Below are 125288 nucleotides of genomic sequence, written 5' to 3' on the forward strand. Positions count from 1 at the left end.
GAACAAAGGGATTTAGAATGTCTCATGGAAGACGCGCTTTTCAGAAATCTGTAAACATTTAAAAATGACAATTTCGAGTGCTTTGACATGTAATCTATAGGCCTATGTCTCCTTACTTGCTCAACATAATACGACTTGTAAATACGGTTAATTCTTGCTATAGATGGATGATTGTAATTATCTCCGTTTGCGAGGAGAACTACACCGCGTCACGAAACGCACATACACGCACGTGCGCATACACACAAGAGCGGCGTGTGCGCTGTGAATAGGTGTTATACCCCCGCAGAGGCGTGAGACTGAGAGGTATCTGAGCCTACCCCATCCAAATTCTAACCAACAGATTGGCTTTTCATAATATCTATGAATTATCTCTTGCAATAATATCCATGGGACTCGACTTTTTGCAGTCGTTGTGTTTGTGTGTGTCACAAACACATTCAACACACACGCCAACTCTCTCCTGCGTGACATTCGCGGACATTCTCTCAGATAAAGAAAAAAAATCTGTAAACATACGTTTACATTGCCTTTTAGTCGCTTCTCTGCGGGCACGGTTGGAGTGCTGCCAATGTCATTGTGCCTCCATTAGGAAGTAAGATGTTTCCCCACTTTGTCTATTGTGCCAAAGTCAAGAGAGCACATTCATCTGGGGAGTCGGGACTAGAAAGGTGCGCTCAGTAGAGCACAGATGTCCGCCATGGCGGCAGCCACACATGTCTTCTCTCTCTCTACCTCTCTCTCTCTCTCTCTCTCTCTCTCTCTCTCTCTCTCTCTCTCTCTCTCTCTCTCTCACTCTCTCTCTCTCTCTCTCGCTCTCTCTCTCTCTCATCTCTCTCTCTCTCTCTCTCTCTTCTCTCTCTCTCTCTCTCTCTCTCTCTCTCTCTCTCTCTCTCAAATGTAACTCTGAAGACAAAATGGTACACACTTGCATATATAATATATATATATATATATATATAATATATATATATATATATATATATAAAACACTGCAGTCTTTGATTTTCACTGTTTTTATTAGGCACGTTTTCACAACAACCAAAAAAGCAAATAGGCCTACTCAATATCGTACATTGCAGTACTGTGTTCAGATAAAGCAAAACAAATAAAAAAAATTATATATTTTTTTTTAAAAATACACTATACTGTAAACACAGAAAATCAGGGCAATTGTGCATATGTTGGGTATTGTATGGACCTAGTATTGCATGATGATGCAGAAGCCCTCGAAGGCTTATGGCGGCACACAATGTGATATTTCTCTGATATTTCACTATATACAATAGTGCATATTCAGAGAGAGATGTAGGGAGAGGGAGAGAGAGCAAGACACACACACACACACACACACACAACACACACACACACACACACACACACACACACACACACACATTTGCAATATTTACTGTGTATATAGTTCAGTAGCTGTAACAGAATAATTTTATTAATTAACTATTATTCAATAGCGTTTAAATTATAATGAATTAAATAATTGTATAAAGAATTTTCCATGTCCTGTCACTAATAATATATTCCATTACCTTTCCTATCTGTATCAAAGTCAAAATGTTGGTATTGTGTTGGTATAATAATTATGCTATCTAGCTTGTGTGTCACTCTAGGCTAGGCCTCCTGCTGGGTCCATTAATTGGAATAACAAAGGAATGACAGACTAGAAACTGGGCCTTTGTTCTAGGTGTTCCAGGTGTGAATTAGTCTAGTGACATTGATCACATTGAATTCTGGAGTGTAGTTTTTTCATCAGATAGCTGAATTCACTTGAATCCTTTCAAACTTGTGTGCTGGAATGTATTTAGATTTTACCAGAATGTTTGATAGGACATTGATTGAAAACTATCGGCTCAAATTTGACAATTGATGGCTTATTTTGAAGGTATGAATCTGTAATTTTATATTATGTAACAAGAAAAAAGGGGAATATTCTGAGGAGGAGAAGCTCTTCAGCTTAGACTCCTAAGGGTATCCGTCCTGTTATCCCATCTGGGCCAGCTGCTTTTCTGGTGTTCACCCGCATAAATGCTCTTCTCACACTGTGTTCCGTCAATGAGAGAGTGCCCCCCCCCCCCGTGGATGCCCCCCCCCCCTCTACGACGACCGGTGCGTCAGTGACGTCATTAGCCGGTGAGCTAGCGTTGCTACTGTTTGCACCGAACCGTGTGTAAAAGGAGTTCAGTTGGTCCGCGAGAGAGGCGTCGGCACTCCCTATTGAGGGGGCGCTGACTTTGTAGTCAGTTATCATCCGTAGTCCTCGCCATAAACCTCTTGTGTCGTTCTGGGCCATTTGTGCCTCTATCTTGCCAGCGTATGTCCTCTTAGCAAGCTTTATGGCCTTGCGCAGAGTATAGACTGTAGCCTTATACTCATCCATATTTCCTGACGCTCTGCCCAGGTTATAAGCAGTGGTGCGAGCATTCAGGGCCACTCGTATGGAATGGTCCACCCATGGTTTCTGGTTTGGGAAAACCTGCACCTTTTTCGTGGGGACAACGTCAGCTAGCGTTGCTATAAAGCTAACAACAACATCAGCAAACTCACTGACGTCACTGGAGCTCACCTGGAGCATTCCCCAGTCGACGTCATCGAGTGCGTCCTGTAGCGTGGCCTCTGATTGGTCGGATCACTTCTTTACCTCACGTGACACGACAGCATCACGTGATCTCTGCCGGTAGGCGGGGATAAGCAATATAGCGTCGTGATCTGATGTGCTTGTTGAACCGGCTAATGGAGGGGCTGGTATTGCCTTGTAACCGGTTTTAAACAGGGTGTAACAATGATCAAGCGTATTTCCTCCCCTGGTGGTGCAAGCTACTACTACTGAAAGAAGTTTGGCATCACCTTCTTCAGATTTGCCTGGTTGAAGTCGCCGGCTATGATCATTGCTGCGTCTGGGTGCTTGATCTGTTGCTTATTTAGATGACCCTGTAGATCCACCAGGGCCCTGGCGGTATCTGCTTGTGGTGGGATGTACACTGCCATCATGATAATGGTTGTGAATTCTCGGGGGAGGTAAAACGGCGACATTGTATGGACAGATGTTCAAGGTCCGGCGAGCATGAACGGGAAAGAATCTTTACTTCCTTCGGATTGACCCAGTTGTTGTTGGTCAGAAGACACACGTGATCGGGATCGGGGGCCGATCACATGATTTTCAGAAGATTGGGATCGGGAAAAAGAAATCGGGAGTAAAAATATTTATTTTTTATTTTTTTATTTTGTTCAACAAACATGACCATGTCCATGTCTTAAACTCATACTGAGGCCTTAGTTTTGGTTTTAAATTACATATCATCATTCATTTATTTATTGTCGCACAGAGCAGAAGAATTTGCCAAAACAAACGCATTTCCTTTGATTTACACCGTCGCACGACAGTGACGTATGCCGAAAATAGCAGCCCTCACAATGCGTCGCTCCCGCAACACCGGCAGGTCCACCTGATGACTCGGAGCAGCTAGACAAAATGTCAGAAGTTTGGAAGCATTTTAAAATTGAAACCGAAGCCAGTCCAATAGCCAGTTGCAATGTTTGCAAGGCGGACGTTCTGTGTGGAGGAAAGAACAGAGCTGCGTTCAACACGACCAATCTAATACGTCACGTTATGTGAGGAATGGGGGACTCGGCGGCTGGTGCTTTGCCAAACAGCTGTATTGATTGCAATGCCTTGCTTGAATGAAGAACGTTCACCTGGATAACGTCAACATTCGCTTTGTGAGGATTATTGTCTGCGTTTCAGACCAAAATGGAGCAAATAATTACGTAAGTCGAACACTGTGAATGTATACTAATGTGCAAACAGATTGAAACTTTGAATATTTCTCGTATGAAGCACATTCTCAGGGGCTCAGGGTGAATGTAATGTGAGCCGCCGCACTCGACTGGGGCTATTGAGGCAACAGAGGAGCTTGTCTCGCTTCGCCAGTTTCTGACAAAAATGCTTACTATTGGGGGCGGCTGGGTGGCATAGCGGAGATTGCGCTCGTCACCAATGCAAGAGACTCCGGTCTCGACTCCCCGAGTCAGCGTTGCCTTCGGTTTGGGCCAGTCGTCATACTATCTCAATTGGCAGAGGTAGCGGGTGGAAAGTCGATGGGTGGGGATTTGGACGTTGTGGACAGCGACTCCTACAGGTCGGTTGGGTGATGCCTGTACAGCAGAGACAGGAAGTATCGGGGGGCAGCGTGAGCCTCCCACGTGTTACTCCTCGCCATTGAGAGTCCGCGCTGTCTGGTGAAAAGATGCGACAGGCTGCCTCCTCATGTACCGAAGGGGACACGTGATGCAAGGCTTCTATCCTCACTACAGCCGACCAGTGGGATGCATAGTCTAGCAACGTTCAAGACAGGGGAGGGGAGAATTGAAGGGGAGAATTGGAATAGAAAAATAAGGAGAAAAAGTGGACAAAAAAAAAATGCTTACTATTTTTTCAAATTGGTTACTAATGTGAAAGATCGGATCGGGAAAGATCGGTATAGGCAGATACTCAAAATCACATGATCGGGATCGGATCGGGAGCAAAAAAAGGGTTTTAAGGTTTTTTTTAAGGGGTTTATACAAATAAAACTGACTTGACTTGACTTGACGCAGGGACGCACGCGTAGTGAGAAGCACCGGCTGCATAAATAGCCCGACAGGCAGCCCGTCGTCGTTCAGTGCTTGTTCGTACTGATCACTTGTGGTTCGTTTTCCGAGACATCTATCTTACAAGTCTTAGTTAATCTTCCTTGTGACATATTCTAAACCTGGTTTTGTTACTTTGTTGTCCCTGTGTTTTGTTTCTTCCGGTTTTCTTTTGCTAACCGGCATTCTCTCTCCTCTCTCCTTCAAGGATACCCCCACGCTCGGTTAACACTGTTTTCGCTACCTGCGTGCACTCGCTTTTCCTCTGGCGTCTCGGGACGCATGGACGGACATTGTACCAGGGGCGGAGCTATAGGCGCGGCAGGGGAGGCAGCGGCCTTAGGGCCCGCCCACCGTCTGGCGGGAGGGGGGGCCCGGGCCCCGGCCCCCCCTCCGGCCCCGGGCCCAGGCCCGGGACTGAATGGAGTTGCCGTTCGCGTGTGGGACTGGATCGAACACAACTGGTGGTAACGGCAACTGGGACTGGTGCGTTTGTTTTGATTCTAGGCTCCTCCCGTTTTGCCAGTACTGTGGTACGAGTACGACTGATAGCGTGTGGTTTAGGAACAGGGCGTTTTGCACAAATCCAGCGCTCCCTTTCCTTGGCTGTGACGTAGCCACGTAAATCTCACAAGCAGCGCGGAGGTGATATTTTTCTCTGATGTCGCGTTCACATTACGTGGGAAGAATCGGAAGAATCAGCTTCCGACTGGGAAAAACCATTCACGTAAGCCTCCTAGTTGTAATTCCTACTAGGACATATGGGATTTTTTATAGACCCCGATATCTCCCACTTCGCGTCACGAATTGCGGAAGTATGGATGTGGGCGTTTTGATCGAGTCAATGCGTGAAGGCTTCCTAGTTGTAGCAACGAGATGTCCTCTGGTTCTTCCGCTTCTTCCCACGTAACGTGAACGCGACATCAGAGAAACACAACATAATAAGTCACCTGAAACATGAATGAATGAAAACTTTATTAACAGATTGCAGAATGGGTACAGTACAGTACAGCTCAATACATACAATTGTTAAGGGGATGCAGACCAGAGAAAGACTTTCGTCTTGTTTACATCAGGGTCCCCCACATCACCACCGTGGTGTATTAAAATCCGACGACGCCGAGCAGCTAAAGGGGACATTTACCAGCACAAAGTGTGGATATATTATGATTTAACAAGTCTTATCTGTCCAGGACGATGACAACATTATTGCAGGTAAGCTACCTAGTACTACTAACGTTATCACGCTAGCTTGGATGCTAACTAACGTAATGTGAATGAATGAATGAAAACTTTATTTAACAGATTGCAGAATGGGTACAATACAGTACGGCTCGTTAAGGGGATGCAGACCAGAGAAAGACGTTTGTCTTGTTTACATCAGGGTCCCCCATTTTCAATTCATAGTGATCATAGAAAACATATACGTTACCACCTAGCCACAATCTATGGTATTTCTAGGTTACCACATGGGTGGCGCATGTGAACACTTTGTGAATTATGTGAGGGTGTATCATGATGATGGTAATTTGGCACTTAACGAACGTTACCTATCTCTTTGCCGTTTTGCATAGTGCACTGCATAGTACCAGAGATGACAAAAGTTATGTGGTAACATAGGTCGCATCACTGCCAGTAGTCGGCATATTACCCAATTCTGACTCTGGTATTAGTCAACTAACGTACTGTTAGCCAGCTACTGTAATAACGAAACTGAAATATCTAATGATGATAGTCAATCATAAAGACAGAAAACACTCTCATCACAGACAAGCTGGATCTGGCCAAATACCTAAACATGTCATGGTGAATGAATGAAAACTTTATTTAACAGATTGCAGAATGGGTACAATACAGTACAGCTCAATACATACAATTGTTAAGGGGATGCAGACCAGAGAAACACTTTCGTCTTGTTTACATCAGGGTCCCCCATTTTCAATTCATTATAACATAATGACATACAGATAGACAGTAGTGCTACATCTATACATGACATACCAGATTTGCAAATACAGTACTGTTTGTGATACGAAAAGAGTCCAGAAAAGAGAGTATATACATTTGACGTATTATTATTGTATTGTGATATGTTTTGTTTCATGTTGGATTTTTTTTTTTTTTTTTTTTTTTTAATAATACAATAAATATCGGGGGGGGGGGGGGGGGGGGGGGGGGGCCCGAGCTGTCAATCTCGCCTCGGGGCCCGTGGGGCATTCCAACCGCCACTGCATTGTACAATGGATATTCCCCACCCTCTGTTACTGGACTGGTTAGTACACGCAAATGAACAACAGCCGGGTACATTTACATTTGACATTACATTAGCTTTACACATTAGACACCTGGCTGCATCCACACACATAGGTTATTCGATATTACACATCTCATTAACATTTCCTCCGCTGGCATCCATACACTCCCCCCACTTAGACCCTGTTAGAATTGCATAGTTAATTCCCCTGTTTTCCCTGTTGTATGTATTAAATCTGGTTTATTTATCATCTGTTTCCTGTGTCTGTCTGTTCAGGGGTACTGCCACACTTGACCACTTGGTTCGATCGTAACATTGAATCTTGAACTACTACTACTACTACTACTACTACTACTACTACTACTACTACTACTACTACTACTACTACTACTACTACTACTACTACTACTACTACTATACTACTACTACTACTACTACTACTACTACTACTACTACTACTACTACTACTACTACTACTACTACTACTACTACTACTACTACTAATAATAATATAACTACAATCTGAGTTTGTGATTCCAGGAAGATACATTGGGATATTTAGCTGTAAGCGGTGCAGTGCAGTGGTGCAGTGGTGGTCCCACGCCGTACCACGCCGTCCCAGCAGTTTTCTGAGCAGAAGTACGCGCACGGACGCTCGCGCACACAAAAATGCGTTCACAACTTTCACTCGACTTGTCGCGCCGTGCGCCAAGTACCGGCACTTATCTATCACCTAGACTTTGCATAATAATAGGATACCAATAACATAACAAAGAACGAGAAGTGCAAAACCAAAATACAAGCCCTGTGGTGGTGGTGCTTGATCTGTGGAGCTCTCACTATGTGACAACTCCTCGTCCAATCAACAGTCATCTCCCGCCTCGACTACTGCAACGCACTGCTAGCTGGCCTCCCGGCCACTGCCACCAAGCCTCTTCAACTCATTAAAAACGCAGCGGCCCGCCTGATCTCAAACCTACCGAAGTCGGCCCATGTCACCCCACTTCTTAGGGACCTGCACTGGCTCCCCATTGCTGCACGTATCCGCTTCAAGGCCCTCGACCTAGCATACCGTGCGGCAAAGGGAACCGTTCCCGCCTACCTCCGGTCAATGGTCTCTAACTACACACCCTCAAGACCCCTACGCTCTGCATCTTCTGGCCGCCTCAGACCTACTCCTATCCAAGCTCCCGGAGGGTCATCAAAGAGAAGCCGCCTATTCTCAGTCCTTGCCCCACAATGGTGGAATGAACTACCCATCCCAGTTAGGACAGCCGAATCCCGTCCAATCTTTCGCCGTCGACTAAAGACTCACTTCTTCAACCATTATCTGAAATGATTAAAAAAAAAAAAAAAAAAATCTAACCCTGACTAACCTTACTGTCATGCACTTGTCCTAATAAACTAACCTACACTGTAACACGCAACACTTGATGAACATTGTTACTCAGCTGATAGAGTTGTACCCTTCTTGCTGTCTTGTCGTACAGAACTTGTAAGTCGCTTTGGATAAAAGCGTCAGCTAAATGACTAAATGTAAATGTAATGTAAATGGTCCCGACTGGAAGGATGAGTTGTGCTTCAGAAGGAAACTGTCCTTCTGTAAACTAAGTTACATTGTTAATTTAGTTTGTATTTACTTTTCTAGTTTAAGTTAATTCAATTAAAGAAATTGTAACTACAATTACATTTAAAACATTGTTTGTTTTTCAACCATATCTGTTGACAATATCATTTCTTTATATATTGAAGGCTACATCCTGCTACCTTTTTCAGCTTCTCTATTTCAAGGCAATATTTACAAAAACTAAAACTAGTAATTTCCTATACAAACATGTTTCCTACTATTTATGTGTAGCACCCTGAAAATATGGCTATTATTCAGAAGTGCTGACTTGCCTTTTATCTCCCCTGGTGCACCAAGACATACTAACTAGTTTCCATTAATATTCCCTCGAACAATGGGCTTCTCCTTCTTCTACTGGCTGGAATATGGATTATAAACAGTATCACTGGATCATATTCTTCCACCCAGTTTTCCCTGTGTGGCTAGTTGGCGGTACCAGCAGGGGGCGGAGGCAGGCAGAGAGCGTACGAGAGAGACGGGGAAGGAAGCGAGCCAATGGAGACGGACGGGGGAAGAACGAGCCTCTTCGAGTTTGGACTTGGATGTGATCAGTCGTGTCTCGACAGAGCTCCCGTTGTGGACCACACAGGCGAACGTATTGAACTTGAGTATATGACGGGTTATCCTAGAAGGACCCGTGATAGTGCGTGAGTAAGAGAAACTGAACCCAAGGACTAACGTCCATAGGTAGCGTGTTATAGTAGCAGTGTGTGCGGTATAAGTAGCATGCTGCTAACGGCTATATTGACTCCAGTGTACACCGAGCGCGAGGCGCTGAAGAAGACCGGTGGTGTAGCCAGCCACGTGGCGCAACAGTATAACCGTGTAGCAGGTGGGCTGTTTGGGACCCAGAGAGTAGCTTCAGTTTAAGGTAGGGCAAGTGTATGGCTGCGAGTCAACCCAGCGCCGGCTGTCAACAACCAGCCTTCGCCGGCGTTTCGACGTCTGCTCTGCTCCGGCGGTCGACAGCCCAGCACGGGAGTTCTTCCGTCCAGCAGAGGTCGCCATCACCCAGCACACGCTCTCAGCCAGCTACTGCCCTCTGCTCCAGCCCAGCTTGCTAGCGCCCGCGACGAGAGCGTTCGACGCCATCTTGCTACCTGGACGGTGGTGGCGCGGCGAGGCCGCCATTTTGGTTGAGTACAATAGGGCTTCGATGCTCCGGAGCTATTACACAGTACACAGTGTGGTGCAGCCTACGGGTGAAGCTAACGTTGCTAAATCCAGTTCATAGGGGTACCCCATACACATTCTATGCCGGCATTAGTATAGGACTTTTCTTTTGGTACAGTGGGCCCACATTTTTGATTTCCTTTGAGTGTGATAACGTGTTGGTTCTTTAATAATAATTCCCATTTAATTAACCCTTTCCCTGTGGGGAGGTTACAGACCTGGTGCATCATAAGTAAAGCCTTAGGGAGGTATTATTCTTGCCATATAATTAAAGCCTGATAGAGGTATTATACCGAGTACCGACCCAGACGTGGGTGAGGAGTCAAACACATTGAAGTATATTAGCCCTGGTACTAACCCAGAGGTGGGTGTATAATATATGTGTCTATAAGATATTGAGTTACAACCAGAGCCATGGTAAGACCTCATTCTAGACGACCATTCTTATTAAATCCTTGTAACAGTACAAAATAACATAAAGGCTTAAATGGGGTTCTGTGTGCGTGTCCATTCCTGTGCCTAGTGTTAACTCTTTTGGTGTGGGTAACGTATATACAATTAACCCCTTCCTACCCAACTCTCCCCTTTTCATTGTAAGGTTTCTAGTGGTCATCAAGGGAGGGTACTGCTTGCGGGAGGAACGAATCTAATTATGCATATCAGTCACTAGGTGTGGGAGGGTTAAAGGAGGTATTCAGGGAAGTGAGAGCGAGTTGGGGAGTACTGCTGACCGCCCCGGAGAGGCGAGGAAGACCAGAGTACCAGACCAGGTTGGTAAATCCCGGGCCCCATTCACTCCCACTACCGGGCCCCAGTTTGATGCTCCAGGCCCAAAGACGAGGGTGCAGTCAGACGGAGCTCTACTGTGTCCAGCTACCTTGTGACTGCCAGCAACCGTTCCCACAAAGCAGGGATAATCCACCCTGTTACATTTGCATAATAATCATCTGTTCTGTGCGCACGCAAGGGAACATGTATGCGCATACGTGTGGCGTCCAGGCAGTTCTGACATTACGACTGCACCCCTGGGTATGTGTGTGCACTGCATGCGCACACATAGAAGGCCCTACAGAGAGTGGTGCGCTCTGCCGAGCGTACCACGGGGATTGCACTACCTCCCCTGCAGGTTCTATACAACAAGAGGTGCAAATCCAGAGCCTGCAGAATAATGAAAGACCCTCACCACCCCAATAACAGCATGTTCCAGCTGCTGAGGTCAGGCAGACGCCTGCGAACCCCAGCTACTAGGACAGAGAGGCTTCGGCTCAGCTTCTTCCCCCAGGCCATCAGAGCCTTGAACAATGAACACTGAGTGCCACAGAACACTGAACTATCCACACACAAGCTGTGAGGATTGGTCCGATTCCGCACGCTTCAAGGTACCAATTACCTTCGCGCACCTGAAGTGAGTTCTAATCAGCTCGGTGGAGCCCTTATATACTCTGGTGTTCCTAACGTTCTGTGTCGGGTCGTTTTGGATTACCACTGGCTGCTGCTTGTTTCCTCCCGTGTTGTACCTCGCCTGTTTCTCTCCAGGACGTCTATGGAAGTCGCCGCTGTTGCTTTGCTCTGCCATCCGTTGGATCTCTGCCTCATAGACCGCTTTGCGCAATTGCGCCTTGGTGAGTTTTGGAACGTACTTTTTTTGGATACTCTGTTTTTCTCGCATTTTCCTGGACTTGGGACCTTTCTGTTTTTTGTGTGTTTGGGTAACACTGAAGAGGAGCCGCTTGTTGTTGTTACTGACTCAGCTAAACAATTCTGGACTGCATTGTATTCCGTTCGCTCGTCTTGTTGACATTATCTCTCTCTCTGTTTCCCGAGTGGATCGTCAAGTAGCTGCAGAGCCGCAGAGTCAGAGGCGCAACGCCACAGTGCCGTCTCTGCTCTGAAGACGAGCTGCAGAGCCGCAGACAACTCTGCCAAGAACATTCTCCCTTTGTGCTTTAGTTGTTTTCGCTCTTTTCTGTTTTGTAAATCACTGATTCTTGAGAGTTGGGACAAAACATGTCCTACATAGAAAAGTCTAATTTATATAAAAAATAAAGAAATTCATAATGAGTGATATACTCACAAAGTTACATCTAAAGGTATTGTGTATACTGATGTTATGTTTTAGCACATATATTTGTTTTTTGGGGGATATTTGTTTAAATGTATAATCTGTGGTTAGAAGCTCCCATGTTAATTATCTTGTCCTCAGCAAGGGGTTACATTATTGACCAGCCCAAAAAAGCTTGAAAGACCTCTCCACTTGTGAAAACATACATATCAAATCAAAGATAAGGGTTATACATGTATAAAACAATGCATGCCATGAAACTCAAATAATATTGCCCATAGAAATCTACCTATCAAAGTTGTGTCCTCAGTTTATGTCAACTCTGTCAGACCTTTTCATAAACCTAATTAAATCAGGCAATAGCATGGCTAGCTCTATCCCTGAGGACCCCTTTTCCTTCCCCTGAATGTGGTGAATGCAACACTACCACACATGGTCTGGTAAGTTTTACACTTTTTGATATTTTAGACAAACAATGTCAATATTCCGATGGTCACAGCTGGAACATGTCAACACCGTCTCTCCGTTATTATACTTTAAAAAAAACAATAGTGGATTGAATTCAAGTGTTTCAGTGAGATTATTAAGACAGCTATGCAACTGCCAAAAAAACTAGCTAGCTGCAGTGCACAATACAGGCTTGGAGGGAAAATGTGTGCCCTTTTGTCAGTTGTCAGACGTCAACTCCATCAGATTGTGTGTCTGACGGAGTTGACGTGTAAACTGATGGAGTTGACAAATCCATCAATAACCTCATAATATGCTATTGTTATACTATTTTTGAACATGGTAAAGGATTTAAATGTTATTTCAGAGTTTTATCTGCACAGAAGTGTGCATATAATAGCATGCATCAGAGCATGGGCAGGCTGTGGTCTGCTTATTGAATAATTGTCTTACTTTCCCAGCACATGTGTTAATAAATAAATATAAATATATCACTTGTCTACGTTGATTGATTGATTGATGTAAAATATGGTGCAGTGTGTAGTTTTCACTACCAAACATCTACACTCTTGCCTCTTATAGAGCGGGGAAGGAGTTCCATGTTGCCCTTTCATATCCCAGAAGAGATACAAGACAGAAGAAAACAGTTATTCTTGTTATTATACTGTTTACTTAGATCATCAGAGCAGAGGGGCACGGTGGTAAACTGTGGATATTTGTTAGGTTTTAGTGAGTTGTTCCTTACCTTCGCGTGGGGTATGTCTGGTCTGGGAGTGCTTGCATTCTTTCATTTATTTGCATTTCTTTTAAATTTGTTGGACCTTATGGTGTTCTTGTTCTGTTCTTGACTTATTGTTATGTTTCTTCTTGACTTGTTTAAAGAAGACGTGTACATTAACGTGTGTTGTCGGGCCTTACAAATAAATTTGATTTGATTTGATTTCATCTTAATATCTTTATAATAATTCTTAATATAGGACTGGTCCATGCGTGTCTAGATTGCTGCATCATCCTTTCTCTGACTTTCCATCCATAGTGTAATACATTATGGTATGGAGTGATCAACAGGATAATTCTTTACTAGTCAGTTGTCACAATCTTATCAGTTGTAATTAAGGCTGTCAAAGTTAACACGGTATTAACGCGTTATCGCCCGATTCTATTAACGCCACTATTTTTTTTAACTCACGATTAACTTTTAAGATTATTATTATTTTTGTATTACTAGACTTCACTCAGGTGTATTATTGATGCTCTCATTGATACTATGTTTGTTTCTGAAGTGTGTGTGTGTGTGTGTGTGTGAGATATATATAGAGAGAGAGGGGGGTGAGAGAGATGAGGAAGGGGCAAGAGAGAAAGAGAGCCGGGAGAGTGTGAGTGTGAGAGAGAGAGAGGGGGGGTGTGTGATTACTCAGCCCTTGTGTGGGTGAATGTAACAAGTTCCTAACGTTTTCTTTCCCCTATTATTTCATGCACACTTTATTCATTGTTTTAAATTATTATTTTCTTTTAAGTTATTTTGTGCATCACTCTGTTTTGAATTTGATGCAAATTTGCAATGCATGAGGGTCATCCTTTTGTGTTAAATGGCTGCATAAAGCAAGCATTTGTTGACTCATGTTGATAAGATTATTAAAACTTGGAACTTGAAAAATATCTGTTTAAGGTAGATAAAAAAAGATATGTTAAAAAAAATTCGATTAATTCATGATTAATCGCGAGTTAACTATGGACAATCATGCGATTAATCACGATTATATATTTTAATCCATTGACAGCACTAGTTGTAATATACCCTAGGATTATTGGAATGAATGTCTTTGAATTTTCTCCCACTGCTTCCACTGAACATGGATTTTGTCTGCACAAGCCAGTGTGAAGATGTTTGCAACATCTAGTTGTAGAAACTACGCACTGCAGCTTTAACGTCAATCAATCAATCATGTTTAGTAAATAGACACCTGATTTTATAGTCTTATTCTAATACATTTTCATGACTTTTGTATTATAGGAAAGCATGGCTAGACAGAAATTGTCAGTTGAGGAGCGAAGGAGAAGAAATAGAGAGTACCAATGAAAGAGAAGAGAAGAATTACACAGTGACGAAGAGAGCAAACATGTCATGCAAGAGCAGGAAAGACAAAGGTGGAAAAAGAGGGTTCAAGACAAAAAAGTAATAGAAATAGACAAGATGGGAGACAGGGCACAGAGGTATCGGAGAAAATATTGGAGAGAGGTCCAGAAAAGGTGCAGATAGAAAAGGTCCTGTGAAGGTGCGGTGCTGGAGGCAGACACCCCCCCAGATCAGGATATTCTAGATAACAATGCCAGACAGCGCAGAGAGTCTCTCAGACAGGAACAGAAACAAAGTAAAACACGAAAAAGGCATTCAAGATAAATACAAACTTTAAAAGAGAAGATTACAAATGTAACAAAGCAACAAAACAACCTGAGAAAAACAATAATGTGCTGAAAAAAGGCTACAAATACTGTACATCACCACTGGACTCTCCAGGCACGGAAACAAAGAATATGCTATCAGGAAGCAAAGTAAGGAATCAGAAAATCCAAAAGGCCCTGCTATTCCACCACATCCTCAGAAGAGAGCTGAAGACAAACAAACAAACTCCTGGCCCACGGCGCCAAAAACCAGCACTGAGTTCATCAGGCACGATTCTTAAAAAGTATCGTCTTCTTCAACAAATGAAAGACTTTGGGTTAACCTATAAGTTAATGAGAGAAAGGGAGCATCCTCAGAAAAAGCCAACATTCATACAGGGTGTAACACAGAATGTCCAGGATTTCTTCCTGAACTCTGCACGTGTGACGATGTGTGATGATGGATAGTGCTAATGATGGCTTTGTCATTATAAATTATTTCCCATATCTTTTAAAATCTTCGAAATTTTATAATACAAAATTATGTAGGTTAGAGTTATCCTATCCCAAAAATGTACTCATATTTAAATTCCCCATTAAGAAATGCATCATTTAGACACCTTGCATGTTAGGATTTCCTTCAGATTCATGTTGGCATCCATGTATGGCGAAGGCCCGGACTGGCCATCGGGAGCTCTGTCTGTCTGTCACACACACACAAAGGGAGCCGCATGTGATTGGTGGAGGCGGTACCAGGCCATATAACTGATTGACAGTTGAGATGAATGAATGAATGAATGAATGACTTTATTTGACAATATAAAAAATAAACATGTGACAGAAGAGCACAGTCGGGATATACTGCCAAGGATGAAACACAAAAAAGCTCAGAGCTTATTTCCATTGTGGTCCTTGTAGGGGGGTGGGGGAATGTGATGCTTAAAACATGCATCATACAAAACGTGACATCACAACACATCACATATACCATTTAACATTTATATACATACAGACTCATACAACATGCAAGGGTGCCTTAAGCTAAGTGTCTAGGTATAGTCCCTTTTGAGCCATGTCTTCAGATGGCGAATGGAATGGCAGATGGCACTTCTGCAAAATGACAGGGAGAGACAGCGAAAGACAAAAAATTTCAAGCATAACCTGCGCTTGAAGATGGACAGTGGAAAAAGAGGAAGGGTCGAGCAGAGAGGGAAAGAGAGAAAAATACATACTGCTTGTATTTCACAGAACAGTCAGATGGAAATGACTGGAAATGAAATGTTTCAACAGTGGAAAAAAGAGGAAGGGTGGGGCAGAGAGGGAGGGAGAGAAAAATACATACTGCTGACAGTGGCGAATCCTTGTGGAAGCCAACGGAAGCCATGCCTCCCTATAAATTTCATATCAAATTATGAAATATGAAATATGAAAAAAAAAATTAAAATATATTTTTTTTTTAATATATATATTCATTTTCATCTGTGCATCTGTGTTTTTTTTTTTTTTTTTTTTTTTTTTTATGTCTCCCTCTTCTCCTTCTCACTCCCTCTAACACACTGTCAGACTGTGCTCACTACTGCAGCTAGTATAGGAGAGAAGCAGTTGGTAGGTCTCTTTCTCCAGGCTTCCAGCATTATAGAGTGAGTCCAAACTCCAAATCCGATCCTAGCCAATCAGATTCGAGCTGACTGCCACTGGCCACACCCTAAAAGTTTAAAACGGAGCTGGGAGGAAGACGTTCAGCATAATATTCCACCTGGAGGCGGGGCAGGTGCCATATTTTCCCCTCTGCACTCTGAACATTGTATTAACCCGTAACTGTTCCCACGGGCCGAATATTGCCCCGATCCTCGCGAGATTAAATCCACGGGGACCTCTCGGCGTGCCGAAGCTTTTCCTAAATCACTTCCATCATCGAAAACGAGGGGAAAAGGTCGGCTCGCGACCCTGAAAATGTCGCGTGATTTTAAAAACGCTGTATTAAGTGAGCCTATTATGGGATCCACGCGAGCTTTCTATCGTGGAAACATCTGGGCGTCCCGCAACTTTTACTGATTCACATGTAGCCCCTAAAATGCTTAGAAAAGGAAAACAGAAAGCGTGGAATAAACTCGCCGAAACGGAAAAGTGCCCCACGGGCGCGCCGTGATTCCGATCCGCGTGAAAATATTCACGGCCATAGAGGAGACCGTGGGACACCTTTTTGCAACCGAATATGTGTCTCGAATTTGCTCCCACGCGGCGCGCAAAATCGCGCAAGGAAAAATCGGACCAAAAATTAACCAATGCTCCAGCAGTATTAATGACCCTGATGTAAACAAGACAAACGTCTTTCTCTGGTCTGCATCCCCTTATACAATTGTGTGAATGAATGAAAACTTTATTAACAGATTGCAGAATGGGTACAGTACAGTACAGCTCAATACATACAATTGTTAAGGGGATGCAGACCAGAGAAAGACTTTCGTCTTGTTTACATCAGGGTCCCCCATTTTCAATTCATCGTAAATGTGTATTGAGCCGTACTGTATTGTACCCATTCTGCAATCTGTTAAATAAATAGAAATAACGTTTGACTGGCCGCCGAGCCATACTGTAGTGTACATGGTGACTGCTTGACTTAAAAAAAAAAAAAAAAAAAAAAAAAAAAATTATTAATAAAAACATTGAATAATTTTTTTTTTAATAATTTTTTTTTGGCTTCCCCTGTTATTTTACCCACGCGACGCCACTGACTGCTGACTGCTTGTATTTCAAAGAACAGTCAGATGGGAATTACTGGAAATGAAATGTTTCAACACTTCAACAGTGAAAAAAAGAGGAAGCATGGAGCAGAGACGGGACGCCCTAAATGTTGCCGCTAAATGTGGCAACATTGACCAAATGTTTTCTTGCACCACGGGACCACCAGGTTAGTCAGTGATAAAAATAAACATGCTAGCTAGCTAACATAGCTAATGTTACCATGCATCATCATCATCCCCTGTCATTTTTTCCCTGCATAAATCTTTTATTCAACTTCAGTCCTGATCATAACCATTTAAATTTTTCTTGTCAGATTAAAATGAAATACTCTAACTTTTCTGATTTCTGAGTTGTTAAGTCTGACATTACAAAAACTAAAAATCCATCAAAATCAGTGTTGTTGCTAATCATTGACACATGATGATTATAACAATTATTAGCCTGTAATAATCCCCCCCAGAAAAATCCACTTTGCATTTGATATATTGAAAATATTTAAATGTGTGTGTTTTTTTAACAATAATTTGTGATGCCATCACAAACAATGGCATTTAAAGGGTAAACATTTTAAAAGTCCTGCACCAGCATGTAGGGAATTAAGTCATTGTAACAAAAATCTTCCTGGTGGGGGACCCCCAGACCCCCTGCTTAAAAATGTGCCTGACTTGGGCTATATTTCGCACTATATTTCCTGGCCTGAATAATTCCCCCAGTCCGGCCCTGCAAAGGGGTGAAAAATGGTCAAATCTGCCAGTTTGAAATACAAAATGATGTAAGTTAGAGTTATCATTTCCGAAAATGTTTCCTATATTTTAATTCCCCACAAGAAACACATATTTTAGACACCCCTCATGTTAAGATTTCTTTAAAATTCATGTTTGCACAAAAGTATGGCCCGCCCTAATATGATGACCACTGGTGGCTAGCCAAGATCATCGATGTGGATACTGATCAACAAGATGTAAAAGTGGAATTTCTGCATCCCCATGGTCCAACAGAAAAGGTTCTGTTTCTGCCCAGTTCAAGACATCATAGTGAAACTAATCGGAAATGCAGAAGGAAACGAAGAGGAGAAGTGCAGGGTGAGAACGTGGAGATAAGGAAGTTGGGTATAGATGAAAACAGGGACGAGAAGAAGGGGTCCTGGTCTCCATGACTGTTTTTGTTGGAAACAGTGCATTTTGTAATAGTTGGAAACAGTGTATGTAAAGTTTGTTGTTATTACAATTGAGTTAACAAAATGTTCAGTATTAACATTAACAAGGAGTTATTAGTTCTTATCATTGTCACTTCCATCTGTTTAAAAAATGCATGTGTTCATTTATCAGAGATGCATATACAATTTAGTCAACTCTGTCAGTTTCTCGTCAACTCCGTCAGATCTTTGTCAACACCGTCAGATGTTTGTTTTTGTTAATTCTGTGGAAAATACAAATTCCTTCTTCAGTTTATGTTGTTTAAGTAATAAAGGAGCATCAGATCTTCATCCTCTTGTCTTATTTACTTAATGATCTTTTTTTTATCATATCAAAATTAAAAACAAAGTTTGAAAATGCAAATATTTCTAAATCTGTGTTTTCAGAATAGTGTGAAATTACACCTGAGGTTTATATATTATATTTGATTGCATACCAGAGTAACTAAACACTATTACAACATACTTCAGAACCTTAGATTCTTGTTGGACTGGAATAATTAGAATTATATACTTTTTTGTGTGTCTGACGGAGTTAACCCAAATCAAGTTTCAAAGGGAAACATGTGAATTTGTTCAAAATGTTTTTCTATGTAGAGCCCGCACCTTTACATGGTTAAATAGCTCAGACCTTTCTCTACATGAATATACAACTCTAATCAATATAGTGTGCATTCTCAAAATATAATATTAAAAAGTGTTTTGTCCCGACTCTCAAGAATCAGTGAAATAAATACGCCCTGGTTTTTGGCTAACTCTGAACTACCTGTCTGTGCCGTGCTATTGGGGTTGTTGACAAACCATAACACAAGCACACATGAGCACACACACGACATGCACGCTGTGCACGCTCGCACACTAGCAGCCACTTTAACATGAGCAAGCACACACTACCTGGGTTCCATCCTAGAGGCAAATCTTTCCTGTGACAAAATGGCATCCAATGTAATAAAAAAAAGTCAACCAACGAACTAGATTCTTGTACCGGATCTCCTCTCTGGTAAACAAGAATACCCTGAAGACTCTGGCAGGAGCACTCATTCAAGGGTACTATGACTATGCGTGCACCTCATGGTACCAAAGCACCTCAAAGGCGCTTAAAACAAAATTACAAACATCACAAAACAAACTGGTCAGACTACTACTTGACCTGAACCCCAGAACCCACCTCACCCCTGCCCACTTTGCCAACCTAGGATGGCTTAGAGTAGACGACAGAGTACAGCAACTTGCAATGGGCCTGGTCTACAAGATACACTATACGACCGGGGTGCCCATGTACATGTCAAAATACTTCCCAAAGGTCAGTGAATACCACAACCACTACACCAGAGGAAGCTCAACAAATCATGTTAAACCCAGATTCGGCTCAAACAAGGGACTAAACACGTTTCGCAATTATGCCACAACAATGTGGAACGCCCTACCCAAAGCTGTAAAGGAATGTGAATCCCTGCCCACATTCAAAACCGCCCTTAAAGAGCACCTACGGGAGGCTGCAATTCGAAACTGGCCACCGTAGATGCCCAAAACCCCCACCACCTCCTAATAGACAGTCTCCTCCCCACCGCATGTATATATTCCCTCCCCGCCGTATGTATATTTCCCTCCCACCCACCCACCCCCTCCTAATGTACAGTCCCCTCCCCATCATATGTATATACTCTGTCAGGATCTAGGGGTAACAGTACTGTATATTTGAATACCGCCTATGTCACAAATGTATCAGTACTAAATACCTATATGTCCCTATGCCATAAATGTCATGTATGTTGTGTATGTCATAAATGTCTATATGAATTGAAAATGGGGGACCCTGATGGAAACAAGACAAACGTCTTTCTCAGGTCTGCATCCCCTTAACAATTGTATGTATTGAGCCGTACTGTATTGTACCCATTCTGCAATCTGTTAAATAAAGTTTTCATTCATTCATTCATTCATTCACACTCATGCTGCACACGCCCACACTTATGGCCACAAAGGAAAGGTCACTTTAAAAATAGTATAGCAACAGTAACAGTGTATTGCACTACCAAAGGACCTAGCATGTCCTTCATGCTCTGTAAATAACTATGTACAAATACAGAGATGTCCCACTATGTTACCTGTTTATTGCACAATGTTGTTTTATTGGATTCTATTATATGTTGTACTACTGTATTGCACATCGTTGCGGGCAAGACCACCCGCATTTCATTGTATACTTGTATGCCGTGACAAATAAAACTCTTGACTTGACTTGATGCTACAGCTAGTACAGGTCTGTATACAAATCACGTTGTACAGTAGCTATATGAAGAAAAAAATGGAAAAAAACGTCTCAGTTTTACTTGAGTTTCTCCCGATTGCTGCTTTTTTTCTTATTACACATAATTATGCAGGATGCTCAAGCCTCAAACCCTTGCAGGGGAGATTGTGGATAGAGCTACAGGCCTATTGAAAGGAGTGTCTACTCTTGAGTATGGACAATTACCAGAGTTAATAGGGACTGGGCTGTGTGCGTGTGTGTGCGCGTGCGTGCGTGTGTGTGTGTGGGTGTGTTCCCCCCACTCGGCAGACCAGAACCTCCCTTCGCCCCTCCCTCCCTCCCTCCATCTTCCTGGCTTCAGCGTTGGATGCATAGATATAAAGAGAGAGGTTCCATTTTATCAAGAAGACTAAAAAATTAGTTTTGAAAACTCGAAATTTACAACAACAAATAAGCCAGGAGAACGTCACACCACCACTGTTCCGTAGCAGAGAGGAGTGTAGTTCTGTTCACACACAGGGGGAAGGAAGGGACACATACTTTCCTCAAACTCGGAAGAGGGACTGCCGGACTGTGAGTAACGGGATTTAAGGACAACGGAATAGCATATAGTAATCATATCCATATTATGGACATCGATAATAAATCAGCGAGCGCTCCGCCGACCGGCGATGAGAAGTCCGGTGCGGGTTACACTGCCCCTCCGCCATACCAGGACTTCCCGCTGTATCCGAACCAACAACCCGGACAGTACGTTCCACCACAACCGCAGGTACTGTTGGCGTTATTGTTGTGGGGGGAAAAAATCTTTATCTTAGTAAATAATTTATAATTATTTCTGTGATTTGAGAAGAAGAAGTCAGAGAGCAGACATGTACATCATACTAATTATGAGAACTTCTTGTGTTTTTCTGTTTTCCCCATGCCAACCTTAAACCGTGGACCAGAACAGATTTGTGGTCAGACACACGGTTTATACACAAGATTGGTATATGGACAAACTGAAACATCTAAAAAGCAGAATCTAAGAATTTTGTTGTTGTTTGGTCGTGGTTCCAGACAAAAACATGCTGACTCTGTACGCTGGTTTATCGTGCAGTAGAGGGATATAGTACACACAGTGTGACAAAATGGCATCCAATGTAATAAAAAAAAGTCAACCAACGAACTCGATTCTTGTACCGGATCTCCTCTCTAACAAGAATACCCTGAATGGGTCAATATCACCATAGAGTGCCTTTCAACCCTCACAATACTCAGAAATGTTTATCTTAATTTCCCATTCCCTTTATGTCTTATCATAAATAGTAGATACTCAAATTGTAGAAATATGAGCTCCCACACATATTTTCAGATAATTATGGGCATATATTCGCAGAATAAACCATGAGATATGTCCACCCTGTCATGGACATAATACATTACTGTTAAATATGTTTTCATTGCAATATTAAGATGAAAATTACTTTTTCAGAAAGGTATGATGTCCCTTTCCTGAACAGGGTTATTTGTTTGCTTTAAATTATAAATAAATAAAAGATTTTATGTAAACCATCTGTTTTTAAAAGACACACATACAATTCGCACATATATATTTTATAATTAGGAGAAAACTGTGATATTTGGATGCAGTTTTTTATTTGCATATTATTGCCCCCCACTTAGCTATTGAACACACTAGATTATTTAAACATATCTCACAGTATGATTGAATTATTATAAAAAAATATCAAGATGACAGGGTGGACCAGTGCATGACAGGGTGGACCAGCACATGACGGGGTGGACACATAAAGCAGAACACACAAAGCATCACAAAATATGAAAATGAAACATTTATTCAACTTTGAAAATGGGTACATTCTCAATCTATTTGAAATAAATAATTTACCATAGAACATACCACACACCATAGAACATATCACATACCATAGAACATACCACACACCATAGAACATACCACATACCATAGAACATAGCACATGCCATAGAACATACCACACACCATAGAACATACCATAGAACATATCACATACCATAGAACATACCACACACCATAGAACATACCACATACCATAGAACATAGCACATACCATAGAACATACCACACACCATAGAACATACCATAGAACATATCACATACCATAGAACATACCACATACCATAGAACATAGCACATACCATAGAACATACCACACACCATAGAATATACCACACACCATAGAACATACCATAGAACATACCAAATCCCATAGAATATACCACATACCATAGAACAGGGGTGGCCAACCAGTCAGAGACTAAGAGCCACAAAAATTACTGTGGTACCACAAAGAGCCACACCATATACCAGCGTTTCTCAACCTTTTTTTTCAGTCACGGCACCCTTCATGTGCCGTGACTGAAAAAAAAGGTTGAGAAACGCTGGTATATGGTGTGGCTTTTGGCCGGTTTGTGGGCGAAAATGGGTGGATTTTGTAACTATTTTTTTTAAACTTTATTTCGGTTTTAGGGTTAGGTTAGGGTTATGTTATTTAATTATTTGGGGGAGCCAGCCCCCCAAACTCCTGAAATGCATAGAAATCTATGAAATAAATAAAACAATCTGACATTTATATTAAAAAGAGCTAGCCCCCCAAACCCCTAAAATACATAGAAATCTATGCATTTTGGAACAGTTACTATATATATAGTCAAGAAAGCATTTAGTCATACTTTAAAGTGCTTTACTTGCATTGAACATTGCATTGAACATTGAACATTGAGGAGACATCATTAGAAAGCACAATGTATGTTTCCATAGTTACGCAGATTACACACAATTGTACATCTCCGCTGAACCAAATTATCACACAGCTATAAACTCCATTTCCGCCTGTCTCTTAGCAATAAACAAATGGATGACGAACAACTTCCTAAAATTAAATGAGGGCAAAACTGAAATCCTACTAGTCGGTCCTATAACAAAAGAGAAATGTTACAGAGCAATATGGGGCAACTTACTCCTTGGATCAAACCCAAAGTTACAAGTAAATAACCTACACTGGCTTCCGGTAACATTTAGAATTGATTTCAAGGTCCTCCTCCTTATATACAAAGTATAAACATTGCGATCATCTACTATTGAAGGTTCCAAGCCACAGTCTAAAGAAAATCGGGGATGCAGCCTTTGCTAACTATGCACCAAAGTTATGGAACACACTACCTATGGACATTAGGGAAGCTAGATCTCTTAATATTTTCAGAAATAAGCTAAAAACGTACCTCTTCACCATAGCCTTCTAATACACCCCGCTGTTGATTGTACTGTAGCACTATTTTACTCTGGCCATTCTATTGCATAATTTTACTATCTATTCTACTATTCTATTATTGCACTGTATTATTGGTGTGCAAACCAGTCAACTTACAAAAAAGAGCCTGTTGGAGGATTTCAACAAGATAAATGCGACAACATTGCAAAATATTTCACTATAATATTTCAAAGTGAAGTAAAAAATATTATAATAATTATTTGATCATGTTAAATGATCATTTGATCATGTTAAAAAAGGGGAAATAAAAAACATTTGTAAAAAAAGAAAAAAAATATATATATTTTTTTTAATCAGTGGGGCACAGATGATCATCAGTAGGGCACGTGCCCTACTGATAGTGGTCTAAATACGCCGATGGCCACCTCTGGCCTCTGAAGTTGCTAATGTCTTTTTTATTTGGGCCTCACAGGGTTAAAAGTACCCTGTGAGACCCACGGTTGCAAAATTACAAAATCACTTTTAGCCATTTAAAAAAAGAATGTTTATTTAAAAATGTTTAAAGGGGAACTATTTGACTATTTCTTTCACTATTTGGGCACTTTTACACAATTCCTGTGAGTCTATGGAACACCTAGGTTTTTTTCAAATGGTGAGGTAAGTACCACGTCCTTCCTTCCTCTAGATTTAACGTACGGTTTGTATTTCTAATCAAGTACTCAAAAACCGCATTTTTCTATCTCAAGATCTTAAGCCGTTTTGACTCAGGCTGGGCTCCAACCACTGTGTGGCCTGGTGGCGTGTAGCTTTATGCCAAGCAAGCAGTGCAAAAATTTACCGTAGTGGCATGCAGTAATGCGCCTTTCATTTTCCGCCGCCCAGCGCCCAGGTCGCGCGGAAATAGGCTGTCTATTGCCATTCTCTTTGACAAACTCTAACCTTAACCAGCTCCTTAACAACGCCTAAACTTAACCGTTCTAACCTTAACCAACTCCGAAACAATGCCTAACCTTAACCTTAACCTTAACCATGCCTAACCTTAACCATAGAAATTATATTGCCATTCTCTTTGACAAACTCTAACCTTAACCAGCTCCTTAACAGCGCCTAAACTTAACCGTTCTAACCTTAACCAACTCCGAAACAATGCCTAACCTTAACCTTAACCTTAACCATGCCTAACCTTAACCGGCGAAAGAATACACGTTAAAAAAAAATCACGTTAAAAAATATTTTCGATGGGATTCGAACTCGCCAGCAAACAAGCCATAGGATCCACAGCCATGTGTCCTTGCCAATTGAGCTATTGCTAGATACTGAATAAGGGGCGGTGACTTATATATATTGAGCTCCGCTCGTGTCGGATCTCATGCGCATGCGCGGGCACCTCGCGCGAGCACGCCGGCGCACGCACGCACCTGAGCGAGCACGCCGCCGCCGGTGCACGCACGGTAGCATTTGTCTGAAAAGAAGGGCGCTTTACCGCACTAGCGTGCGGTGACGAATGCGGAAGCATTTTTGCACTGCTTGCTTGGCATTAACGTACAGGCGGCCTGGTGCCAACTGCCACATCAACGGCCACATTATTATACAGCTGAGAAATCTCTGACATCACAGATATGCAAATTTTCAGATGACTCAGTTCAGTGAGGGTGAATATTGTGAGAGGAGAATTGGAAGAATGCGCCAATATGAGAATTAGAGACATAGATCATAGGCTTGGGCGGTATCATTTTGTTCATACCGTCATACCTTGATGACCTAATACCCCGGTATACGGTATATGACGGTATGACTTTCATTTTCATCAGCGGGGGGGGCGGCGGAGCTAACAATATACTCGTTATTATCACCATACATAACGCTTGTTGAGATTAGGGCCGTTCTTTCAACCTGAAAGTGCACTTTCTTCAACCTCGAAGTAAACAAATCACAGAAGGTAGCCACTGCCGCCTGCCGGCACCATCCAGGTATCGACGTGAGCTAACGGTAGCTAGTTAGCCGGCAGCCCGGCACCATCGTGTGCAAGTTTAGCTCTTGTTTGACAAAACATTAGCCATCTGTGGTCAGGGAGCTCATCGTGGGCTGGAGTGATGGTGGTTAACTTCGACGCTTCATCGTTCAATGGTAACGTATTATTATTATTGCTTAAAGGATAACTCCACTATTTTGGGAAATTAGCTTATTTAACATCTTCCCTGGAGTTAGACAAGAAGATACATACCTTTTTTGTCTCTGTGCGTGCATTTTAGCTTTGGGAATAGACGCTCCGTTAGCATAGCTTAGCTTCATCACTGGAAGTGAGGCAGGACAGTAGCCTTACAGTGCCTTACAGTGTATTGCAAGGTCTGACATTGACCAAACTTGATATGCATGACCTTGGTGGGCTCTAGGTCAACTCCTGCAAAGGGGGTCAATGTCAGACTTTGCAATCAAAAGTTAGGGGGCTAATAACCCTTGCCATAATTTCAGTGCGCCCCCTAACTTTTGATTGCAAGGTTAGTTTGCTCAGAGATAGAGGAAATGCATACAGGTTAGTAGGGGTGGACGGTATAAACGGTATACGGTATAAACGGTATTAATTTGCTCTACGGTATGGATTTTGACTATACCGTTTAACCGGTAGAGCAGCTCTAAAATAGCAATGACGTTATGTAACCACAGCGCGACTATTTCAATCGCATTTGCCCCTAAAAATAGATAGAATTAGTCATAGATAATAGATATGTGCAAACTGGAAAAAGTTATTTAGGAGGCTTCGCGCAGTGGGCGTGTCAACACGCAATTGTCATTTCATAATAAACACATATCACCGCGGCGCACAGCAAGTTTCAATTTCAGTTCCTGGCATTTTTAACCAGTGGAGAAAGGTAAGATATTTCCCTATCGTTTTTCTTATATGAATTATTCTACGTTAATAAAACATACCTGGTGATCAACTACAGTTTGCTGTAAACATTATGATATGTGTGTAGTGTTATGATAACGACGGCAGCAGCGGGAGCCGGGAGGAAGGCGTGCAGCAGTGGATTTGCGAATAGCATGCAGCTGCAGAGCCGCAGAGCCAGTGGCTCTTTCAGGTCTGGTCACAGGCCCGTCAAACAGCGCCCCCCCACCCTTGCGCCGTTCTGACCCCCATCGTCTCTAAGCATTTTGTGTGTCAATTTGTTGACACATGTGTCAATTTGTTGACACGTGTGTCAATTTGTTGACACATGTGTCAATTTGTTGACACAATTGTCAATTCTTAAAGCTGAGGATGAGTGGCACCTTTGTCTCAATTCTTATTCAATTCAATTCGCTCTGCGGCTCTGCAGCTACATATGCTTCTAGCTAAATCCAGCCCCGCTGTTTGCAATGGGAGCAGGAGTCTCGACTCGGGACTTATTTTATTTGGAATATAATGACTTTATACGCAAAAGTAGCCTAGTTTTAAGTTAAAATATTATAAATCTACATGCCTTGAGGATGTCATTCTTTATATAGCCTGCCTATCAGGCAAAAAAAATTATTCTAACAGAAACACTGATACCGTGATATATACCGTTACCGTCTATGCTTCAAATTATACCGTGATATAAATTTTAGACCATACCGTCCACCCCTACAGGTTAGTGTGACGCACCTCTGTGTTCTCCTCACGTGACTCACAATAGCCAATCAATCATTAGGAAACTGCCCTCTGCTGGCCGTGCTGTGTGTGTGCACTACAACCAATGCAGTTCCCGTCGAAACTCTGTTTCAGTGTAAATAGAAACTGAAACCCAACTGTGATTTTGACGGTATTGATTTTCAATACCGTCGGTATCTCTAAATACCCCGGTATACCGTAATACCGTCATACCGCCCAAGCCTAATAGATCATATTAATATAAGTCCACATAGCTAGGAAACAATGCTAAACGCTGAAAAGGCCATTTATAAGATAGTTCCCATTTAAGCACATGTATAGTCAATTGGTCCTGTTGTTCAGCCTCACAATGCTATTTGATAGTAAATGTGTTTATTATGTCCCACCCTCTGGCCTCTGAAGTTGCTAATGTCTTTTTAATTTGGGCCTCACAGGGTTAACCTCTTAAGCCCGAGATATACAGTAAAAGTGTATATTTTCAGCATTACGTTTGTTTACCAATTATTTTAACTGTTATTAGTGAAATATAAGATTATAGAAATCTCAGGGCATTGAGTCGGAAACCGGCGCATATTGACAGGAGGAAGTGGCACATCCAAAAGTGAGTGTAGTCTTTTGAAGGAAGAGACGCAGGGCTTTCAAATTTTGAAAAACGACCCTACCCAGCTCACACCAGCCCCTGTCAATCATCTGACTTCTGGATTAACTTTTTTATTTCTCTTATTTTTTGGGATTATCTCCCACAAACCTGAACGTTATTGCCATAAAACAGAACGCAGTTAGTTTCTCTACCTTTCTGTGAACGTCTTGCAAAAAACGGTGTTGCAATATGATGAAAAATGGTGGAGAAATTCCCTAGATTCAGATACCAAGAACATGCAAATGGACCATTTAAAAAAGAAATTAAATGTTTATTCTACGTCCTTGTGGAATGAGTGACATAAAAAAAAAAAAAAGGTAAAAAAAAAAATTATAATATTTCTTATTTTTATTTTTTTTTATGGATGGAAGAGCCGCACATTGACGGGCAAAGAGCCGCATGCGGCTCGCGAGCCACGGGTTGGCCACCCCTGCCATAGAACATACCACATACCATAGAATATACCACATACCATAGAACATACCACATACCATAGAACATACCACATACCATAGAATATACCACATACCATAGAACATACCACATACCATAGAATATACCACATACCATAGAACATACCACATACCATAGAATATACCACATACCATAGAACATACCACATGCCATAGAATATACCACACACATACCATAGAACATACCATTTTCCTTACACCAAAGTACAGACAAAGAATTAAAAGTACTCCCGTAGTCTCGCGAGAGGTACAGAAATGGGATGTGACGTCAGAGGATACACTAGTGTCAGTGTTTCACAACACAGACTGGATTGTATTCCGCGACACAGATAACATTAATGCCTACACGGAGACAGTGCTGGACTATGTCTGTACTAGGGTGAAAGAAACAATCCCCACTACCAAAATGAAAGTTTACCCAAATCAAAAACCCTGGGTAGACAAATCCGTCCGTGAAGCTCTGAGAGAGCGCACCAAAGCATACAATGACGGCCTAGTGGCAGGCAACATGAACGACCACAAGGTGGCGCAACACAACGTAAGGAGGACAGTGACAGAGGCCAAACGACGCTACAGGGATAAAATTGAACTCCAGTTTGAACAAGCTGACTCTAGAGCTATGTGGCAGGGGCTCAAAACGATGACAGACTACAAAGGCGCCTCCCTCAAACTGAACAGTGACATCTCCTTAGCAAACGACCTCAATACCTTCTATGCGAGGTTTGATGCTGGTAATAACAACACCAGCTCACAAGCCTCGGCAATGGGGGGGGGGGGGTCGGCTGCTGATGGAGGCGCAGTGTTCAGGGTAACAGAGCATGAGGTGAGGCGGACCTTTAAAAAAGTGAATATCAGGAAGGCAGCAGGTCCGGACGGCATCCCCGGCCGCGTCCTAAAAGTCTGTGCCGACCAACTGGCCCCAGTATTCACTGACATATTTAACCTGTCCTTAGAACAGGCTGTCATCCCCACCTGCCTGAAGAAGTCCACTATTATCCCTGTACCCAAAAAATCCAAGCCTGCTTGCCTCAACGACTACCGCCCTGTAGCTCTCACCTCCATAGCCATGAAGTGCTTTGAGAAGCTAGTAAAGGGCTACATCTGCTCCTCCCTCCCCATCAACATGGACCCCCTGCAATTTGCATACCGCCCCAACAGGTCCACGGAGGACGCCATATCCCATGTGCTGCACACAGCAGCATCACACCTGGACAAGAGGCAGGGGAACTATGTGAGAATGCTATTCATCGACTACAGCTCGGCATTCAATACCATAGTCCCCTCCATACTCATAGCCAAGCTCAGGGACCTGGGCTTGGGCTATGACCTCTGCCAGTGGGTCTTGGACTTCCTGACTGGCAGACCCCAGGTGGTGAGAGCAGGCAACTGCACCTCCTCATCCATCACCCTCAACATAGGGGCCCCCCAGGGCTGTGTTCTGAGTCCCCTCCTCTACTCCCTGTACACACACGACTGTGTGGCTCAGCGGAGGAGCAATACAATCGTCAAATTTGCTGACGACACAGTGGTGGTGGGCCTGATCTCTGCCAACGACGAGAGGGCCTACCTGGAAGAGGTCAAGGTCCTGGCGGGATGGTGCCAGGAAAACAGCCTCTCCCTGAACGTCAGCAAAACAAAGGAGATGATTGTGGACTTCAGGAGGTCGGGGGTCAAGGACTACAGCCCCCTCAGCATCGACGGGGCACCGGTTGAGAGAGTCAACAGCTTCAAGTACCTCGGAGCCCACATATCCGAGGACTTGAAATGGACCATACACATTAACAGTGTGGTGAAGAAGGCACGACAACGCCTCTACTTCCTCAGGCGCCTAAGGAAGTTCCAAGTCAGCCAGAAGATCCTTAAGAACTTCTACTCATGTACAATAGAGAGCATCTTGACCGGCAACATCACCTCCTGGTTTGGGAATAGCACTGCAAAAGACCAAAGCAGACTACAAAGAGTGACACGTTCAGCCGAACGCACAATCGGAGGGGGGCTCCCCACCCTCCAGAACATTTACTACAAGCGTTGCAAGGGGAAGGCTAAGAGAATTATTAAGGACTCGAGCCACCCGAACAACTGCCTCTTTGAACTGCTGCCGTCAGGCAAGCGATACAGGAGTCTCAAGGCGAGCACAGAAAGACTCAGAAGTAGCTTCTATCCCCAGGCCATCAGGCTGCTAAACGAACAATGAATGAACACTACACAACAACAACCACCAAACACACATAGCACACACATCCACACGCACACACTCACTTTAAACAAACACACTGTAGCACCCACTACACACACTTTATAGCACACACCCACTTTAAACAAACACACTGTAGCACCCACTCCCCACACTTTATATTTATGGATGAAGGATTGCACTACAACTCGTACACCTTACTGTAAATTGTACCTAAAATTGTACCTCATCCCATTTCTGCTTTGCACTAGATAGTACTGTACATTAGTACACTGCATAGTTGTGTATTGTATATTATATGGTAACTCAGAACATTGTACATATGTCTATACCGAACAACTGTGACCTCATTTTCTTCTTCTAAATTCATGCTATATTATGTTATTATGTTATTTGATACTATCTTGTCTAGCACAGTCTCTGGAGCGTAACAGTAAGAAGCATTTTGTATGAAAGTATTCTGTACTTCTGTATGACAACTATTAAAGAACTTGAACTTGAACTTGAACCACATACCATAGAACATACCACATACCATAGAATATACCACATACCATAGAACATACCACATACCATAGAATATACCACATACCATAGAACATACCACATACCATAGAACATACCACATACCATAGAATATACCACATACCATAGAACATACCACATACCATAGAATATACCACATACCATAGAACATACCACATACCATAGAATATACCACATACCATAGAACATACCACATGCCATAGAATATACCACACACATACCATAGAACATACCACATACCATAGAACATACCATAGAATATACCATAGAATATACCACTCTCTGAAGGATCTCTCCTCTCATCGGTCTCGGCATGACCAATGTCCCTCTTTGGACAAGTCCATTTCGCTCTGACAGCTCTGATTTCACTGGGACATAGGATCTCGCCTCGATAGGCACCTCGGCTAGGTGTTCAGGCCATCCCTTTTTGATGAGTCTGGCGACTGACAGCAGTTCGGCCTCAGCTGCTGTGGCCGCTCTGATCTCGTCCATCTTGCTTGCGGACGCTGGGATCCCCTCCATTACACTAACCACATAGCATGCCACCTCACGCTGTGTGTCCAAGTCTGCACCTATGTTGGCCATTGGGCTGCATGACAGAGTATCTGCGACGACCAAAGTCTTTCCAGGAGCATACTCTGCCACCGCATTGAACCTCATGAGCCTCATGAGGAGTCGCTGGCATCGGAGAGGCACATTGTCCAGGCTGCGAGTGTTAATGAGAGGTACAAGGGGCCTGTGGTCAGTTATTAGCTTGAACTGGTCCAGGCTACTGAGGTACCGGTCGAACCTCTTGCACGCCCACACGCCCGCCAGACCTTCTTTTTCAATCTGGGCGTAGCGCGTTTCTGCTTCGGTGAGGCATCTTGAGCAGTACGCCACAGGTTTCCACTGCTCACCATGAAGTTGAAGTAGCACGCCCCCTAACCTGTAACTGCTTGCGTCTGCAGACACGACGGTGGGCTTGCTCACGTCGTAGAAGGCGAGTACTGGTGCTGTGGTCAACATCTCTTTGATCCTCTGAAAAGCTGTTTGCTGGGCATAATTCCATGCCCATGCATTCTTGTGCTTCAGGAGCTCATACAGCGGCTGTCCTACTGTTGAGAGGTCTGGGACGTACCTGCCGAGATAATTCACCATTCCCAGCACCCTCCTCAGCTCCTGCATATCTGTTGGCGGCGCCAGCTGCCGGATAGCCTCCACTTTCCCTGGGTCAGGCCGGATCCCGGACTGGTCGATGATGTGCCAGAGAAACCGTAGCTGACTTTGCTTGATGGAGCACTTTTCTCGATTCAGCTTCAGCCGTCTCTATGCGCTGCATCACCTCCAGGCGACTGTCATGCTCCTTTTCTGTGGCCCCATAGACGAGAATGTCTTCCATAAAGATCTCGACGCCCTCTAACCCGTCCAGGGTCTCCATCATCTTCCTCTGGAAGATTTCAGGCGCGCTTGTGATCCCGAATGGCAGTCGCTTGAAGTTGAACCTGCCAAACGGCGTGATGAAGGTGGTGAGTTTACAGCTGTCTGGGTGCAACGGGATTTGGATGAATCCACTGGCGGCATCGAGTGACGTGAAGACTGTGGCCCCGCTTAGCTTTGCTGTGATCTCGTCGGTAGTGGGCAGGGTGTACTGTTCTCTTTTAACAGCCTCGTTCAGCCTCTTGAGATCCACACAGATGCGGGCTTTGCCTGTGCTCTTCAGGACCGGCACCATGGGTGCACACCAATCGGTAGGCTGTGTCACCCTCTCGATGATGTCGTTCCCCTCCATCCTCTGGAGCTCCTCCATGACCTTCTGCAGCATAGGGAGAGGTACACGTTGCGCTGTGTATACAGCGTACGGCTGGGCGCCACCTTTCATCAGTATTCTTACTGGTTCAGTTTGTAATGTCCCATGCCTGCCTGCAAATGTAAATCTTTCCCGCTGCTGCTCACCATTTCCTCCACTCTTCTCACTAGATTCATTTTCACTGATATTGGCCTGCTGAGTAGGTTGTTTACTGTAGGCCCCCGGATGACATAAGCTGTAAGTGGGTGTGTCTTACCCTTGTAGGTCACAGTGCTCTGGATCTGTCCTATGCACTGCAGCTCGCCACCTGGGCTGTCCAGTGGTATTTCCGCAGGCTCCAGCGGTCTGTTTGGCATGAGTGAGTGGTAGGTCTCCTCACGAATGATGCTCACATCCGCCCCAGTGTCGATTTTGAACTTGACCGGTGTGGAACCCATCAACACCTTGACGGCCCACTTCTTTGGTGACCCACCTGCTTTACTCACTTCCCACATGTAGTACCCATCTTCTGACCCGGAGTCCTGCTGTTGTTGCTGCATTTCTTTTTGTTCTCTGACCTCACGTACTGCTTTCCTATTCCTACACACTTTGCTCCAGTGCCCTACTTTGTCGCAGGTATTACATGTGGACTTTTTAGCTGGACAGTTCTCATCTCTACTGTGCCACGCTTTCCCACATTGTCTACATTGTCCTCTGTCGCCCCCTTGTGGCTTACCCTGGCTGCCATTGCCTTTGTAGCGCTTGTTGTGAGTGAGTGACCTTGTGTATCGACCGGCCTCCAGCTGTCTTTCCTTGCATGCTGATCTGCGAAGCAACCTCTTCAGACTGCCTGACCGTCTCTATGGTCAGCGCGAGTGTCAAGTCCCTTGTCAGCTGCAACTTACGGGAGACTTATTCTCCGACTCGCTTCCCATAGCATATATCAGACTGCTAACCTGCACGGCACCATCTTTCTTATCCAACTTGGTAGCCGTTCTGAATCTCACAAAACGTTGCTTCCAATCGGGCCATTCTCCTGGTTTGTCGAAAGGAAAACTCGCCGGTGGGTGAAATTTTGCCATTTCTGTCTACTTTACTTCTGACACCATTTATTGTCGATTAATCGTCTGGAGGCTTTGACTTGGTGCGAGCTCTGCTAATTTATTGACAACTTCCGTATGCAGTAACCCACTGACTCATTCACGTTCAGTGTAACAATATAACTCCAGATCAATGCGCAGGCCTTAGAACTACCCACGTATATCTTATATACTTCCATATATGACAGTATGCTTAATAACATTAGAGTTAGAGCGTTAGAGAGAAAATAGTTATTTCATGTTTATTAAGGCTTTATTAATGCATAATGATGCTACACTTAATATACAACTTGACCCAACAAGGAATAAGCAATAATATAGACTAATATGACCTAGTGTGTGTGTGTGTGGTTGAGTCCATTATCAAAGGGATGATAAATTAACATCCATCTACAAATTACAAATTAACTATATGTCCACCCTGTCATGTGTATGTCCACCCTGTCGGGTCTAAGTGGTCGACAGGGTGGACATTTTGGGACAACGATAGGGTGGACATTTTGAGCTTCAGTTAGCATATTAGCTTACAACAAACTGTGACTAGCTAACTAGCTAGTCTGGTTGTTGAAGAGAATTTGGTATAGTTAAACTTACATATTTTGAAAATATTGTATTCTAATCAATTCCAGCATATTTTATGCTGACAGGGTGGACATGTTAAGCTTGGTCAGAGCAAGTAAGCAAACTTATAGAAAGAAAATGTGTCAATAGGAAAGTCAGCTACTCATTCACCTCAGCCATTGAATTTCCCGCCACTGAAGAGAGGAAAAAACGTTGTGATGTCACTAGAGTGGATAGCCTTTTCTTAAAGGGGCGGATTCCCCAATATGACAGGGTGGACAATCATTTAAAGGACACACAAACTCTTATTTTTTTAGTATAAATACAAATATTAATTTAGTTAAATAAGATAATACACTTAAGTTGAGTAATATCTTATTTAACTAAATAATATTATGAAAACAAAATAATTATTTTTTTGGATTTGACAATTTTTTACGCACATTGAAATTGAATGAGCAGTGCATGGGACATAGCAAAACAGCATGCATCCTCTCATACAAAACTGAAAAAAAATCTGGAAAATGTATTTAAAGAGCCAGGTCATGCTTTTTTATTAATATAAAGACTTAGCCCAATATACCAAACCCTTTCATAATAATCTTTATGTTAAATTGACATGACAAATGTATTATTTATGTACAGGACACCAAAAGGCACCCTACAGCGATATTGACCCGAATACTCTGGCAGGAGCACTCATTCAAGGGTACTACGACTATGCTTGCACCTCATGGCGCTAAAAACTAAATTACAAACATCTCAAAACAAAATTCGAAACTGGCCCCTGTAAATGTCCTAACGCAACCCCCTCCAATGTACAATAAATGTTCTATTAAACCCAATAATACACGAGACCCTCTTCTTGGGACAAGTAAGGTTTAGTCGATAATCCAATGTACAGTTACCCCACCACCTACAATGTACAGTTTCCCCCCCACCCCACCTACCCAACCCCCCCTCCTACCAACCTTCTACCTACCAACCTCCTCCAATGTACAGTTTCTTCATCAAATGTATATACTCTATTTTTTAGACTATTCTTGTATCAAAAACAGTACTGTATTTGTAAATCTGGTACATGTCATAAATGTATAGATGTACTGTCTATCTGTATGTCATGTATGTCATATATGAATTGAAAATGGGGGACCCTGATGTAAACAAGACGAAAGTCTTTCTCTGGTCTGCATCCCCTTAACAATTGTGTGTATTGAGCTGTACTGTATTGTACCCATTCTGCAATCTGTTAATAAAATGTTCAATCAATCAATCAAAACACTAAATATTGTACAAAGAATTGTAATATGATCTGATATTTCTATAATAGCATCCATTCTAGTCGGGTGTGTGACGTGAGAAAAATGAAGAAAGCCTCAAAAGAGGACACACCCACACACGTTTCGTAACTCCCTACTTTCCAACCTCGTAGCGGCCTTCAAAGTCCGCGAGTGCGCATGCGCACATCTTGTTGTACCGTTTCATCATATATATATATAAGTAATAATAATACAAATAGACCTTGTTTTATATGGGTCTTATTATTAAAGGGTCTCTGGAAACGGCATGCCCTGTTGGCAAGGGCGTAATTTTTTTTTTTTTTTTATTTCTCGAAGACACTGATGTCACGAGACCGCCGCCATCTTGGTATAGGGGGACCATACGGATTTCTACCATCAAATCCATGCATTGAGCTCCGTTTTTATTACATGTTTTATCACATTCTTGTTCATTTCATAACATTTTCATACGATTTGTTTTGAAAATATTGAGGCCAACATGGCATTTCACTATTTCGAAAGCCTTTCTGGTGATTCTAAGGCGAGATATGAGTCAAAGAAACTCCACCTGATTACCACGACCACAACATCAGAGCGAGTTAGCCGAACGTTAGCCACCAGCCACTTTTTCCTCTGTGATGGTATAAAACTTCCGATTTGGATTTCTGTTTGTCATTAGTATAACGCGTAACACAGCAGCTCTTTGGCATTGTGAAGGACTGAAGAAAAGTCTGCTTGATTGTCTTTAATTTGCCGCTTTAACTATCTGTTTCTCCACTAAATAGTGTACACAATGTACCAGGCGGGGCAGTTTCCCCCCACGCTGCAGTTGCTTAGCAATAACAGACAGGAAGTTGACTTTGAGAATGGTGGAGGGGACACATTTGGGGGCGTGGTCAGTGGCGGAGGGTGGCTGTTGCGTATAGTTGTAAGGTCGCGGGGGGGTGAAGGGGGGTCCCCCCCCCCCCCCTTCGTATAAATATTTAAAAAAAAATCAGTGCAAGTACAATTTGGTGAGTTGTTTCTATATACAAGTCATAACGCCGCGTGAGTCACGGAACGAGAGAGAGAGAGAGATTGCGCTATTTATTATCTACAATGTATAAAACAACAGCCTAGAGGCTTTTAAATACAACGAGGTCATAGACAGATATTTCACAGACACCAAGCAATGCTGTTGCATTTCATGGCAATCACACAGACCATCGTTCACACCAAACTTTGAGAGGAGGGGTGCTATGTATTTGAGCACACCTGACGACATGGCTGTTGTTATGCAAAGACAGCTGTGGTCGGTACTTAGCGCGTGCACACAAAAATGCGCCTCGTCCTTCGCCGGGTGCTCACCTGGCTACTTGTCTTTGCATGACAATGGCTCAGGTCATCAGAGACCTGAGCTCAGAGATGGAACAAGCAGCAGTTTTCCGTGTGGTCCAAGTGCCGCGTCACGTCTCCGTTTATTATCGTGTAACATTGTTTTGGACGGTAAAAAAGTGCAGGGGACAATAACTGCCTTCTGAAAACATGCAAGGGACATGTCCCCCATGCCCCCCCCATAATTACACCCCTGCCTGTTAGTTAAGCAAGCCAAATACCTCTCAAGTTGTTGAATAAAACATGTTGAACGTTGAATAAAACTCTGGCTGGTAATTAAGCAGTCTGAAAGCAGGATACACGCTGTCCTGTTACACAGCCTACACAATAATCTGCCAAGTCCGCTTTCAGTAATGAGAATATTTTGTTTGTGAAAGTTTGAAAACCACAGTGTATAGTGTGCGATTATAATTTAGACTTTTAAACGATGGAAAAGATAATTAGTCTTTTCAGGGTTTTTATTCCAGAGTGAATAAACAATGTTATAGAATACACAGCTGTGGACAACACATCTTCTCGCACGCGGAGAGAGATGTGTGTCCTCTTGAACAAACAAATACACCAGTTTTTTAATACTTGTTACAAACACCATACTGTCAGCACTATAGTGGCCGGGTTACCACACGGAAAGTGGAAAAAAAAATGTATACAGAACGAAGCATTTACAGGTGACAAATAAAACAAAACGTGAACTTGAACAAAGTGGAGTAGCTGAAGTAGTAGTCTAGTACTAACACTACTAGTAGTATCAGTACAGTAGTGCTATAAAAGTAGGGATAGTGCTCGGTTCAGTGTAGTGAAGTCGTTATTGTTGTTGTGAGTACTACTGACAGTAGGGCTGCAACTAATGACTATTTTGGTAGTCGACTAATCTGTAGATTATTTTTTCGATTAGTCGACTAATAGAAAAACAATTATATTTAAAAATATATATATATAATTTTTTTTATTTTTTATTTTATTTTTTGCACTACCTATCTTTGTGAAAGTGGCTTCTCAGCTCTGGTCCAGCTGAAGACAGAGCAGAGGAACAGATTGGACATTGAGCATGACCTCAGAGTTGCTTTGAGACTTTTGTCAGGACCAAACAACATCCCCAGTTATCCCATTAGTTCCCCCAAACTTACTGTCGGTCTGTTAAGTTAAGCTAAGAAGTCTTCAGCTGGACCAGAGCTGAGAAGCCACTTTCACAAAGATAGGTAGTGCAAAAAAAAAAGTCGATTATGTCGACTAATCGTTGCAGCCCTAACTGACAGTAATACTGTTAATTAGGTGCAAATATAACACAGGCCAATGGACAAAGTTAAATAATTGCATTTATAACTGATCTGGACTAAACAAGCAACGTCATCTTCATATCACAGTGCATGTAACAATCTCTCTCAACCCTGGAATTCATTCACTTAAGACAATCTTGAGGCAACAACGGTAGAGAGTTTTACAGAAAAAAATTTGTATAACACATTGTACAGAATTAAGTATAGGTAATCGATAAGTCTTATCTTGTCTTATCATGTGAGTGGATGTTAGTTCAGGTAGACTGAAGCATAAAGGACCACTTCACACTTCCGGCGCAGCCATGAACAGTCACATTTCTCAGAGCTCTCGCCAGACTGGGGTAGGTTTTTACGTTCCGGGCTAGCTAGCCGTTAGTAATGCGTGTATAGACGCAGTTCCAACGGCTAAGTGTTTATTTTCTGAGCCATTGAGAAGGTAGAAGTCACTATGGGTCTCTTTTTTCCGCTTTCACTTCTCTCCACTTCTGTCTGGTGTTGCTTCATTGTTGAATTGAGGTATGAGTCCGTAATCCATATTAGTAAGAGGAGGAAATGTGCACAAAACCTTGTTGTTTTGTTGCCACAACAATACCCCGAGCCTGACGACATCAATCAAATAACTAACGCAAATGGACTACACATATTTCACCTGAACACAAACAGCCTAAGACGCAAACTGGCTGAAATCAGACAATTGTTTACTAACGGTAAGGCAAACATATTATGCTTCTCTGAAACCAAACTAGATGAATCAGTAAAAGACCCAGAGATAGAAATTGAAAACTACTCAATTGTCAGAAATGATAGGAACATGTATGGAGGTGGTGTCTGCATGTACATACATAAAGATACCAAATTCAATAACCGTACTGACCTCAATCATGAGCCATTTGAAACTATGGGTTGAAATTCTGTTCGAACGGGCTAAATCTGTACTAGTCGGCACAATCTACAGACCACCAGAACAGAGTGGCTTTTATGATACACTGGATGGGTGTTTAGCTGGAGTTGAGGATGTAGAAAAAATTCTTATTGGGGACTGGAACACGGAAATGCAACGTAAGGAAGCACCCGTCTTCAAGGCCTTCCGTAGGTTTTGTGATCTGCAGGGCTTCAGCCAGCTAATCACCCAACCCACACGAGTGTGTGATTCAACACAAACTACCATTGATCTCATTCTGACCTCTGACAAGTCCAGGATCTCTGCAGACATTAGACATCCTGAAAAGAAATGATAAGAAAGTAAAATCAATATCTGTTGTAGCCAGGCTATATTTACTAAAAAACACATTCAGGTGGGTAGGTGCTTTTCTCCTTCACAGGTAGGCTATGGTAAATGTATATTTCACAATATAGGCCCCACACACACACACACACACACACACACACACACACACACACACACACACACACACACACACAAGAAGGGTGGGCAGGTTGGCTGGTTCGATTCCCGGTACAGATGGCAAATGGCTGCATTTATATAGCAGCTTTTATTCAAAGCGCTTCACAATTTGTTCCTCACATTCATGCACCAATGCTAGAGGAGGTGACCATGCAAGGTGCCGACCTGCTCAACGGGAGCAGTTAGGGGGTTAAGTGTCATGGACACTTTGACACGCTGCCAGGGAGGAGCGGGAATGGAACCGGGAACCTCCGGATCGTTATTTCTTTTATTCGCTATTTCCATTCATAATCCATCCAGGAAGGCTGTGTAACCATAGGGAATGAGTCTGAGATCGCAAAGGTCCAATACCGCCGCCTGGTGGTATGGGCCGATGTTGCACTCCCTTTGAAATTCTGTGTATCTCTCTGTGTTTCGATGGAATTCATCCGGGCGGAGTTTTCGAGTAGCCTGGACCGAGGGCTCTACCCGATTACATTGAATAGTTTTCGGGACCCCCGATTCATTATGCTTTGGTGGGTTATGTCGTGGCCCAAATGGACATACGATCTAGCAGATGGCAATCAAATAATTGGAATATTCTTTTTGGAATCTCACCGGCAATTTAACGTCAATTTCAGCTTGGTTGTGCATTGTTTTCATAGCCATCGCCCTGATCAGCGTATGCTGTTGTACTAACGAATGCCGTTATTGACAATCAATTAATTAGAAACGACCCCCCCCCCCTTTCATGCATTCATGATGGAACATAATATACCGATCATATGCATTTGAATTTTTTTATTGTAGCGTGTATAAAGACGGAATGCCAATGGATTAAGTATAATATGCGTCGCAGCCTATTACTAGCCTCCCAGGAATTACCCTAAACCGCTCTAAAACCATACTTATATTCACCACGGTATAAAACGGGAATGTATGGATGGAAAAAAGATTCCTTTTTCACATCTTGAACGATAGATACTCAATGTCAAATGGGCCATAGTATTGCATCCATAGCTATAATATTTATATAGTTATAGCCCTGCAAACAAGGTGAGCGACTCCCATCGTTTACAGCGATGGCAGTAGCTACTAAAGGATAAGGCTAATAGCTGGCAGTCAATGAGTTAATGTCATACAGTCCGGAGAGATTCCTTTAATGACGTGATGTCATTTGCGGTACGCCGATGGACCGCTCGGTTGACAGTCAGTTCCCCCCAACAATTCTTATAGAATCGCTTCTTTCATAGTAATTATCCTTAATACCTTTTTGCCAGTATGGCCATGAAAGGCGTATTGAATTCAATGGTCTTATTCAAAGTTTGAAATCTAATTTATTGAATCCTGGTCCAAATTCAGTCAATAATGATACTGATGTGATTTTTTCTGGCACAGGGCTATGGACCGCCACCACAACAACCTTACGCTCCGTACGGACAGGGTTACCCCGCGGGCCCGGGGCAGTACCCGCAGGCCGGCCCAGGACAGTACCCGCAGGCCGGCCCAGGACAGTACCCGCAGGCTGGCCCAGGACAGTACCCGCAGGCCGGCCCAGGACAGTACCCGGCGCAGCCACAAGGGTTCCAGGGCGCCACCGTCACCATGCAACCCACGGTATTCGTGACGCGGGCGCCACTACCCAACCCGGTGAACGACTACCTGGGCTACTCCATCTTCACCATGCTGTGCTGCTGCCTGCCCCTCGGGATCGCGGCCCTCATCTACTCCATCTCGGTGTGTACGACCACTGATCTATGGGGGGATATGATCGGCTTTCGCCTCTATTTTTCAGTGGTGTTCGTAAATATTTTAAGTGGTTGGGGCACCTGGGTAGCGTAGAGGTCTAAGCACTCGCCTTAGAACCATTAGAACTTCAGAACCATTAGGCTTTTAGAACCATTAGAACTTCAGAACCATTCCAACTTCAGAACCATTCTAACTTCAGAACCATTAGAACTTCAGAATCATTAGAACTTCAGAACCATTACAAATGGCTGCTTTTTTATGGCTGCTTTTTTATATAGCGCTTTTATCCAAAGCGCTTTACAATTTGTTACTCACATTTTACCCATTCACTCACACATTCACACACCGACGGCAGAGGCAACCATGCAAGGTGCCAACCTGCTCATCGGGAGCAGTTAGGGGTTAAGTGTCTTGCTCAAGGACACATCGACACGCTGCCCGGGAGGAGCGGGAATCGAACCGGGAACCTCCAGATTGCCAGACGACTGCTCTACCTCCTGAGCCATTGTCACCCCCATTACAACTTCTCAGAACCATTACAACTTCAGAATCATTAGAACTTTAGAACCATTAGAACTTCAGAATCATTACAACTTCAGAATCATTACAACTTTATAACCATTAGAACTTCAGAATCATTACAACTTTAGAACCATTAGAACTTTAGAACCATTCTAACTTCAGAATCATTAGAACTTCAGAACCATTAGAACTTCAGAACCATTCTAACTGGTTCTGAAACCATTCTAACTTCAGAACCATTAGAACTTCAGAATCCAGGTGCGGCTGGGTAGCGTAGAGGTCTAAGCACTTGCCCACCACCGCGGAGACTCTTGGTTTGAATCCAGCTGTCAGTCGTCCCTACGAACACAATTGTCAGTGTTCACGGGTGGGAAGCCGGTGGGGTACGAGTAGGGGAGGGAACACCAGTTTCATCACGATACGATACGATATTGATTCTTTGGACAACGATACGATATTTGCCGATATCACAAAGTCTGCCACGATTAGGGATGGGTGCCTTTCAGGGCTTGAGTCTAATGATGTCCCGTCGTCCCGGGGACGATCAAATATTGATTTGGGACAAACAGAAATCTTTTTTGGGACGCAAACGGGATGGAGAGGATTTTATTTTTTTCACAGGAAATGTCAATTAGCCGACTGTCAGTGCGTGCATATATATATATATATGAATTATTCTACGTTAATAAAACATACCTGGTGATCAACTACAGTTTGCTGTAAACATTATGATATGTGTGTAGTGTTCTGATAACGACGGCTGCAGCGGGAGCTGGCTCATGCTGGATTTGCGAATAGCATGCAGCTGCAGAGCCGCAGAGCCAGGGGCGCTTTCAGGTCCGGTCACAGGCCCGCTCAAAAGCGCCCCCCCACCCAACGGCTGAATTGCCAATGGCTGAATTGGAGTATTGCACAGTGCAATACTCCAATTCAGCCATTGGCAATTCAGCCGTTGGGTGGGGGGGGGGGGCGCTTTTGAGCGGGCCTGTGACCGGACCTGAAAGCGCCCCTGGCTCTGCGACTCTGCAGTTGCTACTATTTGGATTCGTTGGGAGCAGCACGGAGTCTCGACTCGGGACTTATTTTATTTTATTTTAGCAGCAGTTATCAATATCGACCAGGAGGACAGCGCGATCTAAGGGACATGTTTCATTACTAGTCAAGTGTCATTACTTTAGTTATCAAAGGTGGAATCTCTGGACGCAATGACATTATATAGTTTAAAGCTAAACTACGTTTTTCTTTCTTGTTAGAAGAGGGAACTTATTCAGTTAGATTTGATTTGATCTTTATTTATCTTTAACATTTTCAACCATAAACACACACATTTGTAATAACAAAAAAAACTAAAACGAAATAAAATACAAATACATTTAAATATATTTTCCTATGGAAGGAATAATCAACATGGCTCCAATTGGTTGGCTATAACAGCACCGTGACCAAATATCCCTATACTAGCACCTTGTTAAACACTTTTTTTTATATATATATATATTTATTTTTAATCATAATTATTCTTGTGAAATCTTTCCACCTGGGAGCCTTTTGACTAAATCAATTTATTCTCCCCTTCTCTGAATGGTGTTTCTTATGGCAATAACAACTATAGACAAAACCAAAGTAAAGAAACGACATTTGATTTTTGGGACGGTTACATTCACTTTGGGACAGTTAAAATTGTATTTCGGGACGGTTCTGGGACGGTGGTGAAAAAAGTTAGTCTGGAGCCCTGGTGCCTTTCACATTTGAACCGATACCGGTACCAGTACCTGTGAATCGATACCGGTACCCAACGGTACTTTTTTTCTGTACTTTAGTCTCTAAAATTGTCTACCCCAGTTGTAAAAAAAATAATCAAAACTTAATATTTAATAAATAAATAATGTACTAACATTAGGGATGCACCGAATGGGAAATTCTTGGCCGAAACCGAATGCCGAAAATAGGAAACAGTTGGCCGAAAACCGAATGCCGAAAGGCAGAATATGATTACAGTAATATAAATATATATATATATAATGTTTCTTTTTTTTTTGCTACCTAATTATGGCAAAAGACATGATTATGGCAAAACTTAACTTAAATAATATTAATAATCACTATTATGGGTCCATAAAACATTTATTCAGCACTTTTGAATGCATACATTAATTCCAGACTGACTGCTGAAAGATTGTACAATTTAAAAATGTTCTCTTTGCATACAACAAAATGTGCATTAAAGTCAAGTGCATTTTCTTTTCTATGTAGGATGTAGGATAACTACAACAAAGTGCATTCAGAACAAAGACAAGGTGCTTTAAAACTGCATAAAGATCTGCATAAAGACACACACACGAGAGGGAGAATAGCAAGAGCAGACTGATGTTACTGTCGTGGCTACTGAGTCATAATTCATGGTGTTCTGTCATAACGCTCCAGCTGCAGGGAGGGGCTGAGCAGTACCCACACTAGTTTAAGAAGCAGCTCTTCAGTCCTGCATTCTACAGCCTGTGCTAACTCCTCTTGGGAGTCGCGCTGTTATATGTAAACTCCACGAGCAGCACGTGTCCAATAAATGCGTCTTTAACATGCTTTATATCCTCGCCATTACTATATGCCCGTTGCGGTTAAAAACCTTTTTAACTAACGTTAGCTGCTAACTAAGTTAAGCTATATGCTTCCATTCCTCTTTCATTCGTCTCTCGTAAGCTACGTCATCCCCCGCTAAGAATCATGGGAGATGTAGTAAATACAACAGTCCTTCCATGTAGGCTAGGTTATGTGACTGTAGCTGCGTTTTGAATACGTCATCACAACAACACGTTAGGTTACGAACGTAACCCTGTTCTTTGAACAAAGAACCCAAAGAGAGTTTGAAAACATGTATTGTGCACGTGTCGTTGACGTTAACGTGCGGTTTAATTTTGCGGTAAACAAACCATGACGTCATCAGACTTTTTTTGAAATTTGTATTACCGACAATTGGCACCGCACCGTTGGATCTCACGTGAATCGATACTCGGTAGTACCGACGTGTTTCGGTAGGTACCTTTAAAAGTAGCGAATTCGGTACCCATCCCTATAGCCACGATACGATTCGATTCAGGTGCCTGCAATCAATATGAGACTATATTATATGCCCATTTAACACAATCAGTAACATTGGAGATACAAAGAGTTAGGGCTGCATGGAGATACAAAGAGTTAGGGATGTCCCTCCATGAAGAGACAAAGATAACTACTGTGATGGCAACATCTGCCTACACTTACTCAATGATATCACCTTTGTTTCATGACTTATACACACTTCACATGTGTGCGTGCGTGCGTGTTAAGGAGGCCTGATTAGGGGGCCGAGTTTGGGAATGTGTGGGGTCGAGTTCCCGGACTGGGAGAGCAAGGAAAGGGGTGGGGCTGGAAAGGGGGAGGGGTGGGGCTGGGAAGAGCGGGTTAGGCTGGGAAGGGGGGGTCAAGGAAGTGACTGTAAGAGAGGGTAAACAGCAACTGGTGAGGAGTTTATGAGGTGAGAGTTGAGGGAATGAAATTATGAACCAAACCTAATATAGACTTTCCACTAACATCTTTTGTAGCCGTGGTGGTTTTTGTACAAAATGCAAACAATGCAAACAAATCTGTTACATACAGGATCCCTACATAGATAGACCTCCTTCTTTGTTTATCCACTATTTATGGTTGGTGGCGCGACGTGAAGTAGAGTCCAATTGATGGCCAATGCCATCACACCATGTTGGATTGCATGGCATTTGTCAGTGTGATATCAAACTGAAACATACCTTTTCAACTAACATGCTCAAACATCTCAAATCGTGTCATGATAAATGTGACTTTATCTTGGCTGCTTTATTAACATGTAAATAAGTATAATAACATGTAAATAAGTCATTTGTACTCAAGACAATTCACCTTTGGTCCTGTAATACGAAAGGTACACATAAGGACACAGACACATTCACACCAACAGCACATACATGAGTGTGCGCTGACACACACACACACACACACACACACACACACACACACACACACACACACACACACACACACACACACACACACACACACACACACACACACACACACACACACACACACACACACACACACACACACACACAAGGCTTATTTCACACACCATTTGTGCACATTTTCTAACGGTTAATTGATAAGCTTAAAATCTGCTATAATGTCTGTGATGTTGCCTTAAAATTGCCAATGAAATTAATGTTATACATATTGATGTTAAACATCAGGCTCAATATGTTTCCCTCAAAGTTTGTCATTTCATAAGCGGGACACTAAACCAGATATGTATACCTGTTTATTTGGTAATGAAATAACGATACGCCTACACAGTGTTTGGTGTATAAATATGCACTGCTGCGCTACAGTAGGCTAGGCTACCGGTATTATCCATGTGAATATTACTATTATATTATAATACTGCTAATATTCCCAGTGAAAATTCGGAGAAAACTAAACCGCCCTTTAAGCTTCCTCGTTCGTTCTTGACCTTGTTCCTTGTACCTTCTCGATCTGTATCACTAATGTAGTGTGACTCACAGGATGTTTACCGCACGTCTTAGCCAACGACTCCCACTTAAAGGGGAACTATCTTATAAATGGCCTTTTTCAGTGTTTTAGCATTGTTTCCTATCTATGTGGACTTATATTAATAGGATCTATGTCTCTAATTCTCATATTGGCGCATTCTTCCGATTCTCCTCTCACAATATTCACCCTCACTGAACTGAGTCATCTGAAAATGTGAATATCTGTGATGTCAGAGGTTTCTCAGCTGCATAATAATGTGGCAGTTGGTGAATGTGAGGAACACGTTGTAAAGCGCTTTGGATAAAAGAGCTATATAAATGCAGTCCAAATGGTAATAAACTATTGAATCTTGATTATTGATGAAGGTAAAACAGGTTAAGGGGTTTTACTTGAAGAGGGCCTGTTGACAGATACTTATTATTTCAACTTAAAAAGGTGGAGAAACAAGAATATCAGTGTATTTGAGCATTCGTTCCACGGTTCAATTAGTATCGCCTGAGAACCTGGAATAGATGAAGGTGGGAGAACCTTTAAAAAGCATATGTCTGCTTTGTTAGTTTAGTTTAGTTTCACTTTATTGTCCACAGTGTGGAAATTAGTTTTTGGTCTCACCATTGAACAAACAAATAAAACAATGACACAGCAGACATATATACATCTGTAATGGAAAAGTGCAGAGAACGTAGGAATAGAAAGGAGAGAGGAACAGGAGTAGGAACAGAATGCACACATCAGGACTGATTGAAGTATGCAAGCCCAATGAAAAGGACACCCAGTGTGTTCACATGCGCATGAATATTCTGATATTATTGGGGATACTAATATTAATTCTACTGTAGAAGGTGACGCATTTCCCCTTTTACGACAGGACCAGCTCATATCTCGACTACGAGAAACCAGAATATAATCACCGGGATTTGCCTATTATTCCATACTGCGGCATGGAAACACCTTATCTCAGAGACATTTATTATCACCTTATCTCAGAGCCAGAGTTTGGCCAGGATGGATAGTACTATAGATGCCACGTTGTGGGCACCTTATCATAGTGAGTCATAATAACCCACTGCCATTCTAGAAACATTTGACCTCGCTGTCCCAACTCTAGTAAGAAATCACTCTGCCTTATCAAGTTTCAAGTTTGTTTTTATTTGTTACGTATAAGGTACACACGTATAGTACATTATAGTGAAATTATTGGTTCTGTATGAGCCCCTGGTAATGTGCTTCATACAGTAAAAAAGTAAGTAAAGAGGAATAACACTACAATATACAATACAATATACAAACTAAAGTACAATGAAGTACAAATGCAGACAATGAGGTACAAAATGCAGACAATGAGGTACAAACACTTTTTTAAGGCAAGGTGAAAATGCAAATGAGGTATAAATGTAGTGCAAATCTCTTTAATAAATAGATAAATATAATGTAGTGTTAAAGTGTCTAAAGTGAGTGTTAAGGTGAGTGTTTGTTTAAAGTGAGTGTGCATGTGGATGTGGATGTTGCATAGAGTCATTGAGCATCCTGATGGCCTGGGGATAGAAGCTCCTTCTGAGTCTCTCTGTACTGGCCATGCGACTCCGGTAGCGCTTGCCTTATCTTATCTGTTGGGTTCTATGGTCTGTTGAGTTCTGTTTCCATGGTAATACTTGCAATAGTCTGTTTACTCTCGTATACATGCATGTTAGTAACTGGGATGTGAAAATACAGCCCTATTAAGACCTTGTTAAGACCTTAACGATATTAGCTAGTATCTGGACTATTTAATATGCTTCCTGATTAAAATATAATATGTGTGTGTGATGTGTGTGTGTGTGTGTGTGTGTGTGTGTGTGTGTGTGTTGTGTGTGCTAATGCAGCAGTTTAAAGCACAAACCATGTAGCCTTGTCATTAGATTATATTAGATTCTAACCAGAGTGCAAAGGTGCAATACAAATATACAATGTAATCACCGGGTTTCAAGCCAATATGGATCATTAGGATTGCAAAATAAATTCACAAACATGGTTCTTTTGTAATGTTTGGACAAAAAACGTTTGATTTATAGTCTGATTTGTGTTATGCCACGTACATTTTGTATATTTGTAGAGATTTTCAGGGTACTATATTTTGAGTAGTTATCTGGACATACAACATTTGATGATGATTGGCCTAATATATTGGCTTACGTGTATTTTTGTGCTGAGACACGCCTTTTTGAAGTTCATTGGCTAATAGGGGTGGGAATCGCCAGAGACCTCACGATACGATACTATCGCGATACTTGCGTCACGATACGATACTATCGCGATACTAAATATATCGCGATACGCTGAGTATTGCGATTTTTTTTATTCTTTTATTTTTTGTTGATCAAATTTAATTTATTACCTTTTTTCAACTGCAAAGTAAAACTTTGTCAACATGTTTTATCTAATCAAATAAAGTTCAGTCTGTTCATCTCACTTCAATAATTTTTATTGCAGAACATGGTATTTTCTCAAGCAGACAGATGTAAACACTGTAATCTGTGTTGCATGTACCTGACAAACTGAACTGTTTGTATTACAGTCATATTCCAACTTAACTGAATGCACATGTGTGTGTGTGTGTGTGGACTACTGTACTATTACAGGTATTGAAATGAACAATGCAACTTCCTTATACAAAAAAGAAAAAATATTTATATTTATTTTTTATGAATAATTAAATATCGATACTTGGCGTCCCTGTATCGATACAGTATCGCCACGCAAAGTATCGCGATACTACTACGTATCGATTTTTTCCCCCACCCCTATTGGCTAATATCTTCAAAACTACAAAAATATATAAATAAGCTTCATCCAATAATTATCAACAGCACATTTGGTATATATACAATGAATGCACAAGTGATTCAAGTGGAATATGTATAAATGAGTACTACTGACTGAGTGATAACGCTAACCTGATGTATGAGGTTTGACTCCAGCCTCCCCGCGTCTCATCTATCCTCTCTCTCTTCTGCCTCTCCCTTCCGACACACTTTGCTGCAACAACAAAGAAAAGAATGCTGTCTGGCCAGTGTAACCTGTGTTGGTATTTAATCCATTTCACTACCGCACTACCAAATGGTTAACCCTTTCACTGCGACAATACGGACGGTTAATAATAATAATAATAATAATGACTTGGATTTATATAGCGCTCTTCATGGCACCCAGAGCGCTTCACAGAGTCCATTATTCGTTCATACACAGTCATACCGGTGGTGGTAAGCTACAATTGCAGCCAGAGCTGCCCTGAGGCAGACTCACGGAAGCGTGGCGAATAATCAACGCCTACGGCCCCTCCGACCACCACCAACATTCATTCACATGCATACACATTCATACGAGGCAAGTAGGTTAAGTGTCTTGCCCAAGGACACAACGGCAGTGGGATGGACATGGGCTTGAGCGGGATTCGAACCACCAACCCTTCGATCATTGGACGACCCGCTCTACCCCTGAGCCACGCCGCCCCACACACACTGCCACACAGTGTTAATTTTGGCAGCTATTTTCATTTTAGTTTTAGTCTTAGTCATGTGGCAAGTGCTCCTTTTTCGTTTTCATCATATTTAGTCATTTTCATTTATTTTTCGTTTAGTCAGTTTTAGTCAACTAAATGTCTGAGCATTTTAGTCTTAGTAAGTTTTTGTCTCAATTTTGTCTTTTTTGTTTTCGTCTAGATTTAGTCGACGAAAACGGATGACATTTTTGTCTATTTTTAGTCAATGGAAAAAAACTTGTCAGAAGTCAGAAATAGTCAACATGGAACATATTGTGATTTAAATTGCCTATTTATTTTTTAACCTAGGGGAATCTGAGTCGGCGGCACAAGTAATACACAGGAAGGGTGCACTCACTGTCGAGTGTCGATCTGTGAATGGTGAAATAACTTAATAAGACAGTCACATTATCTTTCTTTGCCTTGCTCACCTGGCAGCGATTTATTTGAATGATAAATATTAAATAACAGTGTCAGCACTGGCAGCCAGTAACAGTAACAACATTAACTAACAGGATACTGTCGTAAACAAACACACAGTAGTACAGTAGTAGTTGAACTTGAGTAGATAATAGTATAATAGTACACACAGTAGCAATCTGATTGCAATCTGCTTGCATAAACATATAAAATGATAAATCACAATCTTAGGTCAGTGTTAGAGTGCCACATGGAAGAGGTCTGGTTAGTGGTTAGAGTTAGAGGTGGTCTAGGTCTGGTTATGGCCTCTATTAACCAGACCTAGACCACCTGACTCTCTAACCCCTAACCAGACCTAGACCGTCCACCTCTAACCCCTAAGTTAGGGTTGGTGATGTGATGTGATGGTCAGTGCTGGCCGGGCTGCTGCCTGCTGGGCTGGCAGCGGTTTATTCTATTAACAACAGGATACTGTAAACTAAGTAAACAGAACACACAGTAGTACTAGTAGTACACACTGATTGCAATGCAATCTGCTTGCATAAAAACATTATATAAAATCACATTCTGAGGTCAGTGTTAAAGTGCCACATGGAAGAGGTCTGGTTAGTGATTAGAGCGAGGTGGTCTAGGTATGGTTAGGGTAACTTAGGGGTTAGAGTTAGAGGTGGTCTAGGTCTGGTTAGGGGTTAGAGTAGAGGTGGTCTAGGTCTGGTTATGGCCTCTATTAACCAGACCTAGACCACCTGACTCTAACCCCTAACCAGACCTAGACCGTCCACCTCTAACCCCTAAGTTAGGGTTGGTGATGATGGTCAGTGCTGCTGCCTGCATAAAAACATTATATAAAATCACATTCTGAGGTCAGTGTTAAAGTGCCACATGGAAGAGGTCTGGTTAGTGGTTAGAGCGAGGTGGTCTAGGCATGGTTAGGGTAACTTAGGGGTTAGAGTTAGAGGTGGTCTAGGTCTGGTTAGGGGTTAGAGTAGAGGTGGTCTAGGTCTGGTTATGGCCTCTATTAACCAGACCTAGACCACCTGACTCTAACCCCTAACCAGACCTAGACCGTCCGCCTCTAACCCCTAAGTTAGGGTTGGTGATGGTCAGTGCTGCTGCCTGCATTCACAATTGACTATTTAGACTTGTTCTTGTTCATCTTGAGAAAAGCACTTTTTTCCAATATGTCTCTTGCTCTGTTGCGGCGGCCATTTGAGAGGTAACCAGTTACACTGAAGACACATTCGGCAAAGGCTTGGGATGCTGGCATCGCCAGGAGATCCAAGGCCAGAGGTTTCAGATGTGGAAACACCATAGGACTCTGAGAAATCCAGAACTCGATAGCAGATTCCTCAACGTCTGTGTTAGCACTAGCAGCCTGGTGGTTGGACAGCCCTTCTTTGTATTTCAGAATCTCCTGTCTAATGTTAGTGGTCTTGGGCATCTTTGGCACTGAAAAACTTGAACCTAGGCCGCTTTGCCGAGGGTGTCTCTCCTGCTGAAGCCACGTTTTCCAGTTCCTCATCATCATCGGTCACCTGCTCCACTCGCACTTCCACTCTTCGTGGCACGCTGTGAGCAATGTAGTCTTCTGCCTTTCGTAGAAGATCCTGCATTCCCTCGTCTTCATTCTCAATAAGGGTCTCAGCTGATACATGGGGGTCAACAAAACATGCTGCTGCAGCAAGAGGAGAGAACTTGACGGCTGTGACGTCAAGGAAAACGCTGAAACGAAGTGCCATATCTATCACCAGTAATAAGTGGTGAGTGCCATATATATCACCAGTAATACATGGTAAGTGCCATATCTATCGCAATAATAAGTGGTGAGTGCCATATATATCACCAGTAATAAGTGGTGAGTGCCATATATATCACCAGTAATAAGTGGTGAGTGCCATATATATCACCAGTAATACACATGGTGAGTGCCATATATATCACCAGTAATAAGTGGTGAGTGCCATATATATCACCAGTAATACACATGGTGAGTGCCATATATATCACCAGTAATAAGTGGTGAGTGCCATATATATCACCAGTAATAAGTGGTGAGTGCCATATATATCACCAGTAATACATGGTGAGTGCCATATATATCACCAGTAATACATGGTGAGTGCCATATCTATTGCAGTAATAAGTGGTGAGTGCCATATCTATCACCAGTAATACGTGGTGAGTGCCATATCTATCACCAGTAATACGTGGTGAGTGCCATATCTATCACCAGTAATACATGGTGAGTGCCATATCTATCACCAGTAATACGTGGTGAGTGCCATATCTATCACCAGTAATACGTGGTGAGTGCCATATATATCACCAGTAATACATTGTGAGTGCCATATATATCGCCAGGGGTGTGTTGGTCATGGGACGGGGTTGCAACCGGGTCTGTGAGCAGAACCATGCACACGCACATGCACGGATGTGCACGCACGTGCACGCACGTGCACACAGAATGCACTGCACTCGACTGATGCGACAACTCGCCAAGTACCCACCTGGCTACTTTGCATAACAATAGCTCAGGTCGTCCGGTGTGTTCAAACACGTCCTCAGATACATTCACACAAAACTTTTGAATGAAATGTGTTACATTCCATTCCTAGAGGCAATTAGGCATTGTCTTTATTCTGTGCGCACGCGAGGGAACATTTATGCGCATGCGCGGGCGTGCACATGGCGTCATTAAAACACAGTGCAACCAGGTATGAAATCACCAATGCACCACTGGTGATGGCCATATCAGAACAGATGCTGGTGCCCAGATGGCTGGCCTTAAATGTACTACTGCCACTAATGGCTGAGGAGGTGCAGACCAGACCCTATAGGTAAACCTGACAAATAGTGTCAGATGTCTAAACTACCTCAAGATGGCTGCGGTGAACACAATAACATAACAAGCACTGGACAGGCTTCAGAGCCACATATGACCATCTATTAATAGCTCTGAACATTAGCCTCACATTAACAATAGAAAGAATGCTCACTATGAAGCGCTTGAAGAGAATCTATAAACTGACATTGTTTGGAGGTTCTGTGTCTCTCTTTGTAGGCTGCCAGATCTGTCCTGACAAATTGGCATCTAAACTTTGACAAAGGATTCCTGCCCTTACAAAGGAAACAATGCACTCTGGCAAACAGTTGTGGCTAATCTTCTGGGAGATGTCACTTAACTTGATGGTTTTAACCCTTTCACTACCACACTACAGAACGGTTACCTTTTCACTACCACACTACAGAACGGTTACCTTTTCACTACCACAATACAGACGGTTAACCTTTCACTACCACACTACAGAAGGGTTACCTTTTCACTACCACACTACAGACGGTTAACCTTTCACTACCACACTACAGAAGGTTAACCTTTCACTACCACACTACAGAAGGGTTACCTTTTCACTACCACACTACAGACGGTTAACCTTTCACTACCACACTACAGACGGTTAACCAAGATGGAAGCTGCATTTCTATTGACGTGTAGCAGCAAGACGGAATGAACACCATGACACCTCACCACTTATTTCCTCTGCATTTTTATATATATATCCTATGCATCCTTTATATATATATATTAGTGCTGTCAAACGATTAAAATATTTAACTCGATTAATCGCATGATTGTCGATAGTTAACTTGCGATTAATCGCAAATTAATCGCATTTTTTTTTTTTTTTTACCTTAAACAGATCTTTTTCAAGTTCCAAGTTTTAATACTCTTATCAACATGCGAGTCAACAAATGCTTGCTTTGTGCAGCCATTTAACACAAAAGGATGACCCTCATGCATTGCAAATTTGCATCAAATTCAAAACAGAGTGATGCACAAAATAACTTAAGAGAAAATAATAATTTAAAACAATGAATAAAGTGTGCATGAAATAATAGGGGAAAGAAAACGTTAGGAACTTGTTACATTCACACACACAAGGGCTGATTAATCACACACCCCCCTCTCTCCCTCACACACACACTCTCCCAGATCTTTTTCTCTTTTGCCCCTTCCTCATCTCTCTCACCCCCCTCTCTCTCTATATCTCACACACACACACACACACACACACACACACACACACACACACACACACACACACACACACACACACACACACACACACACTTCAGAAACAAACATAGTATCAATGAGAGCATCAATAATACACCTGAGTGAAGTCTAGTAAAAAAAATTTTTTTTTTTTTTTAAGTTAATCTTGAGTTAAAAAAATTAGTGGCATTAATAGAATCGGGAGTTAACGCGTTAATATCGCGTTAACTCCCGATTCTATTAATGCCACTAATTTTTTTGTCAACAAAAAATGCACACTTTATGCACACTTTATTCATTGTTTTAAATTATTATTTTCTTTTAAGTTATTTTGTGCATCACTCTGTTTTGAATTTGATGCAAATTTGCAATGCATGAGGGTCATCCTTTCGTGTTAAATGGCTGCATAAAGCAAGCATTTGTTGACTCGCATGTTGATAAGAGTATTAAAACTTGGAACTTGAAAAAGATCTGTTTAAGGTAAAAAAAAAATTAAAAAAAAATGCGATTAATTTGCGATTAATCGCAAGTTAACTATCGACAATCATGCGATTAATCGAGTTAAATATTTTAATCGTTTGACAGCACTAATATATATATATATATATCCTCTGCATTCTTTATATATATAGGCAGATTTCCACTCCAGTAGAATCATCCTCTGGGGTTGGATGCATATCTTTTTATTTAAAAAAAAGAAATGTAATGTTTTCTCCAGAAACTCCAAACACGGCTATTTCAGCTGTAGGTTCTGTATCAGAAGCTTCTTCTGCATTCTTTATATGCGACAGTGGCTCGGGAGGTAGAGCAGTCGTCTGGTAATCCGGAGGTTCCCGATTCGATTACCACTCCTCCCGGGCAGCGTGTCAAGGTGTCCTTGAGTAAGCAACCCCTAATTGCTCCCGATGAGCAGGTTGGCACCTTCACCGTCGGTGAGTGAATGGGTAAAATGTGAGGAACAAATTGTAAAGAGCTATATAAATGCAGCCATTAATATATATATATATATATATATATATATATATATATATATATATATATATATATATATATATATATATATATATATATATATATATATATATATATATATATATATATATATATATATATATCTAGACTCTGAATCAGAAGCTTCCTCATTCCATTAGCATTACCACAAATGTTAACAATTTGGAACTTTTTCCTTCCAGCCTCTAAATTCCTGATATTTACCTTTTATATGGACTCTGTCTGTCTGTCTCTCTGTCTGTCTGTCTGTCTGTCTGTCTGTCTGTCTGTCTGTCTGTCTGTCTGTCTGTCTGTCTGTCTGTCTGTCTGTCTGTCTGTCTGTCTGTCTGTCTGTCTGTCTGTCTGTCTGTCTGTCTGTCTGTCTCTCTCTCTCTCTCTCTCTCTCTCTCTCTCTCTCTGCCATTTATCTCTCACTATCTCTCTGCCCCTCCATCTCTCTCTCAATGCCATTTGACATATCAGCCACCAGAAATGTTAAAACCTGTTCAATGTGCGCATAATAATGTTCAAACTTGGTGGCTAGAATGACAGTGAAGCCAGGGAGCTGCACTATACTACAAAGAATGTAGCCATTGTAGAACTAAGGACCAGGATGGTGACAGTGGGTGTGAATATGAGTGATGTTGACGTGAGGTCTACTCAGACGACGCTATAGACTGCTGCAATACCTCTCTCATAGTCTCCTCATCTTACTTGATAATCTCCTAGATATTCGTGTCAGGTCCACGTTTTGCTGTGCTGGTCTAGCTAGTAACAAAGGTAACGCAGCCTGTAGCTAAGGGGCTACACAACCCTGACTGTATTGAAATGCTAGATTAAACCACTACTAAAGAATATTAATTAGCCAGACAGTATAGGTACACAAAATGGCGGACACTCTATTAACTGCGAGGGGACAGTGATACAAAGTTGAATAATCACTTTAATAGTAATAGAAAGCATACATATTATACATAGCGCAGATCTCTTTTAATACGATAATGTCAATGCAACAATGTCAGAGGTAACGATAGTCCTGAACTACGAGACCATTGATGCTTGGAATGGAGTGAGAAGAAGCGAGCAGCACGGGGAAAGCAAGATGGCGGGTGGAGACGGTAATTCTCTGGAGCTCCTACTCCAGAGAGCCGCAGACAAACTTGGGATAATCCTGTCGTCGCTGGTGAGGAGGGTCTCGTACGGACCGGGTTCCTGTATTCCTAGCGCCCGATGGCAGGATTAATAGCTATTAGTCCGAAAAGCCTGTTGGCATGGTTGCTAGCTAGTTAGCCCTTGTACACTTAGGCCAACCCGCATGTCGTCTTCAATAGGTAGTTAAATCCAGAACGCTGCTGGGTTCAGCTATAAGTCTCTCAACGTTACTTCGCTCGAACAAGTCACTATACTGTGCCAATAGTGGCTCGACAATATTATGTGGTATCTAATTAGCTGTACAGCTCTCTGTCAAGATACGTTGCTTGCCGTCCTGTTACTGCTGCCAAACATTTCTTTTATAACACACACTCTGTCCAGGCATGTCCCAAGAACCCCGCGCATGCGCTCACGCTGTCTACGGCGTTAAGAGTGGAACATATACAAATAAGCAAATGATAAATACTGTAATAGATGACAGGAGAATATATATCTTATATATATAAACAATATATAAGGTATACAAAATAATAAACGCAGACTTTATGTGTTAATCTGGACCTTCAGAACACAGCCTCTGACTTGTCTTGGATGTGTGTGTGTGTGTGTGTGTATGTGTGTGTCTGTGTGTGTGTGTGTGTGTGTGTGTGTGCATGTAACAATAACAACACAGAAGTTTCGTTTTCGCAGAAATCCCTTGTGTTGCTCAGAATCCCATTATCCTGCCACACGGCATGGATTTATTTATTTAATGACTTAGCGTATTTATTGAATGACTCTCAATGACTTCAAAGACATTATGAGTGAATGGCCACTTTTCTACTGCATGCACAATGAGATAAAGCACAAAGGCATCGATAAGGATGTTTATCTGGTTCATAAACACACTTCTGCCTGACACCTTCTACAGTATGGCCACTGTGTGTGTGTAAGAGAGAGAGAGAGAGAGAGGAGTACCTTTTACGTCTGTGAGAGAAGAGAGAAGTCTTTATTTGTCATACAGCAAACACACACATGTAAGATGGGCGACACACAGGAACACACACACACACACACACACACACACACACACACACACACACACACACACACACACACACACACACACACACACACACACACACACACACACACACACACACACACACACACACACACACACACACACACACACACACACACACGCATTGGGTCGCAGATGAAATGCCTCTCTGCACTTGACCCATCCCGATGTCCTTCCCCCCCAAGGAGAGCAGGGCTGCGGCCGCACCTGCGGACCAATCCAAGTGCTCCTGTCCGTCTTCGTCAGGGACATGACAGCGTTAGCGATCTGTTCTGCGTGTTTTTCCATTTTTCTTTTTTTGCTTTTTTGCATTTTTTTGCTTACGAGCACGGGGGGAGAACATGCAAACGCCACACAGAAAGGCCCGGGAGATACCCCACCTGGGTACCCGGCAACCTGGTCCCCAAGCGGGACTCGAACCCAGGACCTTGTTAACCACTACATCACCGCCCCATGTGCGTCTGTGTGTGTTCATGGGAATAATGACATGGCTAATTATTCTGGATCAACTGGTATTTCTTTTCATTTCAAACAGTTATTTAAAATCGAAAGGCAAGTTTCCCTCATTCATGAGTGTACATACAGAGTTAAGCAAAACATACAGAGTTAAGCAAAACATACAGAGTTAAGCAAATACAACACACAGCATATACAATCATAACAATTAGACAAGTAAGGACAACAATCAATTAAAACACATACAACTTGATTGAGATTGAGTTCAGTCCATGAGCTTTGAGGCATCATAACAAAATGCAGATTGCATTCAAGTAAAGTTATGTTTAATTGTATGTTATATCAGCGCTCAGCTACACGTGTGCACACGTGTGTGTGTGTGCGTGCATGCACATGCAATGCGGAAACACTTTGACAATACCAAAACAAGTGTGCAGGGGACTTCCATCAAACCTATAGGTGGAATCTCTCTGATTATGGTGATATTAATGTGAACAGACACTGGCTCAGTCCAATATGAACATGTTATAACACAGGGATACCTACCAAGCCAATAGAATCACAAAATGATAACTTGGATTACATCCCTAGCCTTTCATCAAGCACCTCCACAAAAGCCCTCAATAGGTAGGTTAGTCCCGTTATGCATCAACCATAGCATACAACCAGAGCACACAGGCAAACAGGCACTGTCTCTGACTGAACTTCATACAAAACATTAGAAGGAAACACTTTCACAAGACAATCACAATGGAACAATGGAGGCAACCTCAGAGGACTGAGATAGAATGCAATCGTAGCAATATCTGATCTTGTATGTGACTCCAATGAGAGATCAACATTCTAAATCATGTTACAATTATGTTACAATTATGTTACCATTATGTTACAATTATGTTAGAGTTATGTTACCATTATGTTACCATTATGTTATAATTATGTTAGAGTTATGTTACCATTATGTTACCATTATGTTACCATTATGTTACAGTTATGTTACCATTATGTTATCATTATGTTACCATTATGTTACAGTTATGTTACCATTATGTTATCATTATGTTACCATTATGTTACAGTTATGTTACCATTATGTTATCATTATGTTACCATTATGTTATCATTATGTTACCATTATGATACAAATGGCAGCACAAAATCCAAGGTAGGCTGAATGTTCTTGGCTTAGTGGCTCATTAGGTATATTTTGTTAGTCTGGTTTATGTAAAAGCCTGTTTATAAATCTGTGTTCGGGCTCAAGGAATTATATTCTAGTTATTAAAGTGCAAAGCAGTAAAACCCTGACTGCAGAACAGTCATGGTGCTGTAAATATTTACAACAGGGGAGACGGTGATGTTGTGTAAACCAGAGTTCCCGGACGCTCGCCTCCGTGACGTTGCATCGACCACGTCTGGTAAATGGATTACCTCCTGCCAATTTACATTAGTGTGTGTGTGTGTGTGTGTGGTGTGTGGTGTGTGGTGTGTGGTGTGTGGTGTGTGGTGTGTGGTGTGTGTGTGTGTGTGTGTGTGTGTGTGTGTGTGTGTGTGTGTGTGTGTGTGTGTGTGTGTGTGTGTGTGTGTGTGTGTGTGTGTGTGGTTGGTGAGCTGGTTGCACAACACAGTAAACAGACAGATGTGATCGTACTATCTTTCTTCCTTCCTCCCCGGATGGTGGTACCAGAACAGCCACACATTATCCGTCAACATGATGGCCTTAGTTCATGGACAGATTTGAGTGGGTAAAAGACAAAGTGGGTATGAGACGTTCCTCGTTCCTAGCATTATTCCTAGCTTTTCTTCGCTGGAGTAGAGAAGACGCAGAGTGTGTGTAATGGTTGCCAGGGTGATAGAATACCTCTTGGTCAGTGTTGTGAAGGGCCCACTACCCCCGGGACTGTTTCGATTGGTCAGTGTTGTGAAGGGACCGCCCACTACCCCCGGGACTGTTTAGATTGGTTCCTTGTAAATACCACCCCACCTTGTAAAACACACATACCACCATGCACACATGAACACACACGACACATTACAGAGTACTAGACACACACACACACACACACTGGCACACCTGATAACGAACACACATACACACACACACATACATACATAAAGAAATTAGTTTGTGGGTGTTATGATACCAAATAGAGGAACCTACTTCTCCAAATAGAGGAGCCTATATTTTATGTCTATTCAGTGATAATCAAACCGTAAACAAAGAGGCCTATTAAGATGCTAGATCCTAATATGAAGAACTATGTGATTTAATGTTCTATGTCTTATCTTGACTTTGTCAATTTTGCTGCTGTCTATTTTATGCTCATTTTATGCTTATTTATGCCAATTCTTTTGTCTCCATCGCTCTTGATCTGCCAATTTTGTGCTCATTTTATGCCTGTCTTTTTTTACTGCTGTGAAGCACTTTGAGCAGCAATTCTTGTATGAAAGGTGCTATACAAATTAAGTGTATTATATTAAAGTGTATTATATAATGTGATATGCATAGGAAAATGTTGTATTTGGAATTCGATTTAGATTGACAAAACTACAATTGTAAATATAATTTGCTGTGATAATCAGAATGTTATATATATATATATAATGTTTTATATATAGTTTCAGTTTTAAATCGGGCCCAGGCCCAAGAATGCAGTAATGGGGTGGTCTGTGCCAGGCTCGGGCAGAAGTGTGTGATTCTTCGCATGATTTAAAAAACGCTGTAAAAGAACCAATATAAGGATCCACGCAAGCTTTCTACTGTGAGTACATCTTGGCGTCCCGCAACTATTCCCCAATCACCGAAAATGCTTAGAAAAGGAAAGCCGACGGTTGTTATTTCGTATATAATACACTCCATGTGACCCCAGAACCTCAATGTAAATAAACCATAATCGCCCTACAAAAACAGTACTGTATTTGTAAATCTGGTATGTCATAACTTCCTCCAGTTAAATGCAAAAAAACAGAGGTGCTGATCGTAGCAGCTGAAAAGACTGCAGCTAGAGTGGCCACTCACATCACTGACCTCCTCCAGGAATACACCCTCCACTCATCCTCTACTGCAGGGGTTCCCAAACTTTTCAGGCCGCGACCCCCAAATAACGGTGTCAGAGAGCCGCGACCCCCACTATTATAGGAGGTAAAAATATATATTTTTTATAATAATAGTAATATTCTTTTTTCTTTTTTTTTTCTTTTTTTTTCTTTTTTATAAATGGAAATGTATGGTTGAAACATGCAAACGTTCAAACGCACACACACTAATAAGCATTGGAGGCTTTTAACCAGGGCCGGACTGGGGAAATAGCGATCAGCCCGAGCCAAGGCAATGCTGACTCTCCGGGAGTCGAGACCGCAGCCTCTTGCATTGGTGACGAGCACAATCTCCGCTACGCCACCTGACCGCCCTAACATTCAAGTTTTTTAAGTAAGAATTTGTGATCAATGATGTCGAATGCTGCAGTAAAATCAAGCAAGACAGCGCCAACCATTTTCTTTTTATCTATCTCTTTCAGCCAATCATCCGTCATTTGGGTTAAAGCAGTCGCTGTTGAATGTCCTTCACGATATACATGTTGAAAATCAGTGGTTAATGTTTTCAAAGAAAAATAGCATTTAATCTGTTCACTTCCTATTCTTTCCATCAGTTTACTTAAAACTGGCAGTAAACTTATGGGACGACTATTAGATCCTGAGAATGGCCATTTCAAATTTTTTGGCAGTGGTATTACTTTGGCAATTTTCCACTGTTGCGCATACAAACATTCACTAAAGGATTGATTTATAATATGACAGATAGCGGGGGCAATTAAATCAGGGACCAATTTCAGAAGTTTCCCATCAATACCTGGTGGTTTAAAACCAGAGGGCAGCTTTAAAACCAGAGACAGTGGACAGACTTGTCTTTCTTGCCTGCAACTTAAAGTAATGGCTTTGCTTGTCCAAATGACAATACTGACCAAATTGAGATTTCTTTTTCTCTTGTCCATTTATTTAGTTTGCTTTCTAATTTAAAATACAGTTTGAAACCGTCTGTACACAGTAGGCTATGTGTGCTAGCAGAGCTAGTCTCCACTCGCGAGTCACGGTGCATGTGTGCGGTGGTTTGTCCACCAAAAAAGCGCCAAAAGATAGAAAAGAAACTAGCAGAGCCAGAACTGTTCAACTCCCCTGGAGCCACACATTTTATTGTGATATATCGTGATAACATTTTTGGCCATATCGCACAGCCCTACTCTCTCTCTATCTCTCTCCCTTCCTCCATCTCTCTCCCTTCCTCCATCTCTCTCCCTCTCCTGCTCTCCCTCCCTCCCTCCCTCCCTCCCTCCCTCCCTCCCTCCCTTTCTCTCTCCCTCCCTCTCTCTCCCTTCCTCTCTCCCCCTCGCTCCTCTCCACTCTCTGTCTCACTCTCTCTCGCTTTCTCTCTCCATCTCTTTCCCTCCCTTCCTCTCTCTCTCCCTTCCTATCTCCCCCTCCATCCTCTCCTCTCTCTTTCTCTCCCTCCCCCCTCTCTCTCTATCTCCCTCCATCTCTCTCTCTCTCTCTCTCTGTCTGTGTTTTATCTCTCTCTCTCTACGTCTGTGTTTTTATCTCCTCTCTGTCTCTCCCTCCCCCCTCTCTATCTCCCTCCATCTCTCTCTCTACATCTGTGTTTTTACCCCCCCCCCTCTCTTTCTCTCTCTCTATCTCTCTCTCTCTCTCTCTCAACATACAATAGCTGAGCTTGTTTGAGATATACATCTCAGTCTCTCAGCCACTCTCTGGGTCCGTCACGCTGACACCCACTCAGCATGCTCTTCTGGAAGGAGAACGCCTCCTCAAGCGTAACTAACACATGAGGCCAGGGAGGTCTCTACACACAGAGGTCAGCATGGAGGTATAGAGCTCAGCATGGAGGTATCTACACAGTACACACAGAGGTCAGCATGGAGGTATAGAGCTCAGCATGGAGGTATCTACACATAGAGCTCAGCATGGAGGTATAGAGCTCAGCATGGAGGTATAGAGGTCAGCATGGAGGTATAGAGCTCAGCATGGAGGTCTCTACACAGTACACACAGAGGTCAGCATGGAGGTATAGAGCTCAGCATGGAGGTATAGAGGTCAGCATGGAGGTATAGAGGTCAGCATGGAGGTATAGAGCTCAGCATGGAGGTATAGAGCTCAGCATGGAGGTATCTACACATAGAGCTCAGCATGGAGGTATCTACACATAGAGCTCAGCATGGAGGTATAGAGGTCAGCATGGAGGTATAGAGGTCAGCATGGAGGTATAGAGCTCAGCATGGAGGTATCTACACATAGAGCTCAGCATGGAGGTATAGAGGTCAGCATGGAGGTATAGAGCTCAGCATGGAGGTATAGAGCTCAGCATGGAGGTATAGAGGTCAGCATGGAGGTATAGAGCTCAGCATGGAGGTATCTACACATAGAGCTCAGCATGGAGGTATAGAGCTCAGCATGGAGGTATAGAGCTCAGCATGGAGGTATAGAGGTCAGCATGGAGGTATAGAGCTCAGCATGGAGGTATAGAGCTCAGCATGGAGGTATCTACACATAGAGCTCAGCATGGAGGTATAGAGGTCAGCATGGAGGTATAGAGGTCAGCATGGAGGTATAGAGCTCAGCATGGAGGTATAGAGCTCAGCATGGAGGTATCTACACAGAGCTCAGCATGGAGGTATAGAGGTCAGCATGGAGGTATAGAGCTCAGCATGGAGGTATCTACACATAGAGCTCAGCATGGAGGTATAGAGGTCAGCATGGAGGTATAGAGGTCAGCATGGAGGTATAGAGCTCAGCATGGAGGTATAGAGCTCAGCATGGAGGTATAGAGCTCAGCATGGAGGTATCTACACATAGAGCTCAGCATGGAGGTATAGAGCTCAGCATGGAGGTATAGAGGTCAGCATGGAGGTATATACACATAGAGCTCAGCATGGAGGTCAGCATGGAGGTATATACACATAGAGCTCAGCATGGAGGTATCTACACAGAGCTCAGCATGGAGGTCTCTACACATAGAGCTCAGCATGGAGGTATAGAGGTCAGCATGGCGGTATAGAGGTCAGCATGGAGGTATAGAGGTCAGCATGGAGGTATCTACACATAGAGCTCAGCATGGAGGTATAGAGGTCAGCATGGAGGTATAGAGGTCAGCATGGAGGTATAGAGGTCAGCATGGAGGTATATACACATAGAGCTCAGCATGGAGGTATAGAGCTCAGCATGGAGGTATCTACACACAGAGGTCAGCATGGAGGTATAGAGCTCAGCATGGAGGTATATACACATAGAGGTATATATTCTATCTATTTTTTTAACGTTAGTTCGGCCAGAGAAACAAATATACCAATTAAAATAGTTGGACCTGTGAGATTTGTACTTTGCACTTTGTAGGCCTGCAAATGTAAGGAGTAAAAAGTCTGTTTTTTTTCTCTGAAATGTAATTGAGTAAAAGTACAAGTATACAAACCTAATAATACTTGAGTAAAGTACAAATCCCCAAAAACAGTACTTAAGTATTGTAACGAAGTACAATTACTCAAGTACTTTACACCCTTGAAGGATGGTGACCAACCTACCTACGTCACAAGTAGTATCAGAATACTAGTGTACACTGTCTTAGTACTCTAGTATCAGAATGCTAGTGTACACTGTCTTAGTACACTAGTATCAGAATGCTAGTGTACACTGCCTCAGTATCAGAATAATAGTGTACACTGTCTCAGTACAACAACAACAACAACTACTGGGGTTTTGCCTGTTTTTTTCTTGTTGTACTGAATTCATACGGAAACGTGACCCAACCGTGACACTTTCATTATTCTACCAGACAAATATAATTGTAGAATAGAAGTGTGGTTGTTAACCCGCCAAAAGTGTTTAAAGTCCTGATGAAACGGCTAGCAGAATGCTATTTGATTCCACATATTTATGTGTGGGATCTAGGGAGGAAGCTAGGGAGGGACTTGTCGTGGATATTGATTGGCATTTATAGTAGCCAATAGCGCTGAATGTGCATTATGGTCGACCCATTAGCTAGCAAGCTAACGTTAGCGCCATAAGTTAGAAACATTATGCAACATTAGTAACGTTAGCTAGCGAGCTAACATTGAACATTTGTTCAATTTAGTTAAAGAGGCAGAGTGCTGCTTACTTACAATGTGCTGTAAATGTCATTCTAGAAAGCATTTAATTGGACGCAAAACTAGTAACGCCCCCGTGTGCAGGATGACTTGTAAAAAAAAAAAAACATAGTTTTCCAGGAAATTACAAACATCTATTTTGTAGGGCTGTCAGTTTATCGTGTTAATTAGATAAATGTATTACACAGCTAATTATTGCGTTATGAACATTTACTCCAAATTTATTAAAACAATAATTTTTTTTAATTTCATTCATTTCATAAGAACGTAGAATAAACATTTACATTTTTTTTTTTAATTGTCCATTTGCATGTTCTTGGTATCTGATTCTAGGGACATCTATGGATCTCAGGGAATGTATTCCCAGTGTCAGAAATACTGTGTCTGTTACTAGGCTTGAGTAAATTGTAATGAACCAAATGAGAATATCAATTCAATTCTTTTTTTTCTTTTTCTTTTTGACTGTGAATAACACCATGCTAAAATTGACCAGACCTGAAAAATCTAAGCAAATGAATAAAGGGAAGATGATTAAACAGAAGCTTTTGTAGTACTGAATTCTGCCATCCGGACACATGCAATTTGAAATATGATTATAGAATATAAAATATCAAAATGGTTATGCGATTAAAATGCGATTAATTCGATTAATTACAAATCCTGTAATTAATTAGATTCATTTTTTGTATCGCCTGACAGCTCTACTATTTTGATTTCATGGGGCCATTAATGAAGGAATCCCGGGACTAGGCGTCAGAATCGCATGGAGTCGTGAGGTTCCCAGGTGATTCCCACCACTACAGTTCAGACTGAGGCTAACACACACAGGGACAGTCAACGGTCAATATTAGATTACTGTACATGCAGGAAGAAGGAAGGGAGACAGCTCTGATGTTGTCTGTTACATATACAATCATTTCCTCATCTTCTCCTGTCAAATACTCTGTCTGTGTTTGTGAAATATCTAGGAAGCATAGTTTCCAGGGCTGGGTGTTATGATTTGAATCACAATAGGATTTGAGCACTTTATATAGGAAAATACTACTTTATTCTGCAGAAGACTGTGGGGGGAACTTACATTATTAAGTTTTAACCTCACAAAGTGCCAACCTCCCATTTTATTTAGGCTAACCGATAGATAATCCTTTCATTATCAGTAAATAGCATAGCAGTATGATTATTTTTGCCTGGTGTGTGTGGGGATAATACCCAATACTATCAGTATCGCTGTGGAATTTATGGAAGCTAGTAGTAGCTGCATGCTTTGTGTAGGAGGATAGCGGACAGCTACCAGTTGTTCTGTCATGTGGCAGTTACATAAAGGAGGAGGGGGGGTAATTGGAAGGAGGCGCTGAGTGAGGGATAGAGAGTGGTTTTGGTGAAGTCTGTTAAACAGAAGTCGCCACCATCTTGATAACATTTTCCCAAAGAAAATGTATAAGTGGTGTTCTTTGTTGAGACGCGGTTGTTTGGAAATTCTGAGCATTGACAACATTTGTTCTGTGTTTGTTTCCATAAGGATTCGTTTGTCACAATTTAGAATCTCAGACTCACAATGTTTGTATAGAAATATGCTAGAAATCCCCCAGAAACACAGGCCTACATCTAATAGTCACTTTAAACTGTAACCTACAGAATAGATGAGACAGTGGTGGTATCTTTGGTGGAATGTCTCTTTAACTTGTACCTACTCAGCTTGATATGGTGTATATTTGTAAATAGTTGCTGCTGCTAAACTGTATTGCACATTGCATTTTACCCACAGATAAGTATTGCACATCGCACATTGCACATCACATAACATACTTTTCTTGTTGGAACTGTACATAGCCTTTTTGTTATTTAAATTTGATATAGTATTATCTACATCCTGTTATCTGCACTGCACACTTATTTAGAACTGTATATAGTCATCTTGCTGTTATTTTATCTTATTCTATGCTAAATCTATTTTATTTATATTATATTGGATGCTGCTATGGTCGAGGAACCACAACAAAGTGAATTTCACTCTTTTTGCTGTAAGGTGTTGAATGACGTGACAATAAAATAATCTGATCTGATAACAAGACTAACAAGAAGTCATCGCGTTTCCTTAAAAAAAATCTATCTACTTTTTTTCTCCTTTTTCTGTGATTTTTCTCCCCATCCCAATTTACCTCTCGTGCCAATTCTCCCTCCCCTGTCCTGATCGTTGCTCGCATATGCCCCTATTATTACTGGCCGGTTATAGGGAGGATAGAAGCCTTGCATTACATGTCCCCTCCGATACATGTGGAGGCAGCCTGTCACATCTTTTCACCTTCTGTTTATAATCTTGCATAATAACATTTCACTGCTACATCAGCACACAGCAAGGTGAATAGTATAGAATAGAGCGGACATATACTGTAGGATATAAACAGAGACGTTTGAACAAGTACACAATGAATAGAGGTTGTGGGAAGCTCTCTCTCTCTCTCTCCCTCTCTCTCTCTCTTTCTGAAAGCTGAAACCTCTTGATGTGGTCTGCATCCTGTCTTTCACCAACTGCATTTAGCCCTCTCTTGGGGGGGGGGCCCACTAATATCACTTACGGTCTCTGGTAACATTACGTCAACTCCTTAAAAAATCACAGCAACTGTTAGTCAAACGTCTGACAAACCTGAGATTGAGAAGCACACCATCTGCATTAGGTCAGAATTTACCTAAAATTACATTTTACTATTCCTTCTAAGAAAAAACACATAGGTTCAAGCCATTTGAATATCTATTATGCCTCATTAGGTAAACAAAATAAATTACCTTTGAGATCAACATACCTACACCCCCCCTCTCTCTCTCTCTGTGGGCGCTTTCACACCGGCGGCAGGGCTTCGGTTCAAGCTCCTGCTCCGTTCTGGAGCCTCTGAACCTTGGTGCTTTCTGGCGAACCAGCCCGTGTTTACACCTATTCAACAGATCCAACGGTAACCGTCGGTAGTGTGATAGTAAAGGGTTAACCTTCTATAGTGTGGCAGTGAAAGGGTTAAGTGCTACTGTAAGTGCTAAAAACTGAAAGGTAGGCTACCTACATTCTTGATGCTAGAACTCCCAAAATATCGTTAGCATAAAAATAGAAGGTACTTTATCTCGAGGTTCCACAAGTTGATCAAAATCCAAATTATTTCCAAACAGGGCTTTTAGATTGAGCTCAGAGTGCAAATCACCGTCTTTGCGACCAAGTTGGGTTCTGAACTCTGCCACACAGTTTAAAACCTGACAGTCTTTCTTCCTGTTTGATACCCACACAGTTTAAAACCTGACAGTCTCTCTTCCTCTTTGATACCCACACAGTTTAGAACCTGACAGTCTTTCCTCCTGTTTGATACCCACACAGTTTAAAACCTGACAGTCTCTCTTCCTCTTTGATACCCACACAGTTTAGAACCTGACAGTCTTTCCTCCTGTTTGATACCCACACAGTTTAAAACCTGACAGTCTCTCTTCCTGTTTGATACCCACACAGTTTAGAACCTGACAGTCTTTCCTCCTGTTTGATACCCACACAGTTAAAAACCTGACAGTCTTTCTTCCCTGTTTGATACCCACACAGTTTAGAACCTGACAGTCTTTACCTGTTTGATACCCACTAAAGTCTGAGATGTTATAACGTGAATAATGACTCAACAGGCCTTCAACCCTGGATGGGTTGCGTTGCGGAGTGACGTGTGTCTCGATTGTCGATTGTCTGCCGATCCCGGGTCACGTCTGGGGTTCACGCGCCACAGGGTTTTGCCACAGTTCTGCCGCTCTCTGAGACGTTCCATTATTTGAATGAATGAATGAAAAGTTTATTTTTGAACATGTTATTCTCCATATTTCTCCAAACAACTCACGGTATCTTGTTCCGTCAAACCAAACAATCATAACGACAAATTAAAAAAAAACATAAAAAAAGGGAAAAAAAGGAATTATAAACAAAAGGTCAAGAGCAATGTGTTTGGTTAGCAGACATGTCCAAAAAAGGAGTAGAGGGAAGATAAGCTTATTGATCCCTACCCCCTTACATTTATATTTGTTCTTCCATTAATTTTACTAGATATAACATAATTTAGTATATTACAATATAGAATATACTTTTACTTATATTAAAAGATTTAAAGAAAAAAACTTGCTTCACTTGACAGCAGTGAATATAGTACAGCACTACATACACAATATAACATCACTTTGTTTATCCTCAATACTAATTTCTGTATTTCTCTAATGTGTATTTTTTAAGCTGCTTTTTAAATTGTGCCACATGTTTACTCAGTTTGATGTATTCGGGTAAATTATTCCACAACTTCACTCCACACACCGATATGCACATGCTTTTCAGCGTAGTGTGTACCATTGGTTGTTTAAGATTCCCTCTCCCTCTTAAGTTATATTCTCCTTCCCTGTCTCTGAACCATTTTTTAATGTTGCCTGGGATTAGTTTGTATCTGGCTTTGTATACAATGAGGGCAGTTTTGAAATCCACTAGGTCCATACATTTCAATGTTTGTAGCTTTATAAATAAGTTATTGGTGTGTTCATAATATCCTACATTGTTGATTATTCGTATTGCTTTTTTTTGCATGGTGCATATTGGCTGTAGAGTGCTTTTGTAGGTATTACCCCACACCTCCGCACAGTAGCTCATATATGGTAGGAAGAGTGTACAGTACAGTGCATACAGTGTTTTTTTGTTTAGAATATGTCTTATCTTGCATAAAACACCAACACTCCGTGCCAATTTAGTCCTGACATATTTGATATGAGGTTTCCAGTTGAGTTTGTGGTCTATTATCACACCCAGGAATGTATTCTCAAATACCCTCTCCAGTTTAATACTATCAATCATTAGTTCAACCGGTGTATTTACTTGTATATCACGTTTACCAAATATCATGAATTTGTTTTTTTATATATTTAATGATAATTTATTTACATCAAACCACACTTTCAGCTTGGTTAGCTCAGCTGCGACATTCTTTAAAAGCATTTCAGACACTGGCCTTCCTTGTGCAGGAAAGCCCAGAACCAAGGCCCATCCTGAGGCTCCTGCTGCCTCCTCCGTGCAGATTCTGCAACGTAAACAAGCACCATGTGACCAGCACAGGGCTCCTGCACACACACACACACACACACACACACACACACACACACCCATTGCAATGACAATAAAGTTGAATCTAATCTAATCTAGTGATTTACAACCTATAGACAAGTAGGGGCGGGCGGATAGAATTTATATCACGGCATATTTCTGGTAAAGATATATATATGTACGTATATTTGCTTTTCTTATAATAATAATATAAATGCTTTAAGAGCAGTACAAGACTTAACTATGAGTTTGTCAGAGATCATCCATGAGTTAACGCTGCTGCTCATCATCAACATAGACTACACACAGTGATCATGAGTTAACACTGCTGCTCATCATCAACATAGACTACACACAGTGATCATGAGTTAACACTGCTGCTCATCATCAACATAGACTACACACAGTGATCATGAGTTAACGCTGCTACTGCTCATCATCAACATAGACTACACACAGTGATCATGAGTTAACACTGCTGCTCATCATCATCATAGACTACACACAGTGATCATGAGTTAACACTGCTGCTCATCATCAACATAGACTACACACAGTGATCATGAGTTAACACTGCTGCTCATCATCAACATAGACTACACACAGTGATCATGAGTTAACACTGCTGCTCATCATCAACATAGACTACACACAGTGATCATGAGTTAACACTGCTGCTCATCATCATCATAGACTACACACAGTGATCATGAGTTAACACTGCTGCTCATCATCAACATAGACTCAGACATTAAAGCGTTCCGTCTTGTGACGGATTTCCCGTCAATTGGCTACCTGGTATAATATGATTTGTAGATGCATACAGATTGAAACTAAATTGAGCCAATCAGAGGCGTCAAATATCATGAAAAAGGGCTTTTTTTCCCTACCGCGGCCACGCCAAGCAGAGTCATTTGCGAGCTGCGGAGCAATAATGGCAGGACGCACGCAGCGACTCGAGAGACAGGATTACGCTAATAGTTCGTTGTCGGAAATGTATAATAATCGGAAGATACATTCAGACTGTTGGATCTAAATAAATGGATTTATGGACACATTAATGCCGGGACCACAAAGCTTATTGAAGGGTGAGCGGAGGCGCGACGGCTATGAAAGTGTAATTGTGCTGTCAGACCCTGTGATACGGGTTGTCTTTCTTTTTCTTTTAGCTAACGCTATTAAATATACATAGTGGTTAACACTGTCGCCTCACAGCAAGAAGGTCCAGGGTTCGATTCCCGCTTGGGGACCAGGTTTCCATGATGCCAGGTACCCAGGTGGGGTATCTCCCAGGCCTTTCTGTGTGGAGTTTGCATGTTCTCCCCGTGCTTGCAAGGGTTTCTCCCCGATAAGATAAACCCAATGGAAAAACATGCACAACAACAGATCGCTAACGCTGTGGCGTCCTTGACGAAGACGGACAGGAGTACTTGGATTGGTCCCGTGGCGCGGCTCACGTTGACGCCTGTCTGCTCCCGGCTGCCCTTGGGGGGGAAGGACGACGGGATGGGTTAATCGCAGAGACTAATCGCATCGGCGATCCTAAAGAGACAATGCATGCGTGTGTGTTCCGGTGTGTGTGCTAAAAAGAATAACTAACCGCTGTGTGTACCACTAAAACATTGAGTGTCGTTGCATGCCGAATAAAGACCTCTGCAACATGTCCTGCATTATTATTATTTATTATTATATACAGTGGAGGTTAAAATAAGAGTGACTTTGCCTGAAAAAATTAAAGAGTTTAGTCAGGAGATGACGCACCCCCGCGGGAATCATAGGCTGATATACGCTATATTCTCTTTAAACATATAAATGTTACAGGACAAAAGTAATAGATTTAATCACTTTTATTCTTTTAAACTTGGTCTGACCAATTGGATTATCGACAAAACCGAAACAAGTAGGCTCCCTTAAAATGCTAACGCTATTAAAAAAAATACAGTGGAGGTTAAAATAAGAATATGATTTGGCCTGAAAAAAAGTTCAGTCAGGAGATTTTTTTTTTGCTTTAATCCCTGTAGACTACACACAGCACAGTGATCATGAGTTAACACTGCTGCTCATCATCAACATAGACTACACACAGTGATCATCCATGAGTTAACACTACTGCTCATCAACACACAACAATGCTTGCTAATGCATAATGTTAGCTAACTATAAAAATACAGCGTGCCTGCATGATGACTGTAATTTACTCATCATTACTAGCAACACATGTAAAACTGACTGAAACTCATGTCCACAGTACAGACTCCAGGTCAGTAGACGGAGATTGTGAAAATGATGACGCAGACATTTTTGCTTCCAAAACAAACAGCAGCGCACCATATTGTTGCATCTTCTGACTTGACAATGGAGTCAAGTAAACACTATATTCCCACAACGATGGGACTTATAAATGACCAAACTCATTGCACCACACAGCACAAACGCCCAATAGCTGTGGGGCTTACAGTGATGCTCGGCATCAATCATCCTTATTGATCATCAACACTACTCAGAGAATGCCAATAAGAAGTGTGCACACCATTTTGTTCATTTGTCTGAAACAGCCCACAAAACAGCCATGGAGCCATCGGTCTCTTCCTGCATCATAACGTTATTCCCAGGGTCTTTCTTGGGCAATATGTCCTTTGATAATCCATGACCAGCTAGTCCTAATTATAACTAATAATTGCCAGCCTGTTGATTCTTCTGACTGCAAAGGTCCCACTCTTTTACATCAGTTTTCCACCACGTTGCCTACTGCATGAAATGTGTAAGAAACATACTTCTGCATATGTCTGTAGAAATCTCTAGTTACCTACAGTCCACTAGTAAAATGCTCTAGTTACCATCAGTCCACTAGTAAAATGCTCTAGTTACCATCAGTCCACTAGTAAAATACTCTAGTTACCTACAGTCCACTAGTGAAATGCTCTAGTTACCTACAGTCCACTAGTAAAATGCTCTAGTTACCTACAGTCCACTAGTAAAATGCTCTAGTCTAGTTACCATCAGTCCAACAGTGAAATGCTCTAGTTACCTACAGTCCACTAGTGAAATGCTCTAGTTACCATCAGTCCACTAGTGAAATGCTCTAGTTACCTACAGTCCACTAGTGAAATGCTCTAGTTACCATCAGTCCACTAGTAAAATACTCTAGTTACCTACAGTCCACTAGTGAAATGCTCTAGTTACCATCAGTCCACTAGTAAAATGCTCTAGTTACCATCAGTCCACTAGTAAAATGCTCTAGTTACCTACAGTCCACTAGTAAAGTGCTCTAGTTGCCTACAGTCCACTAGTAAAATGCTCTAGTTACCTACAGTCCACTAGTAAAATGCTCTAGTTGCCTACAGTCCACTAGTAAAATACTCTAGTTACCATCAGTCCACTAGTGAAATGGTCTAGTTACCTACAGTCCACTAGTGAAATGGTCTAGTTACCTATGTATATGAGCTCAGGTGAGAATGTTGAGTTATCTTCTTCATACTCTTCTTCATACTCTTCATACTCTTCATACTCTTCTTCATACTCTTCATACTCTTCAATACTCTTCTTCATACTCTTCTTCATACTCTTCATACTCTTCTTCATACTCTTCATACTCTTCTTCATACTCTTATTTATTCTCTTCTTCATACTCTAGTCTTCATACTCTTATTTATTCTCTTCTTCATACTCTTATTTATTCTCTTCTTCATACTCTTATTTATTCTCTTCTTCATACTCTTATTTATTCTCTTCTTCATACTTGCATTTTTTTTTACCATTTTAGCGTTCCACTGACATGGTGCCCTGGTGCGGAGTGCTCGGCCCAGAGATCAGTCGGTAGTTCATTCAGAAGGGAGAGGAGGGTATCTGTCTTCTTGTCTGACTCTGGAGAAGACGGCAAGCTGGCATCACATCCCATAATGTTGGTGTGTTCCTTTAACACATTGTGTGCCAACGACGAGAAATCTCGTTGTTGGCCGCCATGCGTTGTGTGCCAATGACGAGAAATCTCGTTATTTAATCGTTATTTCTTTTATTAGCGATATCCATTCATTTTTCATCCATCCAGCCTCACGTTATCATTGGGAATGGCTCTGACCTCGAAAAGGGCAAATACTGCCCCCTATCGTCTCCCGGATGGTATTGCACCCATTGGAATAGAGTCGATGGGAATGCATCAGAAATAAAACTCTGGGCTCCACATTTGACTTCTGAGGCATGTAACCTGAGACTATTGCATCCACTGAGGGCACTGGAAGAAGCGTTGATTATGTGTTTCGAGGTATAACGTTGGATCAATAAACGTGATCGATATTTGGAATGGCGATCAGGAATTGGATGAATCTTTTTGCAGAACATCTGATCTGAGGTAAGGACTTTATTTGACCAGTATTGGGTTAATCAGAGTTTTTTTTCACAGCGTTCACAACGTGTCTCCTGTTTGTGTACTGTGTGCGTAACGTTAGCGCCAGGCACGGCATAGATAATCGATTTTTCAGCCCGCTTCTCTAGCGTGCATAAGTACACATATACTATCGATAATCTAGCGTTTATTTGAAAACGATTCATAAATCAGCAGGAAAATGACAACGTGTTGTGTGTATTCCAGTAAATGGCTATTACTGCAGAATCTTTTTTTCTTTAGAAATTTCCAAAACTATACTCGTATTCAAAACGGTATAAAACGAAAATGTACATGTTGTACATGTTGACTGCAAGCAAGTCATTGATAAGCAACGGGTGTATTAGAACCATAGCCATAATTTAAGATATAGTTTAAGCGTTCGCAAATGTGCTCGTCCCCTCATTGATTAGAGTGGTGGCAACCAAGCGATAATTCGCCATTCATCGTTGGCAACCAATGTGTTAAGGGTGTTGATACATCTCGCTGCCCAGATGAAGTCTATTTCCCTAAGGGAACGATTCACTTTCTTTACTTAACACATTGATTGCCAACGACGAGATTAGTCGTCTTAACTCGCCATGCGTTGAGTGCCAGTTGACGAGTTTCCTAGTTTCTTTCTCGTTTTTGCTTTTATTAGCAATATCCATAAATTGTTCATCCATCCAGCCTGACTCTATCATTGGGAATGGCTCTGAGCTCGAAAAGGGCAAATACCGCCGCCTATCGTCTCCCAGATGGTATTGCACATCATTGGATTGGATTGGGTGGGCATGTGCATCAGAAGAAAAGTCCGGTCCGGGGTTTTCCCTTCTCTGGCAAGCAGTATCGTATACCACATTCACTGGGGAGGCTGGGAGCAGCTTTCGATGATGTGTTTTAGACTATAATGTTGGATCAATAAACACGATCAATATTTGGAATGGCTGTGTGTGTGTGTGTGTGTGTGTGTGTGTGTGTGTGTGTGTGTGTGTGTGTGTGTGTGTGTGTGTGTGTGTGTGTGTGTGTGTGTGTGTGTGTGTGTGTGTGTGTGTGAGTGAGTGAGTGAGTGAGTGAGTGAGTGAGTGAGTGAGTGAGTGAGTGAGTGAGTGAGTGAGTGAGTGAGTGAGTGAGTGAGTGAGTGAGTGAGTGAGTGAGTGAGTGAGTGAGTGAGTGAGTGAGTGAGACGTTAGCGCTGACCAGGTCATGGATAATAGATTTTTCAGCCCGCTTCTCTAGCGTGCATAAGTACACATATACTATCGATAATCTAGCGTTTATTTGAAAACTATTCGTAAATCAGCTGAAAAATTACAACGTGTTTTGTGTATTCCACTAAAGAGCTATTATCGCGGAATTTCTCTGGAATTACTAGAACTCACCAAACAACAACTGACTATAATCAGGGCCGTTTTAGTTTATAATAGCAAGGCAGCGCCTTCTCACACCAGCTACATTACACACACACACACACACACACACACACACACACACACACACACACACACACACACACACACACACACACACACACAGACAAAATAGACTAAAACAGTTACTTTACTTCCAGCATGTAATCAGACATAGATTATTGGCCTGAATACAACTATAATCAAGAAGCTCTGTGGCATAACCTGATTACTTTCAGTTACTCAGATTACTTTACTTCCAGTAAACCTTGCGATGTGATCAGCCGCGTCGCCGACCGGCCAATAAAGAATGCGTTTTATATCCCAGTGTTTGTTTTGTCCTGCTGTCTTGCTGGAGCCGAGTGTTAGGCTCAGGCTTACGTTCTTGGCACACGACCGGAAAGTCACGGTAGAGAGATGCTCAGCCTGTCCGGAGCGGGCCGGTTCTGGCCAGACCCAACCAGAATAAACCAGATTAGGAGATCTTTTTTACCTTCCAACATTACCATCATTACAGCGTTTTGACCCAGTGCAACGCTCTGTAAAATCATCTCAAGGGCCTCCCAGGTAGACCAATGTTTGCCAGATGTACGATAATTATTGTATTTGTTTTTTTTGAACAAATGTTTTTTTATTTTTATTTTTTTTGACATGACATACAAACCTTTACAGTAGAAATCCACTATAAAACACATTCATGCTCTTACTCGTTAACCCCCCCCCCCCCCCCCCACCGGACCCCCCTTGAATACATTCCGTTTGATACCAAGGATTAATAGTTCATATAATGCTTAATCCTCTCCACCACCTCTGACCAGATTTCTATGCTGGCTTCATTAATACCTAGAATTCGTGCGGTAGATATCTCCAGGTAAATCACATCAAGATAGGTAAGAATCCATACCCTCCGGCACATTTTATCAGGTTGAATCCAGCGTGATGCTATTAGCTTTTTGGCAGCCGTAAGACCGGACAAGATTAGCCTCTTTATATGTACAGAGTGTGATAACTGAGAGACATCATTCAGCAACAATACAGAAGGCAGAATTATTGTATTTGTATGGTAATTTTGCCCTCTGTATGATTTGTTTTGCCCTTCGCCTATTTGTTCTCTTGGTTATCAGCTGCAACCTTAACCGTCTGTAGTGTGGTAATGAAAGGTTAACCTTCTGTAGTGTGGTAGTGAAAGGGTTAACCTTCTGTAGTGTGGCAATGAAAGGTTAACCTTCTGTAGTGTGGTAGTGAAAGGGTTAAATAAACCTGACCAGTAGTGTTTAGTGTGCTAAAATGACCCTCTCCTCACCCTGAATGAACTGCACAACTTGAGACACGCCCTAAAAAACACAGACTCCTTCACGCTCCTCCCCCAAACACCTGAGACCCCCACAGTGTGGCTCTCTGCAGACCAGGTGAGTACATAGCTGAGCAAGTTACACGCAGGCAAGGCTGCGGGTCCTGATGGGGTGAGCCCAAAGGTACTCAAAACCTGTGCCTCAGCTGTGTGATGTGCTCCAGCTCATATTCAATATGAGCCTGAGGCTGCAGAGAGTCCCGACACTGTGGAAAACCTCCTGTGTGGTCCCTGTCCCTAAGTGCCCGCGTCCCAGCACATCCAAGGACTACAGGCCGGTGGCTCTAACCTCTCACATAATGAAGACCATGGAGAGGTTAGTCCTGGAGCAACTCCGCCCGGTCCCGGTGACCAAACCCCACCTAGACCCACTCCAGTTCGCCTACCAGCCCCGACTGGGGGTAGAGGATGCTGTCATCTACCTGCTGAACCGAGCCTACACTCACCTAGACAAGCCGGGGAGCACTGTGAGAGTCATGTTCTTTGACTTCTCCAGTGCCTTCGATACCATAAGGCCTGGGCTGCTGGGTGAGAAGTTGGAGGTGATGCAGGTAGAGGCCCCCCTGGTGTCCTGGGTTGTTGACTATCTGACGGGCAGACCACAGTACGTGCGCCTACGGAGCTGTGTGTCAGACAACACCGGGGCCCCGCAGGGGACAGTCCTCTCTCCCTTCCTCTTCACTGTCTACACCAACGACTTCCACTATCGGTCAGAGTCCTGCCACCTTCAGAAGTTTTCTGATGGGCGGCTAGGTGGTGCAGTGGGCAAGGCACTCACCACCAATGCTGGAGACGCTGGGTTTGAGCTCAGCTCTCCACATTGTTTTCAGTTTGGCTGGTCGTCCGTACTAATACAATTGGCAGTATTAGAGGGTGGGAAAACTGATGGGTGGGGATCGGACGTTGTGGACAGCGACTCCTACAGGTCGGTTGGTGCGCCTGCGCAGTAGAATCAGGAAGCGATGGGGGCGGCGCCGGCGTCCCTCCAAAGCGCAGACCCCTGATGCTGAAAGATCGCGCTGCGCAGGTGAAAAGATGCGACGGCTGCTACCTCGAGTATCGGAGGGGACTTGTGTAATGTATGGCTTCGTCCACATTGCAGCCGGCTTTTGGGAGGCAAGAAACAGCGTTCGAGACAGGGGAGGGTTGAATTGGACGATACGAAATTGGGATGGGAGAAAAAAATAGAAATTGGGAGAAATAGTGGATAAAAAAAAAAGTTTTCTGATGACTCTGCGATAGTGGGATGTATAAAGGACGGTGACGACAGGGAATACCGGGAACTGGTAGTGGACTTCGTCACATGGTGCGATGAAAACCACCTGCAGCTAAATGTGGCGAAGACCAAGGAATTGGTTATGGAGCTGGGGAGGAGGAGGAGTGCACCTGTGACCCCCGTCTCCATCAGGGGAGTTGATGTGGACATGGTTGAGGTGTACAAATATCTCGGTGTGCACATCGACAACAAACTGAACGGGTCAAAACACGCAGAGGCACTGTACAAGAAGGGCCAGAGCCAACTCTACTTCCTCAGAAGGCTGAGATCCTTCAATGTCTGTACAAGGATGTTGAGGATGTTCTATGAGTCGGTGGTGGCGGGCACCTTCTTGTACGCTGTGACCTGCTGGGGCAGCGGACTGAGAGCAGGGGACACAAACAGGCTGGATAAGCTGGTCAGGAAGGCCAGTAGCGTGGTTGGGGTGGAGCTGGACTCTAGCGAGGGTGGCGGAGAGGAGGAGCCTTGCTAAGCTCCAGGCCATCAGGGAAAACCCCTCCCACCCACTATACACAGACTTGGCTGACAGGAGGAGCATGTTCAGTGATAGGCTCACACTACCCAAATGCAGCACTGAACGGCACAGGAAGTCCTTCATTCCAACAGCCATCAGACTATACAATGCATCACTATGCCTCACTGCATCACTGAGCACAGAGTGGCAGTTACCATCTTCCTGGACTTAGTTTGAAACAGCACTGTGCAATATTACACCTACTGTAGACATCAGTATATTTTTACTGTATTTATTTACTGTATATTTTATTCCATTTTTATTCTATTTTACTCTACTCTTATCCTAGGCAACTTGATTTGATTTGTTTTATTATTCTAATTCGTGACTGTTAGAGATTTTACTGTGCCTCAAACAAGCACAAACCAAGTCAAGAACAACACAAGACAACAGGTTCTCTATTCAGGCTGCAGCAGGGATAATCATCAGGCCTCACACAGTCAGAGTGGAGGTCCCAGAGTGACTACGAAGCTTCAACTCCCCTGCACAGTATTTTATTCAGCAAATGCAGAAGAAGGATTGTATCACGTTACATAGACATGTGACTAAAAGCGCGGCAATAGACATTAGAGCACTGCAACCCTGCCCGAGCCCGACGGGGCCCTACCCGACCCGACGGGTTCGGGCTGGGTAGGGCTTTGTTTTTAAATAAATTATTCGGGCTCGGCCCGGCCGGGCAGCACCGTTTTTTTTTATTATTTTTTTTGCACGCTCTCTATACTCATATAACTAGGGTTATAGAATATGGAATTAGGGAAAGGGAGAGCTTTTGAAAGTTCCCAATGCGTCTGGGAAAGCTGGATTTTTGGAAACATTGGATGTAATTACCGCAGGGAGAATTTTAGGACAGTAGAACAGTGCTGAACAGGACATCAACGGTGGATGGTGGTGGACAAGAGCAGACCGAAGTGGTTCAATAACTTCAATTCTTGGTTGAAGTTGGAATATAGCCAGTTGGCGAACGTTTTAATTTGTTCTTGGATGTAGCAGCTGGTTGGCGAAGTTTTGTTAACATTATTCAACGCCAGACGTTTTTGTTGCTGACGTCAACAGCGTGGTGAGTCATGAATTATTTATTATAATTGGCTGCTGCGGTCAAGTTTTTTCTGTATACTTTTGTGTCATGATGATGACATTAATGTTTTAGTCTGTGTCTGCCAGTACCTCTGTATACTCGCGACATCGGATTCGGTAGCATAGCAGTGATTTTGGACTGATTGTGACGAGGCACCGTGTCAGTCTAACACGAGCGCTGGGAAATAGGCATTTGCGAAACAGGCTATAGAATGCTTGTTAGTTTTCAGCGTGATATGTGTTATTTAGTTAGACCTATTGGACATTTTCGTTTTTGTTTATTTATTAAGTTAATATATAAACAGTGTTTCGAATATTTAAAACAAAAAAATTATTTAATATTTGGCTATATAATTAATGCTTCTTTAGTTTTCACTATCTGTTATTTAGGTAGACCTATTGAACATTTTCGTTTTTGTTTATTTATTAAGTTCATATAAAACCGTGTTTTGAATATTTTAAACAAATACAAATAAAAAATAAATTTTACGTTTCTGGTTTTCACTCGGGCTAGGGCTTAAAATGTTATTTACAGTCGGGCTTATTTTCAGGCAGGGCCTGAAGTTCACGGGCTCGGGCTGGGCACAGGCTTCATTTCAAGGCCCTTGCAGACCACTAATAGACATGGCCGTGCTGATAACAGATAAAAAGGATGTACCGTTGCTGACTCGGGCGGGGGTTCCAGGAAAGAGGAACCTTCACTTAAAGGTTTGCTGACTGTGTCTATTCAGCTTGAAACTAGTTGAGTGTGCTTTAGCAAACACACAGAGTGAACACAGAGTGTTCACTTCAATTCATATATCATACATTGCAGATAACAAAATAAGACATTTATACATTGAATATCTTTAACAGTGACCTGTTCTGTTTAAATGTTGAGCGATTACAGTTACTGTACCTGACTCCCACTAACACCTGTACCTCCTCCATCCCTTCATCTCTCGTTACTGTACCTGACTCCCACTAACACCTGTACCTCCTCCGTCCCTTCATCTCTCGTTACTGTAATGCGGTTGCTTTTTCTTCACTAATATGCTATTGGTTAATTTCTTCTCACTAACACATCCCTCCCCCCCCCCCCTTCCTCTCCTCCGGCCCCATACTACTCCCTCCCTCCTTCCCTCAGGCCCGTGACGCCAACCTGTCAGGGAACCGGCAGGCGGCAGAGCAGAACAGTAAGACGGCCAGGACCCTGAACCACGTGGGCCTGGGGTTCGGCCTCGTCGTGCTCGCCGGCTCGATCACCATGGTGGTTTTGGTCCTCTTGTTATGAATAGAGAGGCACCTGATTGGCTTAATCAGCCCTGGAGAAATAATCACCGGGTTGGCTTTACCGGCAACCCGGACATGTAATTCATCACCATCGAGCCCTCTGATTGGACATTTGTACTGTCAATGGAAAACAAAAAAGTTTATATGATTGAGTCATCAGCGTAGAGCATTATTCATCATCAAGAAACACTCTGATTGGTTTAAACTAGGGATCCACTCTGATTGGTTTAAACCAGGGATCCACTCTGATTGGTTTAAACCAGGGATCCTTCGTCTTTTTAGCCTGGTGACCCCATAGTCAGGCCAGAACATTTCTAACACACGCCCGCACACACACACACACACATACACACATACACCATCTCGCGCGTGTGTGTTAAAACTGCATGACAAATAAATACTTCTAGTCTAACAATTATTATAAAAAAACACACACACACACACACACACACAGACAGACACACACGCCCGCACACACACACACACACACACACACACACACACACACACACACACACACACACACACACATTCTTATGACATTATAGAATGTCTTTGAGGCCTTGATGTACAAAAGACATTCTATTCTGAAGGGACTTTAATACTTGAAAGCAATGTTCAGAAAATCAACCAAATACTTTTTTTTGCTACTTTCTGCTCCACACACATTTTTATTCCGTCTGCAAATACATTTGCCCACCGTCATTCCATGGCATTAAATATGCAATATGCAAAGAAATCCAAGGATTAAGATTATAATTTAGCTTCCTCATCATTCGTGAGTGTTTCTCTAGCTCAGTGTTTTGTCTGTTAGACCAGGGGTTCCCAAAGTGGGGGTCGCGACCCCTAGGGGGATCTCGAGCCGCCGTGGGGGGGGGGGGGGGGGGGGGTCGCCAGATGATTAAAAAAGAAGATTTTTTTTTTTTTTCTTTTTTTTTATAAATGCAGTCAGGCCACTGAACTTAGAAGCAGGCCAGGCCAATAGTTAGATAACCTAGGTGGGGAACAACCAGGAGATCACTGCAACCCACACAAGTTGGAGAACTGTCTCTCTCTCTCTCTCTTGCTCACACACACACACACACACACACACACACACACACACACACACACACACACACACACACACACACACACACACACACACACACACACACACACACACACACACACACACACACACACACACACACACACACACACACACACACACACACACACACACACACACACACACACACACACACACACACACACACACACACACACACACACACACACACACACACACACACACACACACACACGCACACACACACACACACACACACACACAGGGAGCCGCATGTGATTGGTGGAGGCGGGACCCTTACAAAAAACAAAAAAATCCATCAAAATCAGTGTTGTTGCTAATCATACATATGCTAGCCTGTTTTTTAACAATCATTTGTGATGCCATCACAAACACTGGCATTTAAAGGGTACAAATAAAAAAAATGCCTACACCAGAATGCAGGAAATGAAGTCTTTGTAACAAAATGTCCTGGTGGGGACCCCCAGACCCCCTGCTTAAAAAGTGGCCTGACTGGGGCTATATTTTGCACTATACTTCCTGGCCTGAATGATTTCCCCAGTCCGGCCCTGGTTAAAAGCCTCCAATGCTTATTAGTGTGTGTGCGTTTGAACGTTTGCATTTTTGCACACAAAAAACATTTAATTTTTTTACCTCCTATAATAGTGTGGGTCGCGGCTCTCTGACACTGTTATTTCGGGGGTCGTGGCCTGAAAAGTTTGGGAACCCCTGTGTTAGACCACATGTCACGTGTTTGCCTCTGATCACAACTGAATGTACTGTATGCCAGAAAACTGTACTTTCTTTATAAATAAAGTTCTAAGTATATTCAAATATAAATATCTCGTGCTCTTGAGTTCATTCATTTGCTTTTTGCAAGACAAGACCCACTCTTTATACTTGAGTACATTAATCTGTATCTTGTGCTCCACTATTATCAAGTCAAGTCAATTTGATTTATATAGCACATTTCCAAGCAGCGGCAGCTGGCACCAAAGTGCTTCACAGGCAGGTTGATAAAAAACTAAATATTACGATGCAAGATATAAAATTTAAAACACAGTAAAACAATGAATGTAATAAAAACAGGTAGGACACAGTAAAGCAAAGAAGATAGAAGGGCCAGGGGTCTAGAAGATAGAAGGGCCAGGGGTCTAGTGGTGATTAAGTGGGGGGGGAAGGCCAGGGAGAACAGGTCGGTTTTTAAAAGTGATTTAAAAACCTGCAAGGTCTGGGCGGCCCGTATATTGAGGGGGAGGCTGTTCCACAGTCTGCGGTGGAGAAGGCTCTGTCTCCCCTAGTCTTGAGCCTAGTTCTAGGCACCACCAATAGCAGCTGGTCAGCTGATCTGAGGGATCGGTGGGGGGTGTGGCGGTGCAAGAGCTCAGATAGATAGGGAGGAGCCGTGCCATTGAGTGATTTAAAAACATTTAGGGCTAATTAAAAATCTATCCTAAAGAAGCGAACAGGCAGCCAGTGGAGCGAGGCCAGAACTGGGCTGATGTGCTCATGTTTTTTTGTTTTGGTGAGGAGGTGCGCGGCTATCTATTATCTACTGCATCTTAACAAATCAGTAACAGATTACAGTGTGCAGAGGTGGGACTTGGACTGGATGACTTGGGACTCCAGTCTGACCTATGTTTCAGTGACTCCAGAGTTGACTTGTGGTTTGACTTTAAAATCAAAGTGTTTGTAATCAAGAGATTAATTGTATTTTATATTATAATTCTTTCATCTCCACATTTGTATTGAATATATATAACTATTTAAATTACATTAATTCATAAATTAATTAAAAAAATACTCTGACTTGTTGACTTGTTCCTAGTTGACTTGACTTGTTCTAAATTGATACTTGGAACTTGACTTGAGACTGACTTGGGACTTGATCAAGGTTGACTTGGTCCCACCTCTGGCTTAGAAGCCCATCCCGCATGGCCATGGAAAGCAACAGCACTGTGAATGTGCTCTGTACAGAAGAGCTTCTTAAAGAGGCAGTTCACCCAAAATACAAAAAGAAAACACATTTGACTTAGTACTTAGAGTGCTATCTCTCTATCCAGACAGTCTTGGTGTGATTTGCCCCGAAGGTCTGGAGATATTGGCTGTAGAGATGTCTGCCAGCGGCCCAATACAATGGAGTTCAATGGGCCTTCTTTTGTGGCAGTCAAAGCGCAAACATATTACATTAAAAAAAAAACTAGCATCGTCTCTGTCCGGAAATCAAAACACAGTTACTCACAGTAATCATTGATGAGAACAGTTTCATTGGGAACTATTTTCCACCGACGTCCACCTGTTGCTGTTAATGAAAGTGTTCACAGCGACGTCTGCGGATCATCTTGAGTAACCATGTCATGGTTTCTGGACAGAGACATTGCTACGTTTCTCTGGTAGGTTTTTCAAAGAGGGGATTGTGGGAGAGAAGCCACTTGTCTCGTCAATTGACAGCTAGCTAGTTAGTGAGGCAAGTGGCTGACGATGCCCACTTAATTGGGTTCATCAGAGCGGATGCGTCCCAGTAGGGCTGGGCGATTAAAGAGCGATTATTGTGTGGCATGCCGTGTTGCTAATTTGCTAATGTCTTGTGTTGTAAACGCAGCGCACCTTTCCTTCACAGCAGTGCGCTCCGCCCCTCCCCCCTCAAGCCCTACTTGCCTCTGGTGTTGAGAGGGAGGGGGGAGGTCGAGAAGAAAGGTAAAAGAAATTTAGTCGTTGTCATGTGATGTTCTCAAATCAATGAGTAATCATGTTTAATAATTGTAATTTCAATATCAATCTAAATACTTGGGATTATGATTTTTGACATAATCGAGCATGTCCTAGGTCTGTTCAACTATAAAAAAGGCTTTGTTTCATTGCTTGGCTGTTTGTGTTCCGTGCTGTGAGTTTTTTTTCATCATTACATTTTTTCCCACCTCAAGGGTTGTAGTTTGTGTTGTACTGCTGCCCATATAGGCTATGGAGTTATAGGGCTAGATCCACAAAGAATGGATTGCGTGATTTATTGAATGAAAATTTCATTAACAGATTGCAGAATGGGTACAATACAGTACGGCTCAATACACACAATTGTTAAGGGGATGCAGACCAGAGAAAGACTTTCGTTTTGTTTACATCAGGGTCCCACATTTTCAATTCATAATGAATTGTAAGTAAGGGTGCAATTAGCACCGTGCAATCCATTCTTTGTGGATCTAGCCCATTGTGTTGTGTAGAACAGGATTATAGAGTTATAGTGTTGTGTAGAACAGCATTATGGAGTTATAGATAGTGTTGTGTAGAACAGGATTATGGAGTTATTGTGTTGTGTAGAACAGGATTATAGAGTTATAGTGTTGTGTAGAACAGCATTATGGAGTTATAGTGTTGTGTAGAACAGGATTATAGAGTTATAGTGTTGTGTAGAACAGCATTATAGAGTTATAGTGTTGTGTAGAACAGGATTATGGAGTTATAGTGTTGTGTAGAACAGCATTTGTAGAACAGGGCCCTGTTTCATGTACGTGGTTCAACTAAGTCGATCAACATGTCCATTATCCAGCTTCAGTTAACCCGATGTTCAAAGCCGGGATTTTCCTGTTTCACAAAGGAGGATTCAGTCTCGTTAACTCAAGCCAGACTTGAGAGTCAGGCTCAAGTCAGGCTAGATGCGCGCTCCCGTTTTAGGTGGAAAGCCAGCACGTATCGATGGCAGAGACCCTGATTCTCAACGGCATTGATTGATTAATTGATTTAAGACTTTATTGACAGATTGCAATAGGCTCAATCGCCTCGCCGACAAGTTAAATGCGTTATCTATAGGCTAATTCTAAGTCCCTCATTACCTCAATCAATCAGATTATATTTCTTTAAACTTGCCTGCTGGATTGAATAATCAAATGAGATCTTGCTAGCGAAAATTATTAGTTAACTGTTATACAGAATTACGATACGGCTCTCTTACCCATTGATTGATGTATAGTCAATCTTTTACTTATCTTCTCTGTGGTGTAACGGGTTCTTCTTTTGACTTTCACACGGACGACCGGGGTTCAAGACCCGCCTAGTCTTTTCCTTCTTTTTGCAATATAGGAATAATTCAATTTGGTGCACGTTGAGAGCTATATAAAGAATGACATCCTCAATGCATGTAGATTTATAATATTTTAACTTAAAACCAGGCTACTTTGGCGTATAATCATTAATATTATATTCAAAAAAATCATATTGGAAACACGGGGATTTGAACCCCGGTCGGTGGATTGGGAGGCTTGAGCACTACCGCTGGGCCACTGGGCCAGATGGGATAAATTCATTGTTTATACATTAATGAACGAGAGACCCGTGTTTAGAATATCCTTTGTTTTGAATGAAGTTTATCTCTTTATCCTCATTCATTAATGTGACGTCAACGGCTCATTCAATTTCTCAAATCCGTCAAACAGCGCATCTCATCAGACATCTTAATCCCAGTTACAATTAAAATAACCACATCATGTGTACATCGCACGAGCGAGCGCCACCGTCGCCACGGTATATATAACGTGCATTATTTAGGACAAAGTGAATTTAATATCAGCATTTTGGGTCTATTTTACATTTCAAAAGCCCCCTCTGGAAGAATGGAGCACAAAAACGTAATTCAGAATGGTATAATGCAGATCGTAGACTGTGGGAATAGTTTCAGGAAACGGGCTGTCACTTCTTTGCGGGGGCGTGGCGATAGTTCAGGCTAACTTGAACTTGAACTCTGCTTTCGACCAGGCTCAAACTTTTGGATATGTTGTCATGGTGATTTGGAAAATCCAGGTACATGAAATCGGAAAGTCGGGCTAACCCAGTTATCCAGCTAAAGTTATCGGGCTAACTCAGTTATCCAGGTACAAGAAACAGGGCCCAGGATTATGGAGTTATAGTGTTGTGTAGAACAGGATTATGGAGTTATAGTGTTGTGTAGAACAGGATTATGGAGTTATAGTGTTGTGTAGAACAGGATTATGGAGTTATAGTGTTGTGTAGAACAGGATTATAGAGTTATAGTGTTGTGTAGAACAGGATTATAGAGTTATAGTGTTGTGTAGAACAGGATTATAGAGTTATAGTGTTGTGTAGAACAGGATTATGGCACATGAAGTCACTATTATACATCTAGTACAGGGGTGGCCAACCCGCGGCTCGCGAGCCGCATGCGGCTCTTTGCCTGTCAATGTGCGACTCTTCCATCCAAAAAATAATAATAATAATAATATTATAATTTTTTTTTTTTTACTTTTTTTTTTTTTTATGTCACTCATTCCACAAGGACGTAGAATAAACATTTAATTTCTTTTTTAAATGGTCCATTTGCATGTTCTTGGTATCTGAATCTAGGGAATTTCTCCACCGTTTTTTGCAAGACGTTCACAGAAAGGTAGAGAAACTAACTGCGTTCTGTTTTATGGCAATAATGTTCAGGTTTGTGGGAGATAATCCCAAAAAATAAGAGAAATAAAAAAGTTAATCCAGAAGTCAGATGATTGACAGGGGCTGGTGTGAGCTGGGTAGGGTCGTTTTTCAAAATGTGAAAGCCCTGAGTCTCTTCCTTCAAAAGACTACACTCACTTTTGGCTGTGCCACTTCCTCCTGTCAATATGCGCCGGTTTCCGACTCAATGCCCTGAGATTTCTATAATCTTATATTTCACTAATAACAGTTAAAATAATTGGTAAACAAACGTAATGCTGAAAATATACACTTTTACTGTATATCTCGGGCTTAAGAGGTTAACCCTGTGAGGCCCAAATTAAAAAGACATTAGCAACTTCAGAGGCCAGAGGGTGGGGCATATAAACACATTTACTATCAAATAGCATTGTGAGGCTGAACAACAGGACCATGTGCTTAAATGGGAACTATCTTATAAATGGCCTTTTTCAGTGTTTACCATTGTTTCTTAGCTATGTGGATTTATATTAATAGGATCTATGTCTCTAATTCTCATATTGGCGCATTCTTCCAATTCTCCTCTCACAATATTCACCCTCACTGAACTGAGTCATCTGAAAATTTGCATATCTGTGATGTCAGAGATTTCTCAGCTGCATAATAATTTGGCAGTTGATGTGGCAGTTGGCACCAGGCCACACAGTGGTTGGAGCCCAGCCTCAAAATGGCTTAAGATCTTGAGATAGACATTTTTTTTTCTAGTTTTTTAGTACTTGATTAGAAATACAAACCGTACGTTAAATCTAGAGGAAGGAAGGACGTGGTACTTACCTCACCATTTGAAAAAAACCTAGGTGTTCCATAGACTCACAGGAATTGTGTAAAAGTGCCCAAATAGTGAAAGAAATAGTAAACTAGTTCCCCTTTAACATTTTTTAAATAAGCATTCTTTTTTTAAATGGCTAAAAGTGATTTTGTAATTTTGCAACCGTGGGTCTCACAGGGTACTTTTAACCCTGTGAGGCCCAAATAAAAAAGACATTAGCAACTTCAGAGGCCAGAGGGTGAGACCTATAAACACATGAAGGGTGCCGTGACTGAAAAAAAAAGGTTGAGAAACGCTGGTATATGGTGTGGCTCTTTGTGGTACCACAGTAATTGTTGTGGCTCTTAGTCTCTGACTGGTTGGCCACCCCTGATCTAGTATAACAGCAGCAAGAGCAGAGACGCTTCAAGTCTGAAGCACCACATCACAGGTCAATGTGCGAGCCCTTCTCCTCTCACACAAAACACAACACTGCTTTGTCAGCACAGCACACACACAGTTCCCAATATCTATGGTCAGACAGCGAGAGCCACACAAAAAACGACATCGCCAAAGTAGTGCTGTTGTAACTAAGAGATAATTTGATAAAACGCTGACGTAGTATGTATCTACTTCTACTTCTCTCTTCTATTGAGCAACCACAAACTGTATGAATACTTCCCCCTATAAAACAACCTACATAGCCAGCACAATGTTGCTGTAATGAAGAGGTACTCCAAGCTAGCCAACAAGCTAGCCAACATGAGCTACGTAAAATGTACATAAATTGTGCCATTTCAGGGTTACAATGTGTGGTGGATCCGGACCCATCAATTATATTGTGGACGGATCTTCTGATCAAAATAGGTTTAATAGTAAAAACAAATAGTACAAAGTACATGTAAGTTAAGTTTAATGATCTTGGCTAGGAGGAGTGCTCTCATTGTGGCCAGCTCGGAGACACTGAGGAAGAGAAGGAGACTTGAGTTTAAGTATAGAGAGGGGTGGGGGGCCGTAGCCCCCGGCCTCTCCCTTAGGTGTGAACTAAGCTATTGTTTGGGACAAGCTAAAGGGATTCTTCCACAATCGCCTTATTGAAGCGTGGTGATGAATTAATGTTGGCCCCCTTATCAATGAACAGCTGAAAGCGTCTATGCGGAATCATAACCTACGAATCATTGGGTAATGTTAAATAGTTACAGTCACACAATGTCAGTCAAATGTAATGTTTTCCTAGCTGTGATTGATTCACGTGGGTTGAGTTGCACCTTAAACACTCTCCCTTGTCCTCTTCTCTGGCGCAGTAGTCAGGAGTAATGATTTCAATGCAGTGAGGAAGGCCCCGCACACAGAACAAAAGAGCAATTCAGACTAGTCTAGATTTTATTATTATTTATATTTTTTATTTCATATACCATTCATACTATATAACTTCTAAAAGCTTACATCTGTATGTGTGTACATATATATATATCAGTATGTGTATGATAATTTAACCCTTTCACTACCACACGACAAAGGGTTAACCCTTTCACTACCACACTACAGAAGGTTAACCCTTTCACTACCACACTACAGAAGGTTAACCCTTTCACTACAACACTACAGACGGTTAACCGATTAAATGGAATTTAATTATATTATCCTTTATGTTTTTGTAATGACCTGCTGGCATGTTGGCTTCATGTGTGTCCAATCAAGTCCTAGATCACTGACTAGGTGTATTTGTGGAGAAGCCCATGCAGGGTGACTCATCATGCATCGATCTGCACTGAGGAAAGTCCAACATGGACTGGTCTAGAGGTCAACTGGAAGTATGTTTGTTGTTGTGGTGTCGAGCTGATTTGTCCAAACTGGTCTCACACAAAGTGCCATGTCTGTGAGCTGCCACTAGGGGCAGAGCGGCTAACCGTGAGTGAATTACTGAGTGAGGGAATGGATGGATGAGTGAGTGAGTCAGTCAGTGAGTGAGTGACATTGCTTTTACACTGATTGTATGTCTTATTTCTTACTGATGTAAAGCACTTTGAACTGCAATCCCCTGTATGAAAGGTGCTATACAAATAAAGTTATTATTGTTATTATTATTATTATTATGAAAAAGTATTTGAATCATGTATTGAGTTTTAAAAACATAATGTTGTTAAAACAAATGAAAAATCTGCCAATGGGATGAAATTTGTTTATTTTTTATCCCCATTACCATTAGTCTTCACCATGGTGACGACTACTCTTCCTGTGGTCCAGACATACAAATATAACATTAAAAACATTATCCAGCACACAAATATCTAAAAAACATCACATAGAACTGTATCAAAAAATCATAATATCCTTAACATCCACAGTATTATAAGATACAATATTACAAATATTGCGAAATATACCATAACAAAGTGCATAATATTATAAAAATACTATATTACATATCCTAAAAAATCAGTATACAAAAAATCAATATAGAATCAGTTTATTATTTTCCTTGATTAAATCTGTATTTACTTTATGTTGTGAGATTTCGTGGAAGCCTGTTCCAGTATGTTATAGCTCTATAAATGACTGAGTTTTTGGAAGAGGTAGTGTAAACCGACATCTCAGCGCCTGTCTGGTATCATGACTGTGATTATCATTTGTGTTAATCATAGTTAATCATATGAACATGATGGTTTTCTTATGATGTGATCTGATCATATTGCTATAAATGAGCACACTTTGAGGTCAAGGATCTGTACTACATTTGCAGCTGCAGGTTTCATAATGGTGGAGCTGGAGGCGCATAATGGTGCCCAGGGTCCATGTTTATTGTTTATTGTTTAAAAGGATCTCCATTAGCTGGACGCCTTGTTCTCTAGTTGTACTCGGTAGGGGTAGAGTCATCTGCCCTCTGCTGGCCGCTCTGGTACCATGCATGTGTGTCTCTGAACTGTAGCTAATAGTCTTAAAGATAAATTCCGGTGTCTGAGTAAATGTCAGTCAGTCACCATGAAGCACTCCGAACACACAACCAATATGCAAACGAGTGCTGGGATCATCTCAAATGTCAGCATAGAACTCTGACCTTGAAAGAAAGGTCATTCCTACTCAAATCTATACTATTGAATGGTATTTTTGCTGGTAGCCTACGCCTTAAAATGGTTGACAATTTTATTTTGATAAGGTTTGATGCACGAGAGTTAGAAAACGATGTTACCATTAGCCAATGAGATCACCACAATACCCTGGGCAAGGGACACGTCGGTTTCAACTTTGTGCGGCCATGTGATTGGGGTCTACAACCAGGGCACGAAATTAACTTTTTGACTCACCGGCCAGTGGTGGGTAGATGGGAAAAATCTACCCGCCAAGCATATTTCTTACCAGCCAAAAAAATACGCATTTTTGTGTCACATATAAAAAACAGGTTTCATATAGTAGTCATAGTGATACTAATTTAAGAGAATAATTTAATGTTCACTTACTCGCACATCCACTCGAAGTCCGTAAAGGGTCTTGCCTTCTTTCCAATGGCATGTACAGTCCGAAACAGCATCTTCATTTTTGTGCTGGTCTGATCTGACATGGCTGTTAGCCTAGCCACAGAGGGTCTTGAAAGGAGAGGCTCCGATGTAATCCGGGACGCAGACATGCAGCCAATGTGACACTGGCTCTGTTCATGGTCACGAATTACTTCCAGCTTCATCGATTTACTCCCAATGACAAAAGTGTTGTTTCTGTTTTTTTTTTTTTTTTTTTTTTTACCTTTATTTTACCAGGTAGTCACTTGAGATCAAAGATCTCTTTTTCGAGCAAGACCTGGCCAAAATGGCAGCAAAAACAAAAAACAAACATACAAAAATACATAAAAGGCAAAGTGGTGCAAGGGGATACATTTGAGCTGCAGCAAATCAGATTGAATGGGATTGGGGGAGATTGGAGGGTAGGGTAAAAAGGTAGAAAGAGGATGGAAGGTGAGGCCCTGCAGGAGGTTGCTGGGGAGAGAAGGTCAGGTTAAAAACATAAAGTATAACAGCACATTATGCAGTGAAGCAGCGACATTCTCCCATCTCATTCTTTAAAATGCCCTTAATTTGAACTTTAAAATCAGATATGAGGGCCTGCAGTTTCAAAGTTTTTTGAAGTCCATTCCAGGCAGAGGGAGCAGAGAACATGAAGGCCCTTTTCCCAAACTCTGTGCGGGTTCTGGGTACTGAGGCATATAAATAGTCCTGGGATCGTAAGCTGTAAAATGGGTTTGATGTGATGGTGAGGTATGAACCGAGGTAAAAAGGGAGCTGACCAATAATTGCTTTATAAATGAAGGTGTACCAATGAAGCAGTCTACGGGCAGTCAAGGACGGCCAGTTAACTTTAGCATACAGAGTGCAATGATGGGTAAGTGATCTATATCCAGAAATAAATCTTAATACACCATGGTAAGCAGTGTCCAACATGTGTAGTGAGGTGGAACAGGCATTCATGTATAAAACATCACCATAATCTAATACTGGTAAAAAAGTGGCAGCAACTAGTTGCTTCTTTGCATTAAAAGAAAAGCACGATTTGTTTCTGAAAAAGAAACCCAACCTCACTTTTAGCCTCTTGACCAGGCTTTCAACGTGTGGTTTAAAAGACAAGCTGTCATCAAGTAAAAAGCCAAGGTATTTAAAAGTCGACACAATCTGAATAGGAATGCCTTGCGATGTGTGTATAGAGGCAAGACAAGGCATTTTTGTTTTGGATTTAGTAAAAATCATCATTTTTGTTTTTTCCGGATTTAAAACAAGCTTTAGTTGCTGAAGTTGGGATTCTATTTCTTTAAACGTATTTTGCAAACTTTCCAGAGCTTTTGTCAACGTATTAGCACAACAGTAAATGACAGTGTCATCAGCATAAAAATGAAAGTTTGCATTTGGAACATTTTTGCCTAGATTATTGATATAGATTGTAAATAACAATGGTCCTAGAACAGAACCTTGTGGCACCCCCTTGTGGACAGATAAAACATCAGAATAAAAACCATCAGCCTGAACACATTGAGTCCTGTCAGCAAGATAATTACAGAACCAGCCAACAGCAGAGTCAGACAGTCCTACATTAATTAGCCTATGCTTCATTATATTATGGTCCACTGTATCAAATGCCTTTGAAAAATCAATAAAAAGGGAAGCACAATGTTGTTTCCTATCTAAAGCCCCAATTATATCGTTTACTACCTTTGTAGCTGCTGTAACGGTACTGTGACATTTCCTAAAACCAGATTGATCACAAGATAAAATAGCATTGTTATATAAGAACTCCTTCAGCTGATTACTTACCAGAGTTTCCAGTATCTTGGCTAAAGCTGACAAATTAGAAATTGGCCTGTAGTTGTTGGGGTTTGAAGGCTCACCACCTTTTAACAGGGGTAGAACATGAGCCTTTTTCCAAATCTTGGGTATTTCATTACAAGTCAAGGTTAAGTTAAAAATATAAGTTAGAGGTTCTGCAATAAAATCAGCAGAAAGCTTTAAATAATAGGGATCCAGTTTGTCTGGCCCAGCTCGTTTTTTAGGATTCAAATTCTTAAGGGCTTTATGCACTTCACCAATAGAAAAGGGCTGAAAATCAAATGTATTATGTGATGGGGGCTCAGTTTCAAGTGGGACCTGTGTTGTGGTATTGTTTGTTACTTGATCAAAGAGAAACCCAGAAGAGACAAAGTGTTTGTTAAAGCAGTTGAGCATCTCAGTTTTCTCATACACAGTAGATAGACCAGATACAATACAGGGTGGAAGACCAGCTGTGCTATTTGGGGATAAGGATTTGATTGTCTGCCAACATTTCTGTGGGTTATTTAGGTTTTCTGTTGTGAGAGTGAGATAAAAACTTGATTTGGCCTTCTTTACTAAGGAAGTACATTTATTTCTTAAACATCTAAAAGTGGTCCAGAGAGCTTCAGAGTTTGCCTTCCTTGCCTTGGCCCAGATGAGATTCCTTTCTCGTATGAGGTTGGATAAATCTTTAGAAAACCAGGGGTTATCCCTGCCCCTAACTCTATACTTCCTAAAGGGGGCGTGTCTGTCTACAATTGGCAAAAACATATCCAGGAAGAGATTCCATGCTAATTCAACGTCAAGTATTAAAGAGACCCTGCTCCAATCATTTAGGTACATATCCTGCCAAAATCCCTGTTCAAAAAAGTGCTTTGTATCACGTTTAATAATGTAGCGAGGTTTTGACTTCGATATCTTTGTATCCCTAACACCCGCAATAACACAATGGTCACTCACATCATTAGGAAACATGCCTATCGAGATATACTTATGAGGATTATTTGTTAAGAACAAGTCAATAAGTGTAGATTTTTCAGGACATTTCAGATTTGGGCGAGTTGGGGAGAGTATTAATTGCGTAAAATTCATTGAATTGCAATATGCTTTAAATTCATCTGACGCCGGAGATAACCAGTCCCAATTGAAATCACCAACAATGACTATTTCATTGTCCGTTAATTGGGAAATAATGTCAGATATTGCGGCTAACGTTTCCTTTACAGCAGAATTAGGTCTGTAACAGCCGACAACCGTGACATTGCAACCCTTTGATAATTCAATTTGTAAGGCGATTATTTCGAACTGCTTAGGTATAGATTTCGTTACTAACACTTTGGTGTGGTATTTGGATTTAACATAGACAGCTATGCCACCACCACGTTTAGGACGATCAGTACGACTTAAATTATAGCCATCAATGGAAATGTCGTTATCGCAAATAGATTTGTTTAACCAAGTCTCAGAAATTATAATGATATCAGCTCCCGTTGTCTGCGCCCAGATTCGAACAAAATCAATTTTCGGCAAGAGACTTCTAACATTTACATGAATGATGCCAAGTCCAGATCTTGCATTGAAGTCAGAAGGAGTCTGAATACAATGAAGATCAGGACCAGGATTTGGTTGAACATTACCAGAGATCATCAGCAGTAACACAACCATGCATCTTAATTTAGCCATTTTAGGGGAGTTACACTTTGAATTTACATCAGAGCTTAGAATGGAGTAGAAAAGAGAGTCTGTTGACATAGTGAAATAGTTTTTTAGTGCATAGTGACATATCATGGTAACAGACAGTTGATCTGGGGATAAAGTCACAATTCTAGTAGGTCTACTACACCTGAACCTAGATAGAAAGGTCCAAGTGGATTTTGTGTGCTGGAGTGATAAACGGGACGAGAAAAGTTCACCAAGTCCATTTCCTTGCTGTTCCATTTGTGTTAGCAAATAGAACAGAGTTAGTACAGCGAACGCAACACGCATGATTTCAGCAAAAGTTCGATGCACAACAGAACGGCTTTGAACACAAATGTGTACGAGAGGGTAGGGGATTCGAGGGGTAGCAGTTGGACGAGACCAGGGGGAGGTATGAGAGGATCGCAGATGGGTAAGGGGTCGTTGACTAGACCCGGAGCCAGGCCCGGGAACAGCAAGCAGTGTGAGATGAGCAGACCGATTATAGGAGAGGAGTGAAGAGCAGCACAGTTGGTGGTGATGCTTGGTGGTGTTTAGTCAGACGCAGTTGACAGTGACTCAGCTATTGTAGCAGCAAGCAGGAGTTTAGCAGTAAGCATGTAGTTCAGCTCAAAGATTGATTTTCATGTAGCATGTAGACTACTGTTGCTTCCAGACAAAATTATTGGGAATTTAATCCAGTTCAGCCGACATTAGTCGAGGTAAAAACAGAGACTGATTGATTGATTATCAATCAGACAAACTCACAGCTCAGTTGACAGTGACTCAGCTATTGTAGCAGCAAGCAGGAGTTTAGGAGTAAGCACGTAGTCCAGCTCAAAGGTTGATTTTCATGTAGCATGTAGACTACTGTTGCTTCCAAGAAAAATGGGAATTTAATCCAGTTTAGCCGACATTAGACGAGGTAAAAACAGAGACAAACTCACAACTCACAAACGTGCAGCCATCTTGGAAAGGGGCGTGAACCTCGACATACTTGCGGCACACCGAACAAGTCCTCACTCCAGCCCCAGCATCATACTGGAGCCAGTCTGTTGAGACACCACTAACGGCATCTCCAAATTTCCACTCTCTAAACATTCTTTTATTCGGTGGTCCCGCTCTCGCTGTCACTTCTTCCCCCTTTTCGTGTGAGAAAGCCGCGGTGAGTTCTCTTTTTACCGGCCGGCTTACTCCTTCAATATGGTTCCACATACTTATTTGTATCACATTTAACGTTATTACGCTAATGTTGGCTAAGGTGGGCGTAACGTTAGCTCCCTACAGAGCAGAAGAAGAGTAGCGGATGTGACGTTGGTAAACAAGCCAACGAGATGACGCGCCATGAGAGACGGGCTGCAAAAAAGGCGACTGTCATAAGGAGTAGGGTATATCTGCAGTGCCGCAGCACTGGCCGTAAGACCAAAACACACCGCAGTTTTAATAATTTTACATGACTATTTGGTTACCCGCCACATGGCGGACAGACCTCTTAGTGTCACTCGCCAAACCTAAAATCTGCCCGCCAATGGCGGGTGGCGGGCTCTAATTTCGTGCCCTGTCTACAACAAATCACAGTCTTTCTTACCTAAATTGAACAAAAGAAGAAGACGTGGACAAGGTCACATACATACACCCAAGGTCTAAATTCAGAAGTTAGCTTTTTAATATGAGATGACCTTTCATTTTCAATCATCTTCTGACATATTTAGTCATTTTGCAACATTATGGGAAATGCACTTACCGTCTTCTCCAGAGTCAGACAAGAAGATAGATACCAACTTCCTCTCTGTGCGTTCAGTAGAAAGCTATCCGACTTCAAGTTAGCCTAGCTCAGCACAAATCAATGGAAGCAGATACGGACCACTAGCCTAGTTATTGGCCAAAGAGTTTGAAGTGAGGCTAGTAGTGGTCCATATCTACCATTAATTTGTGCTGAGCTAGGCTAACTTGAAGTCGGATAGCTTTCTACTGAACGCACAGAGAGGAGAATGGTATCTATCCTCTTGTCTAACTCTGCAGAAGACGGTAAGTGCATTTCCCATAATGTTGGGAAATGTTGCGTTCCTTTACCTCAAAATTATGACGAGTTCCGGCGTGGCAGCTTGGCCAACTAGTGACAGTCGGCCGAGGCGGACCGGTCGCTCCTCACTGAAAGATAATGAGAAACAAATACAGATGGACAACAGGCACAACAGATCAGTGAGGCTGCTCCCTGAACATGTTTTTTCTTTATCACATAATTTGATGTCCTCCTCACCCCCTCTCTCCCAGACACGTGATGCCAACACGGCCGGGAACCTCGAGGAGGCCACCAAGAAGTCTGATCTGGCCCGGAAGTTCAACCACGCCGCCCTGGGAATCGGCCTGATCCTCGGCGTCTGCTATGTCGTCCTCATATCTATGCGGTAGACTGTATGACCGGCCGCAAACACCCCCCGCCTGACAGCCGACCGCTGGGTTCATGTTCTGTGGCTTACTGAGTTAAAGGAACCTTGTATCTTTCTGTTAAAAGGAACCTTGTATCTTCTACATGTTTTATTCTCCGGTCGCATGTCACATTGTTGTGATGATGAAAAGCATTCACTGGTACCTTTCAGTAAATGTAGGATGTTTAGCATTTCTTGTTCGGGTCAAGGGGTGTCACTAGCAGCAAGGAATATGTTCATTTGTTTCAATGAGAAATGCTGACATTGCCATTTTTTTGGGCGGTATTCAACTTCAGCCTGTTGAAGGAAAACACTAATTGGCTATATGCAAATACACAAATTCATATTTTTAGGCTTATAAAACGACTAATCGACGAACAAGATCTTAGTCAAAACAGACACAAATCTGGTGGAGATGGACACAGCATCCGCCCGTCCAACAAACGCATACTCAGTGAAATGTTATTAAAAACAGATGTAGACGGAGGGACACAACAGATCAATGTAGCCTGTCCTCAGCTCAGGATCCAAAAGGTGATTTCTTTGACAGGCAAACTATTCTCATTTTATGGTTATGTTACATTATATTTTAACCCCTTTAAACCTTTATAGACTATATTGCTATGGAAAAACATTTATATCTCAAGCATGTCTCTCATCTCTAACTTAAGTGTTGCCTGTAAGACAGTATATCATATCTGCAGTGCAAACCTCATGATGGATACAGACCTGTTTAACATGCGGCGCTGTCTGCAGTTTTCTGATCATTGGAAGCCAACTCAAGCAGGTAAAATGACATGATATAAGCACAGAATTTAGAGGTTGAGTCTTCATAGTTCTCATGAGGTGAGGAATGACTGAGCCACTAAATTGCCTGCTTATTCCACGTGATTTAAAGCTGGAACCTGTAATGACATCAAACAGCGAGCTCTAGGCAAGATTATTTGGTATTGCGCTTTGTTGTGTGGGTTAGATTTGAGTGGAGAAATTGGCAGTATAATAAGTTACTATAGAAATATATATGCGCTATTTTTTTTTTTTACGTTGAATCTTTCATTCAATGCCACTTTCACTGCACATTATTTCATTTTGACAAGGCTACTAACTTGGTCTTTGTAAATAATACACTCACATGGATGCTGTATTCATTCATCCCAATGGCTCTTTATCGTCCAGGGGACGTGCCGTTTTGAAAATAACTAAAAGGATGAGAATCCACCATCCACTGGAATATCCAGAAGAACCCACTGGTCCACCGTCTGCAAATCTCGCGATAGACGAGATCCCGTTTAGGTCAGTCTATAACACAATACGAGATCCCGTTTAGTTCAGTCTAAAACACAAGACGAGATCCCATTTAGTTCAGTCTAAAACACAAGACGAGATCCCGTTTAGTTCAGTCTATAACACAAGACGAGATCCCGTTTAGTTCAGTCTATAACACAAGACGAGACCCTGTTTAGTTCAGTCTATAACACAAGACGAGATCCTGTTTAGTTCAGTCTAAAACACAAGACGAGATCCCGTTTAGTTCAGTCTATAACACAAGACGAGATCCCGTTTAGTTCAGTCTATAACACAAGACGAGATCCCGTTTAGTTCAGTCTATAACACAAGACGAGATCCCGTTTAGTTCAGTCTATAACACAAGATGAGATCCTATATACTATAGGATATATATAGCTATATCGTAACAAATACTGTGAATTTTGCCAGACCTCTGTTGGAAACCCCTCTCCTATCCTCATCTACACACTATAGAGACCAAAACGAAATATGTAAACAAAGCCCAATACCGACAGGGGCTCTTTTGTCTAGAGGTTTTGCTTTTGCTTACAGATTCGACACACGGTTCTCATTCCACGCGACACAGTACGTCATCCTATGTAGTCTAATCTCTGTATCTGTATTTTCTTCTTGTAGTTCAGTGTTTTTTTTTTGTCTTGTTTGATGCAAATAAAAAAATATATATGAATTTGTAAGAATTCTGCTTTGAGAAAACAGCAACTTTCTTTTTAAATAAAGTTTGAAATTATATAAAGGAACTGTCTTGTATTTTTGTTGTTGTTATTTTTTTTTACATCTGATGGCAACAATTGGGTATGTATCAGCTGGCCGATGCTCTTTCCCAATGGTATTTAAAATTTGACCATGGTATGGGGCCATTGTACAAAGTGACCATGGTATGGGGCCATTGTACCAAGTGATCATGGTACAGCCATGGTAAAAGTCCTGGATTGGCTGAAGGAAAACAGATATCTGCACACTAGATTACAGCAGCTCCCAATATTTTCTATTGACTAAAAAGCAACATTTCAAACAGGGTTTTCATCAGGCAAAAGGAAAAGGTAATGGATCGCCATGGTGATGCTTTTGTAGGTTATTAATAATAGTAATATCATGGTCTCAAACCCCCCACCCGCCTGTCAGAGGGAAGCAACAGTTTTGATTGGAGGATCATGAAAAGAGGACGCAGTTTGGAGATAGTTAGATAGAAGTCATGGTACTGATGGTAATGACCTAAAAGAACAATGGAAATACTGCGATACTCTTTTGTGAGGGAGGAAGCCATGACACTGCTGCACCTGCAGTCATTAAACGGTTGTCTTGGTAACAGGTTGCCTGTTGACAGGGGGGCAACAGTGGCTCAGGAGATAGACCGGTCGTCTGGTAATCGGAAGGTGCCGGGTTTGAATCTGGCTCCGCCCAGTAGTGTGTCAAAGTGTCCTTGAGCAAGAGACTCAACCCCTAACTGCTCCGGGTGAGCAGGTTGGCACCCCACCGTCGGTGTGTCATTTTGCAACATTATGGGAAATGCACTTACCGTCTTCTCCAGAGTCAGACAAGAGGATAGATACCATTTTCCTCTCTGTGCGTTCAGTAGAAAGCTATCCGACTTCAAGTTAGCCTAGCTCAGCACAAATGAATGGAAGCAGATACGGACCACTAGCCTAGTTATTGGCCAAAGTTTTAAGTGAGGCTAGTAGTGGTCCATATCTACCATTAATTTGTGCTGAGCTAGGCTAACTTGAAGTCGGATAGCTTTCTACTGAACGCACAGAGAGGAGAATGGTATCTATCCTCTTGTCTAACTCTGCAGAAGACGGTAAGTGCATTTCCCATAATGTTGGGAAATGTTGCGTTCCTTTACCTCAAAATTATGACGAGTTCCGGCGTGGCAGCTTGGCCAACTAGTGACAGTCGGCCGAGGCGGACCGGTCGCTCCTCACTGAAAGATAATGAGAAACAAATACAGATGGACAACAGGCACAACAGATCAGTGAGGCTGCTCCCTGAACATGTTTTTTCTTTATCACATAATTTGATGTCCTCCTCACCCCCTCTCTCCCAGACACGTGATGCCAACATGGCCGGGAACCTCGAGGAGGCCACCAAGAAGTCTGATCTGGCCCGGAAGTTCAACCAAGCCGCCCTGGGAATCGGCCTGATCCTCTGCGCCTGCTATTTCGTCCTCATGTCTATCGGTCATATGCGGTAGACTGTATGACCGGCCGCAAACACCCCCCGCCTGACAGCCGACCGCTGGGTTCATGTTCTGTGGCTTACTGAGTTAAAGGAACCTTGTATCTTTCTGTTAAAAGGAACCTTGTATCTTCTACATGTTTTATTCTCCGGTCGCATGTCACATTGTTGTGATGATGAAAAGCATTCACTGGTACCTTTCAGTAAATGTAGGATGTTTAGCATTTCTTGTTCGGGTCAAGGGGTGTCACTAGCAGCAAGGAATATGTTCATTTGTTTCAATGAGAAATGCTGACATTGCCATTTCTTTGGGCGGTATTCAACTTCAGCCTGTTGAAGGAAAACACTAATTGGCTATATGCAAATACACAAATTCATATTTTTAGGCTTATAAAACGACTAATCGACTAACAAGATCTTAGTCAAAACAGACACAAATCTGGTGGAGATGGACACAGCATCCGCCCGTCCAACAAATGCATACTCAGTGAAATGTTATTAAAAACAGATGTAGACGGAGGGACACAACAGATCAATGTAGCCTGTCCTCAGCTCAGGATCCAAAAGGTGATTTCTTTGACAGGCAAACTATTCTCATTTTATGGTTATGTTACATTATATTTTAACCCCTTTAAACCTTTATAGACTATATTGCTATGGAAAAACATTTATATCTCAAGCATGTCTCTCATCTCTAACTTAAGTGTTGCCTGTAAGACAGTATATCATATCTGCAGTGCAAACCTCATGATGGATACAGACCTGTTTAACATGCGGCGCTGTCTGCAGTTTTCTGATCATTGGAAGCCAACTCAAGCAGGTAAAATGACATGATATAAGCACAGAATTTAGAGGTTGAGTCTTCATAGTTCTCATGAGGTGAGGAATGACTGAGCCACTAAATTGCCTGCTTATTCCACGTGATTTAAAGCTGGAACCTGTAATGACATCAAACAGCGAGCTCTAGGCAAGATTATTTGGTATTGCGCTTTGTTGTGTGGGTTAGATTTGAGTGGAGAAATTGGCAGTATAATAAGTTACTATAGAAATATATATGCGCTATTTTTTTTTTTACGTTGAATCTTTCATTCAATGCCACTTTCACTGCACATTATTTCATTTTGACAAGGCTACTAACTTGGTCTTTGTAAATAATACACTCACATGGATGCTGTATTCATTCATCCCAATGGCTCTTTATCGTCCAGGGGACGTGCCGTTTTGAAAATAACTAAAAGGATGAGAATCCACCATCCACTGGAATATCCAGAAGAACCCACTGGTCCACCGTCTGCACATCTCGCGATAGACGAGATCCCGTTTAGGTCAGTCTATAACACAAGACGAGATCCCGTTTAGGTCAGTCTATAACACAATACGAGATCCCGTTTAGTTCAGTCTAAAACACAAGACGAGATCCCATTTAGTTCAGTCTAAAACACAAGACGAGATCCCGTTTAGTTCAGTCTATAACACAAGACGAGATCCCGTTTAGTTCAGTCTATAACACAAGACGAGACCCTGTTTAGTTCAGTCTATAACACAAGACGAGATCCTGTTTAGTTCAGTCTAAAACACAAGACGAGATCCCGTTTAGTTCAGTCTATAACACAAGACGAGATCCCGTTTAGTTCAGTCTATAACACAAGACGAGATCCCGTTTAGTTCAGTCTATAACACAAGATGAGATCCTATATACTATAGGATATATATAGCTATATCGTAACAAATACTGTGAATTTTGCCAGACCTCTGTTGGAAACCCCTCTCCTATCCTCATCTACACACTATAGAGACCAAAACGAAATATGTAAACAAAGCCCAATACCGACAGGGGCTCTTTTGTCTAGAGGTTTTGCTTTTGCTTACAGATTCGACACACGGTTCTCATTCCACGCGACACAGTACGTCATCCTATGTAGTCTAATCTCTGTATCTGTATTTTCTTCTTGTAGTTCGGTGTTTTTTTTTTGTCTTGTTTGATGCAAATAAAAAAATATATATGAATTTGTAAGAATTCTGCTTTGAGAAAACAGCAACTTTCTTTTTAAATAAAGTTTGAAATTATATAAAGGAACTGTCTTGTATTTTTGTTGTTGTTATTTTTTTTTACATCTGATGGCAACAATTGGGTATGTATCAGCTGGCCGATGCTCTTTCCCAATGGTATTTAAAATTTGACCATGGTATGGGGCCATTGTACAAAGTGACCATGGTATGGGGCCATTGTACCAAGTGATCATGGTACAGCCATGGTAAAAGTCCTGGATTGGCTGAAGGAAAACAGATATCTGCACACTAGATTACAGCAGCTCCCAATATTTTCTATTGACTAAAAAGCAACATTTCAAACAGGGTTTTCATCAGGCAAAAGGAAAAGGTAATGGATCGCCATGGTGATGCTTTTGTAGGTTATTAATAATAGTAATATCATGGTCTCAAACCCCCCACCCGCCTGTCAGAGGGAAGCAACAGTTTTGATTGGAGGATCATGAAAAGAGGACGCAGTTTGGAGATAGTTAGATAGAAGTCATGGTACTGATGGTAATGACCTAAAAGAACAATGGAAATACTGCGATACTCTTTTGTGAGGGAGGAAGCCATGACACTGCTGCACCTGCAGTCATTAAACGGTTGTCTTGGTAACAGGTTGCCTGTTGACAGGGGGGCAACAGTGGCTCAGGAGATAGACCGGTCGTCTGGTAATCGGAAGGTGCCGGGTTTGAATCTGGCTCCGCCCAGTAGTGTGTCAAAGTGTCCTTGAGCAAGAGACTCAACCCCTAACTGCTCCGGGTGAGCAGGTTGGCACCCCACCGTCGGTGTGTCATTTTGCAACATTATGGGAAATGCACTTACCGTCTTCTCCAGAGTCAGACAAGAGGATAGATACCATTTTCCTCTCTGTGCGTTCAGTAGAAAGCTATCCGACTTCAAGTTAGCCTAGCTCAGCACAAATGAATGGAAGCAGATACGGACCACTAGCCTAGTTATTGGCCAAAGTTTTAAGTGAGGCTAGTAGTGGTCCATATCTACCATTAATTTGTGCTGAGCTAGGCTAACTTGAAGTCGGATAGCTTTCTACTGAACGCACAGAGAGGAGAATGGTATCTATCCTCTTGTCTAACTCTGCAGAAGACGGTAAGTGCATTTCCCATAATGTTGGGAAATGTTGCGTTCCTTTACCTCAAAATTATGACGAGTTCCGGCGTGGCAGCTTGGCCAACTAGTGACAGTCGGCCGAGGCGGACCGGTCGCTCCTCACTGAAAGATAATGAGAAACAAATACAGATGGACAACAGGCACAACAGATCAGTGAGGCTGCTCCCTGAACATGTTTTTTCTTTATCACATAATTTGATGTCCTCCTCACCCCCTCTCTCCCAGACACGTGATGCCAACATGGCCGGGAACCTCGAGGAGGCCACCAAGAAGTCTGATCTGGCCCGGAAGTTCAACAACGCCGCCCTGGGAATCGGCCTGATCCTCTGCGTCTGCTATGTCGTCCTCATATCTATGCGGTAGACTGTATGACCGGCCGCAAACACCCCCCGCCTGACAGCCGACCGCTGGGTTCATGTTCTGTGGCTTACTGAGTTAAAGGAACCTTGTATCTTTCTGTTAAAAGGAACCTTGTATCTTCTACATGTTTTATTCTCCGGTCGCATGTCACATTGTTGTGATGATGAAAAGCATTCACTGGTACCTTTCAGTAAATGTAGGATGTTTAGCATTTCTTGTTCGGGTCAAGGGGTGTCACTAGCAGCAAGGAATATGTTCATTTGTTTCAATGAGAAATGTTGACATTGCCATTTCTTTGGGCGGTATTCAACTTCAGCCTGTTGAAGGAAAACACTAATTGGCTATATGCAAATACACAAATTCATATTTTTAGGCTTATAAAACGACTAATCGACGAACAAGATCTTAGTCAAAACAGACACAAATCTGGTGGAGATGGACACAGCATCCGCCCGTCCAACAAACGCATACTCAGTGAAATGTTATTAAAAACAGATGTAGACGGAGGGACACAACAGATCAATGTAGCCTGTCCTCAGCTCAGGATCCAAAAGGTGATTTCTTTGACAGGCAAACTATTCTCATTTTATGGTTATGTTACATTATATTTTAACCCCTTTAAACCTTTATAGACTATATTGCTATGGAAAAACATTTATATCTCAAGCATGTCTCTCATCTCTAACTTAAGTGTTGCCTGTAAGACAGTATATCATATCTGCAGTGCAAACCTCATGATGGATACAGACCTGTTTAACATGCGGCGCTGTCTGCAGTTTTCTGATCATTGGAAGCCAACTCAAGCAGGTAAAATGACATGATATAAGCACAGAATTTAGAGGTTGAGTCTTCATAGTTCTCATGAGGTGAGGAATGACTGAGCCACTAAATTGCCTGCTTATTCCACGTGATTTAAAGCTGGAACCTGTAATGACATCAAACAGCGAGCTCTAGGCAAGATTATTTGGTATTGCGCTTTGTTGTGTGGGTTAGATTTGAGTGGAGAAATTGGCAGTATAATAAGTTACTATAGAAATATATATGCGCTATTTCTTTTTTTTACGTTGAATCTTTCATTCAATGCCACTTTCACTGCACATTATTTCATTTTGACAAGGCTACTAACTTGGTCTTTGTAAATAATACACTCACATGGATGCTGTATTCATTCATCCCAATGGCTCTTTATCGTCCAGGGGACGTGCCGTTTTGAAAATAACTAAAAGGATGAGAATCCACCATCCACTGGAATATCCAGAAGAACCCACTGGTCCACCGTCTGCACATCTCGCGATAGACGAGATCCCGTTTAGGTCAGTCTATAACACAATACGAGATCCCGTTTAGTTCAGTCTAAAACACAAGACGAGATCCCATTTAGTTCAGTCTAAAACACAAGACGAGATCCCGTTTAGTTCAGTCTATAACACAAGACGAGATCCCGTTTAGTTCAGTCTATAACACAAGACGAGACCCTGTTTAGTTCAGTCTATAACACAAGACGAGATCCTGTTTAGTTCAGTCTAAAACACAAGACGAGATCCCGTTTAGTTCAGTCTATAACACAAGACGAGATCCCGTTTAGTTCAGTCTATAACACAAGACGAGATCCCGTTTAGTTCAGTCTATAACACAAGATGAGATCCTATATACTATAGGATATATATAGCTATATCGTAACAAATACTGTGAATTTTGCCAGACCTCTGTTGGAAACCCCTCTCCTATCCTCATCTACACACTATAGAGACCAAAACGAAATATGTAAACAAAGCCCAATACCGACAGGGGCTCTTTTGTCTAGAGGTTTTGCTTTTGCTTACAGATTCGACACACGGTTCTCATTCCACGCGACACAGTACGTCATCCTATGTAGTCTAATCTCTGTATCTGTATTTTCTTCTTGTAATTCGGTGTTTTTTTTTTGTCTTGTTTGATGCAAATAAAAAAATATATATGAATTTGTAAGAATTCTGCTTTGAGAAAACAGCAACTTTCTTTTTAAATAAAGTTTGAAATTATATAAAGGAACTGTCTTGTATTTTTGTTGTTGTTATTTTTTTTTACATCTGATGGCAACAATTGGGTATGTATCAGCTGGCCGATGCTCGTTCCCAATGGTATTTAAAATTTGACCATGGTATGGGGCCATTGTACAAAGTGATCATGGTATGGGGCCATTGTACCAAGTGATCATGGTACAGCCATGGTAAAAGTCCCTGGATTAGCTGAAGGAAAACAGATATTTGCACACTAGATTACAGCAGCTCCCAATATTTTCTATTGACTAAAAAGCAACATTTCAAACAGGGTTTTCATCAGGCAAAAGGAAAAGGTAATGGATCGCCATGGTGATGCTTTTGTAGGTTATTAATAATAGTAATATCATGGTCTCAAACCCCCCACCCGCCTGTCAGAGGGAAGCAACAGTTTTGATTGGAGGATCATGAAAAGAGGACGCAGTTTGGAGATAGTTAGATAGAAGTCATGGTACTGATGGTAATGACCTAAAAGAACAATGGAAATACTGCGATACTCTTTTGTGAGGGAGGAAGCCATGACACTGCTGCACCTGCAGTCATTAAACGGTTGTCTTGGTAACAGGTTGCCTGTTGACAGGGGGGCAACAGTGGCTCAGGAGATAGACCGGTCGTCTGGTAATCGGAAGGTGCCGGGTTTGAATCTGGCTCCGCCCAGTAGTGTGTCAAAGTGTCCTTGAGCAAGAGACTCAACCCCTAACTGCTCCGGGTGAGCAGGTTGGCACCCCACCGTCGGTGTGTCATTTTGCAACATTATGGGAAATGCACTTACCGTCTTCTCCAGAGTCAGACAAGAGGATAGATACCATTTTCCTCTCTGTGCGTTCAGTAGAAAGCTATCCGACTTCAAGTTAGCCTAGCTCAGCACAAATGAATGGAAGCAGATACGGACCACTAGCCTAGTTATTGGCCAAAGTTTTAAGTGAGGCTAGTAGTGGTCCATATCTACCATTAATTTGTGCTGAGCTAGGCTAACTTGAAGTCGGATAGCTTTCTACTGAACGCACAGAGAGGAGAATGGTATCTATCCTCTTGTCTAACTCTGCAGAAGACGGTAAGTGCATTTCCCATAATGTTGGGAAATGTTGCGTTCCTTTACCTCAAAATTATGACGAGTTCCGGCGTGGCAGCTTGGCCAACTAGTGACAGTCGGCCGAGGCGGACCGGTCGCTCCTCACTGAAAGATAATGAGAAACAAATACAGATGGACAACAGGCACAACAGATCAGTGAGGCTGCTCCCTGAACATGTTTTTTCTTTATCACATAATTTGATGTCCTCCTCACCCCCTCTCTCCCAGACACGTGATGCCAACATGGCCGGGAACCTCGAGGAGGCCACCAAGAAGTCTGATCTGGCCCGGAAGTTCAACCACGCCGCCCTGGGAATCGGCCTGATCCTCGGCGTCTGCTATGTCGTCCTCATATCTATGCGGTAGACTGTATGACCGGCCGCAAACACCCCCCGCCTGACAGCCGACCGCTGGGTTCATGTTCTGTGGCTTACTGAGTTAAAGGAACCTTGTATCTTTCTGTTAAAAGGAACCTTGTATCTTCTACATGTTTTATTCTCCGGTCGCATGTCACATTGTTGTGATGATGAAAAGCATTCACTGGTACCTTTCAGTAAATGTAGGATGTTTAGCATTTCTTGTTCGGGTCAAGGGGTGTCACTAGCAGCAAGGAATATGTTCATTTGTTTCAATGAGAAATGCTGACATTGCCATTTTTTTGGGCGGTATTCAACTTCAGCCTGTTGAAGGAAAACACTAATTGGCTATATGCAAATACACAAATTCATATTTTTAGGCTTATAAAACGACTAATCGACGAACAAGATCTTAGTCAAAACAGACACAAATCTGGTGGAGATGGACACAGCATCCGCCCGTCCAACAAACGCATACTCAGTGAAATGTTATTAAAAACAGATGTAGACGGAGGGACACAACAGATCAATGTAGCCTGTCCTCAGCTCAGGATCCAAAAGGTGATTTCTTTGACAGGCAAACTATTCTCATTTTATGGTTATGTTACATTATATTTTAACCCCTTTAAACCTTTATAGACTATATTGCTATGGAAAAACATTTATATCTCAAGCATGTCTCTCATCTCTAACTTAAGTGTTGCCTGTAAGACAGTATATCATATCTGCAGTGCAAACCTCATGATGGATACAGACCTGTTTAACATGCGGCGCTGTCTGCAGTTTTCTGATCATTGGAAGCCAACTCAAGCAGGTAAAATGACATGATATAAGCACAGAATTTAGAGGTTGAGTCTTCATAGTTCTCATGAGGTGAGGAATGACTGAGCCACTAAATTGCCTGCTTATTCCACGTGATTTAAAGCTGGAACCTGTAATGACATCAAACAGCGAGCTCTAGGCAAGATTATTTGGTATTGCGCTTTGTTGTGTGGGTTAGATTTGAGTGGAGAAATTGGCAGTATAATAAGTTACTATAGAAATAAATATGCGCTTTTTTTTTTTTTTACGTTGAATCTTTCATTCAATGCCACTTTCACTGCACATTATTTCATTTTGACAAGGCTACTAACTTGGTCTTTGTAAATAATACACTCACATGGATGCTGTATTCATTCATCCCAATGGCTCTTTATCGTCCAGGGGACGTGCCGTTTTGAAAATAACTAAAAGGATGAGAATCCACCATCCACTGGAATATCCAGAAGAACCCACTGGTCCACCGTCTGCAAATCTCGCGATAGACGAGATCCCGTTTAGGTCAGTCTATAACACAATACGAGATCCCGTTTAGTTCAGTCTAAAACACAAGACGAGATCCCATTTAGTTCAGTCTAAAACACAAGACGAGATCCCGTTTAGTTCAGTCTATAACACAAGACGAGATCCCGTTTAGTTCAGTCTATAACACAAGACGAGACCCTGTTTAGTTCAGTCTATAACACAAGACGAGATCCTGTTTAGTTCAGTCTAAAACACAAGACGAGATCCCGTTTAGTTCAGTCTATAACACAAGACGAGATCCCGTTTAGTTCAGTCTATAACACAAGACGAGATCCCGTTTAGTTCAGTCTATAACACAAGACGAGATCCCGTTTAGTTCAGTCTATAACACAAGATGAGATCCTATATACTATAGGATATATATAGCTATATCGTAACAAATACTGTGAATTTTGCCAGACCTCTGTTGGAAACCCCTCTCCTATCCTCATCTACACACTATAGAGACCAAAACGAAATATGTAAACAAAGCCCAATACCGACAGGGGCTCTTTTGTCTAGAGGTTTTGCTTTTGCTTACAGATTCGACACACGGTTCTCATTCCACGCGACACAGTACGTCATCCTATGTAGTCTAATCTCTGTATCTGTATTTTCTTCTTGTAGTTCGGTGTTTTTTTTTTGTCTTGTTTGATGCAAATAAAAAAATATATATGAATTTGTAAGAATTCTGCTTTGAGAAAACAGCAACTTTCTTTTTAAATAAAGTTTGAAATTATATAAAGGAACTGTCTTGTATTTTTGTTGTTGTTATTTTTTTTTACATCTGATGGCAACAATTGGGTATGTATCAGCTGGCCGATGCTCTTTCCCAATGGTATTTAAAATTTGACCATGGTATGGGGCCATTGTACAAAGTGATCATGGTATGGGGCCATTGTACCAAGTGATCATGGTACAGCCATGGTAAAAGTCCTGGATTAGCTGAAGGAAAACAGATATTTGCACACTAGATTACAGCAGCTCCCAATATTTTCTATTGACTAAAAAGCAACATTTCAAACAGGGTTTTCATCAGGCAAAAGGAAAAGGTAATGGATCGCCATGGTGATGCTTTTGTAGGTTATTAATAATAGTAATATCATGGTCTCAAACCCCCCACCCGCCTGTCAGAGGGAAGCAACAGTTTTGATTGGAGGATCATGAAAAGAGGACGCAGTTTGGAGATAGTTAGATAGAAGTCATGGTACTGATGGTAATGACCTAAAAGAACAATGGAAATACTGCGATACTCTTTTGTGAGGGAGGAAGCCATGACACTGCTGCACCTGCAGTCATTAAACGGTTGTCTTGGTAACAGGTTGCCTGTTGACAGGGGGGCAACAGTGGCTCAGGAGATAGACCGGTCGTCTGGTAATCGGAAGGTGCCGGGTTTGAATCTGGCTCCACCCAGTAGTGTGTCAAAGTGTCCTTGAGCAAGAGACTCAACCCCTAACTGCTCCGGGTGAGCAGGTTGGCACCCCACCGTCGGTGTGTCATTTTGCAACATTATGGGAAATGCACTTACCGTCTTCTCCAGAGTCAGACAAGAGGATAGATACCATTTTCCTCTCTGTGCGTTCAGTAGAAAGCTATCCGACTTCAAGTTAGCCTAGCTCAGCACAAATGAATGGAAGCAGATACGGACCACTAGCCTAGTTATTGGCCAACGTTTTAAGTGAGGCTAGTAGTGGTCCATATCTACCATTAATTTGTGCTGAGCTAGGCTAACTTGAAGTTGGATAGCTTTCTACTGAACGCACAGAGAGGAGAATGGTATCTATCCTCTTGTCTAACTCTGCAGAAGACGGTAAGTGCATTTCCCATAATGTTGGGAAATGTTGCGTTCCTTTACCTCAAAATTATGACGAGTTCCGGCGTGGCAGCTTGGCCAACTAGTGACAGTCGGCCGAGGCGGACCGGTCGCTCCTCACTGAAAGATAATGAGAAACAAATACAGATGGACAACAGGCACAACAGATCAGTGAGGCTGCTCCCTGAACATGTTTTTTCTTTATCACATAATTTGATGTCCTCCTCACCCCCTCTCTCCCAGACACGTGATGCCAACATGGCCGGGAACCTCGAGGAGGCCACCAAGAAGTCTGATCTGGCCCGGAAGTTCAACCACGCCGCCCTGGGAATCGGCCTGATCCTCTGCGTCTGCTATGTCGTCCTCATATCTATGCGGTAGACTGTATGACCGGCCGCAAACACCCCCCGCCTGACAGCCGACCGCTGGGTTCATGTTCTGTGGCTTACTGAGTTAAAGGAACCTTGTATCTTTCTGTTAAAAGGAACCTTGTATCTTCTACATGTTTTATTCTCCGGTCGCATGTCACATTGTTGTGATGATGAAAAGCATTCACTGGTACCTTTCAGTAAATGTAGGATGTTTAGCATTTCTTGTTCGGGTCAAGGGGTGTCACTAGCAGCAAGGAATATGTTCATTTGTTTCAATGAGAAATGTTGACATTGCCATTTCTTTGGGCGGTATTCAACTTCAGCCTGTTGAAGGAAAACACTAATTGGCTATATGCAAATACACAAATTCATATTTTTAGGCTTATAAAACGACTAATCGACTAACAAGATCTTAGTCAAAACAGACACAAATCTGGTGGAGATGGACACAGCATCCGCCCGTCCAACAAATGCATACTCAGTGAAATGTTATTAAAAACAGATGTAGACGGAGGGACACAACAGATCAATGTAGCCTGTCCTCAGCTCAGGATCCAAAAGGTGATTTCTTTGACAGGCAAACTATTCTCATTTTATGGTTATGTTACATTATATTTTAACCCCTTTAAACCTTTATAGACTATATTGCTATGGAAAAACATTTATATCTCAAGCATGTCTCTCATCTCTAACTTAAGTGTTGCCTGTAAGACAGTATATCATATCTGAAGTGCAAACCTCATGATGGATACAGACCTGTTTAACATGCGGCGCTGTCTGCAGTTTTCTGATCATTGGAAGCCAACTCAAGCAGGTAAAATGACATGATATAAGCACAGAATTTAGAGGTTGAGTCTTCATAGTTCTCATGAGGTGAGGAATGACTGAGCCACTAAATTGCCTGCTTATTCCACGTGATTTAAAGCTGGAACCTGTAATGACATCAAACAGCGAGCTCTAGGCAAGATTATTTGGTATTGCGCTTTGTTGTGTGGGTTAGATTTGAGTGGAGAAATTGGCAGTATAATAAGTTACTATAGAAATATATATGCGCTATTTTTTTTTTTTACGTTGAATCTTTCATTCAATGCCACTTTCACTGCACATTATTTCATTTTGACAAGGCTACTAACTTGGTCTTTGTAAATAATACACTCACATGGATGCTGTATTCATTCATCCCAATGGCTCTTTATCGTCCAGGGGACGTGCCGTTTTGAAAATAACTAAAAGGATGAGAATCCACCATCCACTGGAATATCCAGAAGAACCCACTGGTCCACCGTCTGCACATCTCGCGATAGACGAGATCCCGTTTAGGTCAGTCTATAACACAATACGAGATCCCGTTTAGTTCAGTCTAAAACACAAGACGAGATCCCATTTAGTTCAGTCTAAAACACAAGACGAGATCCCGTTTAGTTCAGTCTATAACACAAGACGAGATCCCGTTTAGTTCAGTCTATAACACAAGACGAGACCCTGTTTAGTTCAGTCTATAACACAAGACGAGATCCTGTTTAGTTCAGTCTAAAACACAAGACGAGATCCCGTTTAGTTCAGTCTATAACACAAGACGAGATCCCGTTTAGTTCAGTCTATAACACAAGACGAGATCCCGTTTAGTTCAGTCTATAACACAAGACGAGATCCCGTTTAGTTCAGTCTATAACACAAGATGAGATCCTATATACTATAGGATATATATAGCTATATCGTAACAAATACTGTGAATTTTGCCAGACCTCTGTTGGAAACCCCTCTCCTATCCTCATCTACACACTATAGAGACCAAAACGAAATATGTAAACAAAGCCCAATACCGACAGGGGCTCTTTTGTCTAGAGGTTTTGCTTTTGCTTACAGATTCGACACACGGTTCTCATTCCACGCGACACAGTACGTCATCCTATGTAGTCTAATCTCTGTATCTGTATTTTCTTCTTGTAGTTCAGTGTTTTTTTTTTGTCTTGTTTGATGCAAATAAAAAAATATATATGAATTTGTAAGAATTCTGCTTTGAGAAAACAGCAACTTTCTTTTTAAATAAAGTTTGAAATTATATAAAGGAACTGTCTTGTATTTTTGTTGTTGTTATTTTTTTTTACATCTGATGGCAACAATTGGGTATGTATCAGCTGGCCGATGCTCTTTCCCAATGGTATTTAAAATTTGACCATGGTATGGGGCCATTGTACAAAGTGACCATGGTATGGGGCCATTGTACCAAGTGATCATGGTACAGCCATGGTAAAAGTCCTGGATTGGCTGAAGGAAAACAGATATCTGCACACTAGATTACAGCAGCTCCCAATATTTTCTATTGACTAAAAAGCAACATTTCAAACAGGGTTTTCATCAGGCAAAAGGAAAAGGTAATGGATCGCCATGGTGATGCTTTTGTAGGTTATTAATAATAGTAATATCATGGTCTCAAACCCCCCACCCGCCTGTCAGAGGGAAGCAACAGTTTTGATTTGAGGATCATGAAAAGAGGACGCAGTTTGGAGATAGTTAGATAGAAGTCATGGTACTGATGGTAATGACCTAAAAGAACAATGGAAATACTGCGATACTCTTTTGTGAGGGAGGAAGCCATGACACTGCTGCACCTGCAGTCATTAAACGGTTGTCTTGGTAACAGGTTGCCTGTTGACAGGGGGGCAACAGTGGCTCAGGAGATAGACCGGTCGTCTGGTAATCGGAAGGTGCCGGGTTTGAATCTGGCTCCGCCCAGTAGTGTGTCAAAGTGTCCTTGAGCAAGAGACTCAACCCCTAACTGCTCCGGGTGAGCAGGTTGGCACCCCACCGTCGGTGTGTGAATGTGTGAGGCATGAGTTGTAAAGCACTTTGGATGCAAGCTGTTTAAATGCAGTCCATTTACCATCACTTCAAAACATAATCCACATACTAAGATTTAACGCAGAAGTATCGTCCTTTATTAAGACATGTGTGTCTTAAGTGCTCAGGGCCACAAAGGTGGACTGGAAGGCGTGATGTCATCATCCATCATTTCCCCCTTACGTACCAATTACCATAGAAATACTAGTGGATCACTATAGAAATAACCATTTGCGTTACGAAAAAAGAAAATCACAGGAATATTGTAGTGATTCACAATACATTTCTACTGTGTAAATACTATAATAGGTTAAGTTAGGACAGCCGAAACCCGACCAATCTTTCGCCGTCTAAAGACACACTTCTTCAATCAATATCGGAAATAGAACATTTTAAAATACTAACCTTCTTACTGTTCTCTACTATCCTGCACTCTTCCTAATACTACTACTATGCACTCAACACTGCAGCACCCAAGTTTCAACACTGTTTGATGAATCTACTTTGCATTTGTGTTTTTTTTTACAATAATTTGTGATGCCATCACACATACTGGCATTTAAAGGGTTAAAATTCGAAAATGTATTGAATGTGTGGTGGTTATGATCAGGGCTGAAGTTGAATAAAAGATTTATGAAAGAAAAGGTGGAAGAAATGTTCAGCATATAATATTTTTATGACGTTTTTGAAGAGGACAATTTAAAAAATCCATCAAAATCAGTGTTGTTGCTAATCATTGACATATGCTAGCCTGTAATAACCCCCCCCCCCCCCATAAAAATCCACTTTGCATTTGATATATTGAATATATTTACATTTTTGTGTTCTTTTTTTACAAGAATTTGTGATGCCATCACAAACACTGGCATCACAAAGGGTAAACATTCTAAAATGTCTGAACCAGAATGCAGGAAATGAAGTCTTTGTAACAAAAATAATCCTGGTGGGGGACCCCCGCTTAAAAAGTGGCCTGACTGGGGCTATATTTCCCGGCCTGAATTATTTCCCCAGTCCGGCCCTGATTCTAGGTGTGTTTGTTTTAAATATTGTGTTCAAGCTGATTCCTTCCTCTCTAACCCCACCCCTCCTCACTTGTCCTTTTCCACTCTCTCTCTCTCTCTCTTAACCCCCCCTCCCTCTGGTCCCTTTTCCACCTTCTGTATTGTTACTCTACCTCTCTATTGTTACTCTCTATCTCTCTATTGTTACTCTACCTCTCTATTGTTACTATCTATCTCTCTACTCTCTACCTCTCTATTGTTACTCTCTGCCTCTCTATTGTTACTCTCTACCTCTATTGTTACTCTGCCTCTCTATTGTTACTCTCTACCTCTATTGTTACTCTCTGCCTCTCTATTGTTACTCTCTACCTCTTGTTACTCTCTACCTCTCTATTGTTACTCTCTGCATCTCTATTGTTACTCTCTAACTATATTGTTACTCTCTACCTCTCTATTGTTACTCTACCTCTCTATTGTTACTCTCTACATCTTGTTACTCTCTACCTCTCTATTGTTACTCTACCTCTCTATTGTTACTCTCTACCTCTTGTTACTCTCTACCTCTCTATTGTTACTCTACCTCTCTATTGTTACTCGCTACCTCTATTGTTACTCTCTACCTCTTGTTACTCTACCTCTCTATTGTTACTCTCTACCTCTATTGTTACTCTCTACCTCTTGTTACTCTACCTCTCTATTGTTACTCTCTGCCTCTCTATTGTTACTCTCTACCTCTATTGTTACTCTCTACATCTTGTTACTCTCTACCGCTCTATTGTTACTCTACCTCTCTATAGTTACTCTACCTCTCTATTGTTACTCTCTACCTCTTGTTACGCTCTACCTCTATTGTTACTCAACCTCTCTATTGTTACTCTCTACCTCTATTGTTACTCTCAACCTCTCTATTGTTACTCTACCTCTCTATTGTTACTCTCTACATCTCTATTGTTACTCTACCTCTCTATTGTTACTCTGCCTCTCTATTGTTACTCTCTACATCTCTTGTTACTCTCTACCTCTCTATTGTCACTCTCTACATCTCTATTGTTACTCTCTACCTCTATTGTTACTCTATACCTATCTATTGTTACTCTCAAACAAAATTACAAACATCTCAAAACAAACTGGTCAGATTACAGCTTGACCTTACTCCTAGAACCCACCTCACCCCTGCCCACTTTGACAACCTAGGATGGCTTAGAGTAGACGACAGAGTACAGCAACTTGCAATGGGCCTGGTCTACAAGATACACTACACGACCAAGGTACCCATGTACATGTCAAAATACTTCCCAAAGGTCAGTGAATACCACGATCACAACACCAGAGGGAGCTCCACAAATCATGTTAAACCCAGATTCGGCTCAAACAAGGGACTAAACACGTTTCGCAATTATGCCACATCAATGTGGAACACCCTACCCAAAGCTGTAAAGGAATGTGAATCACTACCCACTTTCAAAAACACTCTCAAAAAACACCTACGGGAGACTGCAATTCAAAACTGGCCCCTACAAATGTCCTAACACAACCCCCTCCAATGTACAGTAAATTACCAAGTATGGTCTTGTCAATATTCCAATGTACAGTTTTGCTTGTACAGTTGTACAGTGTCCCCCACCCACCCCTCGTACCCAACCCCCCCCCCCCCACCCAACCACCTCCAATGTACACTCCCCCCCCCCCCCCCCCCACCGTCAAATGTATATACTCTCTTTTCTGTACTCTTTTCGTATCACAAACAGTACTGTATTTGCAAATCTGGTATGTCATAAATGTATAGATGTAGCAGTACTGTCTATCTGTATGTCATATATGTTATGATGAATTGAAAATGGGGGACCCTGATGTAAACAAGACGAAAGTCTTTCTCTGGTCTGCATCCCCTTAACAATTGTATGTATTGAGCTGTACTGTACTGTACCCATTCTGCAATCTGTTAATAAAGTTTTCAAGCAATCAATCTCCCCCTCCCTCTCTCTCTCTCTCCCTCTCTCTCTCTCTCTCCCCCTCTCTGTCTCTCTCCCTCCCGCTCTCTCTCTCTCTCCCCCCCTATCTCTCCCTCTCCCTCTCTCTCTCTCTCTCTCTCTCTCCCCCTCTCTGTCTCTCTCCCTCCCGCTCTCTCTCTCTCTCCCCCCCTATCTCTCTCCCTCTCTCTCCCTCTCTCTCCCCCTCTCTGTCTCTCTCCCTCTCTCTCCCTCTCTCCCTCCCTCAGACTAGAGTAGCAGTGTGGCGGGGGGACCTGCAGACAGCAGAGCAGAAGAGCACGGCGACTCGGCGACTAAACAACGCCGCCCTTAGTATCGGCATCATCATCTGGATCGTCTTAGTCATCGTAGGCCCCGGCATCTTTTTTATTTCGGTTAAATCAAACAGATAAATCAAAAACACATGTGTGGACTTTCAAAAGGAAAAAAAAAAAGAGAAAAATCACAAATGTACATATTCAAAGTAAGCTCACACACAAAATCCAAACTCAATGACCGAAAAAAAGGAATAGGCTGAAGCACATGCTTATTTTTGCCTATCCTTTACAATTCTTAAAAACTAAATATACTTTAATATAAGAAATAAAAACTTAAAATATGCTGCAAGATATGTTTTTTTTTTTATCCACTTTTTCTCCCATTTTCAATTTTTCTCCCATCCCAATTTCGTATCGTCCAATTCAACCCTCCCCTGTCTCGAACGCTGTTTCTTGCCTCCCACAAGCCGGCTGCAATGTGGACTAAGTCATACATAGGGGCGACAGTGGCTCAGGAGGTAGAGCAGTCGTCTGGCAATCCGGAGGTTCCCGGTTCGATTCCCGCTCCTCCTGGGCAGCGTGTCGATGTGTCCTTGAGCAAGACACTTAACCCCTAATTGCTCCCGATGAGCAGGTTGGCACCTTGCATGGTTGCCTCCGCTGTCGGTGTGTGAATGGGTAATATGTAAGTAACAAATTGTAAAGCGCTTTGGATAAAAGCGCTATATAAAAAAGCAGCCATTTACATAGCACGAGTCCCCTCCGATACTCGAGGCAGTCGCATCTTTTCACCTGCGCGGCGCGATCTTTCAGCGTCAGGGGTCTGCGCTTTGGAGGGGCGCCGCCCCAATCGCTTCCTGATTCTACTGCGCAGGCGCACCAACCGACCTGTAGGAGTCGCTGTCCACAACACCCGATCCCCACCCATCAGTTTCCCACCCCCTAATACTGCCAATGTGTATTAGTACGGACGACCAGCTAAACTGAAAGCAATGTGGAGCGCTGGGCTCGAACAGGCGAACCCAGCGTCTCCAGTATTCGTGGTGAGCGCCTTGCCCACTGCACCACGTAGCCGCCCAGAAAAATAAATGTTTGATGTTTTACTCAAAACTGTACTCCTGAATTATTTTATCCTTTAGGGCCTTTTTAAATCTCCCCTGAGAAGTACACAACTTCAACCCGTCACTAAGACTATTCCACAATTTAACTCCCAATATTTAAACACATCTAGCTTTTACATTCTTACTTTTTTTTTTAAGAATACATAACCCTCTTAAATTATACTTTCCTTCTCTTGGTTGAAAGAGACATTGAATACACGCTGGTAGGTTCTTACTCTTAGCACGAAAAATTATCTCCAAGGTTTTTATGTAAACCATATCTACACATTTTAATGTGCAGTACTTTATGAATAATGGATTTGTCGATTCAAGGTAACTAGCTTTATTTTATTTTATTTATTATCTTCTCATCTTCTGTTTGATTATACAGGGAACAGTATATACAGCAGCCTATCAAGACCAGCCATTGGAATTCTGTTTTCTAAATTGGGGAGGCTTTTAATCGTCAAGGTAAGAGGATTTTAAGTCATGGTATCCATAAACTTCAATCGGTTCGGATCCTTTGAATGAATGAGAATGTCAACAAACACGGCTTCACGTAGAAATCACTGACTGCGCCCAGAGACGAGTGGTTAGGCAAAAAATAGTTCCGAGTATATTTGCTTAGAAAACGTAATTGTCGAATTCAATTATTTTTTATTTCTCCACGTGGTAAATACACAGGTCACAACATGTTTACAGGAACGTTTTGGAGTTGTATTTGGAGTGTATTTCGTGACTGTAGGGCACTGTAGGGAACGTCAGGCTCTAACTCTGCCCCACTTCCAGTGATGAAGCTAAGCTACGCTAACGGAGCGACTGTTCCCTAAGCCTAATGCATGCACAGAGACAAAAAAGGTATGTATCTTCTTGTCTAACTCCAGGGAAGATGTTAAATAAGCTAATTTCCCAAAATGTTGGAGTTTTCCTTAGTTTAAGATTGAACATTATTTTCTCTGATGCCATGTACGAAGAGATTTCACTAAGCCACATAGAAATGGGGGGGGATTCAGCACTTTTCCACAGCATGGAAATACACTTGTTCCCCGCAATCATGGCCAATTTAATGATCCGCACCTTGCTTCTCTTATCAGGAGAGATGTCAGACATGTCTCCTAATAATGCTAATTTAGGTGTACATGGGATCTCAAACCCTGTGATCTCTTCGAGAATCTCCCAAATTGAGCCCCAGTAAGGTCTTAGTTTGTTACATTCCCAGAACATGTGGAGCAGACTACCTGTTTCAGTTGAGCACCTAGGGCAAAGGTCAGAGATAGCGTCATTCATCCTGTGAAGTCTTTCCGGCGTAAAATAGGTTCTATGGAGAATGTTAAATTGCATAAGTTTATGTCGAGTGTTATATGAAAAAGATAGTGCGGACTCACATAGTGATTCCCATTCATATTCTTCAAAGGTACAGTCCAGGTCCTGCTCCCATTTGTTCTTGGCGTTTAGGGACCTATTATTTCTGTAAAGGTCAGAATTCTATTATATGTTAATGATAGGATGCCTCTAGTGTAAATAACTCCTTTTAGAATATCATCTATGAGGAGGGGTTTTGGAAGAGTGGAGTTTCCTCCCTGACCTGTACCTATGAAGTGTCTGACCTGTAGATATTTGAAGAAATTAGTAGTTGGAAGGTGGAAGGTGCCGCGTAACTGTTTAAAGGACAGTTATGTTATTATCATATAGGTCCCCAAAAGTTTATTCCCTGAGTGTACCACTTCTTGGTGATGCCATCTCAAGTGATTGTGGTAAAGCTGGATTGTTGTGGAAGGGAGTATTCCTGTGAAATGCAATAAAGCTACCAAGATGTGTCTGAATCTCAAAGCAAACTCTGTTCTTATAGGGCTACCCAGCAATGCCCTAAACAGGCTACAATATGTCCAAGATTTTGCTGCTAGGGTTCTCACCCACACCAAGTCCTGGCACCACATCTGTTAGTAGGTGAATTCTACACATCTGACAATATCATAATTATGTGTTTTTTATATTATATCTATAATCATTTATACGTTGTGTTTTGTGTCTTTTTTCATGCAATTGGTATTTTGCAGTAGTAAACTGTCACAGGAAGGTTAAAAGGTCTGTGAGTTCCCATGCCAGGCCTTGCTTTTAGATATGGCTGAAACGTAGTGTATTGCACCAATGATTGCTATCTTGAGGAACATCTGGCATCCTGCTATCTTATTTTAAATGTAAAAGAATGTTAAACATCTTGTTGACTTATCCATCTCTATGTTATGGCTGGGCCGGCTGTGCACGCTTCCCAACGGGGGCGAGCCAAGCAAGCAGCTTCACACACCTGAGGATGGTTGCAATCAGCCCGTCGGTAGAGGTTAAGTGGGCAGGCTTCCCTCCACTCATTGCCAGTTTGTGCCGTGTCTCTGGTGAAAGATGTTGTGTCGTGTTCCAGCTTGGAGGTCCTGTGTTCCCGTGGAGAATTCCCTGTGCTATCTCTGTTCCTTGTGTTTCCTCGTTCTTATTACCCGTCTGCAGTTTTTGCCTGGTGAGTCTTGGACTAGTTGAACATTCTCATATTCTACGTTACTGGACTCTGCTCTATCGCCTACAGGCTTGTTTACATTTATCCTTTAAAGGGACGTATTGAATACTACGTTACTGGACTCTGCTCTATCGCCTACGGGCTTGACATTCACCCTTAACTCATTGGATGCCACGCATTAGCCTCATCCTGTAGTAGCTACCGCCAGCGCTGTAAACGGTGGGAGTCGCTCACATTGTTTGCAGGGCTATAACTATTTCGATATTAAATAGTATGCAATATGCAATACTATGGCCCATTTGACATTGAGTATCTATCGTTCAAGATGTGAAAAAGGAATATTCTTTCCATCCATACATTCTCGTTTTATACCGTCCGTGGTGAATATAAGTATAGTTTTAGAGTGGTCTAGGGTAATTCCTGGGAGGCTAGTAATAGCTGAAATTGACGTTAAATTGCTCTTACCTGTGGCCGATGAGACTCCAAAAAGAATATTCCAATTATTTGATTGCCATCTGCTAGATCGTATGTCCATTTGGCCCACGCCATAACCCACAACAGCATAATGAATCTGGCGTCCCGAAAGCGATTCAATGCGATCGGGTGAATATCTTGATCCACGTTACAAGAAAACTCCGCCTGGATGACTTTCAATGACTCACAGCCACATACAGAGTCAGAAAGGAAGTGCGACATCGGCCGCATACCACCAGGCGGCGGTATCGGACCGTTGCGATCTCAGACACATTGCCACACAGTACCACAGCCTTCCAGGATGAATTATTAATGGAAATAGCGAATAAAAGAAATAACGATCATAATAACGAGTATACTCGTTGTTGGCAGCCATTGAGTTAAAGGGGACGTTTTGAATACTACGTTACTGGACCCTGTTTTTCGCCTACGAAAATGTTTTCCATTTACTCTGAAAGGGGAAGTGTTGCCTTTTTCCATTTGTGAATAAATTACGCCTTTTTTGGCTAACGTTGATACCGGTCTTGTGTTGTGCTTTTGGGGTCGCTTACAAACCCTAACACTCTAAATGTAATGACTTTTCTGTAACTAACTATCTTTTGACTATTGTTTTTGTATGTCTCCATACCTGTAATAAGATATTACCGGCAATTAAATATAATTTTTTAATATCAATAAGTCAGAGATATACAATATTCATCATTACACTCGGTCATATATTTCAAAGTGAAATGCTTACTGATTGCACTCTAGCAAGGGGATGGGTTTAGGGCTCTGCAACCCTCGGCTAATAAAAACAAACATTATATACAATAAGTTTAGACAATATTTAGCAATACACACATTATCAACGCTGATTGTTTTGGATGCTATGTTAGTCATATCTGACTAACTCAAAACCATGCAGTGGAAAGGGTCATGGCATTCAGATGTTTTAACATAATGTGCCTACTTTTCTTATCTAAATCAGTAGTAGACATATTTTCTAAAAACATTAAAAATATATATGAAAAAGGAAGCTTAAAGGAACACACCAACATTATGGGAAATGTGCTTACCATCTTCTCTTTTTTTTGTATCTACTTTTTCTCCCATTTTCTATCTTTCTCCCATCCCAATTTCGTATTGTTCAATTCTACCCTCCCCTGTCTCGAACGCTGTTAGGCCATGCCTCCCACAGGCCGGCTGCAATGTGGACGAAGCCTTGCATCACGTGTCCCCTCCGGTACACGAGGAGGCAGCCGTCGCATCTTTTCACCTGCGCAGCGCGATCTCTCAGCGGCGAGGGTCTGCATGGGAGGGACACGCCGCCCCCGTTGCTTCCTGATTCTGCTGTGCAGGCGCACCAACCGACCTGTAGGAGTCGCTGTCCACAACGTCCGATCCCCACCCACCAGCTTCCCACCCCTAACACTGCCAATTGCGTTAGTATGAACGACCAGCCAAGCTGGTAGCAATGCAGAGAGCTGGGCTCGAACCCAGCATCTCCTGCATTGGTGGCGAGCGCCTTGCCCACTGCGCCACTTAGCCGCCCTGCTTACCATCTTCTCCAGAGTCAGACAAGAAGATGGATATGCCAATTTCTTGTGCATTCAGTAGAAAGCTATCCGGCTGCAAGTTAGCCTAACTTAGTTCAAATGAATGGATATGGATCAGCTAGCCTAGCTGTTTAGTTTTAGTCCCTTAGTTTAGTGTTTAGTCCCTTGTTTGAGCCGAATCTGGGTTGAACATGATTTGTGGAGCTCCCTCTGGTGTTGTGGTCGTGGTATTCACTGACCTTTGGGAAGTATTTCGACATGTACATGGGTACCTAAGTGGTGTAGTGCATCTTGTAGACCAGGCCCATTGCAAGTTGCTGTATACATGTATTTATATGTATACACTTATTTTAATAAAAACACTTACAACACCTTTAAACAGTTTGTTGTCAAATATTATTGTTGACCAACTATAAGCTATTTGAGATTGATCGTTAAAGTAATCAAAGTATTATTATTATGTTGTTGTGCTTCCAACTGGGTCATTTGTTAGATACATTTCCACCAGAGAATCAATGAGAATGGAGTATTCCAGGTTAACATGGGGCAAGATAGTAATGAAACGCTCAGTGGTAGAGCATTTGTTTTAGCTTTTGGGACAATACCGCTGTTCTGACCGATGCAGGTTAATTCTTTTGGAAGGTGTCGCACGCAGACGTTCGGTCTTGTGGCTTATCCTGTTA

The 125288-nt window shown here is 42.1% G+C and overlaps 1 protein-coding gene across 5 annotated transcripts; it reads left to right on the forward strand.

The window, feature by feature from the left end:
- Positions 1–21135: 21135 nt before the first annotated feature.
- Positions 21136–111458, forward strand: LOC311246760 (uncharacterized protein). 5 transcript variants are annotated; one of them, XR_014620816.1, is made up of 4 exons: positions 21136–21552; positions 41661–41999; positions 102274–103729; positions 103764–104477. XR_014620816.1 is itself a non-coding variant. In XM_084336995.1 (3 exons), the coding sequence occupies exons 1-3, from the start codon at positions 21409–21411 to the stop codon at positions 109398–109400; spliced, it is 621 nt and encodes a 206-aa protein (XP_084193121.1). In that variant the 5' UTR covers positions 21136–21408; the 3' UTR covers positions 109401–111458. The 5 variants fall into 5 exon arrangements, 4 of the variants coding, with proteins under 4 accessions (XP_084193121.1, XP_084193118.1, XP_084193120.1 ...); XM_084336995.1 differs by lacking the exons at positions 102274–103729; positions 103764–104477 and adding an exon at positions 109263–111458; XM_084336992.1 differs by having other exon boundaries at positions 102274–104477.
- The last annotated feature ends 13830 nt before the right edge of the window (positions 111459–125288 follow it).

Source organism: Notolepis coatsorum (assembly GCF_963971535.1).
Source record: "Notolepis coatsorum genome assembly, chromosome: 19".
In the NCBI taxonomy this organism is placed as follows: domain Eukaryota; kingdom Metazoa; phylum Chordata; class Actinopteri; order Aulopiformes; family Paralepididae; genus Notolepis; species Notolepis coatsorum.

Excerpts from the sequence above, each read along its gene's own strand:
- LOC311246760 (XM_084336992.1), top strand. The coding sequence starts at position 21,409 with ATGGACATCGATAATAAATCAGCGAGCGCTCCGCCGACCGGCGATGAG. Across the intron at positions 21,553-41,660 it reads ACGTTCCACCACAACCGCAG|GGCTATGGACCGCCACCACA; the intron begins GTACTGTTGGCG and ends TTTCTGGCACAG. Across the intron at positions 42,000-102,273 it reads CCCTCATCTACTCCATCTCG|ACACGTGATGCCAACATGGC; the intron begins GTGTGTACGACC and ends CCTCTCTCCCAG.